Consider the following 144179-nt stretch of genomic DNA (forward strand, 5'->3'; position numbering starts at 1 on the left):
TAATTGATAATTGTCATCTCTATATCAAATTAAGCAAAAGTATTTTGTCTAATTGTCAGACCTCATTAAAAACGCACCCAAAATCTCTCTGAACGAACGCTAGGTGTCAAGCAACGAGGATTCGAAAATCAGATAGTGGAATGCAGGTGTCAGTAGATGAGCGGACATTCGTTTTAAACAAAACTGATTTTTCTGAAAACCACGTCAGTGTCCAAAACTGATTTTTCTGCATGCACTCATCTTCTCCAAAACTTTGACCTTTCATTTCTCCTCCTTCTCTCTAAAAGTTCTTCCTTCTCTCTACCGAAACTCACCATAGGAGCACTCCCGGCGTTCAGGCACCATAGGAGCACTCCCGGCGTCCCAAGCTTCAATTTGAACCGAACAGTTCCGAGTTCTGAAACTGGTAAGTTTCTTGTCCCTAGTCGTTCGTTCTTGTGAACATGCAAACCAAGTTCTGGTCGCATGAGTCCTTAGTGTCGTTCTGAACCATTTTGGTCTGTTGTTTGATTTTTGGTTCGAAGAGTCGTTGAGCGTTGAGGGTAGAAGGAATCGTAGTTCGGTGAACTGAGTTTCGATCTGTAGGACTTTCGTTCACGCTCAGAGGTAAGAGAAGCTTATTTAATTTAATTGGTATGTTTTGCTGTGCTGCATGGACGTTCTTTGAGTTGCATGAAGCATGATTTTTGTGACATCTGATTATTTGATATAGGATGATTATTATGTTATGATGTATGAGGAATATGAAATGTGCTATGATATGAATGTGTTACATTATGAACTTATATGTTGAGAAATGAGTTTGAATGTAAATGAATTCTGAATATGAAATTTCCTTATGATAATTGATGGACAAATTTATGAACACCAAAATATGATGTCACAAACTTGTTTTTCAATCGGCAAGTGTGACCGAATTGTTCAAGTAATAAACTTGGTAAGACCAAGTATCGTTCTTCCCAAAGGACTCACGGCCTAGTTTAGTTGTGTGGTTTCTTGATTAGCTAAGACTTAAAGACGAAATATTTGGATTTTATATGCAAAAGACGAAAATTAAATATGTATGCATGAAGTTTTGATCAATGGCAAAAAGCAAAAGATAAACACTTTCAATGAAATTTATGTATGAATATGTTGTTGGGGGTCAATTTCATCTTATCCACTCTCATATATTTTAGGAATTCAACATTCAAATCATCATTGTTAATGCCACTCTCTAAAGTACCTTTCAAGAAGGCTTCTCCCTAATCACGAGTTCATACAATTCCTAGCATTCCTAATGATCAGTTCATAAGTGCAGGAGCTTAACGACAACCAATATCATATTGGGAGAAATTCCCCGGATCTAGACTTCCCCGTACGCGCCCGTATCGACAAAACCAATAATCATGCATCGAATGAGTTAAACCATGCAAGCATTAAGCAAAGAGGAAAAACCCTAACTAATGATGAAAGAAAGCATAAATCTTAATTAAAAGATGTAAAAACAGATTCCATATATGAGAGCTTCAAAAGATTACATTGATTCCCCAACAAACATACAGAGTTTAGTTCACCATATTCATGGTGAACCTAGATGAATAACAATGAAAGAATGAAAGATAAAACCCTAAAAAGGTGAAGAGGAAGCCTCAGCATCCAAGATCCTCCTTCAAAGGGGTGGAAGAGAGAGTGTTTGCTTCGTTCCAGCCAAAGATACAAACCCTAGGAAACCCTAAAGCTTATATATTATTCGTAAATTACAGAAAATTAGGTCCAAGCCCATTAAAGTGCCGCTCAGCGGTAAAATACCGCTCAGTGGTAAGTGCGTGTCACGTTTCTTCCCCTCAGCGGCCATTTTGCCCCTCAGCGGTCCTCCCGTGAGCTCCTGAGTGCCGCTCAGCGGTGACTTCGGCTTCTCCTTTTGCACTTTTTGATGTCTTTTCTGATTCCATATCTCTCCTTCTTCACTTCTTTCACCAAATTCACCTTAAAACCTGCACAAAAACACTGAAATCAAGCATAAACCTGTCCAGCTCTCTTATTTCTGAAAATATGAAGAAAAACATGATTTCAAGCTAGTTTCTAAGTATAAAGGTTGCTTTTAGTATCAATTTTAAGCATTAAAATAACAGTTTTTCAACTCTTATCAATAATGTACGTTTGTCATTGAACGGTCCTTGATCGTTCGGTGTTTCTAGTAAACTTGTTTGAAATTTGATTCTTTCATTTGGAAAGAATCCTAGTTAAGGACGAGCGTCTTCCTGAGATAGTACTGTGCTTGAGCGTTCGGCCAAGCGTAGTTGCATCTGAGTAACCGGTGATAAACCTAAATGTTGTAAATATATGTATTTGTATATTTTAGTTATTTTAAACACAATTCCAATAGTATCTTATTATATTTATTAATCTTTCTATTATAAGTTTAGTAGTGCTCGGTCTCACACCAAGCTCTCGAAATGAGTAGTGCTCGGTCTTATACCAAGTGCTTGTACTCGTTTATAGTTGATCAATCTTGATGAAATAGTGTTCGTCCAACTTCAGTAGAATTTCCTTTTACCGTGTTCGGTCATTTACTGGCATTAGGTTCCTGTATAAGAATTTTTCTAAGTATGGTTCTTTAAACGTTTTGGAAGTGTCTACATTCATTGATTCCGGCCTAGAGCCTTAGTACTTAATGTGTTCTCTGAAGCGTTGATTTGAGTTTACGAGTGTCAGTTCATTTAACTGATTCATGTTGTAAGTAACGTTCGTCATATATTACATAGTTGTACTCAGTTTCTTTCTCAATCTGACAGTAATCCTTCCGGTCTTATTCTATTCTGGAACGAGAGAATTCTCCGTCTCGTTTCAAGTATTCATCCTCGTTTTGAGTGAAGACTGAACGTTCGGTATTTGATGTCTTAAAATCGGTGAACATAGATGAAATTAAAATGATGGATAATGGAAGAGGAAGAGAATATGAGATGGATAACTTGTTGTGGATTTTGAACGAGCGTTCCGGGGAGGAACGACTCATGAATGATTACTGAATTTGTAAAGTATGAATGTGATTATGCTAAGCTGGCGGTTCATCCTGATGTTCCGTGAGTACTCGTCCTCACGCAGAGGAGGGTAGGTCATGTGTGGGAACGGCAGGAGGTCCTAGTCCTTAGGGGTACTTTAGACAGATAGGACTAACCTCGGGTGGCAGCTGATGAGAGTATTCCAGTTACTACATCACTCGGGGTGCACGAACGTCGTAGCTACACATATTTCATATAATCCGGACAGTCAGTCTAGTAGTAGGCCTTGCTTGAAACGTATGTTGAAATGTATCTTATGTGTTTGAATATGAGAAATGTATGTTTATACTTGAATTAAATTACATAAGCTTACCTTGTGTTTCCTGTGTTGTCTGGTTTTGTACGTCCGTCCTTGTCGTTGCAATGATCATCCGCGTGGATGTGAGCAGAAGGAGACGAGCTGTTGGAAGAGGCGCTGGAAGAAGAAAATTTGGTAGAAGTAGAAGTGAAGACCGAATAATAGGACGTTCGGTCAGTAGTCTAGTTATAGTAAGGTGGTCGTTTGATCACCTTCCCTTTTGAGTTTATTTGACTGTTCGGTAGTTCCTTTTGTAAACCGTTCGGTCATGTTTGCTTATTCTGTACAGTTTTAGTTGTAATCTGTCTGTAAGACCGTTCGGCCATAACCGTACGCTCTTGTTAATTTAAGACTGATCTGAATTATTATTAAATGTAATTATTCTATTATATAGTTTATACTGTATTTTTGGGATGTTACACTAATAAACACTTGTTTATTTCTAATAAGATAGTCTAGTCTTAATTAGATTTACTAAGGATTTACTCAATTTAAATGTAATTAAATATAAGGTTAGTCAATCCAATTCGTTCCCAATAAATTTAACAATTTGTTTCCCAATAAATTTAATAAGAATCTTAAAAATCCAACACGTACAAGCTTCTATAGAAAGTACAAGATTGTGAAATATCAACAAACTAGAGTTTGTTATAGAGACGATGTAAGTATTGGACAATTATAAGAAGATAAATTGATTCATAGTTGAATTTGTCATCAATTATCATATGATTATCATTTATTTAATTTCCAAATAAATATGAATCAATTAAGTATATATCAACCATTCACTAATTTCCTTACCCATTTCATGCATATGTGTGAAATTTTATTCTTCTATCCCTTTAATTAACTAAGGTGACAAGAATTCTTGATTAGAGAATAGAATAGAATTATTAACAAACATTCTAAAGTAATCCTAAGAATAGAAATCAAAATTAAAGAATATATATATATATATATATATATATATATATATATATATATATATTACTCTGCTTGACATAAATTAAAAAACAATACTTAAATTACATACTCGGAATTGACTATAAATTTACAAGAGAAACAAACTAAAATGATTTAGCCCTCCATACGATAAGTAGTTAAAGACATTAGAAATAAGAAAATAAAACATGGTCAGATGAGTGATTCAGTAGTAAGTGATAAGTGATGAGATAATGATGGATGAATGTCTATTTGTAGCAATTTGTTACAAAAGATTCAATGCAATAAACAATCTAAAAATATATATTTTGGTGCATAAAATCTATCATAAAATATACTTCCAAAGTAACAAATTTTATTGCAAAAGATCCAACACAATAGACAATCTGACAGGCCTCCAAAACATTAGACTAATCTAGTGATCCACAATGTATATGTTTTGTATACATATTAAATAAGTTAATTATATACTCATTAAATGTGTAGTCTACACAAAGTAGACGAATCTAATGCACTGAACTTGCCAATCACTTTTATAGTCAAACTTATCCTTTCAATCTTCAAAATCACTTTATAGTCACAAATTTCCAAATCGGTACCCAGACGTTTATTCAAATTCCTTGATTTGTATCCAGATGTTTTACAAAAGTTATGTCAATACAATTATATTATTATACTATCTTGGTAAAAGATATTAATATAAAAATTTTAGTTAATATTATATTAAAAACAACTAGCTTACCACTTTTAAAATGATTTAAATTGAATATCATATAGTTAATGGTAGAATGAATAATTAACCTTTAAAAGTATTCACCATTGTTATTTGAGTCTCAGATGATAATATAAGAAAACAAAAGTTTTAGAAAAGGTCCTTCTATTTGCAATTCAAGAATCTATCATTCAATTTAGTCTACAACTAAAACAATTATGTAATTTAATAATAATATCTCTTAAAATTAAAATTAGAATAAATAATTAAGTTGAAAAATATATAAACATACAATGAATCTGTTTATTTTCAAAATCTACGACAATAGTAGCCGCTGCATAATGTAACCGTAATAAACACTGAAAATTGTTAAAAGTTACAAAATTCTTGTTTATAATTTGTCTCCCGATGTTGTAGGCACAAAACATAAATAACGTGTTTGTAAATGATTATTTAAAAAAAATGTTTATTTTATTTCAGAAAAAAAATTAAGAAAAAACGGTTAAAAAATATTATTATTTAAATTAAGTTATTCAAACACGCTTTTAACAGAGGAGATAACTTAGCATATATAAGACTCTCAATCTCCTATCAGGTGGGGAATATGTTTACCATTTGGTAAAATAAAGAAAAATTATTGTTTAAAAAATATTGACATGTACGATTACTCAAGGTCACTAAGATGGTAAAAAAAATTAGGGCAGTGTTCAGGGATTAGTCTTGTGAAGGATATGGCTCTCTGACACATTGCTTTGAATCTGGCAATAACCTCTGGTCAAGTGGCTTCAACCCTCTTCTGGACCAGTACCTTACAAATGAACTTTCTAGCTTCCTCACCTATCAACACAATTATTAAGGCATGTTATTTTGTTTTCCAAATTGATTCATATTGATAAAACATAAGAAATTAATTAATATTCATGAATAAAATTTGTGTAATGATTAGCCAGCATTGTCAAACAGATTTCACACACCCAGCATTCCAATGGTATTAAAACATAAAAGCTTATCAGAAAGCAGATAACATATACAAGTAACTACAAGTTGATTAGGCCAAAGATCATAACAGATATAGATCTCAAAGAATAAGAGAGGAGTTTCATAGAAATAAGTAACATATTGTGTAATTGATTTGAGTATTGACGACAGATAATTAATAGTGGTTAAGTGCTTTATTTATGGAGCTTATTTCTCTATCAAACAAGTTACTTTCAGCATGCTACATAAAAGATCTATTGGGACTTTTAACATCAATTCAACCGATTAAGAGGTGAAATTTAAGCCTAACTCAATCCTACAAAATCGGTTTGTAAGGTGAGATTTGTATCCACTTATATACTATAAATTAGCCTTATCTCTAGTCGACGTAGGACTTTCAACACATCCCTTCACGCCGAGGTATATACATCTCAAGCGTGAGAGTAGACATTAATGGGTTGTCCAATAACAACCGAATAGGAGATGGAACAATAAGTCCTACAAACAATAAATATCGTTAGGATAGACTCTAACATAACTCTGATACCATGTTAAGAAGTAGACTTTAAGTCTAACTCAACCCTACAAAAGCAGCTTGTAAAGTAAGTCTTATACCCACTTATATACTATAAATTAACTTTATATCTAGTCGATGTAAAACTTCCAACACAACACACAGGAGAAAGAATTTGTAAAGCCATGTACAATGAATTTCCCATTGGCACAAAGAATCATACCCCATAGATAATATCACACAAGAAGCTTTTCTGCGAATTTACTACACCAATGCTTTGGATGAAGATGAGTCATTATGCAATTTTTGGTGAAAATATATTTTCTCATTTTTATTAGAGTTTCATCAGTTGACTATACAAAAGGTACGGGAGCGTTTAAGCTTGAAGATTTTATCCATGCTATATTCTCTTTCGTTATAGGATCTGTCAAACACAACTTCTCATTCTCTTCCATTAATGAAAAATTATTTCCACTTATCAAGAAAAATTAATAAGAACAAACAATTCTCGCACCCAAAATGTAAAACGAAAAACATACCTGCTTAACAATGAATGGCTCCTCAGCAAGACTCAATGGCTCTGTCAAAATAGTCAGAAACCCATTCCGATTGCCATAAACAATGTCAGTGAATGGCCGATCACCCACCTGCCACACATATTATGATTTAACTTTTACATAATTCTGAATTAAACTACAAAAAAGTAGCCGATAGAAGATGAACACTGCAGAATTCTTATATACCATAATTAATCGCGAAGCTTCACAACCAAAATGCTTTTCAATTTCTTCAGCTGTACCTGCTGGCTTCTTCACCCCTGAAGCATTCATACACATATCAACATAACTACTATAGCAATTGTTAGGTTTCTTGGTGACAAGAAACGTAAATTCTATCTCAAAATAAACAATCACAAAAAGAGACAAGAAACCTCACTGTGAGGCAACAATTTATTGAATGAAAAATACAGAAAACATTCAACAGCATCCAAGGGAAAACATTCCTTTCTACACAGGACACTCCTTGTTTAGAAATAAAACACCCAACAACCAGAACCAGAACACCCCCCTCCTTAAATGACAAAAACTGCCTAACTACTAGTTAAAACTTCCCCTAACTCCTGTTTAAACTCCTCCTAACTACCCCTAACCACTTCATACTAACTTCTATGTTTTATTTTTTCCAAACTATCTAAAAACTGTCTACAAACTGTCTAATACATTACATATCCTATCATTACTCGCCATTGTAAAACAACCTTGTTCTCAAGGCTTCCTTTCAGCCATTGGATTAATCCTTGAATTTACAAAGATCAAACTTTGACAACATAATCTTTTGCAAAAAGATGCTTAATAAATAGTCTGACTCGGCTTCCCCTACTACTGTTTAAACTCCTCCTAACTATCCCTAACCACTTCATACTAACTTTTATGTTTTATTTTTGCCAAACTATCTAAAAACTGTCTAATACATTACATATCCTATTAGTCATTTATCCCAAGGGAATGATGATACACACTCCCAACATTTTAAACAGAGCAGGGAGACCATGTATTTTCAAGTTCCAAGACAAAGAAATATTGTAGAAAATGCTCTAAAATAAACCGCAAAACTCACTATGTGTGATGACTTTAATTCCAATTGCACTTTCAAGCATCCTAGCTTTTGAACCATCATGGTCATATTGATGCAGTCCTGATTCACAACAATAAAACAGCACAAAACAATTTAGGTGACATAGTGAACAACTAGAAGCATAAATTTTACAACAATTCAAATTGCTTCAAGCTAGAATTACCGGCAGAATTACTAAACACAGCAATAGCATCACCAAACTCCAATTTACAACACTCCAAAGAACACTCAAGTGGAGGCCAGGGCTTCAAAGAGTAAGGCACTGTAATCGTATTATCTTTGTCAAAGACAACCCCCTTAAATCCCTTTCTGCGCAGCTCAGCCCAATCAACATACCTTATATCAGGAACAGAAATATGGGGCATCGCCAATTTTGGGTCTTTTAAGATCACCATAGTTGAACATAGAATGCCCTCCCAGTTGATTCTTTGGCTAAGTGCTGCTTTCACATCTATCCACCACATGTTTGTGAAAAGTCTGGCCTTGTTATTTTCCTTGAATTCTCCTTGTTTCTCTACTTGGCGTTGATAGTAGCTTCTTGTTCTTGGATTTTGATTATTGGTGTCTTCTGTGTCACTGTCAGGGAAGAACTGCAGAAATAGTATGTGCTTGCAGTTTTGATTTAAATTAGAATTGTGTCTCGAACGGTTATTACTTTCTTGCCGTTTGCTGCAGTTCTGGATCTGAGGAAGACTTAAGCTACCTGCATTGGGAAGTCAGAGTGGTGAGTTTCTCTCTTGTTGGGCATGATGATGGACGTTAAGATGGCTGGGAATGCGGTACCAGAAACTTGGAAGCCTAGCAGCGGCAGCACTTGACAGCATTATGGACCTTCTGGTCATAACTATTCTAATCTATTGTTGGACCTTGTGGGCTTCTTACCTTAAACCCCACAAACTCCTATTTTGTATTACGCTCTATTAAAATATTGAGTTAAACCATTTATTTCTTATCTAATGCTTAACTACCTCTTGAAAACTGTGATCAAAGAGGAAGCAAAGATAGTAATATTGACTACAAGACAACCTAAGAGTTTCTCTGTGACAAAAGATTGGTGGACTATCTCTTAGCCTTCAAGCAGTTATGGAAGCTTAGAACATTCATGCATTAAACTAGAACCAGAGTATAAAGAATGAGTGTTCAACAAGACACAAGCTAGCACTGACTTGGAGAAAAAAAAATGTACATTATTTTATTCTACAAGTCACATATTAGGTGTCTTTGATCTAACACACAAAGCGACAAAAGCAACAGATGTAAATCAAAGGATTAAAGCTGGGTGGATGAAATCAAGGGATGGTTTGGGTGTTATTAGAGATATGGAAAGATGCTTCTAAAGCAAAAGGAAAAATTTTACTCCATAAGACAAGTGACAATGCTACTCTCTCCAGAGTCAAATAAACTAAAACAAACAAATAGAAAACCCTGTCAAACAAATAAAATTAAGTCCCAATGTCCTTTATGCAAATCTCCTATTTCCTATGGAAATCTCAAAGTTATTCTGGCAAGGAATTCCCAATTTTTCACTAGGATTATCAATCATCCATATGAAGGGTGTCACCATTACAACATTATTTTTTAAAGTTCTATTACTCCTGTAATAGTGAAGAACCGTAAGAAACGTAAAGGAATCCCAGGATGAAATTCTAACAGAAATTTCTTTGTTCCATGTTGAAGCCTTTAGAAATTAGTAACAGGGGCTCAGCAGTCATCAAGGGTAGGTTTGTGCATGCTGCATCCCAGATTGGGTACATACTTCTAAAATATAGGCTAGTACAATTCCCCCCCACCCCTCTACCTAAAAAGGGTTTATATCAATAAAAATAAAAACCAATTTTCCATATTCAAGTACACTCTCCTATGATCCTATCTGCGTATTTCCAAGCACATCCTATGAAAGAGTTTTAGTTATAGAAAGCATAAAATTGTAGAGGGATTACTTTAAGGCTCTAGTTTGTAGAGAGGGTTTTATAGAAAAGGAAGATTTAACTGACCAACTGGTTCAAGAAGCCATCTTTCTGCAATATTGGCATTTGTTGTCGTTGTTGTTGGGGGTGCAGCCTCTGAGGCATGTACAACTCTAAGGTTCTGCTTTTCTTTTGCTTTGAATCCAGCACCAGCTTGTGGGTGCAACAGAAAGCACTTGGGCGAATGATGGTGGGTTACTGAACTGAAAGCAACTGAGGTAGGTTTGGAGTGAAGAAGCAAAAGTGGTGAATTCCACCAAGTTTGAGACTTTGGAAATTTTGAAAGGGAGAGAGAAGGTACAAATATAGTTTCCATTACAGCTATAATTGTTAGACAGTGAGAGAAAACTAGTTAGGTGATGTTTGCTCATATGGGTTGGCTCGGTGGTCCTGGTGATCAAAGATAAACCCGAGGCTATTGCTTCCTGCACCCGCTACTTTCTGCCTGCAACTCCCATCGAGTGTGTGAAATGTCAGAATCACCCTTATAAATTTTTAATCTAACCCTACCTCTTCTCCTTTCTCCTTCCCCGCCGGCGCCGTTCAAGCCGTCATGAGCAACCGCTCAAGAATTCGTAAGGCGCGCCGGCCGCGAAAGCCACCACGATTTGAGGACCAATCCCTGGCTCTCCGGTGATTTCGTGCTAAAAGTCGGCTTACGTGATCATTTTCTTCTTGATTTGAATGTTTGAGTTTGGAGAAAGAAGAAAGATTGATGGGAGAAGGTGGAAGAGAATAGAAGGAGATGTTTGGTGGTGTGAGAGAGGTAGGAACGGTTATGATAAAAATGACGAAGGAGAGGGAGAACACGTATCTCTGGTTCTTGAACATCATCATCTTCCAACAGCCTGCAACAAAACACAGCGTCTTCTTCCATGGAGGACTCTGTTTTAAATAAAATTCAAGGGGGCAAAAGGGTAATAAAATCTTGTCGGGATGCGTATAGCACTTTGGGATGCAGAAATCAAAAGCCTAAATCTGAAAGGTTATATTGGTGTGACTAATTGAAAATAGGGGTGGTCAAACAATTTATTTCCCATCAAGAAATTTGGTGTTCTAAGGAATCTTTTTCTCCAATAAGATTGGGTAATAATAATAAAAATAAATAAATAACCCATGCACAGTATACTTAAATGTTATTATTAAATCAAAGATATTTATTATAAATTTATAATCAAGTCCAAACTTCAAAATCGTTATCTTCATGGCAGCTTATTTTCATACATTCCAATTTTGCACTTCCATAAAGCTGTGAAATGACCTACTTATCTTTCTCTTCTCTGCTTCATTATAAATTATATTTTGAATTTATTTTATATTTTAGATTGTATAAATTGAAATATTAGATATATAAAACTTACATTTTGCTGAGCACACTAAGAAGAAAAGAAAAGATAAAGTTTAGGGGGAGTATCAAAGATGCAAAGAAGATAAGAGTTTCTTTTATAATTGTATTTGCTCATATGCTAATTTTTAACAAACTGAATGATAAAGTTTGATGTTTTTTAAGCAATATAATAGGATATACGTTTAAAAACTCTACCTTGAAATTGTTCCGTCCATAACTGAAGTGTTTGTAACTTATTTTGGATCTATAATATAATAAATTAAGGATTATATCTTCTTGGTAACATCAGCACATTAGATAACTTATTGATGTGTATGATTCCATTCCTTTCAAAAATTTAAGTTAAAACAAATTGTTTAACGTATGTCAATATATCTTTTAACATGTTCAAATCTTTTATAGATATTTAAACTCATCAACGCTTTGAATCTCAAAGGAGTGATTAAAACAAACTAAAAAAAATATTGAAACCACTCTTTACAATTAAAACTTTATTCCAAACAACATATAATTGAAGACTATGACAATATAACTCTCTCATCAACTCTAAAGCATCTCTCTCTTCTCTTATAAGTATGTATCAACACCTAAGGGATTGTTTGCTTTCGTATAACATACACCATCACTACAGTCAAATACAAATATAAACAAACTGAAAAGTAATTTAGTATTCACATTACAAAGCATGTGGATTAATAAAGACTACAATATATTTATCGAATCATGGATCAAAACATTTTATGCATGTTCAAAAATAGCCACTAGTTATCTTGAGTTATCACAATCCCACTCAGACAAAATCATCAATCAGCTTACTCACACCATTGAGCTACCATTCTTGCTCACACAGAGCTACCAAGTCTCTTGCTCACAGAAAATTATAGTATTATCATATGATAGACAAGACAACATTATATGATCTTGTTTTACATCTAACATGGCACAAATATGCTAAACCAATAAACAAATAAAAGTAATTTAACCTTGTACGACATGAAAATCAATAAATACTAATTTTATGTTGCAGGAAATGTCCACTACTTCTATTTGTCAAAAAGATTTGTTAGTTGATGGCTCGCTCCAAGAGGCTTGGATAGCCATTCTTCATGGTGTAGTGAGGCAAGGATTGGAATCCATGAATCAAGAAGCAGAGGTGCAACGGAATACTGAAGTTGTATGGTGAAAATGGAATCTACTAATAATGATTTGAGTTTACAAGAATACAATGAAAACACTCAATTGCACTCCTCACACCACTCAAACCAGAAATAGCAATTACAAAGAGAGGAATCTCTCATTCTCAAAAACCCAATAGATGAATCACTCAATCCCTTTACAACACACAAGAGCAATCACAACTCTCACCCCTGGCTATCCTTGCACAGGTAGCCAAACACATATTGATGAAGAAACCTGATCAAAAGAGACTCTCCAAAGTGAAAATATATCAGAAAGTTGAAGTCAAAAGTAGTCTTGAAGTAAATCTTGGTGTGTAATCACCAAATGAAGCTTAGATTCTCCAAGAACGTTTCTTAAGATCACCTGTAATCAAAACTCAACAAATTTATTAGTATTTGAAAATTAGAACGTTATACAAACAGGTCTCAAGTCACATATATATATGATTTCCTAATCTTGTCGTAGTTTAATCGATTATGTTATGTGCATAATCTATTACGCTTTCGTCTCTGTTTTAACAGATTATTACTCGTGTATAATCGATTATTTGAGCATTTAAGCCTATAACTGCCTTTTTCAACTAACCTAACAAATTAGGTTATTTGTATAATGAATTAGACCTTATGTTCTGTTTTAATCAATTATTGAACTTATATAACCGATTATATTGACACTTAGGCTTATTACTCATCCATTTACCTTCCTTAACAAATTATGTTACTTATATAACATATTATACCTTTCTTTTTGTTTTAATCCATTATATAACATATATAATCGATTATATGCCCCTAATATAGAATCTAATAGTTCTGGCTTAATGTAATGGATTACACCACTTATCTAATCGATTCATATTACAAGAAACTTGATTTCTAATCTATTTTAGGCTTCATTTACTAAGAGGGAAAGTTTGAAAATGACAGCGACCTCACCTCCTATTTATAGCTGAAAAAAGCGATCTGTGAGTTCCAATCTTAATTGTTCATCACAGTCCAATCCAGCGGTAGAGGACAATTGACCTTTCATCTTCAACATAGGCAAAAATCCCATGGATCCATGTGTCCCATGATCAGCGGTTACCCTTAATGGCAACTGCTAGAGTAATCATGTTCCAATGCTGATGCCTTGAATGAGTGGGGCAAACAAGTTAGGCGACATGTGCGAACCCCATCACAATTGATCAGTTGCTTGGGGCTTGGGGGCCTGTGTACTACATGGTGTACCAACCGGGAACACGGTCCGACGAATTACCAACCGATATGGGGCGTGGTCGATCGATGAAGACAATTGTTAAAGGTAGTTTAAGGCTAATTAATAGTATAACAACCATTAATGGATGGTAACAAGTACATTAACAATCAATAATGGTCAATTAATAGGTTTGATTACCATAAGCTCTATAAATACAGGTTTGATGTCGAGGTAAAGACATTTTTTTGACATAATTCAATTCATTAAGACCTTCTCAAGAAACATATCTAACTTGAGCGTCAGAGTGTCTTTTGTAGGTCAAACACCGATCGGTTTGGAGAATACTCGTGGAGAGGCGTGAACGATCGTGATACGAAGCAAGCCAAGATAGGACGATCGTCCCTCGACCCTACATAACCAAAACAGGTTGATTTCACTGCATTTTTAAAATAGGATTCATCATTGTTTATCTAAAGATTATTGTTCAATTAATTATTATCTTAGATTTTCAAATTAATCAATGTAATAAATTAATTTGTTAGCGTTCTCACTCTTAACCAAAGTACATTCTCAATTAAAAGCAAGAACTTTTTAGATTAATCATAATAAATTTAACCAAAGTACATTTTCAATTAAATATTATTATGTCTAATCATGTCTATTATTTTACCTTTTATATCAAGTAAAAAGCTAATTAACCAAAGTACATTATTGATTCATTCTTATTAAATTTTTTACCACTAATCAAAGTACATTCTTAATTATTGGCAAAAACTCGCTTGGACTCATATGGTTGATATGTTATGTAGATTTAGCACCATGCTAACTTGCTATAATGTAAAAATCATTACTTTTACTTCATTAAGAAACAAAAGACATAGATAAAAATAAATCACAAGAATCAAAATGAACAAAAAAAAATTATTCATCAATTTTTAACATGTATATATGAGTTGCAATTGAACTTAATTATTAATTTGGTCTCATTTTGAAATAAAAAATTGTTAAATAAAAAAAATTGGCACTAAATTGAGTTGAAATTTTAAATATAAGAACCAAATTGAATTCTAGACATTGTCATGTAGAACTTACATTGACACGTGATACTAATACTGACACTTGTTAGTGACACTACCACATGACACGATACAAACTTAACATGTGACAGGAAAAATCTTAAACATAAACTGAAAAAAAAAATTAAAAAGAGTTAAGAAATACCACAAATTGACATATGAAAGATTTAGTTAATTTTAGTCTTTATTAAATTAATTGTAAAATTATGATTAAAAATAAAATTTAATTAAAATATTATGAGTGACTATTGTTTATTAGTACTAAAAATGATATTTAATGTGGTAACAATGTTTTTCCATAAATCATAACTTTATTTAGGAAAAAGAGATTGATTAATAATCTTTATTCACTTACTAATATATTCTTATATTTATCTTATTCTTTTCTTTCTTTGTAACTTCTCGTCTACACATTCTACTGCTTGAGTCCATGCTTTCTTCTTGGACACTGTTTTAGTAGTTCAATTTAACACATTATTCTGATCTCTTATATGTTGTACATGTGTTTTACTATCTCTATTTGAAGTGGTAGAAGGAGCTAATTGGTCTTTATTCTTTTTTAGTGTAATAGTGTGTCATAATGCATAACACTAAAACCAAAAAAGTAAAACTTATTGTTATTAACTTAAATTTATCTTTTGTAGATACTTGTTGCATATTCCTTTATTTAATTATAATTTTCTTTTTTATTAAAAATTGTTAATTTAATAATCTCAAATCTAATACCGTGATAGTTTTTTTGTTATTAAGCTTTTACCATCAATCGTGATCAATTGTGTGATTGATCGTCAAAATAATTTTTTTATAATTGTTTTTTTAAGTATTAATCTTAAAATAAACTATGCATATGTTTATAAAAAAAAGTTAAAATTTGGAAATTAAATTTAAGCACTTACTATAGAAGAGAAAAAGATTTGAGACTTCATGATACTATGATTGAGTTTATTTTCTTGGCAATCAGAACTAGGTTTTATTATCTTTTTTTTTTATACTTTTTTATAATAGTGTTTATACATTATAATTTTTTATTGGGTTAAATATGATTTTAGTTCCTAAACTATCAAACGAATACGAATTTGTTTTTAGTCTCTCTTTCAAAGTAAGGTACATTTTAGTCCTTCTCCAAACTAACGGCGTTTACATTTTAGTCCTTCTCCAAGTTAAAAACAAAGTTGATGTGGCTAACAGTTATTTTTCTTTTTCTGATAGAGTGAATCTTTCCGGCTTCTCTCCCTCTCCCTCCATCTCCTTCCTTGTATCTTCGTCTCCGTCCACCGTCACAACCTCGTCGACTAAAACCACCGCAAACCTCTGTTCCCGTCACCGGCAGCCGTCTCTGATCGAATGAAGGAATCTGAATTGATGTTGAAACTTTGGTTTTTTAAATTGATTTTGACTAAAGGATTCGATGATATGAAAGCTACGGAAATGATTAAGAAGAAACGGACATGGGTGTCAAAAATGCAAAATGAACAGAAACGAATCTTGCCCTTAAGGCTCTCTTTCAACGAAAGTGAAAGATATGCGTATAATTATCTAAACTCAAACCATAAAAGCACGCTTATGTGCTTTTTAACCAGGACTACCCAGTGACTTACTCTTGAATGCACATGAAAACCCACATTGCAAGAGAGTTACTTCAGCACCCAAATTCAGCCAAACCCACACAACCAAAACAAAGAAACGTACAATAACTTTCCAAAGACCAAGTCAGAGTTCTTAGACCCAACCACTAAAAACTTAGACAAGCAGCGTAACAAGGTTGACACGCTGCACATGCCCATCCATGTTGTCTCCTATCATACCTATCTATCTTATCTATGTTGAGTAGTTTAAATTGCAACTGTAATAACGGTCATGTAGATTTGACCAATTCCACTTTGCCTTTTACATATATACCAGACTGTACCATTCTCACTTAAGTTTTTAATGAAATACAGTTTCTTTACTTTCAAATTCATACGCTCATTCCTTCTACCATAACTCTGTATTCTCACACACATTGCTATTAGCAGTCATAGACTAACAGTGGTATTCAGAGCATTCGTTTCGATTCGGGACATTTGCAGAATCTTTGGTGACGATCAAAGAGTGGTGCGATGGCAAACATGGTTCACAACAATCTTCCAGTCTTCGATGGAAAAGACTATGATGACTGGTGCGTTAAGATGGAGGCGATTCTAGGGTATCAAGAGGTTGATGAAGTCGTAAAACAGGGAGTTAAAGAAATGAAAGAAGACGATACAGCAGCAGCGAAGAAACTTCAAAAGGAAGAACGTCGCCTGGATTGCAAAGCCAGAATGCTTCTTCATCAATGCGTTTCTCCAACCATTTTTCAAAAGATCTCTAAAGCGTCCACTGCCAAGGAAGCCTGGGATATTCTCCAAGAAGGTTATGGGAATACGGGAAAAGTAAAAAAGGTGCGACTACAAGCGTTACAGCGTCAATATGAACTTCTGGGCATGGGGACGGAAGAAACCGTGATAGAATACATGGGCAGAATCCAGAATCTCATCAATGATATGAGGGCCTGCGGAAAAATTGTTAAGGATAGAAAATTAATTGAAAAAGTTTTGCGTACTCTAACCCCGCAGTATGATCACATTGTAATCACCATTGAAGAGTGTAAAGACCTCGACTCGTTGAAAATAGAAGAATTACAGAATTCGCTCGTCGCACATGAACAGAGACTGCTTGAAAGAAAGAATGCTGAGAAAGCAGCTGCGATACAAGCAACGGAGCAAGCTCTTCAAGCAAGAACGAAGCAAAACTACAAGAACCGAGGCAGAGGCCGAGGAAGATCGAGAGGTAGAGGTGGACGAAATGGAGGAAGAAATACGACATACTCAGACCAGAATGATGAAGAAAACGGAGAAGATGGAGGTAGCAGAGGTGGTAGATGTCCGAGAGGTAGAGGCAGGAAAGGCACAGATAAACGGAACATACAGTGTTACATTTGCAAGAAGTATGGTCACTATTCTTATGATTGCTGGCACAACGAATCAACCACGAAGGGTAAAAGTGATGATACTGCAAATCTGGCACAAGATGCACATGACTGTGAATCAGAATTAGTGGTATTAATGGGTGTTGCAAGTGAAATTAGAAAAATGGACAAAGATTCGATGTCAAAGGACATGTGCTGGAAGAATGTGGATTACACGTTACCTATGGACAACACGACACATTTGACAGATAGTGGAGAAATAAAGGACAGCTGTTGTCAATCAGGTACACATAATGAATGTATTAAATTTGTGTCACATGCAGGTGAGAGACAACATGCAGATGCAAAAATAAAAGAAAGACGCGTTATGTTGACAAACTACAACCAAGAACATGTGGAGAATGATCAGAGTTGGTATCTTGACACGGGATGCTCCAACCATATGACTGGAAGAAGAGATTGGCTGGTTGAATTAGATTCAAGTAAGAAAAGCAAGATAAGGTTTGCAGATGACAGCATGGTGATGGCAGAAGGAGTGGGAAAAGTCTTGCTCACATGCAAGAATGGAGAGACTGCCTATATGGATGAAGTGCTATTTGTTCCCAGTATGAAGAGCAACTTATTGAGCCTTGGACAGCTTCTTGAGAAAGGTTACTCCATGATCATGCGTGACAATTCAATAGAAGTGTTTGATAAAAAAGATCGCCTAATAATCAAGGCTCCAATTGCTAAGAACAGAACCTTCAAGGTCAATCTAAATGCTTCTACCATACAATGCTTATCATCTATGAGTATTGAAGATGAAAGTTGGAAATGGCACTACAGACTAGGGCACTTAAACTTTCGAAGTTTAAGCCTGTTAAACAGCAAAGATTTAGTAAAAGGAATTCCTCTGATTACTGTTCCAGAGAAACTGTGTGAAGAGTGCATTCTGGGCAAACAAACCAGGTCAAGGTTCGGGAAATCTGCTCCAAAACGTGCCAAACAGCCGCTTGAAATCGTGCATGCAGATGTTTGTGGTCCATTCGAGACAACTACATATGGAGGTAATAAATATTTTCTCCTTTTTGTTGATGAATGGACAAGAAAATTATGGGTATATTTGCTAAAAGAAAAAAAAGAAGTTTACTCATATTTTGTGTTGAGCGACAATCTGCCCTACAAGTCAAGGTACTTCGGACTGATGGAGGTGGAGAATTCAACTCAGGCGAGATGAACATGTTTTGTGAAGGAAAGGGAATTAATCATGAAGTCACAGCACCCTACACCCCACAGCACAATGGTTTAGCCGAAAGGAGAAATAGAACTCTAGTTGAGATGACAAGATGCTTGCTGAAAGGAAAGAATCTACCACACAATCTCTGGGGAGAAGTTGTTGTTACAGCAGCCTACTTGTTGAATAGGTGCCCAACCACGACTTTGATAGACTCTACTCTTGAAGAGGCATGGACTGGAGTCAAGCCATCAATAAAACATCTGAGAATATTTGGATCAATCTGTCATAAGCACATTCCAGATGAGAAGAGAAGAAAATTAGAAGACAAGAGTGAAGCTTTAATACTAGTTGGATATCACAACACAGGTGCCTACAGGATGTACAACCCGAGAAAAAAGGTGATTGTAATAAGTAGAGATGTTATTGTTGATGAATCAGCAATCTATAATTGGCAGGAATTGGAATCAACTTCAAGTTCTAACAGAATAGTTCCCAGCTGGTTAGAAGATAGGAGACCTGAGGCTGGTGATCAGATGGCTACAAATGAAGAAGTTGACAACATCAGGAAATCACAACGTACCAGATTTCCTTCCACAAGACTAATGAATCATGAGGTCTATACTGATAGAGAGATTACAGAAACAGGTGAGATTTTCCATGATGCCTTTCTTGTTGATACAAAGATACTTTCTTGGGAACAAGCTATCAGAGAAGAGAAATGGAAGGAAGCTATGGTAGAAGAATTAAAGGCAATTGAGAAGAACGACACATGGACGATGACAGAACTGCCTAGACACAAGCATCCGATAGAAGTCAAATGGGTATTCAAAACTAAACTAAAACCAGATGGAGGCATATCCAAGCTAAAAGCGAGATTAGTTGCAAAAGGCTTTCTCCAAAAGCCTGGAGTGGATTTTACAGACGTATTTGCACCAGTAGCAAGGTTAGAGACCGTAAGGCTTGTGGTAGCCATAGCAAATGCAAAAGGCTGGGAAATCAGTCAGATGGACGTGAAGTTAGCCTTCTTAAATGGCCCGTTGGAAGAGGAAGTATATGTGACACAGCCTCCTAGATTTGTCAAAAAGGGTGAAGAAGCTAAAGTGTTCAAACTCAACAAGGCGTTATATGGGCTAAGACAAGCACCACGAGCCTGGAACACACACATTAATTCCTGGCTAATAAAGAATGGATTCAAGAAATGCAGGGTTGAGTTTGGAGTCTACTCAAAACAGGTTAGTAACAATGGCATTGTGTTAATCTGTTTGTATGTAGATGATCTATTAATAACAGGTAATAATGAAGAAGAAATCAATGAGTTCAAAGCAAGGATGAAAGAAGACTTTGAGATGACTGATCTCGGAAGTCTAGGTTATTTTCTTGGGCTAGAATTCTCACGTGTAGATGGTGGAATCCTGGTGCATCAAAAGAAGTATGTAAGTGATATTTTGAAGCGGTTTGGCATGGAGAATTGCAACAGCACATGTACACCCATAATGGCCAACACAAAACTGTCATTGCAAGCAGAGGATGAAAGAGTTGACGCAACCTTGTATAAGCAGATCGTGGGCTCACTCAGGTATGTATGCAACAGTAGACCTGATATTTCTTACGGTGTTGGATTGATTAGCAGGTATATGGGAGATCCGAGACAATCACATCTGAGTGCTGCCAAACACATATTAAGATACCTAAAGGGAACAACAGATTATGGTCTATTTTATCCAAAGAAACACAATGAAATGAATGAAGTTCTGGAAGCATGGAGTGACTCTGATTGGTCTGGAGATCAGCTTGACAGAAAAAGCACTTTCGGATATGTACTCAAGTTCATGGAGGCTACATTTAGTTGGTGCTCGAAGAAGCAAAACATTGTTGCACTGTCTTCATGCGAGGCCGAATATGTGGCTGCTTCAGAAACCGCATGTCAGTGTGCTTGGATTGAAGCGATGCTTGATGAAGTGATGATCAACTATTGCAAACCAGTGAAGCTCATGATAGACAACAAATCTTCAATCAGCCTTGCCAGAAATCCTGTGGCACATGGACGCAGCAAACACATAGAAACACGGTATCACTACTTGAGAGAGCAAGTTGATAAGAAGAAACTTGATCTTCTACATTGCCCAACTGAGGATCAAGCTGCTGATATTTTTACCAAAGCACTTCGCCAAAACAGATTTCAGAAATTGAGAGAACACCTTGGAATTAGATCTTTCAACAGTTTCACTTTAGGAGGGGTGTGTTGAGTAGTTTAAATTGCAACTGTAATAACGGTCATGTAGATTTGACCAATTCCACTTTGTCTTTTACATATATACCAGACTGTACCATTCTCACTTAAGTTTTTAATGAAATACAGTTTCTTCACTTTCAAATTCATACGCTCATTCCTTCTACCATAACTCTGTATTCTCACACACATTGCTATTAGCAGTCAGAGACTAACAATCTATCTTTATTCTTTCATGCTTCATCTCTCTTTTTCCAAAACAATAAACACCAAGTAATTTCCGACATTAGTTATGGTGGTTTCCGAGAACAAATCGAACCAAAATATATGTATACCAATAACATAATGTGGTCCAGGGCCACCACATTTTTTATACATAAACTGGGAATTTCATTGATTAAGTTAATTAAACTAAACATGGCTACCATATCTTCATTACACCTCCTTAATAATAGTAATAATAAAGGAACTATGTGACAAATTACAGAGGGAGAGAAAGAGAAAAAATACTACATGCATATCCTGATATCCATTCATTCCCTTCCCAAATTTACACAAGATCATCGTCAACATCATCATCGTCATCCTAGCTAGCTAGCTGGCTACCCGGCCCGATTGATTAACCCGCGAGAGGGGCAAAAAGGGGGAAAGTGAAAATTTTTCTGAGAATCTGAATTTTTTGGCTCACATCACTTTCCACGACTCCAGAGTGGGAAAGGAGGAGAAGGTGTCAAAATCTAAGCCTGCGGAACCGAAGGAGGCAGCATGAGAATCTATGGCTGCGAGGGGCGGGGCGAAAGGGAGTTGTCCGGGCCCAGAAAGCCCTGTGGCAGGCCCGGATCCTGCCGAGGTGGGTCCCACCACCTGCGGATGATGGTCCAACAGGAACACCGAGGTGTCCAGTGTCGGCAGACAACCTGCGCCGCCGGAAAACCTCGCCAGGTTCCCCGCCGAATCTGACGCCGGTGACCTGCTGCACCATTTGGCGGAATCTGAAGCAAACTTGTAACTCACTCTTTCTTTCTCTCTCATGCACAGCATAATGGAAAAGATAATAGTAGTTTGATGTTGCAGGCTACCAACTTTACTTTTATTTCTTGGATGAAACACGCTGCTGGAAGATGGAGGGAGGGAAGAAGTTAAGCGTGAAGATTAAAATAAGGAGACATGGACTCAGTATAAAAAAAAATTACGTGGCCACATAAGCTGTTTTTATGTTAGTATTGGATGACCAAGGTTTTTTAAGAAGAAGAACTAGAATGTAATTTACTTTTATTTAAAAGAGAGATCAAAAATAAATTTATAACTAAAAACATATTTAATACCTTTTATTTCATATAAAAATAGAAAATATGAATCAAACTATAAAGACTCCGTAGAAAAAGAAGAGCTGAGACTTTAATTGCATCACAAAAAAAGTTGTGTACGTTTATAAAAATATAAGAAAAATAAATTAGAAAATATAGATAAATATTCTTTAAATGAATAAGATAATAACAATATAAATATAATTGAAAACAACAATGTCTCGTAAAAGATTAAACAGAACGATCTTATTATCTATTCAAAAAGAAATATTAAATAAAATTAATTACAATAATTTAATAAATAATTTTGCATCATAAAAAATTCTAAAAAAATAAAGTAAAATTATGATATATTTTAGCATAAGTTATTTTATTAGTAAATGAAAATATTTTATTCTTACTGTCTCATTTAGAACTATTACTAACTTGTATTGGAGTGTGTTTATAGGCACTCACAACTTTTTCAGACAAGCAAAGAAGAAACAGAGACATGGAGTATCTTGGCAAAAGATGTTAGATAAATTTAGAATGGGCCATGCAATTGAATGGAAAGCACACCATCGAAAGTAGCCACAAAGTAGTTTGTTTGTAAGTGAAAATAAGAGCACCACTAAACCAACCACTCACTACTAGTATTTGGACTTTAGTGCTTTTCTCGATGATATATTGAGATCATGTGAATGTAGAAGTGTGGCACACTTGCAAGTGTGTGCACCATGAAGAAAGGGAGAAGGGGTACACACACCCGGTGGAGCAAAGATAAAATTGAGTGTGTGGGAAAGAGAAGAACCACCGTGGAGAGGAAAGAAGAATAGAATTGTGTATTGTGAGTGAACAAAAGGAGAGTACATACTATTATGAATCCAAATTTGAGTTCAAGTTCCACATTTGATATAAATGAGAAAGTAGAGCAAGGTGAAAGACTCATTAATCCATTGTCTTTAAAGCTTTGTTCACTTGAATGGATTTAGGGGAGAGTGATTGGATGAATTTGAAGGTAATTTTTTGTTGTTGTTTATTTGAGTAGATTTGGAAGTAAGTGAGAGTGGTTTTGGAAGTAAAGTTTGTAAGAATTAGTGTAAGATTTGATTGATATGACAGATTAAAAAAATTTACTTTCAAATCCAATCATTAGTGGTTTTCACACAATTTAAGATCATCAATAAAGAGTATGTTTCCCAAATACTACAAAAGATATCCAAAGGACGAGAAGATTGGGTTTTGTGGAGTCTCTTTGATCTCCACCATAACACATTGTATTTCTAGCTTCCGATCATAACAAAAGGACTTATTAAATTACTAGGGAAAGCATTGTTAATCGACTAATACATAGCAACAGTTTTATTTGACGCTTGAAACTCCATTATAATCTAACTAATATAGTTTGCCCAAAGTGCAGCTGGAGTCACTGAATTAGAAAAGAGGAACTCATAGATGATGCTTAAAAAGCCTTCCATGGTGAAGCAGGAGGCAAGGTTCCATAGAGGAAGGAAGTGATGAAGGTGAGAGCCCGTTCTGGTTGCCAGCTCGGAACCAAATGTCCTGCTCCTCTAACTGTAACAAATGTAATTCCTTCGTATTTCACCACATACCCTCCAACCTGTGATTATCAGAAGTTGGTCAAGTTTAAGAATCATAAACAAGTACTAATTGACCTTGAAGAGAACTCAGCAATTCAGTATCAGATCATAAACTTGATGGCACAATTGGATTTTTGATCAAGGTTTTAAATGCAGCTCAGTTTAGTACCTCTTGTTCAGAATACCATGGACGCCAAGGAACCTGGATAGGTAGCTTGAGGGTGTTGATTGAATATCTGGAAGATGTGACTGGCACCCTTGCATCAGTATCACCACTGTAGCAGAACAAATCATCTAAATTAAGTACTTGGGATACTTCAACAAAAGGGAAAACTTCAAGTGAAGGAATTAGCTGAATTCAAAAACATGGCTATGGGTAGGTAGTGAAGCTTTGTCATTGCAAATAGATTCTCAAACTTGTAGTGCATATGCTGAAAGTGAAACTGAACTTGCCTGTATATCCACAATCCAATGCCACTATCGATGAGATACTTTATTATTGGCAGGATGGTAGTGGGACTGTCGTTCCAGCTTAATTGATCACTACAAACATGTTTCAGTATATGTTTGGTTAGCAATGAGCATGGAGTAGTAGTAGTAGTTTTGATATGAGAAGATGAATTTTATATTCATTTCTTGTTTGATACAAAAGTGTTCCATTTTTACATTATTTCCTGTTATTAAATTTATTTTATGCCACAGATATCTTCCAACACACTCGATCAGACACTAAAATCCAATGCCACTAATTTCATTTAGCTGCTTTCATTATTTGAAAGGAAACAGTAAAAGTAAGGTGATATGATAATTGGTAACTATAGAAAAAGTGAAATAAGAATCATTCTTCCAAACCAAATAGGAGTGTAACTAATATTTTGGGATCTTCCAAGTTATTGTAGATTACCTGCAGTGGGTCCAGTTTGTGGGTTTCGCATGAAGAGCTAGTTGGACTTCTGGCCTATTTAGGTAGGCTTCCCCGTAATAATCAGAACAAGGGTCGAAATCATATACCTGAAATGAAGTGTCAGAGGGCATTAAAAGTTACATGGAAAATCCATCCTTAAATTTTTTTTGTCATACTAGTTGAAATTATTGAACTAAATAAGATCTTTCTGGTAATGTCCATGCTGTTGCATAATTTCTGTTCATTGTAAACTTTTTACATACCATGTTTCACTGGTGTTATACAACATAAGAATAGAATAAAAGAGATGTGGAAGACTGTCATATGACAGAGGACAGCACATGCGATTTTTATAATCTGCTCGTTTTGGTTCAAAAATTGGTGTTACTACTGACATAAATGAACTTCATATGTTTGTACAATTCTGAATTACTTTGCACTATCCAAGCAACAATACGTAGGAGTATATTACTTACAGAGCCTGTTGATCCATTTTTGATAGAAGAGTCAAGACACAATGGAGCATAGATGTTATAGAAGTCTATCTTTCCTTTTTCAATAAGGGCAGTTCTTGTTGCATTGGCACATATTGCTGAGTCATTTTCAGCAGTGAAATCGCAGTACTTCTCAATCAACTCATGTGTTTGATCTGAGCTCAAAGCATGAGTCCATAAGTAGTCAAATATCCCCTTCACACTTGTAACATCATCAATCCAAGCATTCCCAATCTGAAATTTGCAGTACAAATCAAGTAGTTAGAAAAAGGATGGCAAGTGATTATGTTATTTGCAGCAGTAGTGTTTTGAACATACAGCAATGGCTCTGAGGTTAATACTTTGGGGACTGTATTTATTGTTGAGCAAAATAGTATATGCAAGCTGAGGCACATAATGGCCAGCATAGCTCTCCCCAGTTATGTAGAAATCACGAGTTTTGTACTGTGGAAACCTTTCTAGCCAATTGATGAGAAAAACATAGGCATCATTAGCAGTAGATTTATCTCCTGCATTATCATAGTCTGAAGTAGTGTTTGAGTAGGAAAAGCCCACTCCAGCTGGGGATTCCAAGAACAACACATTTGCCACTGCATAATGCACCATTATTGTGTGTTAAGTTATTCATGTCTCTCAACTCCATCACAAAGGTTTGAGTATACCAAAAAGCAGTTATTTTGATGACTGTCTCACCTTCATTCCAAGCATCTTTGTTACGATAGAGTGTTTTTCCATCAGAGTTTATTCTGAAAGGTCCCAATTCCTCAAAGGCGCCATACCCCAATGAGGAGCAACCAGGTCCTGTGAGTTTCAAACACTATGATTTCAGACTGAGTCAAATGATATTCTCTCGTTATCTGACTCATAATGTTCTAGTTTATGTAAAAATTATGTCTGCAAAGTTTAGAGGACGGTGATAATAAACTCAAACTCATTATCTTAAATATTAGGTTGTGAAGGTAATGTCATGGATTTTCATATGATTTTGCTCGTAACTTACATAGTTTACATCCTAAAACTAAACAAATTACCACTATTTCCTTTTTGCCTTAAAAAATTAGCAAACGCAGGTAAAAGAGTGAAAACAGAAGACACACAAAAAGAGCGTAAGCTATATCAGCATGTATGAAGCAATTTGAGTTATTTTTTACCTCCATTTAACCACAATACTAATGGTTTAGTTGAAGGGTTATATGGAGACTCCACAAAATAATAGAAAAGTGCTCTTCCAGCCTCTGGATCAACAGTGACATAGCCTGAATATTGATCAAAATTTACCCCATATGGCTGGCCAGGCAATGCAACAATCTTATCAGCTTGTTGAAGTCCCTCTTGGGGTGCAACATAAGCAGAAGAATGAGTTTTCAATGCATCTTCCTCTGCCCAAGAAAGAGTCACAGGAGGCTTCTGTGAGCTCCTAGACAGAATCAACTCATCAAGTTTATCAGCTTGATTGGCTTTGCTATGAGGAAGAAGAACCAAGAAACTCAAATTGAGTAAACAAGCATAAAGAGAAAGCTTCTTCATTTTGTTCACAACAACCAGGTTACTTGGTTTCTGTATCCTAAGTTCTTGTGTATTTTTATAGACCATAATGAGTGGCAAAAAATGCAGAACTGTTATCTTATGCTTGGAAGCATGTGAAAGAAAGAATAGAAAGATAACAACTACACTACTCTTGATCATGCATAGATCAGCCGGCTGATTTATTTAGTTACTAACTTTGTTACTAACTTTGTTACTAACTTTGTTACTAACTTTGAACATTTCTGTGTTATTTGTTCCTCTAACTTTTTCTTACATTGATGCATGTACTTGTACTTAAGTTTCATACTAATCACATTACTCTGTGAGTTAAGCGTCTGTGGTTGTTTCATGACTGCTTTTATGTGCACATCTTTGAAGCTTGACACGGCAATTGTCCAAAACATAGGACAGCGGGGTCGAAACTATATAATGTATAAAATAATCTCAAAACAAGAACATGAATTTTTAATTTAAGAAAGATATGTATTCATCTTCTCAAAACATTGTTACGTTTTCTTTCTTAAGTGTAATAAAATAAAAGTTTCAGCAAAAATGGTAGCGATTAACAAAAATATTTTAACATATTTCTTAATATTGTCTTGTATTTAGGTTTAAATGTACTTCTGTTTCTCCTTTTGGTGGAAATTAGTTTATGAATTTAATTTAAGTAAACGGATATGATTTGTGAGGTTTTTATTTATTTTGATTAAGGTTTTTCGATTTAGATGATGAGAAAAAAGAAAAGCTATACGGAATAATTTATTTCTCCATGTAATTTATTGCTGAAAAGATTAAATTTATCCTTTATAAATATTCAACGTTTCTTTTATATAAAGTTTAAATTATATCATGTTTAAATATTTTTAATCATATGTTTAGAGAAAATTCCGCTGGGAAAGGACATTATATCAACTTTGAAAATGTAATAGAGAAATTAATGCGAAGTAAATATTTGAAAACAGTCAATTGAAAGCAGTAAAACTAACTCAAAAGTAAATGTACACAAACATTAATTCAAACAAAATGCAAAAATAGACAATTTAAAAGCTAGATGTAAACAATTGTAAATAAAAAAGAAAAATAGAATAGTTACTTATTTTTACATGGTCAATATGTGTCATGGTTAATAAAAGTAAACTTGTTATGCCTCACCTTGATTTTATGCTTTGTGGTGATAGTTTAGAAAGATATCAAATGATCACCATAAAAAACAACCTTTTTATATCGGTTAAAATAAGTTTTTTATACCGATTTTCGAATAGGTATAAAAGCAAGGGTATAGAAAATATTCGATTTTTTATATCAGTTTTAGATCAAATATAAAAAGTCTCACTTTTATATAGAGGTGTCAATTTGACCCATGACCCCGGGGCTAGTCCTAATCCACTCTTGAAAAAGCTCCCTCTTAAGAAGCCCCTCAAATGGGGGCCAAAAAAAAGTACTAAATTTTATATTCATGTAATTGATTTCTTATTTCAAATTATTAAATAAAACTAATTAATTATAGTATAATAGAATATTTAATATTCAAAATAACCACTTTTTTAAATAATTAAAAACTATTGCAAACCACACACTTAATTTTATACAACTAAATAGTATTACAAATTTATTTTACTGAAATATTATAAAAATGCTTTATTTTGTTGTCAATTTTAATTAAATTATGTCTTATGTTGCAAACACCAATTATTAGAAAATTATATATAATTAGTAATATCAAAATAACCCCAAAGAGAGATAATAACATATTAATTTGATTTAATATTTGCACTGCTTTTACAGTTCTTAAAAGAAATCATTGTTTTGTTTACTCGACTTCTAAAATATCACTCAATCTGCTTTTAATTATTTAAAATTAAAATAATTCAAAAATTTATTATCTAAATTTTTTTGATCAAAAATAGTATTAATATTTTATGTGTAAATTAAACTTATGTTTTATTTTGTTTTTTTCTCTCTGATAATCTTTTCTCAAAATCACCATAAGATATATTATAAAAAGAAAGTTAATTTCTTAAAAATTTATAAAAAAAATGAAAATTTTAAATAGACCTAAAGTACTAAAGAATGACAAATGTTATAGTGTTTCAATTCTTTAACTAACACATTAAATAATTTATTTTTAACTTTCAATTAGAACACATAACATAAATGTATGTTTATGTTTATATTTATGTTTATGACATTTAAAATGTAAACATTTTGAGTGAGTAGTACGACGAGATTGAATTCTATGGGCGAATACAACTTCAGTCTGCACAAGGTTTATGAGTTTTTTCTTTTTATTTATTATGAACATGATTTGTTGAGTATAAAATGAAAAAGAAAATCATTTATATTTAATTTCTTTTTCAATAACTTTCTAAGAAAATAAAGAAGCCTATTTTTTTAAATTAAGAGCTTCAATTAGAGAAAATCTTCTCTTAAATTTCAATTAGGATAATTTTAGATAAAAAGTTAATTTCTTACTTATAACTTAAAAAAAAGTGAAATTAAATATTTAAATTTCAAATTTATAAAATGATCCTTTAATTATATACTTAGAGAATCTAACTCAATAAATATTGTCATTTTGCTTTTGCTTCTTGATTTTAGAACTCTCCTTTTATAAAAATTTCAATTTATTTTCTATAGTAACTATTTTTGTAACAAATTAGGAGTTAATTATATTTTTTCTTGTATTCAAAATGAACATTTTTTCTAAAAAAAAAGGCCCATGGGTTGGCCTTGGCCCACAGGGCTTTTGAAGATATTTTGGCCCCGTGGGTTTTTTCTACGAGGAGCTTTTTGGCCCTGTGGATTTTTTTTGGCCCCAACCCACGTGGGTTAGGGCCAAACCATGTAAGGATGGCCAAATTGACAGGTCTACTTTTATACTTGTTATTTCCAAAACAGGTATAAAAAATCTATTATAAACAGTCAAATCGTTGAAGAAAGTATTGAAGAAGACATCACCAAATTTATTATTAATTTGTTCCTTATCATACATAACCCTTACAACTTTATAAAGCACACAAATTCTATATAGAATAAGCTTTATATAGACTACTAAGAGCCTCAAAACTATAAAACCTATAAACTGTCTAACAAAAGTTATTGAAATTGTTAATAACAGGTAAAACTAAATACGAACGGTCCAGACTAGCTAAAGCAAGATTACAAGACTAATAGAAATTAGGTAAAATTGGTAAGCTCTTTTTCCTAAATGGTTAGTGTAGGTCAAATTAATTTTCAAGTTATATCCAATGGAATCCTTCACTGCCTATTCCAGATTACCCAATCAACTTAGACTAGTTCCAAATTACATCTTCAGCTTAGTCTAACTTATTTTGCAAGTTACCAATGTGATGCACATTCAAGTACAATTGTTCTCGTTCAAGGCTTTTCAAGCAAGCTTCCTTTATCAATATTTATAATTGGATCTAATGCTTCATTGCATACTGATACGCTGTCATTGAAGCTATCAAATTAATACTACTTTTCAAGGCAACTTCAGTATTGCCAAGTAGTATCCAAGAAAGTAGATAGGGCTAAAGTAACCTTGAGTCGTCTCCCAACGAACACGGAATTGCTTTTGAATATCTGATTCTTACGAATGCTATGCAATGCTTATGGATAAAAGTAATGTTTGGAGAATGTTTAAAGAACAAATAAGAAACTTAAAAACAGTTACGATGAAATAGGCTAATTCCACTACTTTTCCAAGATATATTTATCATCGGTTATTCACGGATAATTGTTCAATTGATTATTGTTTAAGTTTCAAATTAATTAAAGTACATTTTTAATTAATTTGAGGGCGATCATGCATTTAACCAAAGTAAATTCTCAATCAAATGCAAAACCTTTCTAGATTATTCATAATAAATTCAACCAAAGTACATTCTCAATCAAATTCTATTGTGTTTAATCATGTTTATTCTTAAATCTCCTAACCAAGTTAAAAATTAATCAATCAAAGTAAATTCTCAATTGATTATAGTTGAAATTATTACTACCAACCAAAGTACATTCTCAATTGATAGTAAAAACCATTTAATCATATGAAAGTTCCTAAATTAAATCAAAGTAAATTCTCAATTAAACCTAGAAATCCTAGAACTCATATAATCAATATGCATGTAGATTCAAACACATTATGATGCAACAATCTTTACTTTTAACAAGATATAGAGATGAAAGACATATAGAGAGAACAACTTAAATCAATAATCAAAATAAACAATTGCATTAACTTAACGTAACCTCAGAATCCATCAGGGAATTACAGCAGAATAGTTCTAGATGCTTAGCTCTCCATGAATGGAGTTGAATACAAGATGAAAGAAAAGTGAGAGGAGTATCAAAGAATGAATGAATTCAGTGAAGTTCCCTGGGTCTCTTTATATAGGGCTTGATTGAGCTTGGACTCTGAGTATTCAGTTGACAAAATCTTTTATCTTATATCTTCCAAATAACTAAAAGATTTAGATAATTATAACATTATTTGGAAGATATTTTCTGTTGATATTCCCAAATTAAATTAATTCAACAACTGAATTTTATCTTTTAGCTTTTCTGAATTTCCAAAATTACACATAAACCCTGAAATTTCTTCTATCTGCACTTTATCCCCTTCAAAATTTCTCCAAAATTGCATCAAAAGCCCCTGTTGACCAGCTTTGACCAGAGAGGTCGCGCCCAATGGGAGCTCGCCACGTGGCTGCCCTCTTCCTTCCCCAATTAGGGTTTCAGATTGGGGAAAGGCTTCCCCCTCCACTTCTACCGCGAATCTGATGCAGGTCTGGTGACAAGGTGGATGACTCTCGTTGATGATGGAGGCGCGACATTGGCGATGCGGCATTGGTGCGAGGAAGATGGTGGGCGCGAATGGAGATGATGCTGGAAGCTTAACAACGACACGATTCTGGGTGATTGGGTTTCTGTGTGTTTTCTCTGGCAGGGTCGGCGATGCGAAGAAGATGACGGTGGCTGTGGAAGAAGGTCGCGAGAAGCGTGGTGTCGCGGTGGCCATGGAGGTCGCGCTTTGGTGTTGGCGGCGCGACGACAAATATGACAGCCTGAAGATTAATGATGAACTCGCGATTGGTCTCGCGATGGTGGCGTTTCCCGGCGGTGGCTTGCGGTTGACGGCGATTGCTGTGCGACGACGGCGACACATGGTGCGGTGGTGGCTGACGAGAAGCTCGCGAGGAAGATGGTGATTGTCCGGTCATTGCAGCGGCGAGGAGGCTCGCGAAGTGATGGCGGCTTTGGGTGGCATTCTGCAACGGCGTGATGGAGAAGAAGAGTTGTGCGTGATGTGGTGCAGAGCTTGCGTCAATGGAGGAGAGGCGCTGTGGTGGCGGGAGTGGTGGTCGCAACAACGGCGGACGTTGACAGTGGTTGTTGTGCAATGACGGCTGTGCGTGATGACGGCGGCACGGCAGTGGCGGCTAAGGTTTGGATTGGGAATTAGGGTTTTCTGTGGAAGATGATGACGTGGCAGAGAGGAATGACGTGGCAACATGTGGTTGGTCTATTTGGTGTGCAGAGGATTAATGACATGACAACTTCTTGATGGTTAGATGTGTGGGTATTAGATTGCCATGTGGCATGATCTGGTGGAGTCTAGTTTAGGAGGGGTAGGAATAGGAAACTTAGGAGGTGTATTTAGAATAGGGTTACTGTTTGGCTTAGTATTGAGCCTGGTTAAGAGAAGAGGGGTGTATGTAGGGAAATTGGGAGGTGCAAGGGTAGAAGTTGCCTGTTTGGCCCATCTGTACATTATTTTCCAAATAAAACCTGATTTTGGGCCTTGAATTGCCATTTGGACCAATAGAACTTATAATTTTAGCTGCACAAATAAACGTAAGAACATCCCTTTTATGCGCTAAAACTCACTTTTTACGTCTCTTTAATTTCCAAACCCAACAATTCCAAATATCACAAATTCACTTAAAATCAACCATTTATATCAACCATTTAAGCACAATTATCCCATAAAAAATTTAAACTTTAAGGTATAAATGTGGGCATAAATATGCACTCATCACATACACTTTCACAACAGCAAAAATCATCCAAGCTGGATTATCCTCTCACGCGAACAACACAATCAAGCTAAGAAAAGAACTACATTAACCACTACCATGTAATGCTAAGCATCCTTTTCTGAAAATGAAAACAAAACGAACTCATAATTAGCCTTCAACATGATAATATTATATGAATTCTCATGAAAATACCAAAGATTTAGGTACATCCTTTAACTTTTGCACTAAAAGATAAAGATTTAAAGAAGTCTAAAATCTGTTATCAATTTTGTCAATGCTGACGTAAGGCTTAACAATACCCCTATTATTCCAATATATAGAGCCTTTACGCAGGCTGGCAAAATCATCTCCCCTTGGTGGGGTTTTCAAAGGACATCCTTTAAAACCTATCCTTTCTCGTTACCTAGAAATCTCCATTTTCTCCTCTATAGTAATAGATTTAGAATCTCCATATGTTGGTATTCAAGATGTTGTCAAAGACAGTTCTATGGCAGTAGGAGAAACATAATAGCCCCATTTTATCCAGGGTTTAAGGTTATATGTAAAGGAAAGTATTCAAGTTGCATGAACCATTCTTCTTAGCACAGTTACTTGAGTGAATGATATAGAGCTTTCCGTCATGCATAATTCCATTTTCATTTTACTAGTTGAGTAGAGAATCCAGAAGAATAATAAGGCTCACCTTTGGCAATAATAAAAGGAATTGGTATTTGGCTTCTCAATCATAAGACGATGTATCTTTAGTCATAGTCCTAATTATATTTAAGGCTGCTCGATGCACAAGCCCCTCCTAGTCCTAATGGGGTTTAGGGAGGTTAAATATGTAAATTCTTACCCTTACAAAGGATGCGACAATTTCAAAGGTCTCATCCTCAACAAATCCAACATATGATTTCCATTCTAAATCTGCATCCACAAGACAACATATATTGTCAAAACCAAACGTGATAAAACGTGGACCACATAAGCAGGAAGATATGAGAGTGAGATTACAGTGACTTTGTTCCTAGAAAATCACTTACAAAAATATTTCGACAGACTTTCATATTTACAAGTATAGATTACAAAATTTAAAATACTAGTATTGCAAATGTACATTATGCAATTATTCTTTCTTGAAAAACAATATTAGTTATAAATCATCAATTTAATGTTGAACACTGAAATTGTAGTGAAAAGTGAAATAACATTGTGCAATTGTGTCATTTTGTCTGTAATCATGTGATGGTAGAAAACAATAACTATCCTACCCCCTTCTACTGTTTTTTCAAATACTTTAGCCTTACCTTTCCACCACAATAAAAGGACTTTTAATCTCATGTGGGCCCCACTTATACCGAACCAAAAAAAACCCTTTGGTGGGCTCCACACTTACACACAAAGAAAACAATCCAAGATATGTTCCTATCACGATTTGAAACCAAGACTTTTTCCTACAAGCTCATACTTCTACCACCAAGCCACAAGCTTTTCATGAGTATTTACACAAAAAAAAAATACACATATAACCCATACAAATGGCAACATATATCATTAACACAATAAATAAATAAAACTATAACTTAATCTATTTATTCACCAAAATTTTTTAACACAACCACACAAAACTATTTTATTTTATGTTATTTTATTTTCCTGTTTTTACATTTTGTAAACAATATAGGTAGAGTTTTCCTACAATAAGATGACAACAATGTTAAAAATGTTCACATGGACTATTAGAGATTGTCTAAAACTTCTAATGCTAGAAGGTGCAATGTAGTTTCTTTTAGTCATTGATGATTACTCAAGGTTGACATGAGTTTTTATGATGAAGAAGGAACTAGGCAGACGAGAAGTTTAAGCATTATATACTCCTAATAGTTAACTAATCAAAATAATTGTTAAGTGTCTAAGGACTTCCAATATATTGGAATTCTACATTAAATAGTTTAACAAATTTTGTAAAGATAAATGCATCACAAGACATTTGACTAACTATCATGTTCCACAATAGAATGGAATCACCAAGATTATAGCCTTGCTCAAGAGGACAATGAGCATATTGTACCACTCTAATTTAGATAGATGTTATTAGAGGTGATGTTATTAGAGGTGAAGTGATGAGCACAATGTGTTATTTGATGAATCGTTTTCCATCTACAACCATTGGATGCAAGACTTTGATTGAGATTTGTACAAGTTCACTTCCTATTCAGCATTAAAGATATATGGTGTTTTGCTAAACTTGAACCAATGTTTAGGAAAAGTGTATTTATGGTTTATACAAAAGACATTATAATTGATGAAGTTCTAAATACACAAAAGAGTTTTAGTACTCATCAACACGATTAAAAACATACGGAGAATTCAAAAGCATGATAAGTTTTATATGAAAAATCCATGTCATAAGTCTTTAACATTTATAAATGAGTATTTATGATGTCTAATAACGATACTTAATTATTTGTTTAAAGATTACACTTATACTTTAATTGATAAAAAAAATAAGAGAAAGTTTTTACATAAGAAAATGAGATAATAAATAAAGTAAAAATTTGAGATTGTATTGAAGATAAATAATACAAAAAATAATAAATAAATATATATTTATAAACAATAAAAATAATAAATACATAATAGATTACACATAATAAACATGTTAAATTTATTGTCATCTTGATTATTCATTTCTGTTTACTTGTATAAGAAATAGAAAAAAAATGTAACTTTCTCTCTTGGTGTTGATTAAGGGGGTAAAAAGATGCGACGAAAATTCGAAAATATAAAATGTTTGAAAATATAATTTTTTATGCTGTACTAATTATGTTATATAACATTATTATCAATTATATACGATAAAAATATAATTTTTAATTTTTAATAATTATTAATAGACATGTTTTTATATTATATAAAATAAATAATTAAAATAATAAATTAAATTGATTAATTTAAATTTTAATATTTCATAAAGTAATTTATTGAAATTTATTATTATTTTAAAATGTATTATTTTTGTTTATCAATATTTTATAATATTTTTATTTTAAATAAAACACATCTTTTAAAACTAATTTATTCTTTAAAAATTTATTTTAAAAATCAAACTATTTTTAAAAATTTATTTTCAAAATATATTAATATAAAACAATAATATATCACAATAAGGTACATTTATTTCTCATCGGTTTTTCTTAACCCAATGAATCATTAAAGTGTTTTTTTTCTTCTAAACTCACAATTTTATTTCTTTAAAACCAATAAAATCCACTTCTAAATATTTTTAAATTTTACTTTAATTGTTACCAAATACATTGATAGTTTGATTCGGTTTAAGTACTTCATTGCAAAATCGTAACTTTATTTATGAATCATGAGAATAAATGTTATATGTAAGGAATCGTAATTTAAAAAAAAAAAAAAAAAAAAAAAAAAAAAAAAAAGACAAAACAAACGGGGAAGGAAGGAACGAGCGCTGGAAAGCGCCAGTTTTGCTGGCCATAAGGGACAGCAAACGTTGCTTCCATTCCCCATTCAAAAACAAGAAAAAGAAAATAAAAAGGGAGTATGGGGGTGGAAATCATTCCTGCAAAACTGAGAGAAGGTGAGGTGGGGAGCTGCTGAAGTGCAAGGAGGCTTTGGTGCTGCATCTGGAGGAGTGGAAGAGTGGCAGCAAGTTCTGGGAAAGAGGAGAAGTGGAGAACTTTTGAAGTTGGAAGGAGATCAAACCCTTTGGAGATAAATTCAAGGAAGTCTTCAAGAGGTAAGGGGTGCTAGATTTTTCGTTTTGATTAGTTAATCTTAATGTTTTTGTAGAAATCTAAAAGCTTTAGAGTTAAAAATGGAGGTTTTTCTGGTTTTCTGGAAAACCTGTGATTCTGCAGAATCTGCAGAATCGCGTTCGTCCAATTCGGTTTCAAATTGGACGTTCGTCCAAAACTAGACGAATTGAACGTTCGCCCACTTCGATTTGAACGCTCGTTTTTCTTTAGCCTGACGAGCGTTCGCTCATGCTTTCGCTAATGCGTTCGTCCTAACAGTATATGACCAAATATAGGTGGGTTTCTGAGCGTTCGTTCATATAGTGGATTAACGAGCGTTGGTGATCAGGATTTGAGTAGAGGGCGTCTGTGTGCGCCTGTGAACGTTCGTTCATTTTCCGGGTAAGGGAAGCTTATTTGATTTAATTCATGTTGTGTGCTTCGTTTGAACGTTCGTTAATTACTGTATGAATATATTGCATGATGTGCTGTGATTTGAGTTGCATGAACGTTCGTTATTTACTGAGTGAAAAATGATATATGACTAAGTTTACGTATGTTGTATGAAATATATGAGATTTGGATGATATGGATTATATGAAGATTGTAAATTGTACCATGACATGAACGAATGGAATTTATGAACTTGTATAATGAGAAACGAACTGAAAAATGGATTTTTGTAAGAATTTTCCCTATGAAAATGCACATCTGTACTGAACAGTCATTGACCGTTCGGTTTTTATCTTGTTTTGGAGGAGCGTCCTCTTATCTAAAACCTATGCTTGAGCGTTCGTCCATATATTAAATTGAACGTTCGTCCTAATCTTCTATTGAACGTTCGTCCTAATCTTCTATTGAACGTTCGTCCTAATCTTATATTGAACGTGCGTCCTAGTCTTATACTGAACGTTTGTCCAAGTTGGTGTTCAGTCTTTTATTGAACGCTCCCTCTAATAGGCGCTCGGTCTCACACTGAGCGTTCGTCCAAATTGGCGCTCGGTTTTGAACTGAGTGTTCGTCCAAATAGTGCTTGGTTCTGAACTTAGCGTTCGTCCTAAAGGGTGTTCGGTTTATACTGAACGCTCGTCCTAATGGTGCTCGGTTTTGAGAGGAGCGTTCGTCCTAAAAATGAGGCTCAGTCTTATACTGAGCGCTCGCTCTAAATGGTGTTCGGTTTTATTGAAATAGCGTACGTCCAACTTCAGATTTGCCACGTTCGGTCATTTATTTAAAATTCACGAGCGTCAGTTCATTTAACTGATTCTCAAGGTAATAACGTTCGTCCCAATGAACTCGGTTTCTAAGATTAGCGTTCGTCCTTTAGGGTGTTCTGTTTTAGACTGAACGCTCGTTCTAAAACAGGGGCTCGGTCTTAGATTGAGCGCCCACTCAAAATGGTGCTCGACATATACTGAGCGTTCGTTCTCTGATTCGAACGAGCGTCCTTTGGTCCCGTTTCCAGCGTTCGTCCTCGGCCTTATTGGGGACAGAACGTTCGTTTTTTTTAGTCTACAAAGAAATGATGAAAATAAATATGAAATTATAAAGGTTGAGAATATATGATATGAAAGCAAATTGTGACTTCTGAACGAGCGTTCCAGTTAGGGACGACTCATTGATGAATAGTAATTTTGGAAAGTATACGAGATGAAATGAAAATATGATTATTGAACGAGCGTTCCAGGTAGGAATGACTCAGATAAATGTTGAAATTCGTAAAGTATGACTGTGGGAAGTTAATGCTGGCTGTTCAATCCTGATATTCCGTGAGTGATCGTCCTCAAGTAGAGGCGCACGTCATGCGTGGGAATGGCAGGAGGTCGTCGTCCTTAGAGGTACTTTGGACGGACGTACTAACCTCGGGTGGCAGCTGATGAGAATGCCAGTTACCACACCACCCGGGTGCACGAACGCCTGTAACTACGCAGAATTCATACAGTCCGGACAGTCAGTCGTGTTGAGTTTTATTGAGTAAGTACGTTGAAGTGTATTCTTATGTAATGAATGTGTATGTTGAAATATGCATGTGTGATGAATGGTTTATTTGAAATTGTATGTTGATGCATGAGTTAAATTAAGTAAGCTTACCCTTTCGTTTCCTTGTGTTGTCTATTGTCCTTGTACGTCCGTCTTGTCAATGCAATGATCATCCGTGTGGATGTGAGCAGAGGGAGACGAGCGTTTGGAAGAGGCGCTGAATGAAGAGAACCTGGTTGATGTCGAAGTGAAGACCGAGCAGTGAGGCGCTCGGCCAGTTATGTAGCCTGTATTAGAATGGTCGTTCGACCATCTTGCCTTGTTATTTTGATAGACCATTCAATATTTGTGCCGTGTAAACCGTTCGGTCAAGTTTCGTGTACGTTCGGCTTTTTCATTTGTAACTTTGAAGACGTGCGGCTTTGCGCGTCTGTTTTGTTATTATTGTAAGACTGTACTCAAGGACATTCGTCCTTGAGCGTTGTTTTGTTTTTAGTTGGAAAACTGTATCGAAATATTATTAAATGTGATTTTCTGATTTTATGGCTTATGCTGTATTTTTGGGATGTCACATTAGTGGTATCAGAGCAGTTTTGTTCTTTTAAGGACACTGTAGGTTATGAGTACACTGTGTTTTTGCTGTGTGCTTAAATTGCGTTTAATGAGTTATTTTCGACTCTTTGAACAGGACTAACGTTCGTTCTTTTCTCCGTTCCAAAGAGTCAATGGCACCTAGACTTCCTCCTCCTCCACCACAGACCAATGAACATGATGTGCCCAACAACACCAGATTGTTGGAATCGGTGATCGAAAGGCTACAAGAGCAGAATGCTGTTCTGATGCAGCAAAACGCGACTAATTCACAAAATCTCGAAGCTGCTCGCGCTAATTCTGAAGCGACCCAAAGGCAACTGATGGAGATTCTTGCAGCTACTAGGGGTACGCCAGGAGCATCTGCTTCAAACACTACTCATCAGGCTGAGTGGAGTTTGGAAAATTTCTTGCAGCATCGTCCTGCAAAGTTTGATGGGAAATGCCTTCCTGACGAAGCTGATCAGTGGATAAGGGACATGGAGCAGATCTACAATGCCAAGCGATGTCCAGAAGACAACAGGTTAGTGTATACTGAGTATCTGCTGACTGGGGAGGCAAGTCACTGGTGGACAAGCGTTAAGATGATACTAACAGAAGCTGAAAGCCTTATTTCCTGGGAAGTGTTCAAGGAAAAATTTTATGAGGAGTATTTCCCGGACAGTGTCCGTTTCGGCAAAGAAGTGGAGTTTCTCCAGTTGGTGCAGGGCAATATGTCTGTTTCTGAGTACACTAACAGGTTCAAGCACTTGGTCCGTTTCAATACCATGGCTACCAGTGAAGTGTGGCAGTGCCGGAAGTTCGAAAATGGGCTGAGAAGTGATCTAAAGGTACTAATCTCCAGCCTTTGCATTAAGTCTTTTCCTGCCATGGTTGAGAGAGCAAAAGTGTTAGAAAAAAATGTGGCTGAAGTAGAACGACTGAAGAAACAACAACAACCAACTAGAGGGCCAATCATGTCCAGGCCTAATCTGAATCGGAATAGGTTGCCATATGCTCGCCCAGCACAACCATCTAATTCCCAGGCTATGGTTGTTGGTGGCCAGTCTGGACAGCACGGATCAGTCAAGTGTTTCCAATGCGGAGGACCACACTACCGGTCGTCTTGCCCTCAGTTATTGGGAGTAAAGTCCTGCACTCGTTGTGGAAGAAATGGTCATATAGAACGTGAGTGTAGAATGGGCGGACGAGCGGCAATGAGGCCGCTAAATGCTGGGAGGATGCAACAGGATCGGGGTGGACGAGCACAAGCTGTCGGTCGAGTGTATGCGATCACGGGCGCCGAAGCTGCCAGCTCAGGTACGCTCATCACCAGTACTTGTTTGCTGTTTGGAATGCCTGTTTGTGTATTGTATGATTCGGGGGCAACGCACTCCTTCATTTCGAAGGCGTGTGTTGAGAAATTGGGATTAGCCGAACGCGAGATGCAGTTCGACTTGGTAGTATCAACCCCAGCGGCTGGTGAGGTTAGGACGTCTACTGTATGTGTTAAGTGTCCTATAGAGGTTGAGGGGCGAAATTACAAAGTGAATCTCATTTGTCTACCCTTGAAAGATTTAGAAGTAATCTTAGGAATGGATTGGCTGGCTGCCAATCGCATTCTCATAGATTGCGGTGCAAAGGAATTGGTGTTTCCAGACGAGTATGAAGTGGATCTATCTGTGACGCTCGGTCAATTGAAAGAAGACATCGGGGATGGTGCCAGTTGTTTCCTGATCATGACGCATTCAGACGAACGAATTGAAGATTTGAATCATGAGCGACCGTCTAGTAAATCGAATGGAGGACGATCAGTCGTGGATGAATTCCCTGATGTATTTCCTGACGAAGTGCCTGGATTACCTCCTCCACGCGAGGTGGAATTTACTATCGACTTAGTGTCGAATGCTGGACCTATCTCTATTGCACCCTATCGGATGTCGCCAGCAGAGTTAGCTGAACTCAAGGAACAGATTGAAGAGTTAATGGATAAGCAGTTTATCAGACCAAGCGCATCACCTTGGGGAGCACCAGTACTCTTAGTGAAGAAGAAGGATGGCAGTTCTCGTCTCTGCATAGATTACAGGCAATTAAACAAACTGACTATCAAGAACAAGTACCCTTTGCCTCGGATAGACGACCTGCTAGATCAATTACATGGCGCGGTCATATTTTCAAAGATTGATTTACGGTCGGGATATCATCAGATTCGGGTGAAGGAAGAAGACATCCAGAAGACAGCCTTCCGATCTCGATACGGACACTACGAGTATGTAGTAATGCCGTTCGGTGTGACAAACGCCCCAGCAATATTTATGGACTACATGAATCGTATCTTCAGACCGTATCTAGACAAGTTCGTGGTCGTCTTCATTGATGACATTCTTGTCTACTCCAAAAGCTATGAAGAGCATGAGGATCACTTGAGGATCGTTCTAGGCGTGCTAAGAGAAAAGGAGTTATATGCCAAATTCTCTAAATGTGAATTCTGGATGAAGAAAGTGCCATTCTTGGGACATGTGGTTTCAGCTGAAGGAATCTCAGTAGATCCGGCTAAAGTAAGAGCAGTACTGGAATGGGAGAGTCCACGCTCAGTTACCGAGGTTCGTAGTTTTGTGGGACTCGCGGGATACTATAGACGGTTCATTGAAGGATTTTCCAAAATAGTAGCTCCGCTTACTCAGCTGACCAGAAAGGATCAACCGTTCGCTTGGACCGATCGGTGTGAAGGAAGTTTCCAGGAATTGAAGAATAAGTTAACAAGCGCCCCGGTACTGGTCATACCTAACACGGCTAAACCCTTTGTGGTATATTGTGACGCGTCTCATCAGGGTTTGGGCTGTGTACTCATGCAAGAAAAGAGGGTGGTTGCGTATGCTTCTCGACAACTGAAGGTTCACGAGAAGAACTACCCAACTCACGACCTGGAATTAGCAGCGGTCGTCTTTGCTTTGAAGATTTGGAGGCACTACTTGTATGGATCAACTTTCCAAGTATTCAGTGATCATAAGAGTCTCAAGTATCTTTTTGATCAAAAGGAGTTGAATATGAGACAGAGACGTTGGCTGGAATTCTTGAAGGATTATGACTTCGAACTACTTTACCATCCGGGAAAAGCAAATGTTGTAGCAGACGCTTTAAGCAGAAAGGTAGTTCACGTCTCCTCCATGATGGTCCGAGAGTTAAGTTTGGTAGAGAGCTTTAGAGATCTAAGGTTACAGTTCGACTTGGAACCGAATGTTATTAAATGTTGTACTCTTAGAATCTCCAGTGACGTATTTGACCGGATCAGAATGAAGCAGCGAGAAGACGAAGAGTTGGTGAAGATCTTGAACGCACTCGGTACAGATCAGGCCAAGGAGTTCAACACGGGAACAGACGGTTGTCTACGATACATGGGTAGGACGTGCATTCCGAATGATGGTGAGTTGAAAAGGATGATTCTTGAGGAAGGACACCACAGTCGTCTTAGCATACACCCTGGTATGACTAAGATGTATCAGGACCTCAGGAAGTCGTTCTGGTGGCCGGGAATGAAGAGTGATGTTGCACGTTTTGTGGCATCATGCTTAACGTGTCAACGAGCCAAGGCTGAACATCAAAGGCCAGGCGGTCTACTTCAGCAGTTAGAGATTCCGGAATGGAAGTGGGACGGCATTGCGATGGACTTCGTGACCCACTTACCTCGAACTGTCAGGAATCATGATTCCGTGTGGGTAATTGTGGATCGACTAACGAAGAGTGCTCATTTCCTAGCAGTCAATCTGAAGATGTCCATGACGAACCTGGCTAAGCTTTACATCAAGGAAATTGTTCGTCTACATGGAGTTCCGTCTAGCATTGTTTCAGACCGAGACACGAGATTTACTTCTCGGTTCTGGCGATCATTACAAAGTGAGCTCGGTAGTAAACTCCATATGAGTTCGGCTTATCATCCTCAGACGGACGGTCAGTCCGAGAGGACCATCCAGACGCTTGAAGACTTATTGAGGACGTGTGTTCTAGATCACATGGGCGTTTGGGATGAAGTCTTACCTTTGGTAGAGTTCACCTACAACAATAGTTTCCAAGCCAGCATAGGAATGGCTCCCTTTGAAGCTCTGTACGGTAGGAAATGCCAAACGCCATTGTGTTGGTTTCAGGAAGGGGAAAAAGTGTTAACAGGACCAGAGCTCATTCAGCAGACGACTGAGAAGGTGAAGTTGATTCAAGAAAGGCTGAAGACGTCCAGGAGTCGACAGAAATCCTACGCTGACAAGAGGAGAAGACCCTTGGAGTTCGATGCAGGAGATCATGTTTTCCTTAGACTGCATCCGACCACGGGAGTTGGGAGAGCCATTCGACCCAAGAAGTTGTCTCCCAAATTCATCGGACCTTATCAGATCTTGAGGAAGATCGGGCCAGTTGCGTACGAGTTATCTTTGCCGCCTCAGTTATCAAACTTGCATCCAGTCTTCCACGTTTCTCAACTTCGGAAGTACGTATCCGACCCTTCTCACATATTAGAGTTAGAAGATATTCGTCTTCGTCAAGATCGTACATTGGAGATGCAGCCGGTACGCATTGAAGATAGCAACACCAAATACTACAAGAGGAAAGCAGTCAGATTGGTGAAGGTCGTCTGGGATGAAAAGACGGGTGACTCTACATGGGAAGTGGAAGATGCCATGAAGGATTTGTATCCCCACTTGTTTCAATAAGCCAAATTTTCGAGGACGAAAATTTTTGTTGTTGGGGAGAATGTAAGGAATCGTAATTTAAAAAAAAAAAAAAAAAAAAAAAAAAAAAAAAAAAAAAGACAAAACAAACGGGGAAGGAAGGAACGAGCGCTGGAAAGCGCCAGTTTTGCTGGCCATAAGGGACAGCAAACGTTGCTTCCATTCCCCATTCAAAAACAAGAAAAAGAAAATAAAAAGGGAGTATGGGGGTGGAAATCATTCCTGCAAAACTGAGAGAAGGTGAGGTGGGGAGCTGCTGAAGTGCAAGGAGGCTTTGGTGCTGCATCTGGAGGAGTGGAAGAGTGGCAGCAAGTTCTGGGAAAGAGGAGAAGTGGAGAACTTTTGAAGTTGGAAGGAGATCAAACCCTTTGGAGATAAATTCAAGGAAGTCTTCAAGAGGTAAGGGGTGCTAGATTTTTCGTTTTGATTAGTTAATCTTAATGTTTTTGTAGAAATCTAAAAGCTTTAGAGTTAAAAATGGAGGTTTTTCTGGTTTTCTGGAAAACCTGTGATTCTGCAGAATCTGCAGAATCGCGTTCGTCCAATTCGGTTTCAAATTGGACGTTCGTCCAAAACTAGACGAATTGAACGTTCGCCCACTTCGATTTGAACGCTCGTTTTTCTTTAGCCTGACGAGCGTTCGCTCATGCTTTCGCTAATGCGTTCGTCCTAACAGTATATGACCAAATATAGGTGGGTTTCTGAGCGTTCGTTCATATAGTGGATTAACGAGCGTTGGTGATCAGGATTTGAGTAGAGGGCGTCTGTGTGCGCCTGTGAACGTTCGTTCATTTTCCGGGTAAGGGAAGCTTATTTGATTTAATTCATGTTGTGTGCTTCGTTTGAACGTTCGTTAATTACTGTATGAATATATTGCATGATGTGCTGTGATTTGAGTTGCATGAACGTTCGTTATTTACTGAGTGAAAAATGATATATGACTAAGTTTACGTATGTTGTATGAAATATATGAGATTTGGATGATATGGATTATATGAAGATTGTAAATTGTACCATGACATGAACGAATGGAATTTATGAACTTGTATAATGAGAAACGAACTGAAAAATGGATTTTTGTAAGAATTTTCCCTATGAAAATGCACATCTGTACTGAACAGTCATTGACCGTTCGGTTTTTATCTTGTTTTGGAGGAGCGTCCTCTTATCTAAAACCTATGCTTGAGCGTTCGTCCATATATTAAATTGAACGTTCGTCCTAATCTTCTATTGAACGTTCGTCCTAATCTTCTATTGAACGTTCGTCCTAATCTTATATTGAACGTGCGTCCTAGTCTTATACTGAACGTTTGTCCAAGTTGGTGTTCAGTCTTTTATTGAACGCTCCCTCTAATAGGCGCTCGGTCTCACACTGAGCGTTCGTCCAAATTGGCGCTCGGTTTTGAACTGAGTGTTCGTCCAAATAGTGCTTGGTTCTGAACTTAGCGTTCGTCCTAAAGGGTGTTCGGTTTATACTGAACGCTCGTCCTAATGGTGCTCGGTTTTGAGAGGAGCGTTCGTCCTAAAAATGAGGCTCAGTCTTATACTGAGCGCTCGCTCTAAATGGTGTTCGGTTTTATTGAAATAGCGTACGTCCAACTTCAGATTTGCCACGTTCGGTCATTTATTTAAAATTCACGAGCGTCAGTTCATTTAACTGATTCTCAAGGTAATAACGTTCGTCCCAATGAACTCGGTTTCTAAGATTAGCGTTCGTCCTTTAGGGTGTTCTGTTTTAGACTGAACGCTCGTTCTAAAACAGGGGCTCGGTCTTAGATTGAGCGCCCACTCAAAATGGTGCTCGACATATACTGAGCGTTCGTTCTCTGATTCGAACGAGCGTCCTTTGGTCCCGTTTCCAGCGTTCGTCCTCGGCCTTATTGGGGACAGAACGTTCGTTTTTTTTAGTCTACAAAGAAATGATGAAAATAAATATGAAATTATAAAGGTTGAGAATATATGATATGAAAGCAAATTGTGACTTCTGAACGAGCGTTCCAGTTAGGGACGACTCATTGATGAATAGTAATTTTGGAAAGTATACGAGATGAAATGAAAATATGATTATTGAACGAGCGTTCCAGGTAGGAATGACTCAGATAAATGTTGAAATTCGTAAAGTATGACTGTGGGAAGTTAATGCTGGCTGTTCAATCCTGATATTCCGTGAGTGATCGTCCTCAAGTAGAGGCGCACGTCATGCGTGGGAATGGCAGGAGGTCGTCGTCCTTAGAGGTACTTTGGACGGACGTACTAACCTCGGGTGGCAGCTGATGAGAATGCCAGTTACCACACCACCCGGGTGCACGAACGCCTGTAACTACGCAGAATTCATACAGTCCGGACAGTCAGTCGTGTTGAGTTTTATTGAGTAAGTACGTTGAAGTGTATTCTTATGTAATGAATGTGTATGTTGAAATATGCATGTGTGATGAATGGTTTATTTGAAATTGTATGTTGATGCATGAGTTAAATTAAGTAAGCTTACCCTTTCGTTTCCTTGTGTTGTCTATTGTCCTTGTACGTCCGTCTTGTCAATGCAATGATCATCCGTGTGGATGTGAGCAGAGGGAGACGAGCGTTTGGAAGAGGCGCTGAATGAAGAGAACCTGGTTGATGTCGAAGTGAAGACCGAGCAGTGAGGCGCTCGGCCAGTTATGTAGCCTGTATTAGAATGGTCGTTCGACCATCTTGCCTTGTTATTTTGATAGACCATTCAATATTTGTGCCGTGTAAACCGTTCGGTCAAGTTTCGTGTACGTTCGGCTTTTTCATTTGTAACTTTGAAGACGTGCGGCTTTGCGCGTCTGTTTTGTTATTATTGTAAGACTGTACTCAAGGACATTCGTCCTTGAGCGTTGTTTTGTTTTTAGTTGGAAAACTGTATCGAAATATTATTAAATGTGATTTTCTGATTTTATGGCTTATGCTGTATTTTTGGGATGTCACATTATATATATATATATTAATGTCAGTCTATTATGATATTATTTGTATTAATATTATGATTAAAAGTCATAAATTTATATATAAATTTATTAGTTAAATCTGATTTTGATTTATGTTTGTTTAATAAAATGGTAAAAGTTAGAAAACATGACAAAAATTAGAGCGATGAGAATCAAAATAAAATATTAGTGATAATAAAAGAAATAAAAAAAATTGTTTTGGGGAAACAGCTAGATTATTACTTGTATCAGTACCGAGAGAAGTAAGAAGAGAGAGGAAGATAAAAATACAGGTGAGAGAGCGAGAGAGAAATTGCGTGCACAGTGAAGTGAATAGTATAAATGTACAAACTCTCTGTTCAGTGTGTGGCACCGTTTACCTTCTCACTTTGCACTCTCTCTTACTCGTCCTCTTCTTTTCGCTTCTCTATTCGTTCCACTTCTTCTCGGTTCGTTCTCTTTGGTTTTCACTTTCAGTTTTTAATGATTATTTTATGTTTTTTCAGCCATTTTCATCATGGAAAGAAGTGGGTCAATTTAACTGAGACTCTGATTTTTGAGCTTGCCTTCAAAATTTGGTTTTGATTTATCTGGGGTTTGAATTTGATGTTCAAATGAGCAACTTAATGCCCTCCCTTCTCATGCTTAGCGCTTCCGACTTTTTTTGTGTGGGTTATGAGTTGCTACTAAGCCTGATTTTGTGAACCTTGTAGTTTGTAGTCGGCTGAAGTTGGTAAGTTTTTTAATCACTGTGTTCGCCGTGCCCTTTTGGTTGATTGGTCTGTATCTCCTTCTTAATAGAATAAGAGGATTAGCGAGTCCAAATCAATGGTCTTCACTGTGTGTTTGATTTTTTGTTTGTTGAAAACTGTGTTTGTTTTGATCAGTTAAATAATGTTAGATGTCTTTATATTCTAAAATGCAGATTTTGTTGCTCTCTATATGCTGTTATCGTTGGAATTGAATTTAAATTAAAGAGTTCTTCTAAGTAGTAGGAGGGAGTACAAGTGAGATTCGGTCAGGTTATAGAAATTGAATTGAAGACAATAGAAAGATTTAAGTGTAGTATATCTTTATATTTCATAAGATTTAAGGACAATGGCTCAAATGACTGGTAAATACTTATATTTCATGATGGACATTCCGATATTTATTAATTTGTTAATGTTATACAATTAGAAAGAACACCTATGAATATAATCTTGAGGTAATAAAAGAATTGTTCATTTTTTTGTGCATAAAGGACTAAATATTGGATTTATATGCTACAATTTAATCGGTGAAAATTCTCATATCAGGGGTATGGTGTGGATTTAGTTTCCAGTTAGTTCATTCGCCTTTATGGGGTAAGCAAATAAACAATCTGATGAATGTTTTGCTAAATTCAGATTCCAGGATTAGATGTTTTACTGGAGGTGTAATGTCAATTATAGTCGTCTCACATCTATTTGTATTCGGGCCACAATCAGAGAAACCTATCATGGATAACCACATGCTACATTCTAGCATTCCTCTTCGTTTGTAACTGTATATTGAAATTTTGGATTTGAATATTGCAATGACAGAGCAATGGCATCTCATATTGTTGGTTATCCACGAATGGGACCCAAGAGAGAGCTTAAATTTGCCTTGGAATCCTTTTGGGATGGAAAGAGTAGTGCTGAGGAGCTGCAGCAGGTTGCTGCAGACCTTAGGTCAGCTATCTGGAAGCAGATGGCGGAAGCTGGTACAAAGTATATTCCAAGCAACACCTTCTCATACTATGATCAAGTGCTGGACACAACAGCCATGCTCGGGGCAGTTCCTGCTAGATATAATTGGAATGGCGGGGAGATTGGGTTTGATGTTTACTTCTCAATGGCAAGAGGGAATGCATCCGTACCAGCTATGGAAATGACCAAGTGGTTTGACACCAACTAGTAAGTCAAATCATCCCTCTCAATTTTTGAGTTTTACATATAGTTTGATTAATTACGATTGATATGAAAGGTGTAAGTTAGTGTATGATGGAGATTTTGGTGGGGACTTTGAATGACTGCAGGAACACACACATTCGCTCACAGTTGACACTGTAGTTGATTTAAATCTATTAATGCAAAACTTAATATGGCAACTGTTTTGGTATTTGTTTAGTTCTAACAAACTTATTATCCCTTATGGTACAGTCATTACATTGTTCCTGAATTGGGTCCAGATGTTAAGTTCTCATACTCATCCCGCAAGGCTGTGGTTGAATACAAAGAGGCCAAAGTTGTAAGTTCTAAGATAGATTCATCACAACTATCCTAGATTGATCTGAAAAGTTCATAATAAACCTCTGTAGACTGTGGGGTTAGAAGAATTTTTACTACCTTAACTGTTGACATATTACAAAGGTCTCTGATATGCAAAGAATGTTAGTGGCCAAAGGGAGAAATAAATTATTAATTTCATTCAATGATGCTTATAACCTTTGTCTTTCTAATATGTAGCTGGGAATTAATACTGTACCTGTGCTTGTGGGTCCTGTATCCTACTTGTTGCTGTCAAAACCAGCAAAGGGTGTTGATAAGTCATTTTCCCTTCTTTCTCTAATTGACAAGATCCTTCCTGTCTACAGGTATGGTCTTAAAGTGCTCATATGTGCTGGAATTGTATATCAATGTTGCTTCAATCATACATCGTTAAATATTTTAGGGAGGTTGTGGTTGAACTGAAGGCAGCCGGTGCTACTTGGGTCCAGTTTGATGAACCTACCCTTGTGAAGGATCTTGATGCCCACCAGTTACAAGCATTTACTCATGCCTATGCAGAGCTAGAATCAAGTTTATCTGGTTTGAATGTTCTGATTGAGACATATTTTGCTGACGTTCCTGCTGAAGCATACAAAACTCTCACCTCGTTGAAGGCTGTTACTGCATATGGGTTTGACATTGTTCGTGGAACAAAGACCCTTGATTTGATCAAGCAAGGATTTCCATCTGGAAAATTTCTTTTTGCTGGTGTTGTTGATGGAAGAAATATTTGGGCCAATAATCTTGCATCTTCTCTGAACACCTTGCAGGCACTTGGGGACATTGTTGGGACTGGTACTTGTTGTCAATTAACATTATTATTGACGTATATTCAGCATACCAGAAATTAAATCTGAACCATCTTTTACTTTTGCAGACAAGGTTGTGGTTTCTACATGCTGTTCTCTTCTTCACACTGCAGTTGATCTTGTGAATGAGACCAAGTTGGACCAAGAGATTAAATCATGGCTTGCATTTGCGGCACAAAAGGTTGTTGAAGTAAATGCCTTGGCCAAGGCATTGTCTGGACAGAAGGACGAGGTACATCATACCGATGGAATTGAAAACTTTTTGTTACAAACCTAAGTCATTTTGTTTTTTTATGGCCTATCTTTTTGCAGGTTTATTTTTCTGCTAATGCTGCAGCCTTGGCTTCAAGGAAGTCCTCCCCAAGGGTGACAAATGAGGCCGTCCAAAAGGCCGTAAGTGCTGATTTAGATTTTCAATTTGGTTCTTTTACTTTTGAGGATTATTTTAGAAGATAAGTATGCAAAATCATCACTATTGTTGAAAGGACTAGTGACAAAACAGGTCACAGAGGATGTGATCGCTTTGTTACTATGTTGAGAAGAGAGAAACTTAGAGGGAATATAATGATTTCCTTGTGTTAGGTACATGCATGTAATCTTATAGCAAAGAAAGTATATAATACTAAGGAACAAAACTAATATCTAATAATGAGAAATATTTGGTAAGATATTTCTCTATCAAATCATATCATATTGTCCTATTTAATGTAATCAAACCATATCTCTAACATAGTCAACTCATATCCCTAACGCTATAACTAAAGTTGAAGCATATTTAACATATCATTTGAAACAAACTTGTTATAAATGTCATCAACACAAGATCCCTTGAGAGACTACGTAAACATGCTTGCCAGGTAGCTGACAAAGTAAATAATGACAAAGCTAGTAGATATTTCTCAGACATGACTTTCTATCTTTCAAGGTGACAATTAATCTTCAATATGCTTCTTCCTTTCAAATCATAACACTCCCTTTCAAACTGACATATATATATATATATATATATATAAATCTACTTGAAAAGGAGTGTTAAATATATGATTTGAAAGGAAGAAGCATATTGAAGATTAATTGGCTTGAAAAGAGAATGAATTTTATTATTATCATTCATATGTATTACATTCTCCTTACCTCTATCTAATCTTTTAATCAAGGGAAATAAGGAAACAGTATATTGAAAATTAATCTAAAAGATCCTACAAATATTTTCTATAATTAGGAAGATTCTATGGATATTTTCTCTAATTGGGAAGATTTTCGTCTAATTACAACATCTCCCTCAAGTTGATAAATGAATATCAATCATTCCTAACTTGCCTACAAGATCTTGAAATCTACTCGGAGGGAGTCTTTTGTAAAATTAGCTGCTATCTGATGTTTTCTAGGAACGTGAGTTTTAATCACAAAGCCTTTGTCTAGATTATCTTTGATGATTCCTATCATGTACTGGATTATGGGGAATGTTCATGGCAGACTTATTGTCACAGTGTAGTTGCACAGGGTTGTCCACCTTGACTTGAAGGTCATCCAAAATGATTTTCATCCAGAGTCCTTCACACATTCCTTGAGCAAGAGCTTAGAATTAAGCTTCTACACTAGAACGAAGTACTCTATCCTGTTTTTTGCTCCTTCACGTTACTAGACTATCTTCAAGGAACACACAATACCCAGAAGTAGATTTTTTGTCAGTAATAGAACCTGCATAGCCAACTTCAGAATATATTTTCATAGTCAATGTGTCCTCCCTTTTGAATAATAGCCCCTTTTCTGGACTTGACTTTAAGTATTGGAGAATTTTGACAACTGCTTACATGTGTCTCTCTTTTGAATCATGCATAAATTGGCTCACTACAATAATTACATAAGCAATGTATGCCCTTGTGTGTGATAGATAAATCAATTTTCCTACCAATCTTTGATATCGGGCCTTCTCTACAGGAGCACTTTCTTCACTTCCAATTATGTGATTCTGTTCTATAGCTATGATTCTGTTCTATAGGATCTGTTGAGGTTCTACATCCCAACTTTCCTGTTTCTTTGAGGAGATAAGTACATATTTCTTTTGGGAGATGAAAATTCCATTCTTGGAGTAAGCAACCTCTGTTCTAAAAAAATATTTGAATTTTCCTAGGTCTTTCATTTCAAATTGGGCTGCCAATTTTTCTTTTAACATGTATTTTTCTGTTTCATCGTCTCCTGCAATAATCATATCTACATAGACAAGCAATAAAGTGAGTTTACCAGTAGAAAAGTGCTTTATGAATAGAGTATGATCTCCTTTGCTTTGTCCGTATCCTAAGGAAACCATTGCTTTTGTAAATCTTCCAAACCATGCTTTAGGGGATTGCTTAAGGCTATACAGTGCTTTCTTTAGGAGGCATACCTTGTTTCTTTCATTTTTCACTTCAAAACCTGGGGAATTCTCCATGTACACTTCCTCTTCTAGATTTCCATGAAAAAGACATTCTTCACATACAATTGGTGTAAGTCCCATCCAAAATGAGCAGCCAAAGTGAGAACAACTCGAACTATATTCATGTTTTCCACTGGGGCAAACGTCTCCTCATAGTCAATCGCATAGGACTAGGTATATGCTTTTGCCAACAATCTAGCTTTATATTTTTCTATTGTCCCATTTACCTTATGTTTCAATGTGAATATCCATCTACATCCCACCGCCTTCTTGTCTCTTGGCTTATCAACAATCTTCTAAGTTGAATTTCTTTCTAATGCATTCATCTCTTCTTTCAAGGCTTGATTCTATTGTTCAGGTTTCATGGCCTCTTGGATTGGGGTAGGAATTTTTGTGGCATCAATGGCAGAAAAAGTTTTTGTGCATATTAAAGAGATTGTTAGTACAAACATACTGAGAAATAGGATATTTAGCACATGATTTTCTCAATGTAATGGGTAAATCCTCAGTAATACTTATCTCCTCATTGTTATCTTTAGGGATCCTCTTCTTCGGATTAGACAATTATTCTTGCTCGAGAGTTAAAGTGAGTTGTTTTCTTCTTTCATATTTTTTGCTAAAAGAAAATTGTCTTCTACCTCTTCCTCACTATGGACTACGGTAGCTTCATTGCTTAGATCTTGAGCATCCTTCAAAGACAAACATGGCAATGACAAGAAGGAGAGTTCATCCACCTCAAGTGCATTCTCCCCCTAAAGTGGTGGGCTGATATAAAATGATTGTGTTTTATGAAAGGTGACATCCTTGGTGATAAAGACATGACAACTCTGAGAATGATAAGATTTGTACCCTTATTAGAAGGATACCTAATAAAGACACATTTAAGAGCTCTGGGATCTAATTTACTACGATTAGGATGATGAAAGTGAATAAAAGCAATACATCCAAAGACTCGACTAGGTAAACTCGTTATTAGGGGGAGAAGGAACAAAAGACAATTGAGACCTATAGGACTAATGCCATTTAAGATACGGGTGGATAACCTGTTGATGAAATATGTGGCAATTAACACGGCTTCGCCCTGGTAATTTGTTGGAACAAACATTTGAAAAAGAAGAGCTCTAGTTACTTTAAGAAAATGACAATTCTTGCTTTCTGCAATCTCGTTTTGTCGAGGGGTGTTTACACATGTTAGTTCATGAACAATACCATTATGAGACAAAAATTTGAGAAATTCATGATTCACATATTCAATACTATTAAAAGCCGTGATTCTTTTGATATTTTTTCCAAATTGATTGTGGACAAGACGAAAAAAATTAACAAAGATTTGGAAAACTTTTTATTTATTTTTCATAAGGTATGTTCACGTGACAGGGGTACAATCATTAATAAGGGTAACATACCATTTGGTTCCGGAAATAGATTATATGACGGGTCCCCAAACGTTAGAATGAATTAAATCAAATGGAGAAATACTCTTTTTATTACTAATAAGATAAGATGCACAATGATATTTTGACAACTGACAAATATCACAATTAAAAGACTGAATAGACTCTTTGGTATACAAATGGAGAAATAAGGACTTGATAAGATTGAATGAAGGATGCCCAAGCCTTTTATGTGTAACCATATTTGGAAATTTTCCCACGTCTCATATGTAACTTGTTTTTGAATCATGATTTTTGTTTTGCTTTGGTCATCGGACTCCGACATATACAACCCAATTTGCTCCTTAGCAGTTAAAATTGTCTTCCCGTGACAAGGTCCAGAAAAACACAATAAGTTGAGAGAAATGTTACAATATTTAAATCCTGTATTAGTTTTTGCATAAAGATAAGACTATTGGCTGATTGTGGAACATGTAAAACATCCTTTAATACAATAGATGAGTCAAAAATTATATTTCTAGAGCATCACAAAGCCATCTCCATTTCAGTGTTCTAGCCCCATTCAACATACTACCATGTGTCAATGGCATCATTGATTGTATGCTCTTGAGATGTGGCCTAATGTCGTCCTTCAATCCCAAAACAAAATAGGCAAAATAATGATTGTCAGGAATGAGATACTTGAGCAACCAAATACTCAAAACTCTTGGTATATTCTTCTACGTCGCATGTTGTTTAAGCATTGTAAGTTACTCATAATTACATCCCTCTCACCATCCTCCATATCTCTCCAACTAGGCTTCCTTCAATTGTTCCCCCGACAAATCTTCATTGTCATTCACTAGAGAATTAAAGAAATGAATGGCGCCTCCCTCCATGCACAATTGTGCTAAACTGATCTTCACCTCCTCACTAGTTTCCTGCATTTTGAAATAAATTTCTGTTCTAGTAATCCAGCTAGCAGGATCTTCACCATTAAACAGGGGAAACTCGATCTTCTTGATTGACTGTCATAATTCCTCCATTGCATCCCCCTAAAGGGGGCATAGCCCAGACCTCGAAACACTATTTCTTCGAGCCCACTTACTCGTCTCATTCCTCTGCTCTTTTTTGTGAAAGGCTAAGGGAGATCGACTCCATCAACTTTGTTTGTGCCTCTGCTTGAACCTTAAGCTCCTTAACCGACACTTTCATCTATGACACTGGAGCCTCGAAACAGTTCGCTCACGACTCCATGTTATCCTCCTTTACTAATTCTTCAATCTGTATGGTGGTTTGCTTCTTCCTCCCTTTTGGCATCCACTAAGGTCACAAATCCGATAGGTTAGACCAAATTGATGGAAACCAAAATATTACAAAAATATAACAGAACACATAGGTAATGGGAAAGTATATGATATTATTGAAAAGCTGGGAAAATCAAAAGGAGTGAGACTCCCATTCCAAAGCAGAGCTCTTAAACAGAGAAATTAAGATGATTCTCTATACCCCAACACCTCTCCTCCTTTCTCTCTCTCCCCTATACCCAATAACGACATTCCTCTTTCTCTCACCCTAACAACCTCTAATAACCTTAAGAGATTGACCCTACTACCCTTGCCAGCTCAGCATCTTGCATATTGCCTTTCTTCCTTCTCCTCATATACACTTTCCACTTGTTAGGGTCCGTGTCCACCTAATGAGTGGGCCAATTGAAAAAATCATGACTAACACCATAAAGACGTGTATCATTGGTATATAATAATTTGCTGTGTTCCTAGATTTCAAAATATGTTTCGTAGGAACAATTTTTTTTTTAAAGAAGAGTGAAAGGAACCCTTGAGAATATTGCATAACTGAGCATCAATTTTCAACCAATGGGTAACCCTAGGAAAATCAATAAATGTCACGTTCTGAGTAATATGATCAACATACCCTTAACTCTTAACCCAAAGTTTAATGTTTGATGTGCAAGTTGCATAATTAGTGGCATCTAACTTATCAATTGATAAATGCACATTGACATAGTTCGTATATATCAACGGGTCAGACGTACTAGTAACAAAAGAGAGGTCAGAAGCCAAGAACAAGAAAGAGAGAGTAAAAACCTAAAACGCGAATTAGGCCCAATCAATAGAACCAGGCCAATCTAAATAGAGGAGGTTGCAACGAGTCCAACGAAAGTGGTTGATGTCGGAGAGAACGACACACGTGTTGCCATAAGCGGCTAGAAATTTCTCGGCTTGTGATAGTGATTGTGATCATGATGTTGAGATCCAACGTAGAAGAAACAGGTGTATCATTAATGGGTTTACTAGGTACACACAAAAGTGTGGTACAAGTTGAAGTCAGTGGGAATAATAGGTGAACCCAAAATTTGATAACAGATAATAGTATGAAGAACTTTGACCGTTGTCCTGTTTCTTGGGCAGGAGTAGAGGCAAGAGGAAAAAGGCAAAAATTCATTAAATTCATGGAAAAGAGCATGAATTTTACTCATATAATTAGCCACAGAGTTCTAATGCCGAGGAGCAAGAACATTAAAAAGATAAAGACAAACACCATAAAGACGTTGAGTATCATTGGAGTTGAAAATAGGACTGATTTTATTATTCAGAATCATAAAAAATACATTCTCATATCCTCTATTTGTAACAATGTAATTCTCCTAAAAATGGAAATAGGAAAACTAGGTAAACAAAATAAAATAGAAAATTATATATTTATTTTCTCTAATTAGGAAGATTCTAAAGATATCTCTTCTAATTACAACAATTGGTATATAATAATTCGGCTTTTTCCTAGATTTTGTAACATCCCAAAAAAATATAGCTCTAAACTCTATTTAAAAGTTCTTACATTTACAATGAAATAGAACAGTTAGAGGAAATAAAGCTAACTTAGAGTTATCCTAAAATAACCATAAATTTAAAACTTTACAGAAACCTATACTGAAACAAACCACAAGAACCAACCGAATGGTAATACAAGCAGGGTATTACACCGAACGGTCCAACACTAATACAAAAATAAGAATAAGACCAATCGGTCTCACTCTAACGGAAACCATCCTCTCCTGCCAGCGCCTGCTCCAGAGAACTCTCAACACCTTCTGTTCACACCCACAGGGTAATCATTCCAATGACAAAGACGACCGAACGAACAACATGACAAAACAGGAAAATAAGGCTAAGCTAATGTAATTTAATTAACCATGTTAACATGCAATTCAGACAAACATATAATACAATCATATTGTGAGAAATAGAGAAGATTGGGAGAAAATATCCCTTGTGTGTTTAGCATACACATAGGGTAATTTATTTATATTGTAAGATATGGGCCAATGCCCTTAATACAGAATAGGCTGAGCCCAAATAACAGAAACACACATCTTAACATCTAACACATTATAACCGACAACTTTTACTCTGACTGTCCGGACTGTATGAATATGTAGCGATGCCCGTTCGTGCACTCGTGGGTGAATTAACTGGAAACACCCTCAGCTGCCACATGAGGTTAGCCCGTTATCCCTCACCTTAGGTCAAGGTAAACATACCGCCCAGGCTAGGGCCTCCTGCTATTCTCACAACATGCCTCACCATTCTCTACTTGAGAATTGGTGACCATGAGAATGTCCGGATAAACGCCAAAACTGAGCTTCCCATATTCATACTTTTACCATATTGAAACCACCACTGAGATTCATACTTTTATCACATGAAACCACCACTGTGACATTCCTCCTTGGAATTCTCTTTCTCATCACATTAGAATATCATACCATACTTAATTACCAACATGCTTCCTCATCCATAACACATTTAAGTAAAATCAAACCGAACAGTAAAACAAACACCACCCTTGATCACAACCGAACGGAAAAGATAACCTTAGTCTATGAACAAGACCGAATGGCCGAACACTCTCAATATGTGAATATATGACCAAACGGTCATGTAAAGAGTAAAACTCAATCATGAGCCGAACGTCTTTGAAGCTGAACGCCAGAACAACCGAATTCTAAAGCTAAAACCGAACACTTGAATCTTAGACCGAACCCTTATGATTTAGAACGAATATTAAAGCCTTAGACCGATCACTATTTGCTTAGGCAGAACACTATTGGCTTAGGCCGAACACTATTGATTTAGACCGAACACTTAGAGCTTAGACCGAACACCAATACAAACCAAGTATCAGTACAAGACCAAGCACTACCGAGACCGAGCGCTAACACTAGCATAACTGCAAATACAAGACCGAGCGCTTCTGAAATCGAGTGCTGGTAAATGACCGAGCACTACCAAGACAGTATGTGACCGAGCGGTCATTAACAATTAAGGCCTATAACAGACCGAACGCAGTTTAAATTCAAGAGCCATGACTAGACCGAATGCTATATTCAATGGAATATTAACACAAGACCGATCGGTCATTAACTAAGAATCCACAATATCAGAACTAAGTTAAGACCGAGCACCAGATAAAGCCGAACGGTCAATTAAAGACCCTCAGCGAACTACATAATTTTGCAGAATAACTGCAGAATTATGATATGAACACCAATCCTTACCAATTTCACTACATTCTCCCAACTTCTAATCCTCCAAACGTATATCATATACATCACTACACATTAATTAAGAATATCTAAGTCTTTCTAACATCATTAAGAGAGTTTCATCACAGATTTGAGAGTCAATTCTGCAGAATCATGAACTCAATGACCGAGAATCAGATTTCCTAGTTTTTGGCACATTTATGAGTGAATTAAGAATTCTAACAAGTCTTTAATCAACTTACCCAGATTTCCCATACAGACCAAACTCAAACCGAACACAATTTCCCCATTTTCACTACCACACTTCCTTCCAATTTCACTCGGCCACTGAATCATAATCATGCAGAAACACAATCATCATAAACACATCATCAATATTCCACACCAACAACACCGAACACCAAATCATTCAGTTTCATATACATGCAACATCATCAAACAACATTTTCATACATCAAAACTAAGTAATTAAATTATCTAGCTTCCTTTACCTCTTAACTGGACCGAACAACTTTACCACTTCAGAAATTTGCTCTTAACACCAGACAATCTCGAGAACCTACAGTTCGTCGATTTGCAGTAATGGACCAACCCAAAATACCAGAAAAAGTGATTAGAAATAAGAAGCTGATGAACACATGCAACCAGAAATGTGGCTTGCATGTGTCAGAAAGTTTCAGAATCCTACAAGAACCCCAGAGATTGAGACTTACCCGTTCTAAACGAGACTTTGATCGGTGAAAATTGAAGTTCTTGATACCAGGGCTGATTAAGTGTGGTCAGATGATTGAAAAGATGAAATGAGATGAAGAATTTGTAGAGAGAAGGAGGAGAAAAGAAGAGACTTGAGTATTAGAGAGGTACAGATTCTGAGAAAATGAGATGAGCTGCGGTTTGGAAAGTTCTATAAAATGCTCAATCTCTTTTATTTGAGACATCTGTCCCTCCCTTCCACATGTCATTTTCAGGGTTTGACAGATTTCAAAACATGTTTCATAGGAATGAAAATTTTGATTTAAAGAAGAGTGAAGGGTACCTTTGAGAACAATGCATAACTAAGCATCAATTTTCAACCAATGGGTAACTGCAACGGAATCAATAGTTGTCACGTGCTGAGTAATATGATCAACATACCCCTGACTCTTATGTCAAAGTTTAAAGTCTGATGCCAAGTTGCATAATTAGTGTCATCTAACTTATTTGTTGGAAGTCCCACATCGACTAGAGATAAGGCCAAAATATAATATATAAGTGAGGTGCAAACCTCACCTCATAAGCCGGTTTTGTGGGGTTGAGTTAGGCTTAAAACCCACTTACTAACATGGTATCAGAGCCATGGTTAGAGCCTATCCTAGCGAGTTCTATGTGGGCATTCTATTCTTCTATTCCACCAGCTATCGGGCCGTTATCGGACCACCCAATTTCTACTATCACGCACGAGATGTCTATACCTCGGCGTGAAGGGGGTGTGTTGGAAGTCCCACATCGACTAGAGATAAGGCCAAAATATAATATATACGTGAGGTGCAAACCTCACCTTATAAGCCGGTTTTGTGGGGTTGAGTTAGGCTTAAAACCCACTTTCTAATATTATTAATAGATAAATACACATTGACAAACTTAGTGTATATGGACGGGTCAGGCGTATACACTAAGTAAAAACCTAAAGAGGCCCAATCAACACATCCAGGCCAGATCCAAAGAGGAGAGGTTTTGACGGGTCCAAGGAATGTGGTCGGCATTGGAGACAACGGCACATATGCTGCCATGAGTGGCTAGAAAATATGGCAGAAGCAAATTGTGATCGGCACGTAAGAGTGTGTCTAGACTTTGATGGTAGCGATCTTGACGGCGTTGTGGTCGCTTGGTCGAGACGGGCAATACCATGGTCATCGGTTGAAATTGATGCTTCAATGATGGTGACAGTGGCGGCGATGGCGGCGGCTCTAACAGTGGTGGCGACAGATCTAATGACGGGGGGCAATTATAGTGAGTAGGGGCGACAAACTTTTTGCTAACAAACCTTAGGCTCTAGATACCATGTTGAATATAGTGAAAAATTATGAATGAGATTAATCTCTCTTGTGTTGAATATACACATAGGATATTCTATTTATATTAGAAGAAATTTTGACTATGTCCAAAATACAAATAAGGAATAATAACAAATTAATTAAAGATAAAAGATGAAGATAAGATATACAAGATATCTAATAATCTAACAGGATGTAATTGCTTTTGAAAATGATATTGATGAAGTAGAAAAAGAAACGTTTGAGGTTGTTGTGGGTTTGCAACAATGATTAATGAAAGAAAAACAAGGTTTGATATTGAGGATGATGATGTGGAAATTACAATAGGAAAGACTAAAGAGGAGGATGTGAGTGACAGTAGAAGTAAGCTCACGGGCCACAATTAATCAACTATTCAGAACCTGCAAAAGGAAAGACCAACCAATTTTAGAAGGCTTAATATTTTTTTTTTCCCTCAGGCTGCAGCTCTGAAGGGCACTGATCATCGCAGGGTCACGAATGTTAGTGCCAGGTTGGATGCTCAACAGAAGAAACTGAATCTTCCTATTCTTCCAACCACTACAATTGGATCTTTTCCACAGACTGCAGATCTCAGAAGAGTTCGCCGTGAATTCAAGGCTAAAAAGTGAGTATTAAGTGTTCATTTCCTGCTACCTGCCAAATCCAACTATCATTACAGTATGAGATTTAAACTGCCATATGATTACTTTGTGAATAGGATCTCTGAGGAAGATTATATCCGTTTCATTAAGGTGGAAATTAACAATGTTGTGAAGCTCCAGGAAGAACTTGGTATTGACGTCTTGGTTCATGGAGAGCCTGAGGTGTGTGTAGATGATATTTGTTATTATTCGTAGTTTAATAAAAACTTCTTTCTGAAGTAAAATATACTTTCAAATTGTTGAAAAATCTTGGCAATTTAGAGGAATGACATGGTTGAGTACTTTGGTGAGCAATTATCTGGCTTTGCTTTTACTGCCAATGGGTGGGTGCAATCATATGGATCTCGATGTGTCAAACCTCCCATCATTTATGGTGATGTGAGCCGCCCCAAGCCCATGTCTGTTTTCTGGTCTTCAACAGCTCAAAGTTTGACCAAACGACCTATGAAAGGAATGCTTACTGGCCCTGTTACTATTCTGAACTGGTCCTTCGTTAGAGATGACCAGCCAAGGTATGAAAACATTTATTGCTACCGTGCAGGTTTGAGTAATAGTTTTGCTGGATATCTGTCTTACTTAACTTTATCTATTTGTTATTAGATTTGAAACATGCTACCAGATTGCTTTGGCTATCAAGAATGAGGTTGATGATCTTGAGAATGCTGGTATTACTGTCATCCAGATTGATGAGGCTGCTCTAAGAGAAGGTTTGCCGCTGAGGAAGTCTGAGGAGGCTTTCTATCTAAACTGGGCAGTTCACTCATTTAGGATTACCAACTGTGGTGTGAAAGACACCACTCAGGTTCAGCTTCATTTCTCATGTTCTGATAAGTACTAATGTTTAGTAACTTGATTTATTAATATTATAATATACTGTGATATTTAATAGATTCACACTCATATGTGCTACTCCAACTTCAATGACATCATCCACTCAATCATAGACATGGATGCTGATGTGATCACCATTGAGAACTCCAGATCAGATGAGAAGTTACTTTCAGTGTTCCGCGAGGGAGTGAAGTATGGTGCTGGCATTGGTCCTGGCGTTTATGATATTCACTCACCAAGGATTCCACCCACAGATGAAATTGCTGAGAGGATCAACAAGATGCTTGCAGTTCTTGAGAGCAACATTCTGTGGGTCAACCCAGATTGTGGCCTCAAGACACGCAAGTACACTGAGGTCAAGCCTGCTCTCACTAATATGGTTGCAGCTGCCAAACTTATTCGTGACAGGTTAGCAAGTGCCAAGTGAGTTGAGAATGAACATGTGAGATGTACTCATGTCGGGAAACTCAACCTTTCTATTTCTAATAATGTCTTCATACAAGATTTTGTCCTATCTTCTGTCTTCTCCCATCTATCTTTTCTGCTCTAGTTCTAGGTAACTAGTTTCAAACATATACTTTTCTAATTATTTACATTGGGATCACAAAAGAATTTGGATGCAGAAGGGTGGTGACTTTCTTAAGATATTCAAATAAAAACTTGTGTGAGGCTAATTATATTTTTGTCTGTTTTCATTAATAATTTTTTTAATATAATTATTATATTATATTTCAATTTATTAATAATACAATTAAATTTATTATTAAAATAAATTTAATAGGAGAATATATAGTTGTAATATTTTTAAATCAGTAATGACATTTTAAGATATTAATATGCAAAAATTGGAATATAACTAGAGTGTTTCTGGTGTGGTGTGATTTGGTTTTTAGATAAACATACATCTAAACTAAAATAAAATTTAGGTCGGCTCTAAAGAAAAACAAAATTCAAATCAAACTAAAATTAAAAAGCATAAAAATATAACATCAAGTCAAAATAAGTTGCGACCCAAATTGTACAAAATTTTTATAAAAGTGGTGATCTAAATTACAACTCGATTTGTCATTTCTTCTGTTTGTCGTGTTTTTAAAATGTTTAATTGTAATTATAATTTGTTATTTCTATTTTACTTTTGAATAATCTATTTTTATTTTCTCCTTTTTTTTCTAACAATTACACTAAAGTAAAATAAAATAAATTACATAAATTATAATAACTGTTTCAAAATTATCCATGTATTCCTTGTTCCTACTTAACCCGTGTTTTGCAACAATTATCCCAAACTAACCTTTCTTTCAATCCAGCATTGTCATTCTACAATTCTATCAATGAACACTTTTCTAGATGCTATCTTTGTTGCTGCATTGCTTAAATTCTTGAGAAATGCACCTAATTATTAGTCATATGACCATAATTTTTATGAAAGCTGGTGGGCATGTGACATCCGGGCACTGACGAGGGCGGAGAGTGATCGTCGGTGCAAGAGGCATGAAGTGCAAGGGGTACAGACAAGGAATGGCTCCTGGCAGGCTTCCAGTGGAAGGGGCACATGGACGAATCGAACATACACCGGAATGAGAGGGATCTAGAGACTGTGTAGGTATGAGACTATAAGTTGAAGGATAGCTTAAAGGGATTAATTTGGCTACTCATATCACCAAATGCATTTGCTTTTCGGTAGCCTAACTCATAAGAATTCCATGGTTAAACGTGCTTAGCCTGGAGTAATTTAGGGATGGGTGACCTTCTGGGAAGTTTTTCCAGAAAGTGTGCGAGTGAGGACAAAGAACATTGGAAAGCCTCATGGTGATGTGTGGGGGCAAAGAAAAAATCAATCCAATAAAAAAGAAATCAACTCATTTGGAGTTATGTACAAAGATTTATGAGTAAAATAACAAGTAAAGGTCAGTGTGGACAACTTTCAATTTTACTCGTTGGGAGCACTTATCTACACTCTTTGGCCAAGAGTGTGGGTTGAGAATTCTCTTCCATTGTTGGAAGAGGAAAGAATGAATTTTGAGAATGAGAGGAGTGAAAGAGATGTTCGGTGATGATTGTAATGGTAAAATTGTGCGAACAAGGGGTCTGTCATTTCCTTAGAATTTTTGTCGTTTTGCGAAACAGGTTTGGTACGACAAAAATTCAAGGAAACAACAGAAGCTTGAGTAAATGATTGAGTCGTGAGTTTAATACTGTGATGTATTGTAATATTGTGACTTTGATAGTCTGAGTGGTGATGATCTGGGTTATTAGTTGATTATTGTGTTGTATGGTAAGGTTGTGACTAGAATAATCTAAGTTGAGATATTTTGATATTGAAATTATATGCTATGTTAGGTTCTTCGTTACTCACCGTGAAATGTTGTGGTTGTGGTTTCCACCTACGATGATCGTACTTGTACGGGAGTAGATGACATTGCAGATGAGGCAGAGATGAAGTAGCACGACGAGAGTTATGGGAATAACTATGGGGGACATATCATGTTTTAAAGTAATTTTATGTCTTTGAATAATGAATTTGATATTTGTAAGGTTTTAACCTGATGATGTAAGACGCTTAAACTTTTGATGGTTTAGTTCCGCGATGTTAAAAAAAAAAATGGCGTCAAATTTTGGATTTTGTTATTTTTAGTGGCACTCCGCAAGGGGTGTTACATTTGGTATCAGAGCCTAGCCTCTCCCAGTACGGTGTGGTTCGAGGACGAACCAGACGGAAGCTGGTGGGCATGTGACACCCGGGCACTGACGAGGGCGGGGAGTGATCGCCGGTGCAAGAGGCATGAAGTGCAAGGGGCACAGACAAGGAGCGGCTCCTGGCAGGCTTCCAGTGGAAGATGCACATGGACGAATCGAGCATACACCGGAATGAGAGGGATCTAGAGACTATGTAGGTATGTGACTATACAGTTGAAGGATAGCTTGATTAATTTGGCTACTCATATCACCAAATGCATTTGCTTTTCGGTAGCCTAACTCATAAGAACTCCATGGTTAAGCGTGCTTAGTCTGGAGTAATTTAGGGATGAGTTGCCGGGACGTTACAGCGATTGCCAAAATATTTTCTTAAACCCGTTTGTTTTCGGTTCGCCGTTTCGTCGTGATCCTGGTTGCGACAAATGACGACTCCACTAAGGACGCTAGAGAATCAGGCTTTGTTAATTAAATGTGCAAATTGATGTGGTTTCTCTTTATTTTATTTTTTCCTTTATTTATCTATATGATTGATCTTTATTCATTTTTGTAATTTATTTACATTCTTTTTTAATATTATCGGAATAATTATTATTGTGTATATCATGAGTAGGACCCTATACCCAGGTCTGAGTGTAACATAGAATTAGAGGGCTTGCGTAGCGATGTCACGTCTGGACTATTTCCAGTTTGGCTATCGTGAGAACCCCAACCAGTGTCTGTTCTCTTCACATGAAATTTCACACCTAGTTGCATTTCAACTGTTGTGGAAAATGCTGTGAAAAGGACAATAGCTCTGGTAACCTTGATTTTAGGTTTAGGAAGCCATCTCTGTGAGATTGCATATACAATTCTTAGACCCTAAGACGTTGGACCTACCTTAAAAAAAAATAGAAGAAGAAAAACATGTTGTCTTTCAATCAATATTTGGCACATGCACCTTCATTCATCATATGCATTAACAACATTTTTATCATTTTTCCTTCATTTTCTTTATACATAACAATAAATGTATCATGTTCTTTTAAAGAAAAAGCAAAAACAAAATGTCAAGCTTTAATGAATTCAAATTTGTCCATGGAATTATTTTTTTGATAAAAGGAAAAATAAATAAATAAGACAAAATAAAAACTATTTAGTGTACTGAATTAATAGAATAACTTTATGAAAAACTTCATCATTGTTTTGAAGCGTTTATGATTTGAAATCGCGAAAATAGTTTTCTTCTTCATCATTTTCCATCATCCATTTTATCCATAAAAAAATCAATTTACAAGGGGTTGAACCTGTTTTTTGTTATTTTTATGTTCTATTTAAGGACCTGGACATCCTAGGGATTGTATCTTTTGATGGCTTGAGCACAGAAACACACTTTTCACCCCTTGGGGGTAGATTTGGGGATGTGACAACTCTTCTTTTCCTTGAGGGTAGATTTGGGGATGTGACAGCTCTCCTCTTCTCTTTCTAGGGTTTTTCTATCTCTTTCATTCTTTCATTGTTCATCTAGTTTCTCCATGATGATGGGGAACTAAACCTTATTGGAATCTGGCAAGATGCCAAATTTAACCAGATTAGAAATGTAAGTTAACAAATGCACCAATCATGTCAGTTAAGTTATTGATTTATGGTGTAGAACTTTCGCTTTATATTTAAATACCACTGAAACAAGACAACATAGAAAAAAAAAGTGTAGCATTTCGGTGCTAGCTAGTTATGCCAAAAAGGGAGAAGAAATCAACACATATGAGTCAGCCAATGATTTAAGCACAACTCAAGTACCAACGGGAAAAAGAATTTGTGTTAGAAAGTTGTCAAGTCACCAAAACCTGCCAATTAATGTGATACAGCACCATGCATCCAGTTTAGAGTGTGGTTCAAAGGCTGTCCAGAATTATTGGGTCTGATTTAGGGGCAAGCCATAATTAGTGGGTCTGGTTTATGTTTTTAATTAAGTTAAAGTTTTTTTTTTGTTTTGTGCAGTGCAGTCCTTTTTGAAGAGTAGTTTTACATATTTTTTACCTTTTCACTGGTGAGTCTTTGAATCTCTTAGAATTAGTAACTTTTGCATTTTTCTTTAATTATTCTTAGCCATTTAAAACTTATGTAGGTGGTTTTATTATAGTTTCCTTTGTTGATTTAGTAAAGTTTTACATTCTTAGATTAGTCTAGTAGGCTATATTGCCTTGAGTAGAGATAACTGCTTTGATAGTTAGTTTCTAGGTTATTTTAACAACTCGAATCCTATGTTGTTGGTTGACACAAAATGATCCAACAATTCATTAAGTTAAAAATATGTTTTTAATTATAAATTTTTTCATGCTCAATAATTAAACTATAATCTTATTGTGTTCTCTGATTTTTTACACACACATTGAATGAATTCTTAAAGCATGCATTTTCAACACTTCAATGACAAACCATTCATGTTTCTGAATCAAACAACAACATGCACAAAAACACAAGAACATTGAACACATTTACGAAGAACATGGGAATCAATTTTTAAAGTTCATTCTAAAACATAGAACTTACCTCCATGGTAGGGCCTTTCGATAGCCTCTGATGAATCAATATTTTTTACTATTCACTTAGCTTCTTGTATTAGATTTAATTAGGAATTTGTGCTTAATTGTCCAATATTTTTTCAATTTTGATATTTGGGCTTAATTTGACCAATAATTCTTATTTTAGTTAATTTGAATTATCTGAGCCTAATTATTTTCATTATTAATTGCAGGGAATTGTTTGGAGTATTATTTTGGGACTTCAAGAGGGCAAGAATGCCAACACCCACTCTCCACATAGGCGTTTCAGATTTAATTCATTTCTAAATTCGTTTTTAGTGTATTTTTGACAAATTTGGACCATTGGGCCATTTTAGGTCAAAATAGTAAAACCCAATTTGTGGGCTGACTTTGGGACTATGGTTTTAGGACCTAAAGGAGGCAAAAGGTCCCATACTTCTTGATATTCTTGTTTTTACAGCGCTTTTGGCTCTTGGATAGCTCCCTCATTTGGGGTTTTAGGTTTTCATTTACATTGTCATGCACTTACGATTCAGTAATATAATTTCGATTCTTCCGTTTTCTTCTCTTAGCTTACAATTTCGATTGTGCACTTTTAATTTCGGTTTCATTCTCACATTGCAATTTCGTTTTAGGGTTTTTCATTTCGTTTTGAGTTCGTTTTCATTGCATTTAGATTCTGTTTGATTTCATTTTCCAGTTTGCTTCATTTGTGAATTGTGTTTTTCATTTATGAATTCATTTGTTCTAATTCTGTTTTAATTATGTTTCAGTTTCGTTTTCACTCTGTCAATTTCGTTTGTGCATTTGAGGTTCATTTTTTAGGTTGCTGTTCGTTTTCCAGTCCAATTTTGTGCATTTCCAGTCCTTTGATTTGAGTTTTTAATGCTTGGTTATGGTTTGCAATTAGTTTAATGGAAAGTTAATCGGATTGGGTTGGTCTTGTAGTGATGTGCATTATTTTTCTTGAGATTTTTGGGCATTCATTGTGATTTTGCTTTTGTTACCCTACATCGCGTGCAATTTTTTTGGCACTTATGATTAGGACACACTTAGTGGTCTAATTTGGGTTGATTATCGCTTAGTTAATTAATTTGTTCGGTGGAGAATTGATCGAACAAGGTGCACTTCGTTTGCTTAATTCGATTTTAGGAAAACCCAATTAATCTTCACTTAGTTGGTTGATTGGTGTTGGAATAGGATGAGAGCAGCGTTTAATTGATTGTTAATCAAGGATTGGAAGCATTGTAACTAAGCTAATGACCAACTTGTCTTTAAATTGTGTTTTAATTCGTGTTTTAGTTTGTTAATTTCTAGTAGAAATTGTCCACATAACCCCCCCACTACGTGTTTAACCTATTGTCTGAACCACATTTGGTACTTGAGGAACGACCTAAGAATCACTTCCTAGTATTATACTGTACTTAATTACATATTAATTTAATTTAGGTACCGCCTCGATCAGCCTCCCTCGAACGACAGCATAGACAACGATAGCGGCAAAACCCCATAAAGGACCCTTAAAAAAAGTACCTCAACCAAGATTCTTCAAGATAGCACAAACCCTCGACCATGATCCCTCAACGTAGCAGGCAACACCAAGTCACGACAACAACCTCCATACACAACATCCACGAACCACCACCCCTCGTACAATAATCCTACAGGAACCACTAACCACAAACCCTCCACCAACCATGAACCCAAACCAAAAAACCCTCAAAACAAGACACACCCATTTGTCTCACGAAAGCGGAGTCAACGAACCAGGAAGGAACCACTCTCTGTGAATGAAAGAACCACTCTCTACCATCGCGAATGGGATGATCTTCACAACGACGTTGGGAGAGGAGAAATGGGACGAGAACAAGATTGGCATAATAGAGGGAAGTGAACCACGTTGGCTGACAATGAAGAGCCGCCACAAAATGCACCAGAAATCGCCTAGAAAAGGAAATGGAGGGGAGTCAAGTGTTTTCTAAAACTCAATTTGGAGACAAAATACCCCAAATTCGATCTTATTTCATCAAGGACATTTGTAATGGTCAGTAATCCGTCAATAAATTATGACACATCACTACATTACCAACAGATATATCCATTGGTAAAAGAATCACTATAGTCCACCAGTAATTCCATCGAATACTGAAGGATCTAAGATTGGTAATGATCTGACATCAATTAATATTTTTACTCTAGTGAGAAAATTAAATAAGATAAAAACCAATAAACTTTCATATAAATTAATTTCATAAAGTAATTAGTTATTTGTTCATTATTACAACATTTATTATCATCTAACGAATATCTTTGATTTGATTTGAACTTTAAAGTATTTTTTTACAAGTAAACATTCTCATACTAAAGGAATACCAAAACATGAAAATATTTCGAATTGAAAATTATAAAACAAAGAGAAGAGCTTCTCGTGGAGTCTTTACCATATGTTTCCGGTCCTATAAGAATACAATTTTCATATTACATAATTTAAAAATCATTATTTACTTTCAATTTATACAATTCAAAAATATTTTCTAAAAAAGAAGCTAATTAACGCAATTAGAAATTAAAAATATCTTTACTTTGTAATCCAACCAAAATCATGTAATCAAAAGACAAAATGGAAAAGAGAAAAAAAGTACAATGGTGCAGGAAGAAATTGTCTCTTTTCTTTTTTGACTGGCGTAACTTGAATGGAGTTAAGGATAATTATTATATTGTTTCCATATGATGGTTGACTAGTTTTATGATTGTTTTGTCGACACGAGAAGCATTTGATTTATTCTTCAATGTTTTATTAAATGAGAAAATTTTCTTAGTCTTTATTATACCATGTAAATATTATATATACTATTTGGCTTTTAATTTGTAAATTGCATCTCTTGAATTTACAGTCGGTAGTAAATAATTCGAACTTTTATTATTTTATGAAAGCTCATTATCCAGATTTTTATTAAAATCCCCATATTTTTGTGAAAATATGTTGACTTTTAAATAACACATGATATTAGTTAACAAAAGTAGTTTCAATCATTTATACGTTTATGTTAGAGGAAATTATCAAAAGTGTTCATTACAAATTTATAGCTTTAAGAAAAGATATTGAAAAGGTTTCAAAAGTCCTTCTACCACTGCTGCAACCATTAGCGTCGAATGAAACGGAGAAGCTTCTTCTTTGACAGTGAGAATGGAATTCACAAGTTAATGATTGTAGATGAATCCAGGAGTTGCTTGTCCAGTTCCAAATTCAAAATTAATATTTATTTACTAACTTTTTCTTTAAACTAATCTAGTATTAGATGAACTTAAGAAACTAGTGGGTTCTATCTGTAGAAAAAAAATCTAGCTATGTTGTGAAGAAATACTATTAATATATCCTTGTGATAATAAAGATTTAGTAAAACCAATGAAATCCTGCAAAACTCATTTGTTTTTCTTGTTAGATTAAATTTTATTTACCATTTTTTCTTCCATGTGTTTTTGTAAAATGACAGTTCTACTCGCTGCATATGAAGGAATATGAATAGGAGGAACATGAAATGGTGAATTTTATGGTGACTAGCAAATCTTTTACATTACATAAAAAAAAAAGCTCTGCTACAGCATTATGCAGCCCTTACTTAACTTAGATTAACACTTCTAACTGGAAAAAATCAGGAAGCAATCAAGAAAAATGACAGAAGTCAAGCACTATACCCTGTATACACTCGCTAATCCAAAAAACTTATGTACTGATACAGTTTCAGCGATATGATCAATGACCTCAACTTGAAGAACCTCCATACAAAATCGGAAGTAGTAAAAAGCTCAAGGCGCTGTGGTAGGCAGATACCAGACGTTGAGAGCAATATTACCCCATTGACAGAAAGAATTACATAACCACATAACTAAAAGTCTGCAGACACCACCTGAGTTGCTGATTTCATTAGTCCTATACATAGTAGCCTTTTGCCATCTTCCCCAAGTTTACAAGCCGATAGATATATAATAATGCTGAATTCATTCCATGCATCAACTTATCAATACCACTTTCTTAATTATAAATCTTTACTGGCTTCTCAAACGTGTGGCGATTCTGAAAACAAAAAGCCATATAATGTTGATTGTAATAAACAAAACCAAATTTTATACCCTCAAAAACATATTGTACTTGAGGAAACTTGCTCGTCAATAAACGCACTAACCTGGTTGACAGCATATGATCTTTTAGGAGCATTGTCAGTATGCTCCAAGCCAAGATATTGCTCCCAAGCACCATAAACATCTCTTCTCTATTAAAAGATAACAAAAGAAAAAATACAATGTAAATTTGTTTTAAGAAAAATGTTTACAATTAAGTTTCATATCACCCCACCTGAAACCGACTGGATACAATGTCAGAATCCTGAAGGTACTCCGGACGCCCTAGTGATAGAAATGCAAACTTCCACTGCCCAAACGAGAAATATTAAAAAAGTAAGGTGAATTGAAATCAGATATACTCAATTTTTACTCATTGAAACCGTCAGGCAAACAAAATTACACAAATAGGTGGAAAAATAAAATAACACAGGTAAATGAGTACCTTGCCAAACTCATCATCAGGAACTTGAAGTTTCTTTTGTATTCTCACTTTAATTTCAGCTAGAGTTTCTCCTTCATGTATAACCAGAAAAAAAGGTTCCCCAAAGTTTTGAATTTGCTGTAATTTTTGAAGGGAAGACAAAAATATAATACTTGTCATATAATTAATATCAGCATGAAATATGAAGGACATTAAATATTTTAAATTTATTAATAAAAGATATATCAATTAAAACTAGTTACCATTTGGTTTTGAGCTGTGTCTTTAGTGAAATGGTACACATGGATTAGACGATCATGAGAACCAAGATTTTTCTCTTCCTCTGGAATCTATTAAATTTGAAAATGGACATGCATGTATTAAAATTATAATGGGAAGGAAATTGAACAATAATAATATAATATGATATATATATATATATATATATATATATATATATATATATATATATATATATATATATATATATATATATAGAAGGGCCAAGCAGTGTCATCATTTCAACAATAAAAACAGGAATAATTCATTATATTAAAATTCTATCTCCCTTGTTTCGAATTCCTACCTCCTCCGCTCGTAATGTCCAGTATTGATCATTAATGTTTTCAATCTTTTCATTCGGAGGGAAGACCTGCACGGGCAGGAAATGAAAACGATATTTCTACAATAAAACTCTGCTATTTTGTGATGGTCAAAAGCACAAAAGCCAAAACAGAAGGGCAAGGGTAGGATTATACTGAACAGTAAATTTAACCAATATTTCCCGATGACTACTCTGGAAACAATAAAAAATATTAGTAACAAATGCACAAGTCATCAATGTACGTAATTCTTTACCTTGTATATTTTGTGATAGAAGACTTCAAGCAACCTAAGTTCCGCTTCAGGATCAGATAACTCTACCTGAGCAATGGTAATAAATGGGTATGATGTATAAAAAGAAATATAGTATACTGTCATCTAGAAGTTATTAATGGGGGCAAAGTTGGCAGCTTTATAAGGAAAAGTTGGTATTTGCCCCAGATTGCTGTCCCAACCAAAGTAACAGAAATGCATTGGACCAGGATCATAGTAACCAGATTCAAGTTGATGGAGCTTATTGTTTAAAAAGTCAAACACTATACGGAATTATATTGTAGTGAAATTTGTGTTATTTCTTGATTAGTACTTTCTTAGGATAAAGATATTAAATTTGGAGTAGATTTGTCAAACTATGTTAGACACACATATATGTATATTAATATAGATCGGCAAACTATTAGCCCAATGATCCAATCACTAATACAGTGCCTCGGCCACTACCCCAGTAATATGCTTAGGTCTTGGAATTGAGTAAACTCAACCAACTCAGAAATGCTAGCTCATGGAGTGACGATTTGCCCCCTCTATATCCAGAAGTTCACTGACAATTAATCAATGTGGAATCTTCAATAGTTTACACTACCTGATTTCCCTTTCAACTACAGAAGAACCCACACGTGTACTTGTGTGCATTTGTGACTTATGACCATAGGGTTGTGTACGTGGGTAAGATAATGAATCAAAGCTTAAGAATTTCACCTTTGTTTTAAGATCATCCAGGACATCCCCAACGGTGCTCTGCTTTGGCAGTCGGATAGTATGAATAACCACCTGACAAAAATATATAAAGAAAAACAGAAAGCTGTTACGAAGACAAAAATTTACAAAAAAATGGAAGAGAAATCTGGTCAGCATACTCACTTCATCTTTAATGGCATGATGAAATGCAACTTTCAGAGTTTTCAAACCTTGTAATTCTGGTAGAGGGATGTCAAGTACTTCATAGTATAATATATCTGAGGTCTGACATTGAAGAGAGGAATAAGATCTATTGTCTTTCCAAAAGAAAAAATTATTATTAATTTATCAATAACTACCTGATTGTAATGAACTAGCATATCAGACAAATGTTCTACCCCTCGATATTTAATAGGCTGAGGTTTTGGTTGTTGAGAGTAGCAGTTGTGTGGTGTCAGCCGTATTTTGGACGGATCATCCAAACCAAGTTGTTGGGCTACTCTCTCCACTACATCATCATAGGTAAAAAGCCTTGACCTAGACATTAGTAATTAGGAGAGTGTAAAAGCATTGAACAATATAAAATTACATATAGTATATATTTTATTATATGAAGAAATAAGCTGCCAATATGCTTACATTTCCAAGAAGAAGTCATCTTCTTTAGGTCTATCCAGGGATCGAAAGTGAACCACCTAAGAATGCATAAAATATATAAGCAATTTAACTATTAACATGAAATTTGAAAGCTTAATTAATTACACATACAGATATGCACAAGCACGGACATATAGTGAAAAGTGGGACTTGAATAAATGAGATGAAGAAAATTCATTTTATTCAACTTACACTGTTTTACCCTACGAAGCTCCTATACGCCACAAAAATGGCGCTTTCACATCATACGCTCATGGTGGACACGCACACGCATCGGAGGCGTGCAGAATGCGGTGTCAGATGCATATCTTTGGGCCAAACACAGCCCTGTTTGGAGACTCACAGGAGAAGACACGACCTGGCCCGAGTAGGCGTCGTGGTGGCTCCTCCAGGTTGGACAACGGCATTGGTGGTGGGGATCACAGTGGTTTCAGATCTGGTATTGCAAGACTAAGGGAAATCTTGTTGGCATCAGTGAAGCCTCCAGTAGCCACTGAAAATGGCTCTGGCTGGATAGAGGGGTTGTAGAGGCATCACCTGGTGATGGCATACACCCTAGCCATGGTAAAGCACATTCAAGAAGAGTTGGAATCATTTGTGGAAGATGAGTCTAGACTCTCTCTTGGGCCATCTTAAGCCATCATGGAAATTTTAGAGTAAAAAAATTTTTGGGCCAAGTAGAATAGGGTTTTGACTAACCAAGTCAACAAAAAAAGGGCCAAGCCCCAATGTTGACCAAGGTTGGACATCAACTTCGACAACTGACCAAGGAGTCAACATTTTTGGCCAAGCTTGGAGGACAAGGAGCATGGTTCGGCCATGACATGTGTCTCCTCCCTATTGGAGAGTTTTTCCACCCAGTTAGTGGCCACTTGTCATTTTAGGAATGAAGAGTTTTTTCACAGGTAGTGGCCACATGTCACCCTCATATTTGAGAGGATTTTTGCCACATGTCTCGCTCCTATTGGAGAGGATTTATCCTTGTTCTCCAAGCTAACCAAAGTCGCTCTTTTAGGTTAAAATTTCTGCCCATTTTGAGACACTTGTGTCTCTCCTTCATGTAATTACCTTTGAAATAGAGTAATGTTATGCAGTCAAACTTAAGCCATACTACACTTATTAGTTCACCTTAGGCTAGACCAACCCAAGTGACCTCCTCTAGCCACCTTCCTCCAAGAGTTGTCCCAACCTTTCTGAGAAAACCCCTAAACACATCATCCAACATCATAAAAACCACCATGGTTGAGACACTTAGCCAACCTTCATCCACCATAATTTTTGTCCCTTCATCCATGAACACTTCCATGGCACTTTCCTTCTAGATTTGGTTCATCCTAGCCAGATGATTGCCATCAGCTGATGTTGGGTTGCCGTGTCATGGGAAGATGAAGGAGGAACTGAAGGGGTGTGACTTTTTTCTGAATAAATTAATAATTTATTACATTATTTAATACACAGATTTCACAGATCCCATAGAAATCTTTTTCACCAATGAGAACTTTGCATCTTATTAAAGTTCCCTGATTCTCCATTCATCATAATACACCCATTTCAACTTAAAAAAATCAATATTTTTCAATATAATTCTTATATATTATTTAAATATAGTTATTTAAAATTAATAATTAATATATTTTTTCAATAATAATTAATTAATATATTATTTACATTTATATATTATTTAAATAAAATTAATATATTATTTATAAATATATATTATTTAAATATAGTCGTTTCTTCATAAATGTTTGTTTTTATATTTTGTAGATTAAAAATTATAATTAATATACATATAATATATATATCGACGAGTTCATGTCATGTATTTTTACAGTTTAGTAGTATTCTTGTGTCCATGTCGTATTTGTGTTTGTATCTAGACTTCATACCTTTTACCTATTTATATACATACATACATATATATATATATACAAATATCTATACACTCCGGGTTTCCAAAATATCAATATAATCAGATCCATATACTTCTTTTCCCAGTGATATATATAGATAGATATGGCTACAAAAAGGCAATACACTTACCTTAAACCCTAATCCTAAAGCTCAGTACATACAAAATAAATAACATTACATTCCAACAGAGGGCAAGGTAAATCTACGAAAAACATTACTGCATTTTGGGAAGTAACCAAACAAATTTGTATAAAGTAGCCAAAAATTGAATGTACCTGGCGATTGTGCACATATTCCAAATATGAGGGCACATCTGGATACCGGACATTTTCCCCACTATCCATAGAAGAAGCCTTTTGAAAGCATATGATATCACCATCTTCCAGCTGCAAATATGGAATATAAGCAAATAAATTAAATTGAAGCATTTGGTTTTGCAATAGTGGGAATCCGTACACACAACAGTGGATTCTAATGTTATTACTGAAACATTTCCAATTATTGATTGCCAAGAATATTTTTGCCAAAGATTCTCATACTAGTTTCATTCACAAGGAAGGAAGTAAGGGTAGGATTGCTCTATTATCTTAGCATGAGAAAATTTCTTACATGAAAGTTGTCCAGAAACACATGACCTGGTCATCAATCTAACATAACCATCTAATTTTCTGAGACAACCTGATAGGACCATGAGGGTCTACGTTAGGAGAAAAGGGAATAAAAAGAAAACATAGTCTGTTAGGAGGTGTTGGGGTTGTTAGGATGTGTAGTGTCTTTTGGGGGGTTAGCTATATAAAGGGGGAAGGTGTCTTGAGACAGGGACATTGTTTTTGATCTTTAGTAGACAGGGTTTGTTTCATCCTGTGTGAAGGGAGGTTGGTCTCTTGGATGTTTTCGAACATATTCCTTGTTTCCAAAGTAATAATACAGTTTTTCCCCAATGTGAGTTTGTGTAAGCGTGTCCTATGTCCAACTAGAGAATTCTGGATTTCTTATCACCAAAAAACCTAACAATTGGTCCGACTTGCCAGATCAAGAAAAAAGAGAGACATGGAAGAAAGATTGAGTACATTGGAAAGATTGGCCAGCGAACAGGAAAGAGCCATAGTCGAATTAAAAGAAGAAAACAGGGAGAGTTTCCAAGAAATTAAAGACATGCTGCGGAAGTTAGAATCCCATAGAGCTATAACTGAACGGAAGGACACTATGCAAGAAATTAAAGATACTCTAGGGAAGTCAAAATCCCATGAAAGGGGATCCAGAGGCAGTCAGAGCTCTGTGAATGGAGAGAAAAGAGGAAGAGAGGATCCTGAAGAGGAAATTGAGGTAGAAAGGGAGGAAAATCAGAAGTGCTGGATAAAAAGCGGAGAGTTGTCCATATTTGAAGGAAATGGCGTCCAAGGTCACACAAGGGCAGCAAATATTTTGAAGTTCAGAACATCACAGGAACAAAAGAAGTACACCTAACCTAACCATCAATAGCATGGAAGAAATGCAGTCCTGGGGTTCAAGACCTGGCAACAAAAATCCAAGAACCTTTCTTGGGAAGATCTTGATGGCAGGTTTGGGGCTGATAATAACTGCAGTGAAATTGTTGATGTTGCTTGTGAGAAAGGTGCAAAAGCTACTGCTCCAAAGGATGATAATTTGACAAAGGTTGGTGGGGAAAATACATCAGGTGAAGACTGTGAATGGAATGTTGTGACTCTTGCTTCTTAGAGTGAAGTTGCAAAAGCTACTGATTTTAGTGGGGAGAGTGGGGTAGGTCTTGGTGCATAGGTTAAAACAGTGGAGGAGGGTGAAGACAGAGAAAAGAAAGCAGAAAGTGGTGGGAACATGGTGACTACTACTTGTGATAATAAAGTAGAAGATGCATCTGTTTTGAGTGTGGATGGTTCAAAAGTGGTTGGTGTTGAGGAAGCAAAAGACGGGGGAAGCAGTGAAGAGGTAGAAAAAGACAAAAGAAGTTCAGAATATCACAGGATAGGATGTGTAGTGTCTCTTGGGGAGTCTGCTATATAAGGGGGGAAGGTGTCATGAGACAGGGACGTTGTTTTTGATCTTAGATAGCAGACAGAGTTGATTTCATATTGTGTGAAGGGAGGTTGGTCCCTGGGATGTTTTCAAATATATTGTTTGTTTCCACAATAATAATATAGTTTTTCCCCATTGTGAGTTTGTGTGAGGGTGACCTATATCCAAAACCAGAGAATTCTGGGATTCTTGTCACCAAGAAACCTAACACAACCTCATATAGTCTCCTATTGCCACATCTTGGCAACTCCATGCCACTACTGCCAGAAGTTAACAATAGATGATGACCTATCACAGGAATCCAGCAACTCCCCATCAATACTGCCAGTCAGTGTCAGTCCCCAGAATGTTTTGGTAAATCAGACACCGCAATTGTTATTTTTAGTAATACCATTCCCAAGAACCAAAAATTATTTTCAAAAACTGAAAGAAGTGGAGCATCAATTATGGATATAACTCACCTGGCTAGTTCGAAATGTTACTTTCTTGTCAATAGGTTCGCACATGACGTTTGGTTCAAACTTAATTTCCTGCAAATAAAAGTCAGTCAAAACAGTGTCAGATCATAAAAATGAATTGAAAGCATAGATAAAACAGGACACATATGGCTCAAAACAGTGATGAGGATAATTTCAAAAACACAAGGCACAAGAAAGCAATAATGCAACAAAAAATATTAATCAGAATTTAACATAAAATAATAGTAATGAGAGAACTCAAGATTAGTACAAGACATTATAGACATCAAGTTGTGATAGTTTTCCAAACAATATTGGATTAATTAAAACAAGTGGGAAGAAAAATGATAAATGTAATTAATAATATTTGGTGTCATGTAGTATCCAATATTGATACAACTGTGGCAAGGTTACAACACAAACGGCTATAACTCAAAGTACCCATACTTTATATGCCGGAACCAATTAATTTTCTATAACATATAGCACTGATATGTTATTGTTAGAGATTAGAGATATTACAGCGAATTCACTGTATTTGGCATTTTACATTTCATTCCAATGATCTTCTGTTTTATTTAGCTACAAGTAGTTACCGAGTCAGCGTTGACTAACACTTGTACCAATATCTTATGCGATCACCAATGTTGTCAAACTCAAAGATCCTAATGGGATTGGAAAGGAGATGAAAAATCATAACTCTAGGATCGCAGAAGCTATGAGTAAATAAAAAAATATATTCATAAATAGGTGCATCATTAAAAATAATATAAATGACAAAAATAACTCCCACATAATTCATAAAATGGGTTCATCACAACTAAAAATAGGTTCATAATTCATAAAATAGCCATAATGAAACAACCAATAAATTCATAAAAAATGGTTATGCCATTTTTTTTCTTCAAATTCAAAATAAACCCGAGCAGCCAGCAGAACCACCAAGGAAAGCAGAACAGAAAAAAACAGAGGCAGGGAGAGAAAAAGGGTAGAAGAGGAACAGAGAGCAGCAAAGGCGACTGTAAGGGCAGAGAGGGTGACTATGAGGGCGGTGTGTATCAGTGGTGAGGACTGACACCACCGACAACAATGAGGGTGAAGATCATATCCTAATGGATCAGGCAGCAATCGCAAGGGTGGCCAATCGCCAATGATCGAGAGTGCCAAGAGTGCTAGGAAGTGTGAAGGCAGCAACAGCCAGTAAGTGTGATGGTGGCATTGATAATGGTCATCTTGAAGCTTGTGCCTAGCTTGGGTCTTATCTGGTTCTGATATTCAAAACGCAACCCTACCAGAAAATGATCCGCCAATCTAGCAAGGATACTCACTCGCTGAGCTGCCCAACTTTTGATCCAACCTCTGCATCAGCTCGCTTGGTGGTGCAAACTCACATGATCATGTGAGTTTACTCATGATTTTAACCACATTGGCAATCATAGTTGATATTGAATAATATCTTTAGATTTCTCTCTTTTCTTCATATTCGTTCTTTATCTCTTCCTCATTCTATTAGTTACAAAGCAAATATGCCAAAACCATTCACCAGCAAATTTAGTGGCTAAAACAACGACATAGAACACAAATTAAAAATATATTACTGAATCTGAGTCAACAGGTTGAAAAGGTATGGAGCTAATTGGCACAAGTTATAAGCCATGTGCCAATTGATAACACTTAAAAGAGTTGAGAGAAACTAAAAATTTTATTACTTCTCTAAACCCTAAGGGAGCTCCTAAAAACCTACTAGAAAATACATTACATTTCAACATAAGTTACATTCAATCTAAAATACAAATAGCAAGATTTATGACTAAATTAATAAATAAAATGTAAGAAGTTCCAAGATTTCTCAGTTACTAAAATGGTAAAAAGAATAGACAGAAAAGGACAAACAAAAATTCAGGTAGCATGAAAGTAAAAATGGTAGAATTTCAGTCAAAGACCAACTGGATTACCATCCTCACTACATATTTAGTTGTTTCGATGAGTTACAAAAGAGTTAAAGGAATCAATACAAACCAACCTCATAAAGTGCAATATCTTCTTCAGGGTCATAACCAGCCATTTCATTTAACCTCGATAAGATTTCCAATGGCTTGCCAGTACACTTAACAAAGATCCTCCCAACATAACTGCCATTATAATGAAATAAATCTTAGGTCAACCTAGGTCTCAAAAATGTTGAAATAAATAAACTACTCAGTACCGAAGTTCCTCCTTTTCAGGATCATATAGCTTGAAGAAAAGCAATATATCATCCTTGGTCTTTTCAGGTGGGGCGATGGGACATGAATCCTAAACATGAATGCAGATTTTCAACAGGATTGCTTTGACTTGTACAGTAAAATTTAATAAAATAATAAATTAGTATTTAATTTCAATCATACAAATGTTACCATCCCCATCTCCACTTCCAAAAACAATTTTAATTCTGCATTGTGAACCTTGTTTGATACTTCTCTCAATTGTCCAACCTGCAATACAGTGAAGTACATTGAGAAAAACTTCAATCATATAACTTTTCATTCCATATAACCAAGCACCAACACAGATAATAATTAAAAGACATCAGAGCATTCCCAGAACAAGGAATATAAATCCAGGATCCAACACAATTAATATGAACAATACTACTGAAACATTGATTTTTATTTTCAAGAAATAGAACAGTTCATAATGGGGAAAGTGAAAAACAAAAGCAACTCATGAGCAATTAGGCCAGCAAACAAAATGAAATAAACATATAGTAAGATAGCATCACAATCACATAACTAACAGGCTTCCATAGTAACAAAAAAAAAAGCTATAATTCAAAAATTTAACCAAATTGTTGAAGGACCATAATATAATTGTAAAACATCTTCATGTAGAAAAAGAAATAATTAATAGCAAAAAAATAAAAGGTACAAAGTAGAACAAAATATCCAAGTAAACATGAAAATTTACAGATTGTGCTTCCTCAGCAGGTGTCAATGGTCTGTTAGGACGATATGTATGGTTTTGCCGCTTTGCCCATATCCAATAGCGCTGAAATTGAACTGGAACATTGAATTCTTTTGCAACCTCGTCCTGTATATCAAAGAATGTGCAAAAATGGGCATTAAAATAACATTACAATATAAAATATATAGAGAAATGCTCTATACAATAAACTATGCAACTGTCACTAAATCTTTAAATTATTACTACAACAGAAGTTGATCATATTGATTTATGTGATACATTTAGTTATATCCTTCTAATTTCCGGATCTCACTTATACAGTCAAATTATAGTACATAAGTACAAGGCAATTCTCACTTTACAACATAGTTTTTTGGAACTCACATTCTGAGCTACTGTAAGCTATACTAGTCAATGTTATTAGGCCTATTGTGACATCCACTTTCAGAGCACTCAGATGTCTAGCCCAATGCACAAAATGTCTACTCAACATGCATGGGGTTTGCAAATGTCATATGAACTAAAGATATGAACAAATTATACTATATAAATGGGGTCACGATTCTCATCTAATAAACCAGATTTATAGGGCTCAATGAAATCTAAATTGACATGCTATGGGCTTATAAGATAACGTTTGTACCTCGTTAACATACCCTTTTCATACTCTAACGGTAGCTGATTTCATATTTAGGTTTTCCCCACTAAGTTCCATAATGTAATATTCAGTAGAATTTGGCTATGCTTTTCAAGTCTTTTGTTCTTATGAAAGGAGAATGTAAGTCACAAAATTTTAAAGTTGTAAAACGTAATCACAGTTGTCATTCCCGGATAGTGCAGCAGCCAACCCCAAAAGTGGGACAGGGACCCTGCCATTCTATTATTTTTAGATATTAAAATAGTTAAAATACAAGTATATAAAAGCTGAAAAACAGAAAACAAAACACAAAAAATCATACACTAAACATGATTAACCTTCTAAAATAATAAAACCCAAAGTCTGAATAAAAAGAATAATAAAAGTTGTTTTGATAAACCAGAAATAGAATAGGAAACAAAGAGAAAAGAAAAATAAAACAAAAGCATGGAATAGTAAGATTCATACCCATTTTAAAAAATTAACATAGGACATAAAAACATGTAAAAAGATGTAATCAACAATAACAACTATATTCAAAAGAAGTGGTTATATAATGGGTAGATTAGATTGTATTGGGCTGTATGGTCCAACTCCTTTACTAAATCTAGGTTCAAAGAGAATAAGAATAAATATAGCAAATATAATCCTTAAATAATAACTAATTATATATATAAAATATAATAATAAATATATACTACTTTAAATAATATTAAGAATACTCTATAAAGAATATAAAATTAAAAAAATTACATCAAATAAATAATTTTACATAAAAAAAATATGATAACACATATATATTAACTTAAATAATAGTTAATTTTTTTCTTAAAAGATAATATTACTTTTTATAGAGAAAAAATAGAAGTTGGTATGATTAATGTTGTCAGTGCAAGAGAAAAAAAATTAAAAGACATCTTAAAATATTATTATTTTAGATTTATTGTTGGCGCTCACTGTTCATTATATTTATCAACCGATTCATCTTCTCTTTCTATGTTCATCTTCTCTCGTTTCATCTTCTTCTTCTAGTTTCATCTTCTTCCATTTCATCTTCTTCTAGTTTCATCTTCTTCCATTTCATCTTCTTCCATTTCATCTTCTATCTTCTCCTAGGTTCATCTTCTCCCTTCACATTGACACTAATTTTCTTCTCCTATTCTCTTTTCTCTTGTGTACATCTTCTATCTACTTAGTTTCTTGTGCTGTGTCCTGATATTTCATCTTCTCCTTCTCACGGACAACAGTTATCAAACCGGGTTGCGTGACTTGATCCCAGTTTAAATTAAAACCTATTATGTGCAATTCAGGCCCATTACACACCAGACTCGTGATTCATGCAATACTAAGCACAAATCGGACGACACAATAGAAATACAGGAGTAAAAATGAGTCTTACAACAATTTGTATCGTGAGGGAGAAGAATCATACCGTTTTGTATGATTGGCATTCAGTATCACACAATACTTACTAGTCTAAACAAAAGTGAAGACAAAACAAAATCCTGCCACTATAGAAGTTTGGCCGCTTAGACAGAGGGAGTCATCCAGTGAGAAAAGAGGAGAAAAAATTTTCACAATAAGCTCAACATTAGCAGTTTTTTCATATAACGTTTTGACACTCAAAACATGCATTAAAAGATCCCAAAAACCCATTAAGTGAGGGTATTTTGGCTCTTTTACATGTTTCAGTCAGTGGGAAACCAATTGCCTTGTCTTTAAGACCCAATGTGAGGCTTCTGTTCCAGACACAACACCAAAATGTCATGTGAGTTGGCAACCATTGTGGCCCTCAGTAGCAGTCTCGACTGCTTCAGCCACATTAACCTACCTAGATAGTAATAGGAGCAATTTTGTTATTAAAAAAACTGAGCTTTCACCGAGTTCAATTAGAAGAAATCTAAACATGACTACTAAATGTGTTCAATATTTGTTTGTCTCACTTGAGATTAAACAGAAAATATATTTCTAGAGGACTTAGTTAATCCCTCTCCAATCTTCTATTTATAATAAAGATTAGATACAAAAATACATGGAAGATTAAGAAACTGTCATAGACATATAAGTACAGAACTAAGTACTACTATGGATACAACTCATAGAAGCTAGTACACTACACCCTAAGTAGGCTTAATGATGATATATAGATGCCATTATTCTTGTTAGATATATTATATCTTTTATCTTTTAGTTGGTTTGTTATTATTTCTCATTTGTATTTTGGGCTTAGCCCATATTTCTTCTATTATAAATAGAGAACCCTATGTGTGTATTTAACACAAGGGAGATTAATCCAAATATAGTTTTTCACTATATTCAACATGGTATCAGAGCAAGTTCTCTGATCCTCTTCTGGTGGTCTTTGCTGTCTGCCGGCGGTCGGCCGCCATGGCCGCCGGCAGCCCCTAAAATCTCAGTGGGCAGTCCATTTTTTCTTCTTAAATCTCTGCCACAATCAACACCAGTCCAGACCCAGTGTGCCACTGTTGTCGCCGCCACTTTCCGCTGCCGTCGCTGCTAACTCCGGCCACCGTCGCCGCCTCTGCCGCCACCGTCGGCCGTCGTCACAGTTTCGACCGGTGACCAACGGATCTGAAGTGTCTCCTCGAGCGACAGCCAACCCCGCCGGAGTCATGACCAGACTCCTCACCACGCGCATCCATGCGCCGCTTCTTCTCGGCCAATCTCGGACGCGTGTTCTGCACGCGCCGCCTTCCCGATGTCGGAGTTTCACCGCGTCACTGCAGATCGTCTCGCCGAAGCTTCTTGAGTGTGTTTTGGTTCCTGTTTCTCCGTTTTGTTGGCTTGGGCTTATACCTAGGGTTTTCTCCCTCACGTTTTTGGAACCCTAAGTCCCTTTGCTGTCCGCGCCGTTTGCCGCTGTCCGGCCGTTTGCCGCTGTATGCTTCCAACCACTGTAGGCCCCCATCACCTCGTTAGTTAGAGATGGCAGTCCCTGTAGTTTTGTCGCTTCCAACCACTACAGGCCCCATCAGATAGTGATAGCAATTAGTTTTATAGCTGTCAACCGCCGCTGCAGTCACTAACGTCTCAAACAGATGCGTCAGTTCTTCTTGGGCTAGAGTTTAACCCGATCTTCTTGTGATACACTGCTAAGTATCACCACTTGGGAGTTGTCCAGCAAAGAATTTTGAACCTCCAACATGTCTTTGGATCTTTGATGCCTTTGTTTCAGCATTGTAGCTTAATATTTTGTTTTGTTTTAGTGGTCCAGCAACTGTGATATTCCACATTTCCGCCCTTCACACTAAGGGGGAGTACGTTTCCAAGACACTGCAAGTCACATATATATGGGTGTAGTCCCTGCAGTTTTGTAGCTCTTAGCTTTCAGCTACCACTGTTGATCTCGTCACTCATCCAACATTGATTGGGAATCAGTCCTTGCAGATTGTCATTGTCCACCACTGCTTTCCTTCATCCACCATCTATGGTTGCCTCACACTCTTGAAGACAAATCATCTAGTTCAACACTGAGTTCATCTATTCCAAGCTTAGTTCATACAATTTGTATGCTCCAGCTTGAGAGGGAGTGTTAGATATATTATATCTTTTATCTTTTAGTTGGTTTGTTATTATTTCTCATTTGTATTTTGGGCTTAGCCCATATTTCTTCTATTATAAATAGAGAACCCTATGTGTGTATTTAACACAAGGGAGATTAATTCAAATATAGTTTTTCACTATATTCAACAATTCTAACAGTCTCCAACTATTCATTAAAATTATATTTCATTTATGCTTCAAAGTATGTATCAACTTCATCCATACACTTAAAAAGAATGTAAAATGTCCTCGACAACAAATAACAATTGATGGTGTTAGAGTCTCTCCTAATTGCAACTCTCTTTCCTCATTGCAACTCTCTTCCTAGAGTGGTCGAAGTGGGGCCATGGTGATGGTTATGGTGGCTGGTGGCAGTGATCAATCTTCCCTTAAATCCAAATCTCATATCTAATAAAATAAAATCCCTTGGTTCATGACTCCATCACCTCCACATCCATGTCTTCCTCATTCTCTTCCATTCCCACCTGCCCATCAACCTCTATGCCAGTCCCTTTCACGTCTCAATCGCCACATCCTCTCACCTCTCCTTCATCCACCCTTACTTGTCACCTTCCCTCCTAAATTGCTCTCACTGCCCCTCCCAATGGAACCTCATCAAGAAATCCCTCCCACCTCCTCCTTGTCCACAAATTCACCCACCACTACCCTCAATATTCAATCAAACCCACCACCAAGCTCATCATCTCTAGGCCTACCTCAAGGTCCCATCACCACCAATAAAAGAGTTGTAGTGAGAAAAAGAGTTGCACTGAGGGGAGAGAGAGTTGCAAGTAGAAGAGAGGGGAGAGAGAGTTGCAAGTAAAAGAGGAGACTCTAACGCTATTAGCTGCCATTTTGTGGACGAGGACATTTTACATTATGTCACAAAGTATAGGTACAAAATTGGAACATACTTTGAAGCAAAAACGAAATACAATTTTAGTGAATAGTCTTTGGATGAAAAACATATATAACGCTTATTAAATTATAGAACTTAGGCTTACTTTTGAACATATTAATTTTCTCTGAAACAATTAAGTAGTTTTACAGTAAAAAATCTGTCAGGCCAAACAGCAAATGCTACCCATAGATAGCATTCAAGCGTAAACAACCAAGTCCCTAGCTATATTCCTATCCTTTACTTGTTTTGTTGTTAATGCTCGTTTATATTTGAATGCTTAGAAAATATATTACAATATCATTATTGTATCTTAGAATATTTTTCGCTATAAGATTATTTCCTAGGAGTGGATATCATGGTTCCAGGAATTTCCTTGTTATTTATTAAGATTAGAACTTGAAGTACAGCAATAGAAGTCTAGTAAAAGGGGATTTAGAAATGTCTCTTTTATTGCTGTAGGTGCATCAATTATCCTGTGACAAAGACCAAGTGGGTCAACTGACAATCAAAGTGTTCAATTCCTAGAAATTCTTGCAAGATGCATCCATTGTCTCATGAACCAAGTCACAATTGTATTGTTGCACTTAGGCAATTACACTTAAGTAAAAAGGGTTGTACCTAACTATAACTTAAAGTTTTTAACCTATTGGTGAGTGCTTGAACTAACAATTAATATCAGAATCAAGGTCACTAGTTTGATTACTATGGACAATCGTTGAGGGGAAAATTCTTGTAAATTGTATTAATTGTCTATGGCAAAGACCATGAGAGGGAAGTCACAATCAAAGAGATTTGTTATCGACAAGACAATCTTTGAGGGAAATTGGTTTCCCTCCCAACAATTTCCCCCTAAGACATCAAACTTCTCAATTGTCACTAGATCTACAAAATCACCATCATAGGACAACAAATGCAAGTTCCAAGAATCTTCCCCTCCGCAATTATCTTACTGAAAATCAAATCCGTGACCTAAGTTAAACCATTAAGCCTATCAATAAGAATTTAATAAAACATCTTTTCTAGCATATGATTATGAGAAAATTATTTTGAAAGTCCTCGTTCCATCGCTCCCTACTAAAAATTTCAGTTGTGAAAATGTGTGCACTAAACTTCGCCATTGAAAGGACTTGTGGCAATAATAGTTCAGCGAGAATAAGGAACAAAATCAATATGTAATAATTGAATCATATTTCATTATTTGACGTAATAAAATCATATCACTAGGATTACTTGGTAAAAAGAATTTACAAAAAGAGTTAGGGTTATATGAGTGAGTGCAAAACTCACTTTACAAGCTAATTTGATAGAGTTGAGTTAGGCCAAAATTCATTTTCTATATGGTATTAGGGCCTACTGCAGCAATGTTTGTTAGCCCATTGTGTAATCTGTTATCAAGCCATTATTGAACTACCCACAAGCCTTTAGTCTCATGCTTAGGATGTTTAGTCCTTAGTATAAGGAAATATGTTAGAGATCCAACATCAACAACAGACAGTCAAATTATAATATATAATGCGTGCAACCCACACCCACACCTTACGAACAAATTTTGTAGCCTTGAGTTAAGCCTAAATTCATATTTTGAAGTGGGAAGGTATTATCAGTTTGTTTTCATACTGATAAAAAAATCAGTTTGTTTTCATTCTGTTTTCAGTGTGTTTTTAAGCTGCATCATCAATAGTTCCCAGTCTTTTGATTATTTTAAATTACATATCTCAATATCATACTTGTATGTTTTATGGCACTTTTTGTCGGGCTAATATAAAGTGCCCTTCACTCTGAATTCTTAAATGAAAAAATAATGCAGTATCAAGACCACAAGACCAAGAAAAAGAGCATGACTGCAAAAGATACCTTGAAAAGATTAAAAGTTGTCTGCTTTTGGACTCTGAAACTTCTAACTTTGTCATGGTCTACAAGATCAAAGTAAATATCCTTTCCAATCTGGCTTTTCAGGTCTTCATCATGTGCCACCTAAGAATATCATATCAGTAATAACAAACATAATTTTATGGTTTAATCCAAAAACCTTGGTAAAGTTCAAGACAATATTCAAGAACTAAGAACCTTTATGATAGTATATAGGTGAGCTTCTGCCTTTTCTTTCTTTTTGTGCTCTTTCTCTTCTTGTTCTTTCTTCAACCTCTCCTACATTAATTCATTGCAAAAAATCATACCCGATTACCAGAATAAAGCAACCTAAATAATAGAACAATAAAAAGTAGATGACACAGCAAATTGAACATCACTCAAGTTTTGCCCAATATGTTCATAAGGCCTGCAATTCCTCTTCAGGAAACAGAGATAAAACGAGATAAGTTCGTAAGTGCAATCATGTTGATAGCAACAGCTCAGTGGTAAATGCTTTCTAAGACCTATTCACTAATAAACAGCCATCTAAGTTAAAGCAAGTGTTTCGAAGTCTTCAATGTAGATAAGAATACACTCTTACCCTTAAATGTGCTGCAATGTCTTTCTCATCCACATTGCATATGATTTTGTCCTTGTCACTTTCACGAATATACACCAACATATAAGCATTTGAGTATTTGGTGAACTTAAATGGAGTGTTATTGAAACCAGGATTTGCCTGTGGTAACTGTTCAAACACAATCCCCAATGTTAACTAGCAAATATTGAAAAGGGAAAAAATAGCATGGTCTATGTAATAAAATAATTTAATTACCTCTTCCTCACCCCCATATTGCTCCTCTAATGCCCTTTTATTATCTTCTTTTGTCACCCTCTCATCATCAAATTTGTACCTGAATACGCCAGTCCAGATATCCGCAAATAGTTAATACCAGGTAAACTGCCTCCCTTATGCACATATTGAATCCATGTTTGTACAGCAGTTATAGTCACTAAGTATACCAAACAGTCAATAGATTTATTAAAGTACCAAAGAACAGAATATTCAGATTCTCTAGTACTCCAACAGTCTGATTTCAAATATCAACTACACCATACTACATCCATCAACCAGTTGAGATATTTGCTCGGTGCTTTTTAGACACTCTCCAAACAGTCTCATGCATTAATTATGTTTTAAGAAATCGGCAAGGAGAACAATGTCCAAATTATAATAATCAAGGCTCCCAATTATAAAGCAGCTGGTGAATTCTTAACGAAGAACAGCAAAAGGCTATGTTGAAACCCATGTGAAACACATTGCATTTACCTGATGCTAGAAGAATTTTAAAAGAAGATACTTGTTCATCAAGATATAATTCCAAAAAATAGACAACATGCCACCTCTTAGCTTTAGGTTGTGTTTTGGCCCATTGGTTCCCTTTGTTTAGAATGTTTACTAGTGATGAAGCAAAGAATACTCATTTTGTAAGTAAAGGGATGGAAATTGAACTTAAGAGTTGGTCTTCGATAAAGAAAGTGCTTCGAAAGGTAAATTATGATGATAAACCAACCATGGGTTTCATCTACAAGGCAATGGACTGGGCTAAAGAAAAAATTCAAAAGGAGTTTAAAGGTAACAACAGGTAAGTAATTTGCTAATCTCCATATTGAAATTTCATTTCAACTTTTCATTTGACTTCTTAGAAATGAACAACAATAATTCAAATTATTATTCTACCATTTTATGTTATGAAGATTTGAAATACTACTCATGAAAGGTGGCACAACGAAGTCCGTAGGCCTTTGAATGCTATGTGCTACTTTTGGAATACTGAATTCCATTGTTCCCCTAGTGCTAAAGCAAATACAGAAAAGTTGGTGGCCGATCCTGAGAAGCAAGATTGGATTGATTTGCAACTAGAAGATTTCAAGAACCAAGAAAAGTTGTTTGGCAACTCCTTGGCTATTAAGACAACTGGAAAAAAGACTCCAACAGCTTGGCACGAGTCTTATGGAGATCAACACCCGGAGATTGAAAGTTTTGCCATTTCTGTACTTAGTTTGACATTTAGTTCTTTTGGATTTGAACATAACTAGTGAAAAATCAGATAAATTAGAATTAATATACAGTAAACTAGTAATTACTTGTATGCATGTTTACGTTTGCATTTATTAGGTCCAAACAAGAGAAGAAATCATTTGAAACAAGAAACTATGATTGACATTGTTTATGTCATGGTTAATTCAAAATTGGCTGACAGAGGAAGGTAGGAGAAGATCACTTGAAGAGTTTGACCTTGATGATATCCCATCCAATGATGAGTACATTATGAAAATTGTTGATGGACGTGACAATTGAAAGATAGATTTAAACGATGCTGCCACTTCAAGCAGAGGATGATGAGCACTTGGCTAAAGATTAAGCCCAAGGTAGTGGAGACTTTATGTTCTCATCATCCACCTCTAGAGGTGGAGGATGTTCTTATTGATGAGCTTCATTAAGGAGAAAGAGCTAAAGAAGATCCCTCAAGTTTTAATTTTTAATTTGAATGATTTATATTAGATGAACTTATGTCAAATGAAGTATTGACAAAGCAATCAATTTTATTTTAATTATTTATGTTATTTGCCTAGGCATGTGTTTGAAGAAAGTAAAATCTATGATTTGTGTTACGATCTTGTGAGCCCTTCACGATCATTATCATAATCACGATGTTGACTACCTTGCATGTGTCCCAATAATTGGACTCCACAATATTCCTCTATTGTCATCTCCTAACCTTGAAAATGTCCTTCATATTCAAAAACTTTCTAATACACCCATATTGAAGAAATAACGTGCATGACAAAGAAGCCCTATATGGAATTAATTAGTCACCCCATGATTGTTTTATAAGAATTACGTTAGCTATGGTATCCTTGGGGTACTGCCAGAGTCAAGATGACCATGACCATACATTGTTATTGAGCATACCTTAGAACAGAAACTTATTCAACTCTTGGTCTATGTAGATGAAAGATTATTTCACAGGAAGACAAATTATTGTTGAAAATTATCTTGAATGATCTTAAAGTAAAATGTGAACAACCTATGGTTATCTATTGTGATAATAAATTAGCTATAGGTTATCTATTGTGATAATAAATCAGCTATAAATCAGCTATCAATATTGCTTACAATCCAATTCAGCATGATAGAACTAAGTACATAAAGATAGATCAACTTTCCATTATCACTAACGACCTTATCACCAAGTCCTATGTCTCAACCAGACTTCAGCTAGCAGATTTGATTTCGCAAGGGCCTTCGCGGTTTTATGATCTCACATCACATGCAAGCAAGGAATTATAGACATCCAACAACTTCAGGGAAGGTTGAAATGTCAAGAAATGTGTGGAAACACGGAAAAACAAAAAATATCTTGTTAAATTGTTAATAATATTAACAGTCATATTAATTGTTACAATTGATATATTATAGGGATTCAAGAAATTATTGTGATCATATAACTCCAAGGTGGTAGAGTTCTCTCTCTCTCTCTCTCACTATCTCTCTCTCTCTCTCTCTATATATATGTATATACATATATATCTATATATATACATATATATATATACATATATATATATACATATATATATACATATATATATATATATACATATATATATACATATATATATATATTATACACACACATATATATACATACACATCTATATATATACATATATCCATACACTCCTGGTTTCCAAAATATCAAATATAATCAGATCCATATACTTCTTTTCCCAGTAGTAAAAACCAAAATGTTGAGAATTTTGAGTAACTTTCATAATTGACCATATTCATCAATGTGTATTGTGTTTGTAGATGTAGAATACTTGTATTTAATATTCCATGATAGCTGTAATTTTTCAACAGAGTCTTCAAGATCACCCACACCACACGAACCTTCAGGACTGAAAACTAAGCTCTGACCCTATATATTTTTTATTGATAATAATGAAAAAGTCCTCAATTTTTAGTAACGTTTATTTCTGACATATTGATCAGTGTGTATACTGTGTTTGTACACATAGATTACATGTATTTAATAATCCAGCATAGCTGTCATCCTCCTACAGCAGCTTTTGGATAAATCACTCGTCACCAATATTAAGGGTTGATAATTATGTATGGGGTTAGTTTTCAAATTTCTCAATATTTCATGCACTGTTTCATGATCAATCATTGGTATTGGTATTGGTAAGGGCTAACGCTTTTAAGTTATGTATGACATTGTAAAACATCATATAAATTATAACATTAAGCTAATATCAGATTCAAAGTCTTTATTCAATATTTTTCAACCTTCAATACTTCAGGATTTACTTCCTTATTTTCTTTGGATTAAGATCTAGAATCTAGAATTGCAATATCACATGCTAAATGGGAACGAAAAAGCAAATGAATAAAAATCACATAACAAAAAAAACAAAGAAAAAGTTAATGTAGCAGTATCAGAGGCACATAAATTTCGCCAGAAAGCTAACATGTGTGTAGGTTCTGGATAAGTTTATTAATACTATTGATAAGGGCTAATGTTTTATATTCTGTATCATATCACAATTTTAATAGATCATATAATATTGAGTTAATACATCATATTATAAGGGCACACTGATCTTCTCAATTATCAATTTTTTTAAACTGCCACGGCCACACCTGTTTCTGTCAAGCACTGGCCTCAACCAACATTCTCCTTCACACTTCAGAGGTCCCACAACACTTTACTCATCCCCAATTTTCGAAAGTTATGGTTGCCAAGCTGATCAAGCTAAGCTAACTCTCAGACATGGTTTCCTAACTGTACAGCTTCGTAGCATGTGATAAATGCCTGTCAGAATATCCAACAAACTTCTCTACAGGTACAGATCAGATCTTCATTCACAACAAGAGGTTTATATATTTCCTCATCTAGCTCTTCTTTACTCACTTCTTCACATAATCCTAATATCCATATTATTCTTGAGGCTGAATAGCCTTTCAGATTCATCAAAAGTCCCTAAAAGCATTGACATTAAAATTAGTACCTTGAAGTAAGCATTGCTTTTTCACATTAGTCTTTTGTATGAAAGATGTTAACTAACAAAATTAGTTTCTTTATATGTGTTGAAATGTATTAAGTTTATGTTGTTTTGTGAGTGTGTACCCAACTTAAGAGGTGGGTTGTATTCTGTCATGGTATTCTATATATATAGAATACCATAACCTTGTTAGAGAACTAACTGAGACATTTTATATGAGAACAAGGGAAGTACTGAGTTAGAAGGATATTGTGATGCAGATTGGGCTGGTTGTCCGAATGATCGAAGATCTACCACAGGATATTGTGTACTCCTTGGAGGGAACCTTGTATCATGGAAAAGCAAGAAACAAAGTGTTGTTGCTCGATCTAGTTCAGAAGTTGAATACCGATCTATGGCCATAGCTACATGTGAACTTATATGGATCAAACAACTCCTTCAAGAATTAAAATTCTGTGAAAATAAGCCTATGAAGTTGTATTGTGATAACCAAGCAGCTCTTCACATTGCCTCCAATCCAGTGTTCCATGAGAGAACAAAACATATAGAAATTGATTGTCATTTCATCAGAGAGAAGTTGCTGTCCAAGGATCTCATTATAGAATTTGTCAATTCTAATGAACAATTTGCAGATATTTTGACTAAGTCTTTAAGAGAGCCTAGGATTCAGTTTATATGTTCCAAGCTTGGTGCATATGATTTATATGCTCCAGCTTGAGGGGGAGTGTTGAAATGTATTAAGTTTATGTTGTTTTGTGAGTGTGTACCCAACTTAAGAGGTGGGTTGTATTCTGCCATGGTATTCTATATATATAGAATACCATAACCTTGTTAGGAATATATGAATGAATAAAATGTCTCAGTTAGTTCTCTAACAATATACTACGTTAAGTGACAAGTCCACCACCACCTCACATGCCAAATTAAGGACAAGGTGGTAGCTGACTCTCATTTAACGTGTCATGTTGACAACCTAACTCTATCATCAATGATCAACATGAAAAACAGATCTTACTCTCGAGTACTAAATTTTAATTTCAACACTTAACTAACTAGAAGGTGGCATACACTTTCAAGGACATGAAAGACTATTCCGCCTATTATTAACAAACTCTTGCATGTTCCTTACATCTTCAAAAACAAAAGTGTTAACAAATTTGTTCAAGATAACAATGTTCATTTTCAGTTTCAAGCTAGCCACTACTCTGTAAAATCTCAATCATCCAACAAAGTTATGCTTCATGGAGATGTTGGACTGGAAGGCCATTATCAATTTCCAATCAACATATTGCTTCTTAGCTACACAATCACCCCTGTTCTTTGTTTACATTGTATTCTTTCCAATATTAATGATAATCATATACTTGGCAAATTGGCATTTACAGTTTGGTTACCAAAATTTGCATGCATTTAAAACGTATAAAATGCTTTTTTTTCTTAATAAAGGACTATTTTATTCTACTCGTTGCACGACCAAGCCCATAGACCTCCCCCGCAATAATCTCTTACCAACTACATTTCACCTTTTAAATTGAACTTCAGTAATTTTTGGAGTCCTTCTGATAAGACTTTCAAGGTGTATATTAGGAAAAACTTTCAAAATTAGAAGTTACAAACAGTTAACCGTGGTTGGACAGTTCATTGGTGTTTAGAGGAAGTTACAAAGTCTAATAGGGGTTAGGAGTTATCTTTTAAGGGGGGAAACGGTTCTTGTTTTGGTGTGGAGTAGTTTATCTAGAAACAGGTCTTAACCTGTGTAGAAGGAAATTTCTTCCCTTGGAAGTTGTTGGATGTTCTCTTGGAATTAAAGCGTTATCTTACGTTGTTGCAATAATATTTGCGTGCTATTTCCTTAAGCTAATTCAATAATTTGGTTTCTTGTCACCAAGAAACCTAACAATTTGGTCCAACTTGTCAGATCAAAAACTCCAAGAGAATAATGGAGAGTAGATTGAGCACGGTAGAGAGGTTGGTGAATGAACATGGAAGAGCAATTGAGAAAACAAGGGAGGAATCTAAAGCCAACTTTCAAAGGCTCAACAATATGATGGAGGATATTTTGTGCAAACTTAAGAACATAGAAAGGGGGTCTAAAGGAAGCAGAGGTTCTGTAAACGGGTATAGAGTTGGAAGGGAAGAGATTGACGAAGAATGGGAAGAAAACAAAAGGGAGAACCAACGACTAGATACTACAGGAGATTCATCAGAGATTATGGGAAGATAGCTCAACCTCTCACCAACTTGCTTAAAAAAGGGAAGTTTGATTGGTCTCTAGCAGGGGCAGAAGCCATGCAGAGACTCAAGACAGCAATAACCACTGCTCTGACATTAGCATTACCTGATCTTACCCAAACATTCCATGTGGAATGTGATCGAAGGAGGATGTCTGAGGTAAAAACTTATTCCATTGATCTTGATATGAAAGCTTATAAGGAGGAACTAGAGTGCTTCAAAGCAATGGTTGAATCAATGACTAAGCCCTCTGGATCATGTACTCTATCCATGAAAGGTAAGATTTCTCTCAATATTGTTAGTCATGTGTCTTAAGGTATTTGGGTTCTTGATTCAAGAGCACCTGATTATGACACATTCCTTCAACTATTATGGTGAAAGAAATAGAAAACAACTTATTACAGTTGCGAGTGGTCAGGGTATACCTATTTGCCGATTTGGGAATGTAATTTTGGAATCATTTATTGTATTAAAAGATGTTTTACATGTTCCATGATTAGCCAATAGTCTTATCTTTGTGCAAAAACTCAGAATTTAAATTGCTCAATAGTTTTTTTCTCAACTTATTGTGTTTCTTAGAACCTTGCCATAGGGAAGACGATTTTAACTGGAAAGAAGGAGAGTGGGTTGTATCTGTTGGAGTCTGATGACCAAAACAAAACAAAAATCATGAGTCAACAAGCTATATCTGAGACGTGGGCAAATTCCCAAATAAGGCTATATCATAAAAGGCTTGGGCATCCTTTATTCAACCTTATCAAGTCCATATTTCTCCATTTGTTTATCAAGGAGTTTGTTAAGTCTTTTAATTGTGATATTTGTCAATTTTTAAAACGCCATCGTGTTTCTTATGCTATTACTAATAAAAAGAGTACTTCTCCATTTGATTTAATTCACCTTGACGTTTGGGGTCTTCTCGTAGAATCTATTTCCGAAGCCAAATGGTTCATTACTTTTATTAATTATTGTACTCGTGTCACATAGATATACCTTAAGAACTCATAGTAACCTTAATGAGTCCTAAAAGCGGTTTTATGGATATCCCACTCGCCCATCTGAATATGATGGTACCCGGCCTTTAAGTCAATCTTGGAAAAACATCTAGCCCCCCTCAACTCATCTAGGAGCTCTTCTATCACCAGAATCGGAAATTTATACGGTATCGTCACACAGTTCAAGGCTCTATAATCTAAATAGAACCACCAGCTACCGTCCTTCTTCTTGACCAGGATGACTGGGCTGGAGTAACGGCTGGTGCTTGGTCGTATGACTCCTACGCTTAACATGTCCGCAACTTGTTTCTCTATTTCTCCTTTCATTAAGTGTGCATACCTATAGGGTCGTACGTTCACTGGATCAACCCCTTCCTTAAGGGGAATTTGGTGTACCATTCCCCGCTCGGGCATCTCCTCCTCTCGTTCGATCATTCCCTCCTCCTCGTCTCCCTCTTCATCCTTCACTAAAATTACCACGCGCAAGCTCCGTTCGGTGCAATGGTGGTCAGGCGCGAAAGGTCCCCCACATCAAAAACAATGCCCTTCTTCCTTTCTCTTCAGGAACTCAGGATAGGGCAGGTTCCTCACCGTTCGGCGCCTGTTATCGCTTCTACCAATACCGCTCGGTCTTGTGTTGGCACTTACCGCCACTCCTTCTCTTCTCACCGACCCTGTACTCTCCAGCCCTCTAGGTCGACTCAGATTAGGACCCGGACGACTAGGCTCGTTTCGTATCACAGAACCAGTCGCGCGCGATCAAGATTGTGAATTCTTGGTCCCATTCCAACTTCCCCCTCTCGCTCTCCTCGTGGCATCCTCCATGTCTCTCGCGATTCTCATCACCACCATCAGCTCTTGGGGATCGTGGGTTCTAACCAGACCCTTAATGTCATTGCGCAGTCCGGCAAGGAAATACTCGAGCATCTGCTCCTCCGAAACTCCACGGGTTTGCCCCACCAATATCTCAAAGTCTTGGACGTATTCTTCGACTGTGCCCTCCTGTCGCAGCATCGACAACCTTTCAAACACCGTTCCCCGGTATCGTCCTCCAAACTGCCCGATCATGGTTGTGTTAAGGCCCACCCAAGAACGATTCTTGCCTTTTCCTTCCAAAACTTGAACCAATAACCCGCGCTGCCTTCCATGATTATGTACGTGAGCCTCACCTTCTCTTCCTCCGCCACGCCTTGAAGATCAAAAAACCTTTCCGCCTTATTTATCCAATTTAGAGGATCCAACCCTTCGAACGTGGGTAATTCAACCCTCTTCCGCCAATGATTATGCCCTTCCTGATGATCGACAACCCCTCTTCCTCCAATTTCCTCCTCACGTCGTTGTTGATTATCATTTACGGGGGTTTCTCCCATTTGAGTGTTCGTCATTGTTGTTAGCCCGCGCCCCCATCATCCTCATTAATTTTTGCAAGTCTTGGCGCACTGCGGCGGATTCTGCCTTCATCCCTTCCATCGTAATCTCCAGAGCCTCCAAACATCCCTCTGTGCTTCCCTCAATCTTCACTTCGCACCCCCAAATTTGGATCAGGCAGGTCTGACCAAATTGTTAGGTTTCTATGGATTAAACCTAACTAAAAGAGTAATCGCACACACAATACTCACACAGAAGACCAAGGAATGATAATCTTGTATTCACAGTAGAAAGAATACAATGTACAATCTCGATTGGGAGCCTAACCTCCCCCACAGGGTTAAAACTCCTGTCAATTCACAACTGACAAAATGTAACTCCAAACAATACAAGACTTCTATTTATACATTCCTTCTTTCCCGCTTCTCCTAACTGCCTAGGCAGTTAGGCTATTAATGCTTTCCTCTTCTCACATAAGCTCTCCATTCTCTAACAATTTCCCTCTTTTGGAAGATTAGATTGTTACAAATAAGGGTAAGGAGAATGTAATAGACATGAACGATAATAATAAAATTCAATTTCTTCTCAAGTGAAGCTCTAATAGTCTGATTTAGAATGTCAAAGCCAGATTTCATGCAACCTTTCCTTTAAAATAGCTTAATCAATTGGACTTGAGATCAATTTACTTGATCAATATGTTCTTATGCCTAAGACAACATGTATACGAGATTTAGATCACAAAACTCATGGTTGAATCTCGTTCTATTTCTTCTCGTATGTTTCAAACTGCAAATTATCAAAACAAGTGTTGACATTTTCTCATACCCTACTTTATATAGATCAGTAGTTGGTGCATTGCAATATGCTACTCTTAGTAACCAGAAATTGCTTTTTGTTGTTAACAAAGATGTCAGTTTATGGCCAGTACACTTGAATCTCACTGGGTTGATGTCAAACATATTTTAAGGTATTGGAAGGAACATTGTTTCACGGTTTGTATTTTCAGCCAGAATTGCTACATAATAAAATTTCATTGAAAGATTTTTGTGATGTTAGACTAGACTTCTAACGTTGATGACAAACGACCTACTTCAGGTGCAACAACATTTCTCCGTTCCAACTTAATATCATGGTGGTCTTGAAAGCAACAAGTTATTGTTCATTCAAGAACTAAAGCTTAATATAGGAGCTTGGCACAAACTTTTGCTGAATTGTCCTTGATATCCAAATTGTTTACAGAACTTCAAGTTTCTTTTAGCACTCCAACTCTTCTTTGTGACAATCAAAGTGTTGTTTCCATTGCCCACAATCTTGTTTTGCATAATCACACAAAGCACATGGAGATTGAAGTTTTCTTTTGCAAGAAAAAAATTACTATAATGATAATTTATTCTTGGCCTCAAAAAACACATCAATGTTACTATCCTGAGACCAAGAAATACTACATGTCTATCAATGTCACTTTTTTAGAACCAAGTTTGTTCGTCCCTCCTTATCCAAAAGATTCTAATTTTGTCCAACATATTCTACATGTGTCCTTACTTGAATCCTCCTTCTACACGTGCACCCCACAATACCGTACAAAATTCTACAAAAGCATCGTCACCGCCTTTTATTACCTATCAACACGAGAACCAAATCGCTAGACCAATAACCCAAGGTGAGTCCTCTTCAACATGTCCTTCTTAATCACTACCAAATGCCACAACTCCTGATCATGATGACTCAAATTGGCCCATGGTCATTCACAAAGGTACTTGATCTACTCGTAATCCTCACCTTGTTTACAATTTTTGTAGCTACCACATTGTGTCCTTTCCACTTTTGTTTTAAAAATGTGAGAGAAGCACTTGATTATCCCGAGAGGTGACAACCCATTATTACTTAAATGCAATCCCTTGAACATAACAAAACATGAGTTAGTTCCACATACTTCTAAGAAGAAGACAGTACGTTGTTGATGGGTTCTATGGCATTAAAGTTGAACCTATTGGAGAAGTTGATTGCCTCAAATCATGATTGTTGGCCAAAGGATATACTCAGATCTATTGGCTTGAGTAAAGGGATAGTTTTTCTCCATTGACCAAAATGCCTACAATCAAAATTTTCCTTGCCATCGTAGCCTTTCGTCATTGGCCCCTTCATCACCAGACATTAAAAATGTTCTTCTACATGTTGATCTAGAAGAGCAAGCCTACATGGAACAACCTTTTGAGTTTGTGCTTACAAGGAATTTGGTTTGCTTTGTACAAGTTGTGCTGGTATGAAAACTTCAACCACATTGTTCAATCCTTTGGGATGAAACATAGTGAAGTCAACCACCTTTTTTTTATATTGTCACATCTCCCACTAAAAATGTGTTCGTTAACGAAAATATAGTTTTCTTTCTATCTTTCTCAAGTGTCTTATTGGGATCATCCCTTCCTACTTATAGTAGTTTATACAATCCTATTCACCTTAGAACTTTGTTGTTTCATACACAATCACCTGCCTATGATTTTCTCAAAGTTGTTGAAGTGCCAGGTTTTTGTTGCTATCATATAATTCACATAAGCTAGAATTTCACTCCCTTTGCCTCTTCCTTGGATACTCAACATCACAAGGGCTACAAGTTTAACTAATAAAGTGTGAATGCAAACACGAACATAGGACATCACATGGACATTGTGACATCTATAATATTAAAAATGTAGGATACAATGACAAGGATATTCTATATAGGCACACACCACATGTATGTATATAAACACTATTGGAAATCTCACATCAACTAGAGATTAAGTCAATTTACAGTATATAAGTGAGTAGAAACCTCACCTTATAAACTTTTTTGTAAAGTTGAGTTAATCTTAAAGTCCATTTCTTAACATGCTAATAAAGGCATGAATTAAAGTCTATCCTAATGAAGCTTGTTGTTTCTTAGATCTCTTGTTCTACTCATTAATAGTCTCACACTCAAGATATATATGCTTCGGCACGAGGGAGGCGTTAGAAGTCTTACATCGACTAGAGATTGTCAATTTACAATATATAAGTGGGTGGAAACCTCACCCTATAAGCCAGTTTTGTAGGATTGAATTAAGTTTAAAGTCTATTTCTTAACAAACAAAACGATCATTATTATAAATTATTTAAAATCTCACATTTCATTAGACAGTTGAAACCAACAGGTTCAGTCAGTGGGAACTGACACCTGAGTGGTAATACCCTGGTCCCCATATGACAACTATGACAGAGGACTACAACCTTTTGTATATTTACTCACAATCAATAATACTTTACTTTCTTTATCTTAATACAACACTAAATGCTTTGCTTCTCACTTGTCCCTCCCTACACAAAACCTGCCAGGACTCCATGCCCATAAAAAGAAAAAAAAAAAAAAAAGATGTGTAACATAATCTGTTAGGACAATGTTTTCCCAACAGAAACTTATCGTTCTTCATATTTAACATATCTGTCTCATGCCCTTATCACATACATTTACATGCTAGATACAATGAAAAGACGAGGACTCTCAAGACTGTTTATACATACCACTGTTCAGAGAGGGTTGGCCTGATAAAAGCATAATAATGTCCACCATGCACACCTCCACTGTGAACCAAAACGCTGGAAAAAAATATTAAAGTATGTTAAAATATAAGCATAAAATAAAATTGGATAACAATGTCCTCACAGCATGGAAAAACAAAATTTATAATTTTTATGCATTCCTTTAATTAAAGGGTGATGCTATTTAATATGAGAAAATGCACAACAATACCTATTGTCAAAGAAAAAATAGTTTGAAGATAACTTCACAAACCAATTACATGCATTCCCCAATGACAGCAATTCACCAACATTCCCTAATTGTTTTTAGTTATAATAGAAATGCCTATGAGAAAATTAACTATAAGAAAGAAAATAGTAATGTGAGATCCACAAACGTAAAATAACAATCTTCTCTCTTCCCAAGATTAAGAAAATAACAAACGTAAAATAATAGTTCAATTTTCAATTTTCATCCTTACAATAACAAGGAAACTTTGCAACATGTAAAGCAACAAGTCAATAAAAACTGCACATTGGAAGAAAACTCAGCAACTTATACAGCAACAAGCCCGTAAAGATTGCGGACTCATACTTTCAATAAACTGAAGACAAAATTAGAAATCACATACCCAATTCCCAATTCACCAATCACAAAACCACAAAGTAGCTACCAAATCCAATCTCTATTAAAAAACACTACCATGACATTACCTGTGAAGTGTGTAAAGATTGCGGACAGTTCGATCAGCATCAGGTGACAGATATTTTCCATCATCACGATCAAGATCAAGTTGTAAGGGAAACTCATAACGGTCATTAATCTACATAGTAACAGCACCAAGAAAAAATTAGACTACCAGTTGCATTTGCAATCTAATGTGAATGAAAATTGAAAGAAACCCAGACATTCATAATAATAGCTAATACCCATCCGCACCCTTGCAGAAAATCTTCTGTGTCCCTATCCCTAGCCACAGAAGTTCCAGAAAAACTACTTTTCAAACAAGTATGTATTACCCAACAATGGTGTAGGGTGTATCATGTATTTCAATTCTATAAAGAGCTATCCTTTAAATCCCATGGAAACTATTCAAGCACTCAGCAAGCAACTATTTTTTAATACCACCAACCAGCTTAGTTGAAATTCCCTTCAAAAATACACACCTAATCACTTTCTTGGATGAATAAACAGTACCAGTAGCAAATTTGCGATACCACCAAAGCACCACTAGTAACAACCAAAAAGGGGTAGCATTATACATTGTCATGTACAATTTCAACAATCTTTATTGCCATTTTATAATAGAGCTAAAGTGCAGCAGAAGCACCTTACTCCACACAACAGTTACACTAATTGAAGCCGTATTTGAGAGTATTAAATAGAAAAGTTCAGCAATAGATAGGTACTAACTGCAAAAAACATATCAGCAATTTATCAATTGGACCACTAACCTTAACCATAGTATCCCGCATAAAGTCATATTCGAATCTTTTTAGCTGAAGTTGAAGAACAGGAGGAAAATCAATAAATAAGACACCCTTCTTAGCATCCTGAAATAGTCATGTCCAATAAAAAGTAAATTAGTTTATGTAACAAGTTCAATAAAAATTAATCTGTTTAAGTGGAAAAATTTAGGCAAGCCAGAAGACTTAAACTATGAAGAGATTGTTTGGAGATGTAGATAGAAAAAGTAGTCATGTGATGGAATCCCCTAGTTTGTTGGGCACAGCAGAGCAACATATATACATATATATCATACATAGCATTATATAAGAATGGGACCAAGGCCATATTATAATAAATCATATGCACCAAGCTTGTTACATAAATAGAAATGTAGGGTTCACAATGATTTGGTCAAAACATCATCCAACTTATTATTTATCATATTTGACCAAATTCTATTTGGAAACCATGTGCCTTCCATGATGAAATTTCAGCCAAAGTTATTGAATCTTTGGCTATGGTAGTACCATCGAGAAGAGGAGGTCAGAAAGAACCCAAGAGGACACATTCACTAGAGTGGACACCGTAAATGCACATATTGCAAAGAATGGGTCATACCCAAGAAAGTTTTCACTATATGCATGGTCTTCCTGCAAGACCCTAGAAAATTTAATTTAGCAGAATTATGAAAATGATTAGTTAAATTTAAATTATGATTTTTAGAATGCGTAAAATGACCAAACAAGTTATATAGCTCATTTAGTTAGAGTACTTGGATAACATATGAGAGGTATTGGCTTCAACTCCCATGAGAAAAGTTTTTATTTTAGGGATTTCCTAAAATTAAATTTAGAAGATTAATAAATACGGGTTGCTTCTTTGGGCCTGGAGAAGAGTAGTAAACATGAAATAAGACCTCAAGAGTGATTCGGGTTTTTATTAGTGATGAAGCTTTGGGGTAGGTTACTTTTGAGACGGTGTTGTTTGAGAGTTGGTAAAAAGGAAAAGAGAGAAAAATATTGAGCTTTTGGGAATTAAAGGCAAGTACAAAATTACTGTTTGAGAGTTGGTAGGGTAAAAGGAAAAGAGAGAAAAATATTGAGTTTTTGGGAATTAAGCGCAAGTACAAAGGAATAACAATATAGTTAAGGGAAGCTAACGTTGTCTATATTTGTATGTAATTAGAGCCATGGATTTGAGATAAGAAAAAAATGCAGCTTTAGTTTGGCACAGTGTCTAAAATCTTTAGTTTGCTCAATTAAAAAGGAATTTCTTCATCCACTTTAAGACCAAGTATTGAAGTGGTGCAATCAATAGAAGGTCTCATCATTTCACAAAGAAAAATTGCTCTTGACATTTTGATGGAGACAGACACGATAAATTACACCATGCTCTTACAGATTTGTAGGAAATTAACCGTTACATAATCTATAAAATTAGGATGATTGATTCCTAAATATTAGGTGTTTCTATTATAATTGATTCTGTAAAATAGTATAAATACATTTTGTGTAGTATGCATTAGACACACAATTCTCACAGAGACTGCTTCTTTTGTTCCCTTCAACTATCCTTAGTAGAGTTGTTGCCCGATTTTTCCAAGAAAGGTTCTTGGATTTTTGTTGCCAGGTCTTCCACCCCTGGACTACATTTTCTTTGATGTTTGGGTGTGCTTTTGTTGATCCTTTGGTGTTTTGAACTGCAGAAGCATTTGCTGCCCCTGTTGTTTGATCTTGGGTGTCAATCCCTTCCTAAGTGATCAACTATTCTCTTTTCACCCATGAAAAAACTGGTGTCTCCTTACCCTTCCTAGCTCCATTATTGTCAATGGCATCCTCTTCTTTTTGCTCCTAATTGCTTGAATTTTCTCTTCCACCTGAGTGTTTCTTTCCTTTCTTGATATCTTGCGGCAGGTCCTCTCTTGCCCTGTAAACGGGCTCAACTGGGTTGCCCTTGACACCACTGTTTTAACCCCAGGCCTCAACAATTCTTCCCCTTTCTTTACTGTTTTGACATTCCCACCACAACCTACCACTCTATCTCCACTAAAAACAACAACTTTTGCAACTTTACTTGGAGAAACAAGAGTCAAAACCTTCCCATAATGATCTTCACCTGATGTATTTTCCCTACCAACATTTGTCACAATATCCACCCTTGCAGCATGAAACTTCTACAACTTTCTCAAGCCAGCTTCTGTTAACTCCTGTAGTTTGGGCTAACTTCTCAAAAAGAGAGCCTCTTTCTCTTCCTCCGAACCCCCATATGAATGCCTCTTTCAGCCCTTTCCAAGAATGGTTCTTGGTTTTATTTTCCCAGACCCTGAACCAATATATTGTGCCTCCCTCCATGCAGTTGTAAGCCAACCTGAGCCTCTCCTTTTCTGTGATATTCTGGATGTCAAAGAACTTCTCTGCCTTAGAGATCCACCCCAACGGGTCCAGCCTTCTCAACCTGGACATATTTCTTCTCCATTCTGCCATGCTCATTTTCGATTTGCTGGTCCTCCTCTCCAAGGTATTGTCTCTTCCTTCCATCATGCTTCTCTCCCAAAGATCCAACATTCCTCTCCTAAGGAGATTCGGCAGTTCTCCCTTGATGATTTGGCAACTTCTTGATCCGGTAGCTCCTTGATCCGGCAGCTTCTTGATCCGGCACCCCTCTCCTTAGGATAACCGGCAGTTCTCCTATTGATACGGCAGCGCTCTGGACGATCGGCCGCTTCTCGAAACGACAGGTTGGACCAATTTGTTAGGTTCCTAGGTTTGAAACCTACTAAGAACACTAACTTTAGGTAAAAACAGTAATGAAAGAATGGGTTTTTCTATTATTCACAATAAAAGAACTCTCTTTACAAAGAATGGTTGGGAGCATAATCTCCTTGGTTAGGAGCATAACCTCCTTCTACAGGCTAAAATCCTATCTTCACAACAAATTCACTCCATAATTCCCCCTTACAGAACCCACTCCCTATTTATAAAGTTTCTCTTCCCCTTCCCACTAACTAACTAACTGTCAAATAACTCTTCCCTCCTAACTGCCCTCTCATTTTCTCTTCCTTCTATCCTAAACCCATTATCACCTATCACCCTATACCCTATCATATTTTCCTTGGTTACGCATGTCTTCAGAAGGGATATTGTTGTTTTTGTCCTCAACTTCACGTTATATAGTTTTTGTTCATGTCACCTTTTTCAAGACTACCCCCTTCTACACTTCCACTATATTGGATGTCAATCTTACCGTAGGATCTTCAAAAGTCTCGTTTGTTCTTACTCAGTTAATTGTGTCTATTCCGACTCAGGTAATTGCATTTCCTTAACGTCCTTTGCTTCAATACCAAAGACGAATTCAAACTCCAAACGTGACTCACTCAACTAATCATCAAGCATCATCTCCTACTCCAACCGCCCATCCACCCACAATTATGCTTTTACCATTACTTATGATCATTTGTCTCCATCCTATTTCTCCTTTGTTTCTTTGGATTTTGTGTCTATTTCTAAGACTATAGGTGAAGCCATGGTTGATCACAACAGCTGTAAGGCAATGGTAGAGGAGATGGCAGACTTACATTCCAATGGCATTTGGGAGCTTGTTCCTTTACCTATTGGCAAGCAAATTGATGGCTATCGTTAGGTTTATAAAATGAAAATTGGACCTGATGTTCATATTGATCCGTTAAAAGCTTGCTTGGTTGGCAAAGGATATACACAGATTTTTGGTCTAGATTATGAGGACACCTTGTCACCTGTGCCCAAAATAACTTATGTTTGTCTTTTCTGACTATGGTTGTTACTCATCATTGGCCTTTTCATCAGCTAGATTTTAAAAATGCAATCTTACATGGAGAATTGCAAGAAGTTTATATGGATCAACCCCATGGTTTTCTTGCTCACGGCGATTCTTGTCTTATTTGTAAGCTTCAACGGTCAGGGGAAGCCATGAAAAGACCTGGAAAGATATCATCGCCTGGTAGGCACACTTAACTATCTCACCACTAGACCCGACATCACTTTCGCGGTTAGTGTAGTAAACCAATTTCTAAATGCTCCTTGTGATAGCCATTGGGATGTTGTGACATGTATTCTTCAATACATTAAAAATGCTCTAAGATGAGGATTATTGTATGAAGAGAAAGGCAGTACTAAGATCACTTGTTACTCTGATGCGGATTGGGCAGGATCACCATTAGATAAAAGATCCACTTTTGGTATTGTGTTCTTATCAGAGGAAACCTTATCACATGGATAAGCAAGAAAAATATAGTTGTCAAATCTAGTGCATAAGCATAACATCATGCTACGGCAACAACCACTTGTGAGCTTATGTGGCTTAGGAACCTACTACTACAACTAAAAATATGAGACATCCATGAAACATAGCTTATTTGTGACAACCAAGCCACAATTCCCATTTTATCAAACCTGATCTTCCATGAAAGAAGTGAACACATTGAAATTGATTATCACTTTGTTAGAGAAAAGGTGCTCTCTGGAGAAATTACTACTAATTTTGTCAGCTCTAGCAATCAGTTGGTTGACATATTCACCAAGTCCCTTAGAGGCCACCGGATTGAGAACATTTGTAACAAGCTTGGTGCATATGACATATATGTTCCAGCTTAAGGGGCAGTGTTAGAATTTAATCAATTGTTACAGATTTGTACGAAATTAACTGTTACATAACCTAGGAAATTAAGATGATTGATTCCTAATTATTAGGTGTTGTTATACATATTGTGTGGTTTGCATTAGACACACAATACATTCAAAACATATACAATTCGGTAATACCAAAGTGAACTTTTCTCAAACCCAAAGAGATATGGAAGGTTGTGGAGAAAACTCAATTATCTCACTATAACAAGACGTAATCTTTCTTATCCAATGGGTGTTGTGAGTCAATTTATGCAGAACCCTCACATTGATCACTATACTATTGTGTTTCACATTCTCAAACATGTAAGTGAACCTAGGACAAGGATTATTGTATGAAAACAAGGGAAAAAGCCTAAGGGTATTGTGATACAAGTTGGGCATTCATAGGAGGAAACCTTATACTTTAAACAAATAAGAAACGAAGTATTTTTGCCCAATATAATGCAGTATAGCCCTAGCTACTTGTGAACTTGGGTGGATTAAATAGCTCCTTTAAGAGTTGAAATGTTGTGAAAAATAAACAGATGATGTTGCAGAGTGACAATTAGGGAGTTCTTCATATTGTCTGCAATTTGGTGTATCATGAGAGAACTAAACATATAGAGATTGGTTATCATTTTGTTATAGAGAAGTTGTTATCCAAGGATCTTATTATTCAGTTTGTCAACTCTAATAAATAACCCGTAAACACTCAACTAAGTCTCTAGAAGAACCTAGGATTCAATTTATATTTCACGTTTGATGCATATGATCTATATATACTCAGCTTGAGAAGGAGTATTGAAATATAACGTTATTTTGTCATTATTATTATTATTATTACTGTTATTTCTTTTGTTTGTACCCAGCTTTTGGGTTAGGGCTTAAGGTAAGAGCCTCAAATCATTTTGTAACAAATATAAATATACATACATATATATATATGTGTGTGTGTGTAAATATACACACAAACACACATCAATGAGAGGTAAAACAGTGCCTAGTGATCAGTTTGAAAACATTCCAAGTCTTTGAGAGAGCCTAGAATTCAGTTTATATGTTCCAACTTTGATACATACAACTTTTACGCTCTAGCCCGAAGAGAAATGTTCAAATTGTGATCATTATTTTATTGTACAGCTTTCAAAAAACTGCTTTTTTGGTCTATGTACTTATCCTAAGGATCGAGTTGGCCATAGTTATTCCTTGTATCGTACTCTTCTCTTTTTCTATATATATGAAAAGCATCAGCAGAGCACAATAACTCTGATTTTTATCACCTCTAAATACAACAATATCAATCATAATTCTAACTAAGAAACAAATCATAGGATAAGGAAATATATAACCAATACTAAGGGTTAATGAGGAAATAGAGAAAAACAAGCCTAATGGATAATACAAAATAGTCTAAAATATGATAAAATAATATTGGATACATCCAAACCTTCTTATAATCTGTTTATAAAAATCTGATGATGCTTGCTCTTCAAGTGGAAACAGAATTTGAAACCAACAAAAGGTAGAGGTACAGAAGTTTCTAAATGTACTGTCACATATCCAGTATACAGGCTATAATGACATACTGGAATATATTAGTAAGGAGACGATGTACTTGCATTTTACAATGATGCTTCTTCTTTTAATCCAAAGTATAACATGTCATTTTGAAAAGACAAATAAGTAAATTTTGACTCTCAATCCAGATATGTTGTCATATTGCTTATATTTTATTTTAGTTTGACTTGTATTCACACATACACAGTGTCATCCCAATATCCAATAGTTTGGGTATCATCTGCCAATGGGTACGGTATCCATGTCTTTTTCTGTTGCTGCAGTCTTCATTGCCACAGCTTTTTGCTTAGTTCTACTTTCAACTTCATCTAGTAGTATAAAATAACAGCCTGTGTTTAGAAATTAGCATTTGTTTCACAAGCACCAGCCTCAGTTTAAGATAAGAAGCTCAGACTCCTGTTTCACAGTTACACATTGCTGCATCCTGTGTTTCATAGAGTTATTTCAGTCTTCACGATGTGTCCATTGTAAATTTTAAGATATAATCAGCTCAGTATCCAGTGTGGATTGATCACTATGGTTGTAGCGCAATTTGAGAGTAAACCAGCAAATAGAAGACATGTTCAAGAAAATATCATAAATCGCTTGATCTATTGAATAGCACAATTCAATCAGTCAAGCATATATCATAAATAACTTGGAACAAGATGTCTAGTAATCAGGAGTCATTGAATAAAATCCTGGAAACAGCCTCTCCTCTAACAGGATTAGGATTATGTAGTGAGAAGGATGGCAAACAACCATGAACCCCCAACCCAAACCTAGCCTGACTTTGACTAGGAATACCCACTTTGCCAACCTGCCTTGATACCTGTTCTATATGTAATTTTTACAACACAGCATACTATATTATATATATATATATATATATATATATATATATATATATATATATATATATGATCATATGATCATAACTTTTAAACTTCTAAAAATAAACACTAACTATTTTAGTAGTTAAATCATTTTTAAATATAAAATAATTAAATAACAAACTTAAATTAGTACATTTAACTAAATATAAAATATAATTATTAACTTCTATTTTAAATTATTTTTAACTTATTCTTTTTTGGTATTGTTTGAATTAAAATATAAATAACATTAATATAATTCATCTTGAATGTATGTGTAAATAAAATGGTCAAAAATTGTGACCAGTTCCCAATGGATTTACCCTATCTGGAGAAAACCCAACGGAGACAGAGATAGAGATGATTACTAAACTTTTAGGTCCGTCTCCTCTAAACATGAACACCACCTACCCTGTCTCACCTTGCCTTATGTGAGGACAGGGACAGGTGAGCTAAGCCCATCCTAGACCCACCCTTTTGTGAGGAGAGGGTACATCAACCCTACTCAAATCCCACTAAGTGAGAGCCTCATGCCTTAGCACACTCTTCATAGAATATCAAACTCACTTGCTAATTTAGATGGCTGTAAAACATCAAAATACATAATTCACTGGAGCAAATGATGAATAACAGACAAAAACAATGTGAAGCTGTCACTGGCTTATTACCCCAATAAGCAAATAATTTGCTATGAATACTTGGGTTTTGATAGAAAGGCAAAGGGGGGAAGAGAGATTGCAGAAGATTACGGATAACATCCACCAAACATAAAAGCTAAAATATAACCACGGAATGTGAAAAGAGCATAGAAGCAAAGCTTCCTTACGTCAGAGTATTGTTGAGTGTCAAATTTGTCAGCTAATGTAGAAAACCTTCAGTTAGTTAGCTATATATATCTATATTATGTAATAGATTTATGTAATAAAAGTTGGTTATTGTTGTAAGCTTGCTTTGTACACCAATACAGCTAGTATATAAACTGCCCGATCAGATGATGCAGAATCATCCTTTAAAGAATAGAAAGAGTTTATCTTTCTTCATATTATCTAGAATTCTACTACCTTGTCACTCGGCATGGAAACTGTAATCAGTAACTTTGCTTTCAACTTTTCTAAGAACAGTTTGGAATTTTTCAAAATTTTACACTAGCACCATGCAAATCTATATAACTGTCAATTTACTGATTCTTGCACTCCCCCAGATAATATTCAGGATGATGCATCACAGTTTCAAAAATGTACCCAACATCTGACCCAGACAACATTAATGCAGAAGACTAAAGTGATCCAAAAAGCCCTCAATACTTCTAAATTTAGAATGGAAATGGTTCTTAAAAGACATTGGAATAATAATATCTAAAACAGAATTAAACAAAAATACAAAACTCCTTTGAAAGACAAGGTTAACTTCTCCAAATGACTCTAATAGTTTATTATATGTGGCTGAGGCATTTATGAATAGCAACTAACCTGCAAACCATACTGTTCAGCATGATATTTGTTATCCCCCTCAAGGCTTTCAACTTCAACATACTTATCAAAGGAAGCATAAACATCACGACAACCTTTGACGTCAAGCTGAAGGTCTAACATGCATATTTAAAACTAAATCAGAATTATACACCAAGAACTAAACACATTATTGGATTCAAAATGCCCAAGGAATTACCATAAAATGACTCTTTTCTAGTTGATTTGTAGTCTACATTGATGCATTCTATGTAATTCATATGGTGCCCTTCAAATAACTTTTGTATGGTTCCCTCAACAACAGTTCCCTGGAGACAAATAACATAAAATAACCATTAGATATGGTCCCTCATCAAGAAGAAAATTAACCAAAGTTATTGTCATACCTTCATTTTGTCTTCAAGTTTTTCACAGAGAACCCGATTTAGTTCTTGAACATCATGCTGCATGAAAGAATCATATGTATCCCAACCAAAAGACTTTGTCAGCTCCTTCGTCGCAACACTGGTGTCACTGTATTGAAGCTTGTAGAATAAACTTTGTAAAGCCAAAGGGATGCTACCAGAGGGCATATCATTTTCAGTTGTTGGCATATGGTACACAGCCTGAAATGTTATATTCACGAACCAACTTCTTATTGCTTTCCAACAGATAATTGAATTTCAAGCAAAACAAAAATATGATAAACTGTTCTAACCTTTCTAAAATAAGGAATATGGTACAAGGTTTGGAGTAGAGAATTCATATAACAGGTAGCTCCTTGGTTCTTAAGCCCAACATAGCCAGTCTCCTTCTTTGAATCATAAGTCCAGTAATCAACAATCCTACGAACAAGAACCTCGGCTTCAACTATAAGAGTATCATTCACAAGATACCCTCTACTAGGATCATACAATTCACCAAGAGGCATAAAGGACGTGAAACCCCAATCACTTTCACGTGCATTAAATTGATGTTGTGTGTCTGCATAGTTTAAGTAAAATTGAGTTACAACAAGCTACAATAAATCAAAAAGTCTGTGCATTTTCAATTCCACTTTTGACAAACTAATTGAAACAAGTAACACCATAAACTATAGAACTCAGTCTCACTCTCCACCAAATTTTTAAACAAGGTGCAAGAGGGAGGAACTAAAGGTTAACCACGATATGAACCATGTCATATGTATATGATGAATTTAAACATCTGCTAACAATAACCCCACCATATTCCAAAGCTCCACTATCCAAACGGTAAGATACAGAAAATTAACTATGAAACAAAAAATAAACTATGGAATGAGCAAACGTCACAGGATTTATCAGAAAATGATGTATAATTAATTGACTAATTATAAATTTATTTTTATGCAAGGAGATATCAGATGCTCTTCCATCCACTACTTGCAATAAAAACCTATCAAAATTCTATAGCTTTAATTCCAGCAATGCTCTTTCCTATTCTACACCCATGGCTAATCTATGTCATCTTGTAAAAGTGTAAAGATCAAACTGCAGGAACTACCTTTTCTCACAGAATATTTATTATGGATTTGATTAACAACTGCCAAGCTAAACTGTGCATATCTACTCCAGCCATAGGGCAAACTAGCTGAATCTGCAACATCCAAATACATGGACAAATAGTCCACATTGTTTCCTTTTGGGAAAATAAGCACACGCCTGTGAAGGAAAAAAACCAAGTTTGAAAGTGATAATCACTAGAAACAAGTATACATGCAAGATCAAATTCAAGAAAATTGACAATTATTAACCAGTTTAGTAAATCTCAGAAAAATACCATTTATAGCCACCAACAACAAATATTTCCGAATAGAGCTTCTTGGTATTCAGCCTCGAAAAGTTGTCAATTCTCCAAGTGAATCTAGACGATGGAGGATCCTCAACAGGCTGACTCTCCACAGTATTGGCAGTTTCAGGTTGAGCTACAACTAACGATCATCAAAGAAACAAAAAAAAAAAGGAACAATCACCTATCAAATCTGGAATAAGCTGAAACCATAAATTAGCCCCCAAAAAAATAAAAAAGTGTGACCCTAACCGAACCAGACCCTCCAATAGCAAACCAGGAATACAAGTAAAATGAAGTTACCTAATTAATTACATAATAAACAATTGAATCGAAACCGCACAACTTTCAAATACAAATCAACCAATGATTGGATGCAAATTATCTTCCGTTCTGAAACTTCAACTGAAAAACGTTTCTTATTAAAAAAAACAATCAAATCCCAAAGCATAGACTCGCTAATGAATGTCCTTCACTTTAAAAACGAAAAACTAGCCCAACCTAAAATCCTTAAAAAAAAATCACTCATCTCTCCCACTCTCTCTCCAAGCAGGAATGCATAAACCATTTTCCCGAATCTCCAAAACAATTCAATTAAATCACACAGAAGCTAACGACGCTGAAAAAAAAACCAGCTCCTTCACCCAAAATTAAAATCAAAAAAACTAAGCCCAGATCAAAGAAATCGCGAGAACACGAAACGAGAACTACCTTCCATAGGTTGGTGATTGTTCTCAGGCAAATCCGTGTGCGGCACGAGCACCTCCTCGTCCTCTTGCTGCTGCACAAAACAAAAACCAAAACCAACCACGTCACCCAAGTTCGGATCCACCGTAACGCACACCGAACCCCCAACCGTAAAGGCAAAGCCCTAAAATCGAAACCCCCAAACTGCACTACAAATCGCGAAATTGCGCAAAACGCTCACTCGCTCAGATCAAAACAACGACAAAACAGAAAAAGAAAAAACGAAAGCGAAACCCCCGTCAGTGCACCACTCGGAAGTGGAGAGAACCAAATTGAATAACACGACTCGCCGTTGGGCGAAGAATCGTTTGAAGATAAGCACAACACGCGAGTTAATATTGTGAATAAATAGGAGCGAAACGATGCGCGCAGAGAGTGTGTGTGTGTGTGTACGTTTAAGGTTAGGGAACGAACGCGTACATCAATGGGTGCTGGCATCATCACGGTCATGGTGAATTGGAACCTGCGAGGGTTATCGTTAGAGAGAAAGAGAAAGAGAGAGAGAGTGGAGAGGGAGAAAGAGTAGTGTATTTGAGAAAACGAGATCAACACCAGAAGAGCTTGTTCCAGAGAAAAGAGAACGAAAGAGGTCTTTGGTCTTTATTTGGGGTTTGGACAAAACAGGGATTTCGCCTTTGGGACTGTGGAGCTAGTTCTTAGAAACTCATGAATCTTAGGGTATAAATGAAATTTGCTTAGCTTTGGGGTCATACCTTTCATATAAAATAAACATTCTTTTTTTTATTTGAGTAAAGTATATTTTAACATCGTAAAATTTTAAATATACAATATATAATATAATAGTTTAGAATAAAGTCTATGGTTAATATATATATAATTTTATAAAGACAGAAAACGTATTCTATTGTAATATTTCATTACATACATAATCATTAGTCATTTATTAAAATACTTCCTTCAGGTATGTTTTAATTCAGGGTAAAGATGTATTGGTCCAATTAATGAGATATGTATTATATCTTGTTACATTGTTAAGTGATATTTGCAACTACATTTTAGAATTATTGTCCTATGTTGTTTGTTTACAAATGTCATAGAATGAAACGTAAATATAGAGGGACAAAAAAAAAAAGAGATAGACAGAAAATACTGTTTTTCAGTTCTTTTGTTTGGTAAGAAAATACGTAAAAAGGATATTTTTTGTGCATAGAAAATACGAAACATTAAATTTTCAAAGAAAAAAAAAAGACACTTTGTTATGATTTATACTTTCTTTTCCTTAAATAAACATTTGTAATGAAAAAAATATATAATGTTGTTAAAATAATACAGTAGAAAATCATTTTTTTTATCTAAAGTCAGTTTAATTAGTAAAAAAAACTTTTTATCGAAAATTTTATTTGTTTCAATGTATTTTTTTAATTAGCAAAATAGATGGAGAGAAAGAAATTCTTTACTTTTATATATTCAAATGTTTTATTTTTTACATAAAAAATTTTATTATTTTTCTTTATTTATTTCTCTCGTTTATTTCCTAAATGTTCCAAATGAAATCAAATTAAAATATTTGATGATTAAAATTCACAAACTAATTTATATAATAGTTACGGGTGACAATGTAGATAGATTATGACTAGCAAGTTTGTCTCAAATAAAATATGTGGGCTGAAAATACTACTACAACTTGCATTAGAATTGGTCTACTCAAAATCGTTCTTAAACATCCTATCTCATATATAAAAGATGAATTAGCTTCTCTTACCTTAGGGAAATTATAGCAGTTCCAAAGACACTCACCCTAAGTTTTCACCACAATGAATTTTAGGAAAAACCTACAATTGAGAGAATAATGGTCAGAATGAAATCTTGGGACCCAACATTAACCAAGAATAAAAGAAAAAACTCAATTGATACATGCGGGACAAATTTGGTACGCATGATCATAGATCGAAGATAGACCGAGAAAAATGGTAGAAACTTACTTGCTCTAAATAGATAATCAATCGGTTGAAAGTGGAGAGTACTTTGTCGCGATCCTTTAGGAACCTCCTGATCGTCAAACAAAATATCAAAGAGTAAGAAAATGTAGAGAGAGGGTAGAGAGAGTTTAGAGAACGTGCTTTAAAGAGATTAAGTGTGTTTTAAGTAATGAGACGACTATCTAAAATTTTATTTATATTAACAACTTATTTTAAAATAAAATAATCAGTCCCATTATTTTAACACACCTATCTACTTTATTACTCTATTTTCTAGGTTCTTACATTCTCTCCAACAACAAAATTTTTGACCTCAAAAAAGTTAGACTTACCACAAAACATGTTAGGATACGACTCTCTCATAACTTCCTCTAACTCCCAAGTAGAGTCACCTATCCTTATATCTCAGACAACTTTGACCAGACTAATGGTCTTTCCTCTAAGTTGTTTTGTTTGGCTCTCCACAATCCCTACAGGCTGCACTTCCACCGATAGATCATCCCTAATATGCACATCTTCCACTTCTAACACATGTGAGGGATCCGACACGTACTTCCTAAGTTGTGAGACATGAAACACTAAATGTAGAATTGACAGCTGAGGAGGAATAGCTATCTCATAGGCCACTGGTCCTACTTGTCTCAGAATCTGATAAGGACAAAATAATCCTTGGAGACAACTTCCTATAACGAATGCCTCTGCCTACACCAGTAGTAGGAGTCACTCTAAGGAAAATGTGATCCCCAACCGCAAACTTTAACAGTCTTTGATCAACCTAAGATTTATGCCTACTTTGAGAAGCTTTCATCCTTTCTTGTATAAGCTTCACTTTCTCAATGGTCTGCTGAATTAACTCAGTTCCAACTAATACTGACTCTCCCTCTTGAAACCAACAAAGAGGCGTCCGACAACGTCTACCATACAGTGCTTTGAACGGTGTCATACCAATGTTGGACTGATAATTGTTGTTGTAGGTGAACTCCACCAAGGACAACACCTCATCTCAAACTCCTAAATGATCCAAAAGACACGTTCGCAACAAATCTTCAAGTGATTGGATCGTTCTCTCAAATTGACCATCTATCTGGGGATGATACGTTGAACTCATCTTATTCTACTGCCCAACTCACTTTGTAAAGACTGCCAAAACACAACTTAGTCCCTAGTAGGAAGCATCATAGTGAACCTCAAAAGGTCTACCTATGTTAGGGATCACTAACATTGGAGCACTCATCAACCTTTGCTTTAGCTCTTGAAAGCTAGACTCACACTTGTTCGTCCAAGCAAAAGGCTGGTCCTTCCTGATCAGCAGTGTCAACAGTGCCACTATCTTAGAAAATCCTTCTATGAACCTACGATAGTAGCCTGCAACCCAATAAAGTTCATGATCTGTATAGCAGACTTAGGTCTCTCCCAAAGCAACACTGCTTGCACCTTTACTGGATCCACTAAGATACCATCGGATGAGATCAAATAGCCCAAAAACTGCATTTCTTCCATCCAAAACTCGTACTTTCACAACTTGGCATACAACTTCTTCTCTCTCAACACCCCAAGCATTGTCCTAAGATTATCAACATGCTCCTCACGATTCTTGGAGTAGATAAGAATGTCGTTTATGAAGACTACAACAAACTTATCTAGGAACAACCTGAAGATTTTGTTCATATAATCCATGAATATGGCTGAAGTGTTAGTCACACCAAAAGGCATAACCACATACTCATAATAGCCATATCTAGACCTAAAGGCAGTCTTCTGCACATCACCTGCTTTAACTAGAATTTGATGGTAACCCAACCTCAGATCTATCTTGGGGAACACAGTAGCTCCATGCAGCTGATCCATCAAGTCATCAATTATGGGCAATGAATACTTATTCTCGATGGTCAACCTATTCAACTACCTGTAGTCCAACACAACCTGGAGTTACCATCCTTCTTCTTTACTAGCAGCATTGGTGCACCCCACGGCGAGAGACTCGGTCGGATAAATTACTTCTCAAGCAACTCCTCAATCTGCTTTTTCAACTCCATCAACTCCGCAAAAGCCATCCTGTAAGGAGCAATTGATATTGGCCCTGCACTTGGCATTAGATCAATGGAAAACTCAACCTCTCTTTGAGGAGGTAATCCAGGTAGTTCTTCTGGAAATACATCTAAGAAATCACTCACAATTGAGTGATCCAAGCTCCGTCTAGACTGATCAATCTCCATATGTGTTAATACCATGAAAAAACAAGAACCCTCATTCACCTTCTGCCAAACCTAACAACTCAAACTTTGTTTCTTCGGGGAACAACAACTTCTTTTCACCACAGTCTATAAGAATGTGATTGACAAATAGTCAATCCATCCCTAAGATCACATCCAACTCCTTTAGAGACAAACAAATAAGATTGACTCAGAATTGTTGTTGCATTGTCACTATAACGAATTTCATCATCCCCATAAGATTTGGTGCATCAGGATTTGTGGGTGGAGGAGGAGGATGCCTAGGTGTCATCTTCTCCTTACATAGAGAGAAAAGTCATCAGTCCAGCTCAAAGAAACAAGGAGACCAACTAGAAATAACTATGAGTACACATCACAAGCATAATACACTCATAACCTACAGGATTCCTAAAGAAAGAACTACTTTGATACTAAAAAATGTAACATCCCAAATACAGTATTGAAACCATAAAGGAAACATCACATAGTCAATAAGATAGATCAATTTATAAGCTGGAAAAGAAATATAAAGTCATTTCTACAATCATCCCAAATAACCATAAAACTAACTTTATATGCAACAAGTACAAGTATCAAAACTATGTACAAAAATAGTGTCACAAAAAACACAAGAAAATATAAACACTAAGGAAATAAAATACTACAACTACTACTCACACCCATCTTGCCGCCTAAAGCTTGATCTACCGTCACATCATCTTGCTCTGCTCACACCTACCAGATGATCAACGCCAAGAGAATAACACATAGAACAAACAACCAAGAAACATACAAGAAGGGTAAGCTAACTATAAAACAATTATTAATATAAAGGTAATTGTAACATACAATTTCAAACACACAATAAGCAGAACATCGTTTCCATTTATAATTACTGACTCAGACTTGGTCAAACCCTTTGTTATATAGTATAAACGTCGAGCCATGGAAGGTTTTGCACCTGTGTGGTGGAACAACTGACCTACTCAAAGCTGCTACACAAGGTTAACCTTAAAAACGTCATTTGTCACCATGAAGAAAGGCCCTCAGGCTAGGACCTCCTGCTACTCTCACGACATGACTCATCACTCTCTAATTGAGCATGAATGATCATTAGAGTGTTAGGAAAACCTTCATATTAGCTTCTTACAATTTATACTAATTCCCGTAAACCACTCACAAGCGACTTCCTCCTTGGAATTCTCATTCACAATATTTCAGTGATGTATTATATGTGTTTGAGTATGTTACATGGGTATGTGATGTTTCAATGCATGTGTGATGCGTTAAGTATGTTTCTACGTGATTTAGAGTTGATGTATGTATGTTTGAATGCTTGAATCATGTCCAAGATGTGTTTCGAATCGGCTATAATCGATTATCATTAATTATAATCGATTATTTTGCGTGTGATTTCGGGAATAATCGATTATCTGGGATGATAATCGATTATCCCTTCTTGCGTGATGTTTCTGTGTAAATTTCACTAGGATAATCGATTATCTTAAGTGATAATTTATTATCACAATGCATTTTGGTGAAAAATGGCGAATTTGATGAAGAATGGACGTGGACCAAGCCTAAGGAGTTGTGGAACATGATGATAATCAGAGATTGAGGTTAGTGGTTATGTTTAGGGTCAGTTTGCTTGTGGTTGAGAGTGGAGCATGAATGAGTGTTGGGATGTACCTCAGTATGTGATTGATGAGCATGAGAGTGGAGAATAAGTCTACTTGGTGTACCTCGTAAATCTTGGTTCTATATGTGGATAGGTGCTTTGTTTTGCCTTATGTGCATTGGAAGGGTTGTTCGGGTATTAAGCCTTCCACTATCGTGTTATGGTACGATGATGCTCATGGTATTGTTCATGACTGGGATAGTCATGATGGTAGTGTATCTATGATGATGATCATGGTACTTGAGATGCTCCAGGTGTTGCTATGTTGATAACAATGTTACTATAATGGTTATAATAAGTAGTTAGCATAGGTGTTAATGGGTAGATAGACCAAGGGTCTAAGTGTGAGATCTTGGAGATGACATTAATGGTTAAAGATCGAGGATCGAGTAATTTATTATGTTTGAATTGTTTATGTTAGAAGATAAGGAATCTTATTGTTATTACTTCCATGTATGGGGTGTTTGATTATGATTGATATAATAAGAAGGTATATATCTTGTTGTGTGTTTGATTATGGTTGATATAATCAGAAGGTATGTATCTTGTTGTGTGTTGAATTATGGTTGATCTAATAAAAAGGTATGTATCTTGTTGTGTGTTTGATTGTAAGAACCTAGAAAATAAAGTATTAGAGTTGATAGATGTTTTAAAATAATGAGATCGATTATTTTATTTTAAAATAATTGAATAATATAAATAGAATTTCTTAAATGCGTCTCATTACTTAAAACATTGTTTATCTCTCTAAAACTCTCTCTCTTTGTTTCCTCTCACTTCTCTCTAAGAGTTTTAACTCATTAGTAATCTCTTTGAGGATCAGGAAGTGCCCAATCGATCATGGGGACAAGGTTTACATTTCTAGTTGATCAATTTTTGTTATAGAGCAAGTAAGTTTCGACTCCTTTTCCTCTCTCGTTTGTAATATGTTTTTAGAAGACATAAGGGTCGTTGCATGTGTGATCATGCTTCTCTTACTCATTCTTGGTTAATCTAGAGTTCTAAGGACCCTGTTCGCTTCCAATTTGGTGTTTTGTAGGTTCGCCTCAGAATTCCTTACATTTCAAGTAATCGGGGAGACATTTTAGAGTCGGGCAGTTTCTTGTGAGGTAAGGGAAGCTAGAACCTTGCTTTAGTTTATGCTTGTACTATAAAAATTGTATCTCTATGATTAATAAATTAATTGAGAAATTATTATGTTTGAGTGTATGATAGATATGTTTAATTGATGATTTTCATAGTATGATGTTGGTATGTTTGGAATGTTGTCTTTATGATGCTTAAAATTGTCTTGGATGGGTGTGATGAAGTTGTTTTGGTGTTTGAAACTAAATGCAAAGTGGTTGAGGTAAAGATAAGTCAATTGTTTAGGTTTAAAGTTAAACATAAGGGTTTTGATGGGTGATTTTTAGAGGTAGGTGTTAGAGTGATGGAGGAACTTATTTAGTATTGTTATATGGTCATTTTGGACTTAGTAAAAGTGTTATTTTAAGGGAAAATTGTTATGGAACAAAGAAAGGGGTCATTGTTGAAGTTTTGTAGTATTTTATTGTGAAAAAAAGCATGTTTTAAGTAGTGAGAATTGGACATAAGCGGTAGGGACTGGTTTGGGCAGTTAGGAAGTTGTTATAAGAACTATTATGACTTGTCTAAGAACTTAAATGAGAGAAATCAAGTATAAACCTGTTGAAGTCAACTTAGAGTGAGTTCTTATTCACTTTTGGTAAATTTTGAGGTTTTGCATGGTGAGAATTTGAAATAAAAGGGATAGGAGTAATTAGAGTTGTTGGGGTATGCTATCTAGTGTTTTTAGACTTAGTTATGCAGTTAGTAAACTGATATGGGGGTTAGAAAGTGTATAATTGAGTTTGGTTAGCTTATAGGAGTGATTTTGAGTTTCAACGAGTTAATTTGAGTTATAACAGTGGTTTCAGAATTTTCTCAGGGTTTGGAGGGTCCTAAGGATCTTTAGAAGTTGTGGGGTAAGTGGGAAAAACAAGTTTAAAAGGGTTAAATTTTTTTTATAGCACCTGAGCGCCCAAAATGGGGTAAGTAGGGAAAACAACAATATGATTAATGTTTTTAAATGGTGTTATTCAATGTGAAAGTGAAGGAATATATTAATATGGTTTCAAATGAATTCAAAGTTGTGAGATGAGTTCCAAGATGGAATTCATGTGTGTAGTTTCAAGTATTGATAGAATGAATGCAGGTAGCTTAGTCTTGGGGGTTATCCTAACACTCTAATGGTCTTTCGTTCTCAAGTAGAGAAGAGTGACACATGTGGTGAGAGTAGCAGGAGGTTTTAGTCCTGGGTGCTTCCAGTATGATCCAAGACGTGGAATAGACTAACCTTGTGAGTGTGGTAGGGTGAAACCTATTGGTAATGACTTTGCAAAGCAGTAGAGGCCACCACAAGTGCACAACCCTTCATACCTCATCAATCATTCTAAATCTGAATAGTTTAATCTATGTCTTGGCATGTTTTAGGATGTTTGAGTTAATTGATCTATGTGATTTAAGTACGATGTTTGATAGAAAAATGTACTATATGAATTGTCTTTGAATGTAGCTCACCCTATTGTTTGTGCTGGTTGTATGTTTTCTTATTCTAATGTGACTATGATCATCCGGTGGGTGTGAACAGAGGATGATGATATCAATGTGGAACAAGATCTTGACGGAGGAGTTGCAGATCTTTAGTTATATCTTTTTAAACTAGCTTCTTGTATATACTTTTGACACAACTATATTTTATAGTTTTAAATTTATGGTTATTTTGGATGATTGTAAATCTTACTTTATACTCTTGTTTATAACTGATCTATTTTATTAAATTTGTAATGACTATTATATAGTTAAATACTATATTTTGGGATGTTATATTGATTATGGTTTATATAATCAGTATGTAGGTATCTTGTTGTTATGATTATTTTATCAGTAGCTTACCTCATACATGTTTATGTTTGTGTGTTTGTGAATGAAATTATCGGTGATGATCGTATAATGTGTTATACGTGAGCAAATGATATTGCAGATGTTCCAGAGGCATGATAGACTCGAGAGAGGATGTGAAAAAACCTTGGGATTCAATTAAAATTATTTTACAAGTTAAGACAATATAATTAGAGTATTTCATTCGTTATTTTATTACTCGAAATAATGTAATTGGATAAGACTTTTTTTTAAGTATGTTTCCATGCTATGATAAATTTTAAATTTTTTCAGTTTTTAATAACCCGAAACATCTCTGAAATCGGATTGTTACAACATTACACGTCATTTCAAATCCAATATTCCAATCAGGTGGTGTGCTAACAAGTGTAGAGTTCAACTTTCGTTTTAACTGCTCAAAAGCTGTGACACATTCTTAGTTAAAATAAAATTTATTGTCCATGGCCAGCATTGCTAAGAGGTTTAGCAACTTTAGGAAAATCTTTGATGAATCTTCTATAAAATCCTACATGACATAAGAAACTTCTTATCCTTCTTACATTAACAGGTGGAGGTAATTTTAAGATAACCTCCACTTTGACATGGCAACTTCAATTCCTCTTTCTGAAATTTTATGTCCTAAAACAATTCATTCCTTAACCATAAAATGACATTTCTCCCAATTCAACACTAAATTGGTTTGTATACATCTTTTTAGCATAATATTGAGGTTGTTTAAGCATGCATCAAATGAATTACCATAGACAAAAATGTCATCAATTAATACCTTTATGCTCTTTTCAATCAAATCAATAAATATTGCTAGCATACTCCTTTAAAATGTGGCTAGAGCATTTTGTAGTATAAATGGCATTTTCCTGTAAGTAAGACACCAAAAAGACAAGTTCTTCTTATAGGTCAATTGTACTGTCAAGTTGTATAATCATTTGTTTCATTTCTTCACCTTCTCCAGCATCTCCTCCTACTTCAATGTTCATTAATGCTTTTTACAAAGGATCTGCTGGAGAAAATGAACTTCTAACATCCATGCAAATCCTATCCAATATATCAATTCTAAAGTAATATTTTTGCTCAATTAGATATTTTAGAGCTTCAAAAACATCAAAGTTCACATTGTCACCTTGCACTCTCTGACCTTTAACTTGTCATTTTCTACATTAATGATTACTTTGGCAGTCTTCATGAATGGTCTGCCAAGTATCAAAGGCACTTCTATGTCTTCCTCTATATCCATAATCAAGAAATCTAGAGGGAAGTAGAACTTATCTACTTTCACTAGCAAGTCTTCTACAATTCCACAAGGATGTTTAATTGATCTATCAACTAGTTGCAACGTCATCCTTGTAGGTAGGACCTCCACATCACCAATCTTTTTTATCATAGACAATGAGGTTGATGTTTGCTCCAAGGTCTAACAAAGCTTTTCCACCCTTTAATTATCCTATTGTCACAGGAGTGTGAAGCTACCTAGATCAATTGTTTTCTATGGTAGAGGATTTTGAATGATTGCACTACATCTAGCCTCTAACTCCACAATCTCTTCTTTTAAGATTCTCCTTTTATTGGTCAACAAGTTTTTCATGAACTTTGCATATGTAGGCACTTGCTCTATAGCTTCTGTGAAAGTTATGTTGATTTGCAACTTTTTTTTATCATATCCAAGAACCTCTTGAATTATCTTTCTTTGTCTTTTCTGGTTGGTACATGTGGATATGGTAAACGAGTGATAGAGTTATCATCCTTGAATGCTTTCTTATTATTAATCTCTCTCTCTCTCTCTTTGTATTCTCTCTTGATCTCTCTTTCTCTCTTTTTCTTTTTCACTCACTCTTTCTTCTTTTCGAATACTCTCTTTTTCTTTTTCTACATAATACTTGTCTCTCTTTTTCCCAGATTTTTGCACACACTCAACCTTTTTTTCTTCTCTCAAACTTTCACAGTCAATATCACTCTCTTTCTCTTCTTTTAATTCTTAATACTTAGATTCACTCTCTTTCTCTTTTTGTCTCAGCTCTTCTTTTTCAATTTCCTCACCCTTTTTCTCAACACTCAAGTCATCATCAATTCCCTTACCTATGACAGGTCCTCGCCTAGTTATGATGGTTTTGCATTGTTGCTTCAGATTGATTGTGGTATTGGCAATAAGCTTAGCTTATTGTTGTTCTGTTAACTGTTGTGCTAGTTGTCCAACCTACACTTCCAAGTTTCTAAGTGAAACTTGGATGAATTGTGTCACTGCATCCTCAATTTTCGATATTCTATCTGGTTGTTGAGGCTGCTATCATTAGTAATTTAATTGTATAGATTACTTGTTGGTTGAACCATCATCTTGCCTCCAACTTTGATATTGACTTTGATTTGACCTTCAGTTGTTGGAATAGTTGTTTGACCTTCTGTTGTTATTGATGTAGTGTAATTCCCCTTCTCTCACATATTCAACAGCAGAGTAGTGGTCATTCTGATGTTCACCTACACAAAAATCACATTTCATTAACTATTGCGTTGAGCTGTCAGTTTTCGGCTCGAGTTGCGGCGTTTCCATTTGTTTCTTTAACTCTTCTAGTTGCTGAGAAATGAGTTTGTTTTGTGCTAATATAGCATCTTGCGTTCCTAGCTCCAATATTCCTCTCTTGGAAGGTTGATTTTTGTCATATTGTGTTTGATAAGCACTAATGGCTAGTGATTCAGTGATAATTGTAGTCCTCTTCATCCTCATTGCACCATGCGTCCAACAACATTTTGGTTTGTGGCCTTAATCCACTGTAAAACATGTTAAGTTGAGCTACTTCATCAATTCCATGGTAGGGACATTTCTTGAGTAAAGCCTTGTATCTTAACCAAGCTTCACAGATGTGTTCATTTAGTCCTTGAGAAAAGGTTGCAATGCATTCACATTGATATTCTTAGATAGAGGAAAGAATCTAGCTAGAAAACTTCCTCTCCATGTCTTCCCAACTCATTGATAAGTGCTTCAAATTAGTAATTTTCATTGTCAAATTAACACTTGTCTTGTTTTGATTGTGTATAAAATATGTTCTTTTTTTCTAATTTCACTTGTTTTGCAAGAGCATATGAATCCAAGGAGTTATTTTGTGAATTGACAAAAAAATAGAATAAATTCAACACTTTTTGATGAATTTACCTTGTCACAACTATAGCACAAGCTGAGGACTTAAGCCATAGAGAAAACCCACTCAAGAAAGTTTGCTCAAGCCACGAATTGAAGCTTGAGCAATGAGAAAGTACTTCATTTATTAAGCAATTGTAGGTAGCTCTAGCCCAAAACTTCATAACTTGAGTTATAGAGAAAACCCACTAAGAAATAAAACCTCAACACTGAAGCCGTGAACCACCATTTGAGCCATGATGTGAATGTCTATAAATACAAGCTTCTTAGACAGATTCAAGGAAGGTGAAAAATGAGAGAGAGAGAAACTTTGATCTAGGCTTTCTTAGAGTGATTCTAGAGAAAAACTATAATGAATCTTCTCATATATATCCTTGTAATTCAAAGACACATCTTTAGAAGATTAAAAGATGTTGGAGCATGATGTAACACATTTAAACTCTAATATTCGATGACACTTTCATTTATACAGTTTTTATTTGATTTAAAGTGGTTAATTAATTTATGTTTGATTGTGAGATTAACTAATCACTTGAAATGGTTAATTGATTTATGCTTGATTGTGAAATGAACACATCATTTATCCTATAGTTTAAGATTAAATAGAAACTAATCTTAAGTTGTAATCCAATCGATTTTCCTATCTAATCAGTTTTCCTATATACTTCTAGATGCTAAGAATAGACCAGTTTTCCTATATACTTCTAGATGCTAAGAATAGACCAGTTTTCCTATATACTTCTAGATGCTAAGAATAGACCAGTTTTCCTATATACTTCTAGATGCTAAGAATAGACCAGATGTGTTATATGTGGTCATGCATATGTTTTATATGTGGTCACTTATAGGTTTCACGCTAAACGTAGAGCAATATACTAGATACCAAGATAGATATCATAAAAAGTACTTCGAGAGTTGATCATCTATAGTTTCATATTTAGAAGATCTAATACGAGAAAGAAGAAATATGTAAAGTCAGACTTCAATACGGTTCAAACACAAAAATCACTCTTTTGATAGCTTAAATTAAATTCTAGGGTTTAGGGACTCTAAAAAATACTGACAGCCACTTATGTCAAAGAGGGCTAACAACGTTATATTCATAGCACTTCGAAGTTTTCAAGTTCAGATAGTAACTAGTTTTAACTACCACTATATTTATAATTGAATTTTAAGGGTAAGAAATAAAAGAAATACCAATTAAACAATCCAACAAATCATCACCCAGTTTACGAATCAACCACAACTTTGGGAGGTGGAACCGAAATCCAAGAGACAAATCCATCTTATTTTCTCCAAAATGCTATGTTTTAACTCTTTTAAAACTTATTTTAGTTACCGGACAACTTCATGCGATGAAATAAATATAATATACACAATTATTAAGAAAACAGATTTGAAAATAAGCCTGAACTTCACGAGTCATACATGCCTTAGTTTTATAATATAATATTAAAATGCATGAAAAGAACCCGGAGACACGTAATCTCCAACGCCTATAAATTGGTAATCAAAATGTTGGGAGAAATTAAACTGAGAAAGTTGTCCGATTCATTGCGAAGTAAATAACGCTTTGCTAATTATGCCGGTGGCTTCAATATATCGATCTACGCACCTAGAGATGCAACTGCTTTCACTTCCACCAAGACTTGAACCTGGTTTCGTGATACACTTCTCAAAACACTTTCTTCCCACTGTCTGCAAAATAAATGGCGATGTGGAAGATGAGTACAACTGCGGAAATCAAAAGACACTAAACAAAAGAGTACTAAAATTTACGCACTAAACAAAAGACACTAAACAAAAGAGTACTAAAATTTACTAAAATAATGCTCACAGAAATTGCAGAGAAGTACACATTCTTTATTAACATACTGGGGCTCACATAAGCCTTTTATAACTAGGGGGAGAAGATTAAGCAACAACGTTTAAAAACTCCTAAATTACTAGAAAGTGGAGGACTAAGCACTAGTGATTCAACCTACGACCATGTCCCTAATATTCAGGGCTTTATTAACAGTAAATAACAAACTGAATTGACTAATAAGTGTTAGAAATTCAAAGTGAGTTGAAGTCCCACATTAATTAAAAATAAGTAAGATAAATAGTAAACCCATAAATCCATAGCTTTGGACTAAAAGGTAGTGTCCTAGTCTCTTATATAGACCTGTTCACAACTCATTGGTACCACATCTTCTCAGTGCCTACCTCACAATAAGAATCCTTATCCTAACAAATCCTATTATGGTATAATCAGTTTAAGTTAGGAACCTACCAAACTCCCCGTAGCTCCCTCAATCTCACGAATAGCTTGAGTGGTTTAGTCATTATGTCTGCTCCCTTGATTAAAAGAATTACAATGTACCAGCCTCACCTTGTCATCACTTATGAGGTTACTAAGAGATGGAACTAGACCTCAATATGCTTATTTCACACATGAAAGACATGACTCGCAGAAAGTTTGGTAGTATAACAGTTCCTTGTATAAAAAGTCTTCCACTTCAAGAAAGCATGTCCTATTGTAGAATGGTGGTACAAATAAAAGGTTACCATTAAGATACTCGCTTGAGAGGGAGGTGCTCCAATGAGGATAGACTCACACTTGAGAGGGAGATTGTTAGGAATTCAAGGTGAGATGAAGTCCCACATTGGTTAAAAATGAGTAAGATGAATAATATATAAATAGAAAGACCCATAAACCCATTACCTTAAGGTTTTGGATTGAAAGTATTGTATTAGTCTCTTATATAAGCTTGTTCACAGCTCATTTCGATTATATCTCCCTAGTGTCTCCCCTCGAAAAAACCTCACAATAATAATCCTTATCCTAACATTTTATCATGGTATAATCAGTTTAAGCTAGGAACCTAGAAAACTCCTCATAGCTCCCTCAGTCTCACGAATGTATCTAGCTTGAGTGGTTTAATCGTGGTTTAGTCATTACGTTTGCCCCTTGATATAAAGAATTACAACATACCAACTTCACCTTGTCATCACTATTAAGGTTACGTAATAGATGGAACTAGACCTCAATATGCTTATTTCACCCATGGAAGACATGACTTTCAGAAAGTTTGATAGTAGAATAGTTGTCACAAAAGATTGTAACACCTTTGTCTTTAGTCTATGTTTTTCAAGAATTCGTCTTAACTTGATGCCTTAAGTCGTACAGTAAGCTACTACCATATATTCCATTATGTGGTTGATAGTATGACCGTTGGCTACTTCTTAGAACTCTGATTTAGCTTCAAATGGTATCACATTTTGCCACATGTGCATAAACTTCATTGAAATCAACATCAAACTATTCCACATACCCTTTAGCTACAAACCAAGCTTTGCACTTGACCACCTCACCTTTTCTATTCAATTTTGTTTAGAAAACCCATTTGACCCTAATCTTATTTATTCCTATAGATAGGTTTGTGACTCCCATACTTGATTTCTTTCTATTGCATCAATATTTTCCTTCATTGCCCTCCTCCTCCAATTGGATAGTGTTATCGAGGAGCTTCACTATTCATGAACAATGCAATGTTTATCATTTCATCTTTGGTTTCCAAAAGACCTTCTCCACTTACTCCATTATGCATCCAAATAAAGGCAATTTGTTTGGTTCTCCATCCAAATAAGCTATTGCTCTTCATCTCTTGTAAATAAGGGTGTACTTCTTGAGCTCTCACTTGCAACTACAGATAATCCATTTTCTTCCTCAAGCTCCACTTCAACTTCTTCTAGTGTAAGTTGCACATATTCTTCCCTACTTCCTGAACAAGCACATCAAGTTTAACATTTTCTACATCCATTTCCAATCCAAGCCTGCTTCTTCAAAAATTATGTTCCTACTAATTACAATCTTTTTGGAGATGGGATTATTCATGCAATAGGCTCTTGGTTCTTTATTTACGCCAATAAACACACTTCGACAAATGTCTTTATTTTAAAGTACGCTCCTCATCATGTTCATAATCATCTGCAACCTCATTTTGTTAGGGGTGTATATGCCACAATGAGATTCCTTTTAGTTTCGTTCTTCTTGCAAAACTCGTTGAACTCTCCACCTTGATCAATTTGTAGACAACATAGCGATAAATTGGTTTCATTCTCCATAACCTTCTTGAAACACTTAAAACATGACGAAGATTTATGACTTGCCCTTTAAGAAATAAATCCATATCTTACAATTGAAATCATTAATGAAATTGAGAATGCATCTTTTCCCATGTTGGAAATAGGTGAAATAGGACCTTGCAATTTTGTATGTTCCAACTCAAGATGTAGAGAAGCTCTCCAACCACTTTTCTTTGACATTGATTATCTTGTTTGCTTTCCAACTAGACAATTGGTGCAAACTTTTGTAGAAGGCTGAAATTAAGGCAACCTTTTACCATCTTCTCATTTTGTAATGTTCTAATCTCTTTGCAACTCAAACGTCTATATCTTTGATGCCATAAATAAGTAAGTTCTAGTGAATTTACTTAGAAACAATTTGACAAGATAGTAGAAGATACAACATAGAACATCCTATTTATCAACATAGGTGTGGATAAATAAGACCCTTCACTTGATGGTAACTCAACATTCTCCATTTTGAATTAAGAGTCACACCCCTTTCTTGTTATTGACCAACACTTAGTAGATTAATGTGTAGCTCAAGCACATCACTTATTACTCATGTTCTTCCTTGTACTTCAAGTTTGACATCTCCTTTGCCACATATTGCCATGCTTTTATCATTGCCTAACTTTCCTGAATGTGAAAATCCTTCATATATCTTGTCAAACCACTTTTTGTTGTCGATCATATGGTTCTACAACCACTATTGAGGAACAAGACATCCTCTTGCTTTACATTGTTTTCTTTTACATACACCACTAACAACAACTCTTCTTCATCTTCTTCACCTAGTTCCATGTAATGAGCTTCCTTCTCCCATTTAAAAAATTCATATTGAAAATGCTTAATTGATGACACTTGAAGCATTCAATTGTTGCTTTATTGAGGAATCTATCTTAACCTCTTCCTCTTGCAACTCCACTACCTCTTACTACCACATGACTTCATCATCTTCTACTTGTTTTCTCCTCATGCATATTGCAAAACTTGCTCATCTCCTTCCCGTCTTCATAATATTTTTTGTTCATGAACATACAAAGAACTTTTAAGTGCATCAACCATAAGCTTGTTAGTGTCCTTTGCTTCTTCAATAGAGCACACAATGTAGTCAAATTTTTAGTGAGTTCATAATATCTTCTCAATGACCTTTAGCATGCGTCATGTCTCCTCCACAATATCTCATGTTGATGGCTACCACCATGACTCATTCAACGTAGTAAGTGATCGTCTCTCCCATCGTCATCTATAATAACTCAAAGGTTCTCCAAAGTCTATGAAGTTGAGTATGTTGCACCCTATCATTTCCTTGATATTTGACCTCACTGAATCCAACAACTACTTGGAAGTCTCTTCCTAAGTGAAGGTTTTCATAATAAACTGGTTAATAGCTTGGAAAAGATAGCTCATGGCCTTTAAATCCTTCAACTTCATCTCATCTAATGCTTTCCTTTGCATTATTGGTAGGCTCTATATTTCATGTGGCTCTTAGTAACTTGATAATCCAATATTCCTTTTATCTCAAGAGATTCTCCACAAGGAGACTCCAATGATCAGAATCCCAATCAATTTTTGGAATGAAAGCATGTACAAAATTGTTTGATTCGACTAGCATGTCCCTCGCACCTGTGTTTCTAGCTCTAACTCTATGAGGCTTCTTTTGAAGCTCTAATAGCAAAACTTGTTAGATACTAAGCTAATGCTCATAATGGGGCTTATACAAGTGTTTCGTAAACAACCACTTTTAAAAACCCCTAGAACATGGAGGACTATGCACTAGTGATTCAACCTTCAACCATGTCACTAAACCATCTCACCAATACTAAGGGCTTTGTTAACCATAAATAATAAATAATAAACTGAATTGACTAAAAAGAAACCTTATTCTAGCCCTGTTAACAATAAAGGGAAATCCCTTACCATTGCCAATCTAGAATATATTTCCAAGAATTTGCAATTGGCAGAGGCAAACCATGAATAGATAGGACAAATCAATTGCACGAATAATTTAAAGCATCAATTCTCCGATGTTTATTAAAAAAACGACTCATGAACAAGAAACCCATCAATCACTAAATGCAATTGCATCTTTCTGCGAAATGAGAAAACCATAATCGATCTGCATTAACTGAAATTTCACAATCAATTGCATGTTATTGACCTACATAATTGAATTTTTCACAATTGGCTTCTTACATGTTTCTTTTGTTGTTGTTCCTCTATAGTAAGGTTGAAAGATATATAAAGACCAAACTTTTAACACTAGCCAAATTGAACTGATAAAAACTATAATTTGGTTTTTTATTAAAGCGGTCGTGTTACTTGCTTTATAATAGGAGCTGGCATTAATACTAAAAGTAAGTATAGAACTCGAGAAAGAAACATTCTTTACATGAGAAAACACTGCTTAACAAACAGAAACGCATGCTAGAACACAACAAATGATAAAAAAAAAAAAAGAAGAATACGAAGAGATCCAGAGTCTGTGCCTTTCATAGCCTATGCCACTTATACACTCCTGAATTCTTATGTCAATCTTCTAATCCCCACACCGGACCAATTCTCTCAACCATATGCACATTTTGTTTACTCTTTCCTGACACATTTCTTTCTCCTTTCTCACACCGTCCTTCCTATTCTCCTCACACTCAAACTGTTTTCATTGTAAACGAATCTGACTATTAGCTTATGAGTCAGATTATTACGCGTTTGGCCACAGTGCTTTCCGCTATTTTAACAAAGCCAATCCCATGAACAGTATGAGGGCTGAGAATCGTGCAATGAAATCCATATAAGCAGTTAAAAGGCGAAAGTAGATACCTCAAGAAATTGTTGAGCATACTCCAAGGCCAGTTGATTCTTCAATTGCTTTCTGATATCCTGCGCAGATAACTGCTGGGACGACCCAGACGATGGATTTGAGAACGAATCCATTGCTTCCCACTCAGTATGCTTATCTGTAAGTTAGAATTACACGATGTGTGCCGCCAAACAGAGTAAATATGTAAGTCTCAAGCCAGACGATTGTTAAATAACCCCTCAGCAACGTTCTTTCCTTAAAACCCTAATTCAGTTCTTCTTTTCGAAGTGGACCACCCACGATAGTCCAGCCCACTCTCAAGTTATATCTTAGATTTGTTATTCAAACTTCTCTCAGTTGTTAATTTTATTGTATCTGGATAGAAAATTTTAATAGGACAATTTATTTAGTTTTGATAATTTGAAATGTTTTATGGTAAAATATATTTATGAGATAATTTATAAGAAATTAAAATAGTAGAATTTTATTAGAGTAATTGGATTTTTAATATCAGTTAATTTAAAATTTTGCCTAAAAAGTAAAAATTTAAAATTTCTATATTCTTAAATTTGTATTTTTTTTCTTGGATTTTGGTTTTGGACATCAACCTAACTAAGATTGAGACATCATTAAAAAGATAATTTTTCGATTGACGTTGACTTAGATTTTTTTTATTATTGAAGTTAATAGATGTTATTTTTGTGATTTTAGTTGTTAAAATATTTTCTTAGACCATTATTTTTTTCAATATTAGTTAGATTTTTCTATGTCGAAAAACTATTTTCTTTAACATGTGTGTATAGTATGGTTTGTTACACTTGTGTGTAATGTACTATCTGTTTTTGGGATTAAGCACCACCTAAGTCGAATACTTAGGTTGCTCATCTCGGTTGTCCATTTAGGTCGTTCTCTCAGGTTGTCTTCTCGGCCATTCTTTCAGGTCATCCTCTTAGGTCGTCCTCTTAGACCGTCCTCCCAGGCCATCCTTTCAAGTCATCCACCCAGACCGATCACCCAGATCGAACACCCATCCCGTCCACCCAGCTTGTCCTTCTAGGTCGTCCTTTCAGGTCGTCCACACAGGTCATTCTCTCAGGCCGTACACCTAGGTCATCCACCCAGTCATCCTTCTAGGTCGTCCACCTAAGTCGTCCTTCCAACCATCCATCCATGTCGTCCTTCTAGACTGTCCACCCGAGTTGTTCACTCAAGCCTAAGTCATGCCCATATAACTTAACAATATGGTTAGATTATCAGTGGTAAAGGTAAAGACCCATCACAACTAGTATAAATAAAGGTCTCAAGTATGACTTTATCATCATTATGCACATCATATACATCACTTATTGTGCTAACTGATCGGTTATATTATTGACTTGAGCATTAGAGTGCGTTTGACAAGTATTCACCCACACGACTGACGAGAAGGAGGGAGAGCAAACAACGTAACTTGGATGATGGAGGACCACTAGAAAATCCATCTAGTTTTCAGAAAAACTTGGAATGTTTTGAGTAAGGGACCTCAACCCATTACTGAAACAATGTGAATGGGCTTTTTTCAATTGATATTTATCATGATTATCTTTTTGGCAATATTTAACATTTTTTTATCACCAATAGAAATGTTATTTCTGTCACTAGTTTGTTGAATTATTTTTTAACGTTATTGGAAAACTTTCTACCAAAATTAGTTAGGAATATTTTATCATTATCAATCGAAAATTTTTTCCAATCAACACAGATAAGAAAAACTTGGCAAAAGACTTTCAAATATCATCGTAAAAATAACCTTGATCGATATTAGTTTAAATAATTGTATTTGGCTTTAAGTGAAAACAATATCGGTTAATGCCAATCGAGAAAAGTTTTGCTCAGTTAAAAAAATTGATGAACTTTGACCGAAAAATAACACTAACTAAGACCAACTATAAAAATAATCAATTTTTTATATTTTTTAATTTTTAACAATGATTTAATATTCAATTTTTTATATTTGATGGTAATAGACATACTTTATCTAAGAAAAAGTTAAAATTCACTAATTTGAATTGTCTTGATCAAATAAAACATTTTAAAAAAAGTTAAACAATTTGAAATTAGATCAATTCAAATTAGATAAATTTAAATTTAAGGTTTAAAAAATTATGAAATTCTCAATCCAATCATAAGGTATACGGAGGACCTACCAAAGCATGTCAATTTGTTATTGTGACTTCTAAAACCAACTAAAAGCTTTTATTGCACTTTAAACTGATATCTATATATCTATATATCTATATATCTATATATCTATATATCTATATATCTATATATCTATATATCTATATATCTATATATCTATATATCTATATATCTATATATCTATATATCTATATCTATATATCTATATATCTATATATCTATATATCTATATATCTATATATCTATATATCTATATATCTATATATATATATATCTATATATCTATATATATATATATATATATATATATATATATATATATCTATATATATATATATATATATATTTTAATTTTAGTTGGATGTAAATACTTGATACCTATATTTATCACCTCTAATGATAAACATAAGCACTAGTACAAAAATAGCATACAACGTCAAATATTTTGGATTTTTAAGAGCGAATTTGCAAACGACGTCTTATTAGGAGACGTTAAATTGACGTCGAATTTTGTCAATATACAACGTTAACTTAACGTCAAATTTTGTCAATATTCGATGTTAATCATTTTTTTTATCTGAGATCTGAAAAGTAGAAAAACAACAAATTTCAAGTTTTTGGTATTTTATAAAGCATAAACTTTGATCAACAACAAATAACAATAACCAACAACAAACAAGTTCAATCAAACAACAACAAACAAGTTCAACCAAACAACAATGACAAACAAGTTCAACCAAACAACAACCATAAACAAGTTCAAAACAAGTTCAACAAATAAGTTCTTCAAAACGAAAACGAAAACTAACCTTCAAAAAGTGGGTTCATCGGAATAAAGTGTCGTCACCCGTGAGAAAGAAAGCATAATGCATCTATGAAGGACAAGAACACGAAAATAATCAGTTAAAACAAATGAAAATCATACATAAAGTAGTTAATTAACATGCATTTGTATCAAATGAAAGAAAGATTACCTGTGATGGTCGTCAAACTTCGTTTGAGAAAAGTTTGAGAAGAGAAGAGGGTCTCGCGCGCTAAGATAAACTGAATGAATTTTCAATCTCCCGCTCAAATTTTTATTGAATTCACTAACCTTTTAACGTCTAACACTAGAACATTCAACGTTTTATATCTTTTTACGTCGAATTACAATTATAAATGACGTTTAATAATTGCATTTATTTACAAAAATGCCACAAGTCATTTTTAACGTTGACTATTTAGTGGTTTGACGTTAAACGCGTGACGTTATACGTTGTTTTTGCACTAGCGAAGCTTAGCAAAAGCCTTAAAAGTACATCTTAACATAATTATTTATAATGTAACTAAGGTGTGTTGGATTAAGGGGGAAAAATGAAGTGAAGGAAAAGATAATATAAAATCTGACTATTTGGATTAAGATAATGAGAATGAAAAAAAAAATGACTAGAAAGTTCTTTAATGATTTTACAAGTGTGATGAATTTTAAAAAATTGTGAAATAGCATCTAATTTTATTATTAATATTCATTATTTTATCTTATTATTTTGTTATTATATTATAGAAAATAATTTTAATTGATTAGGTTATATAATGTAAAAGTGTCACTCCTAAACCATTAACAAACTCCTACAAATTAATTTAAGTGACACTACTCATTTATTTATGATGAGTGCATATTTATGCCCACATTTATACTTTAAAATTCAAAAGTTTGATGAGATTTTGTGCTTAAATGGTTGGTTTAAAGTGAATTTGTGACAATTTGATTTATCGGGTTTGGAAACTAAAAATGCTTAAAATGTTATTTTTAGTTGCATAAAATATGTTTTATATTCTAATATTTATTTGTGGAGCTGAAGTTATAATTTTATTCATTTAAAGTGCAATTAGAGGAAATTTCAAGGCTTTTCTACAATTTTGGAAAATTAAGAAAGACATAAATGGAATTTCAGAGACAACTCACTTGATATTTAAAGATAATTATTTTAATTTGAAAATATCAACAAGAAATTTCTATCAAATATTCTTAAAAATTGATTAAATATGTTGAATATTTGAAAGATATAAAATATAAGATAAGATATTTTATCAACATAGTATTCAGAGTCCAATTTCAATCAAGCCTATATAAAGAGATCCAAGGGAGGCAAAAATCATAAGTCATTTATTATCAGACTCCTCCACTGGAAGCAATCATTCACCACTCATCTCATTTTTATTTTATCATGTATTTCACTCCATTCATAGAGGTCTAAGCTTTTAGGGCATGAATTTTGATTATTGATTTTAGTTATTCTTCTTTTATGTCTTTCATCTCTTAATCATATTAAAAGTAATAATTTTTGCATCATAAGGTGTTTACATCTTTATGCATATTAATCATATGAGTTCAAGGGTTTCTAGGTTTGATTGAGAATTTACTTTGATTGAATTTAGGAACTTTCATATGATTAAACTGGTTTTTGTTAGTTATTGAGAATGTACTTTGGTTGGTGGTAAGAATTTCAACTATAATTAATTGAAAATTTACTTTGATTAATTAACTTTTGATTTGGTTAGGAGATTTAAGAATAGACATGATTAAACACAATAGGATTTTATTGAGAATGAACTTTGGTTGAATTCATTGTGAATAATCTAGAAAGGTCTTGCATTTGATTGAGAATCTACTTTGGTTAACTGTATGATTGCCTTCAAGTTAATTAAGAATGTATTTTAATTAATTTGAAACCCGAACAATAATCAATTGAACAATGATCTGTGAATAACCGATGATGAATCTATCTTGGAAAAATAATGGAATTAGCCTATTTCATTATAATTGTTTTAAAGTTTCTCATTTGTTCTTCGATTAAACTCACAACATTCTTGAACATCAAATTCATTAGGGTAGATTTTCGTTCTTATTTTTAAGTATTGCATAGCATTACTAACCCTTTTCAGAGTCTTCATAAGAGTCAAGTATTGAAAAACAAATATGTATTCATTGGAAAATGACTCAGAGTTACTTTAACCCTATCTACTTTCTTGACTACTAACTTAGCAATACTAAAGTTGCCTTGTAAAGTAGTATTAACTTGATAGCTTTGATGACAGCGTATCAAATTTGAGTCGTCAAACTCCTACAAACTAACATATAACTATAATAAAAAAAATACAAAACAGGACAAATGAGGAAAAACAAATATAAGAATCAGGAAATGCACTAACTAGTGACCAAGAGCCAATAGATTAACATAATCAACAAAAGAGAGTATGTGGGAGAATTAAAATCGTCAATCCAGGTTTCAGGGATTATGTGTGGGCAGGGTCCAATATAATATCATTCTATTATGAAAATAGCAAGGAAATCTATTTGGAAACCTTCCTTTCTGTTGCCAAGACCATGTAAGTCTATTCTGGATTTTTCTTTTCTTCTTTTCTATGTATGATACTCAGGTAGCCATCTTCACCATTATAAGAAACTCATACACAACATAATACATACTGATAGATTCTGTGGAAAAGTGTATGTTAGGAGAATAAGGATAACAAGCAGTTATACTGCTTATTATGAGGTTTATGTAAACAAACTACTATATATAGTCTGTATGTGGGCTCTTTTGGAGAGTTTTTTTAAGAATTTTTGTAAAGGGAAGGCTCGAGAGAGTCTGGTCCTCTCAAAAGACCAAGGCTAGTGTTACAATTTGGATTATCATAGTTTTTTCATTATTGACAAAGTTGTCTGGTTTTTTGGGGTGAATATCTAAGAACCTATCTTGGGAAGTCTTTACAATTTTTAATAAATCTGGGTAACTATCATTGGTATCAAAGCCACTTTCCTGGTGTTGTGGTAGCTATGAGTCATGGTAAATAAAAGAATGGAGGCAAGATTGGATGGATTGAAGCACATAATGCAAGAAAAAGAACATGAAAATCAGAGAATGATCCAAAAGTTGGAGGAAATGATTAAAGGGCTGACAAGGTAGATGGAACATTTCACATCCTCTGATAAACAAACAAAGGATAATGCTTATGTTCCCAAGGAAAGTCGTGTGGGCAGTCTAAAGAATGAATGAGGGAATGAAGGTGGACGTTCAAGAGTGACTGAGGGAAAATGGAGGAAGCTAGATATTCATGTTTTTTTAAGAGAAGATGCTTATTGTTGGACTAACCGGTTGGAGAGATATTTCCTGTTGAAAGAAGTCAATGAGGAGGAGAGGATAAGGGCTATTATGGTGGCTTTGGAGGGAAAAGCCCTGAATTGGTTCCAATGGTGGGAGACTTGCTATACGAATCCCACATGGCAGGCTTTCAAAGAAGCGACTGTTCAATTGTTCCATCCACCCATGCTTCAAAACCCTTTTGAAGTCTTGATTGGGCTTCGACAAACTAGGCAGGTGCGAAGATATATTGAACAATTTGAGCAATATGCGGGATTCTTGAAAGGTATAAGGCAGGATTATTTGACTGACATTTTTCTGAATAAATTAAAGGAAGAAATAAAGGCATATGTTAAGTTGTATGAGCCCAAGAACCTTGTTGAGGTAATGATGAAGACTCAAATGGTAGAGTAAAAGGTTAGAATCACTTCCGAGGGAGGATCTTTAACAATGTAGAGGTCCAATACTAACTACAAACCCCTGCCACATACTAAGAGTCATTCTTTGGAAGGAGGAAGTGCATCCAACTAGATGCAACAAATATGCCCGGGCACCGTACTCCCATTGTTGCTCCTCACAGTACTCAACATAGATGTCTCGAAGCCCGCTCAGTCTGACTTTTGCATCGTGAACTGCAGTAACTCAACACAAACTCTCCCACCATCCACGCCTAGAAGCTCGACAATGGCGCGTTGACTTTCTTCAAAGTCTACTTCTTTCAGATTACAAAACTGGCCTAAACTTGGGAGGTGCAGCAAGGATGACACGTCATCTAAAGTCACTGACATCTCACCCACGGGAGATGGAAACTGTTGGTCTCGAAATGAAATCTCTCCACAAATGCTAACAGTAGACTCCTATCGACGTAGTCATATGGGATGCCCACCAAAGACATTAGACCAAAACCATACACATTGTCTCTAATACCTTCTTGGCAATATCCTAGCTTGTTTAACTTCTTCTTGTGGGAGATCAACTTGATCTCTCCCCGATCCTAAACAATAATATTTAATATAAAATTTATTTCAACTTAACAATAACCATTAAAATTAAAGTTTTGCACTTACCCGACCCTGCCATATCTCATAAGCAACATGGTGCATGTAATGTGAGAGTACTAACGCGTCTACTGGACGTCCAGGAAATCAAGCTTCAGGAAAATCCTCATGCTCCTCCTCTTGCTCGATGTCATGCTCCTCAACTATATCCTTCACAAACCTGGCATCTCCATGGTCCTCAACGTGAACATCAGACTCAACTACTCCACGTCTTCTACGAACAGAAGCAGTAGGTCTCCCTCTTTCACCCTATGACGAACTCTCTCCGCAATGTGAAGATGCACCTCAAGTTCGAACCATGTCTATTCTAAATTTTTTTATTAACAACTTTACACAAGAATTAATAAATTAAAATAATTATATAATCATAAGATACAATTATATTATTAAAAAAATCATAATAACTTAAAAAAAAATTGGACTAATAAAACATATTAAATCATTCAAAACAATTTATTTAAATTAAAATCAATTAAAATACTTCATTATAAAATGTAATAATATATTATTACAAACAGAATAACTTAAATTTCTAAAAAAAATTGAATATTTGAAATAATTATAAAAGAAATTAATTATTTAAAATTAAATTTAATTAATTGTAATATTTATATCATTAAACTAAATTATTTCATTCAAAATAAATAAAATTAATTCAAACCTTTATATAAATAAATAAATAATTCAAATATAACAATTTAATTAAAATAAAAATGAAAAAACTATAAAAAAATAAAAAATTTAAAATAATTAAAAAGAACATTTAAAATAATTAAAACAAAAAATTTAATGGCAAAAATATAACAACGAAACATTAAATAAAAACATAATATCATTAAAAAAAAAGTTGCGAATCAAATATGGAAAGACGATGAGGCTGGATCGGATGTCCATAACTCATTCACCCTACATCGGATGTCGCCATCCGATGTAGGCTGAATCGGTTATAGACATATAATTCAGCCCATCGCCTTTCCATATCCGATTAACATAGATCAACCATTACAAAACATCCCTAACCGCTTCTAATATGTAAATCATAACTCTCTTCTTCTACAATCATCACATCAGGCTATGAAATTGAAAAAAAACACGAACCTTTTTGGTAGTGAAAGTAAAAAATGGTGTGGCTGCAGGAACAAGACAAAGATGAAGACGAAGCTCCAAAGGAAGAAGATGAAGCTCCTTGTGTGTGCCTGCAACCATGCAACAAAAGTCGCAAACGAAAACAACCAAACAAAGCGAGGATCAAAAGAGAGAATGAGATTCAATTATGTACCCACCTTCAAGAAGGAGTATGGAATACAAGACAATGCCAAATGAAGACGATGTGGCTGCAGTGATGTGTGTTGTGTGTGCTACAATGCAAAGAGAAGAAGATAGGAAGAACAAAGTAGTGGGAAGCGCGAGAATGGAGATGAGATATGAGAATATCAATGCACACTGACAATGTTGTAAATAAAAAAGGAATCTTTGACCATTCATAATTTTTTCGTTTCTTTAAATATTAAAAGTTGTTTAATTATAGGGTAATTAAGGCATTTTTCAAAAATTTGGAGGTGTAGTGTGAAGGGCTTGGAGTGCAGGAGCAATAAGCATGGTTGCACAAGTTACTTGGTTATGACTTTATTATTGAGTATAAATTGGGAAAAGATAACTTAGTTTCCAATGCATTATCTCGTTCCTTCTTCATGGCATGGTCTCAAGCCAAGTTTGAGGTTATTTCGTTACTAAAGTCCAATGTTGTATAATTTAGTAGTTCGTCATAAAGGCTAGTTATATAAATTCTTGTTTATTTTTCCTCAACCCTAAACCCTAAAGTCTATGAGGAACTTAAGACATTAAGCATAGAAGCTAGCTTCTAGAAATGCTCCATAACCTTTGTTATGTTCAACTTAATCAACAATGAGATCTTTAATGCAACTAACAACATCATCCATTCCATGAAATGAAGATCACGTTTATAAGCCTACGAGGAGCATTTGATCTGTCCGATGTGAGAAATGGCACAATTGTAGCATGACTGTAAAATGCACCAAGTCTTCACCAGCTCTCATCGAGCAAGCATTGAAAGTTGTTGCCAGTCATTAGTTATTTATTTCCATACAACTTTGCCTTATAAACACATTAGGAAACATTATAAACGCATTAGGAAACATTGTTTCAACCAATGTAAGATGAAAACCAATGTAAGATGACGTCTTGCGCTCCATGAAGACCGACTAGCTTGGATCAACGACAGACAAATGTAAAAATGGTTCGGTCTTGTGTCTAAGATGATATGGTGTTATTTATTTTTAGACTAGTTAGGCCTATTCTAAGAAAGGAGGCTAGAGAAAGCTAATCGAGAACCTCTAGCAAAGGACTCTAAAAAAATGAAAAGGTATAGAGTAATGACAATAGAGTTTCATTAAGCATTCAAGTTTTATTTTTACCGTGATGAAGGTCTCTATTTATAGGGAAGGAGACCTCCAAATTCTTGGCTAAATGATTTCCATCACATGTTGCATTTACACGCCATTAATCATGGATCAAGGGACAAATTAACCTCACGCATTTGTATGCTTTTACCCATGTGCATAATGTATTAAACGTGAGGTGTGCTAGAATAAATGATTGACCTCTTATACACAGCTCAACAATTCGACAATTAGTATGGTACTTGATAACAAGATAATCAATATAAAGCTCATTAGACAAGAAAGAAGCTCGACAGACGAAAAGGGAGCTTGATAGGTCGACATGGGAGTCAAATGGAACAAGAGAGCTCGGTAGATCGACATGGAAACTCAGATGGATCAGGGAAGCTCGGTTGGAGGCATGGGAATTCGCCTAGACACATGGGAGCTTGACTGGAAGTAGGGAAGGTCGACTAGAAGCATGGGAGCTCAGTTGGAAGCAAGGAGAGTTCGAATATAGCATAACCAACCCCACATGCAACTTAGTCCACAAATACAAAGTCCAAAAATACAAGACCCTAAGAATGTCCAAGAAAAACCTATACAATTCTACATTATTTGTATATTTAGAAACAAGGAAACTAAAGTTGGCTTAAGTGATGGACCCATGACGTAAGCCCTTAAGGTGATTGTCATCAAATCCTCCACCTTGAAAGGACTTGTCCTTCGATAAAAAAGGGTGTATTGGGGCCGACAACTTGAAATGTTTATTACCTCCTGGATCAAATATCATTTTGAAGTAATCATAAAACAAACATTCAATAAGTTTCTATTCCACAAACAAAGTATATTGAAATAAAAGACAAGAATTGTGCTGAGAACTTAGAAAGCCTTCTTCATAGAAATTTAGTTGTCCACTTTGACTTAATTGAAACCTAAGAGGTAACATTAATTCAAAGTACAACTTTGAGAATTCTAATGAAGAGTCTAAAATATGGAAAGATGAGAGTGGATTTAAAATTTTTTCAACAAACATGAGATTTAAGAAAGAAGAATTAATGAAATGAAAAGAGTTAAGAGATTGAAAAACATCCTTTATCATATTGATTTCAATTAGGATTTATGGAGGTTTTTCTAAAGAAAATGGTTTTAGCAAAACATCATTCTCAAGGTTGGTTTCCTTATCCTCCCTTTTTCCTCTCTTAATCACTTCCACTTCATTCCTCTCTCTTTTCTCTCATTCTCTTATTTCTTCATCCTCCTTATCCCTCTTTACTTTCTCCTCTTTCTCTCTTGTCCCACCTTCTTTTGTCTTTTTTTCTTTATATTTTTCTTTCTCAGCTTCCAACTTCTTAGCTTCTAACTTCTTTGCTTCCTCTTCTAACTTTCTCAACTTTTCATCCCACATTCTATTTATCTCTTTTTTTCTCTTCTCAATTAAGAGCCTTTCAAGTTTTTGTTTACACTCATCTTTTCTACAAGAGAACTCACCATTCTTTTTAATGAATGCCTTTCCTTTCTGAAGGAAT

At 35.4% G+C, this 144179-nt stretch overlaps 5 protein-coding genes and 1 long non-coding RNA gene across 8 annotated transcripts; 2 read left to right on the forward strand and 4 right to left on the reverse strand.

Moving 5' to 3' along the window:
* Positions 1–5558: 5558 nt before the first annotated feature.
* On the reverse strand, positions 5559–11012 carry LOC124836594 (phosphatidylglycerophosphate phosphatase 1, chloroplastic/mitochondrial-like). Its single transcript, XM_047311769.2, has 6 exons — positions 10118–11012; positions 8287–8826; positions 8106–8183; positions 7232–7305; positions 7028–7135; positions 5559–5833 (listed from the first exon to the last, which is right to left on the reverse strand). Exons 1-6 carry the CDS (start codon positions 10404–10406, stop codon positions 5711–5713), a joined length of 1212 nt encoding a protein of 403 aa, XP_047167725.1. The 5' UTR covers positions 10407–11012; the 3' UTR covers positions 5559–5710.
* Positions 11013–24028: 13016 nt separating this feature from the next.
* On the reverse strand, positions 24029–27260 carry LOC124836597 (serine carboxypeptidase 1-like). The gene is made up of 8 exons (XM_088094661.1): positions 26717–27260; positions 26259–26366; positions 25884–26155; positions 25548–25799; positions 25072–25178; positions 24621–24710; positions 24337–24442; positions 24029–24187 (listed from the first exon to the last, which is right to left on the reverse strand). Exons 1-8 carry the CDS (start codon positions 27249–27251, stop codon positions 24029–24031), a joined length of 1629 nt encoding a protein of 542 aa, XP_087950787.1. The 5' UTR covers positions 27252–27260.
* A 9274-nt stretch (positions 27261–36534) lies between these two features.
* LOC148195759 (uncharacterized) lies at positions 36535–37673 on the forward strand. Its single transcript, XR_015780973.1, has 2 exons — positions 36535–36875; positions 37170–37673. It is a non-coding gene; the product is annotated as an uncharacterized LOC148195759 (long non-coding RNA).
* Positions 37674–47346: 9673 nt separating this feature from the next.
* Positions 47347–62736, forward strand: LOC124824315 (5-methyltetrahydropteroyltriglutamate--homocysteine methyltransferase 1-like). Its single transcript, XM_047296736.2, has 12 exons — positions 47347–47538; positions 48655–49008; positions 49255–49342; positions 49561–49688; positions 49766–50157; positions 50240–50403; positions 50484–50564; positions 61019–61185; positions 61279–61384; positions 61484–61734; positions 61823–62024; positions 62112–62736. The coding sequence occupies exons 1-12, from the start codon at positions 47432–47434 to the stop codon at positions 62478–62480; spliced, it is 2409 nt and encodes an 802-aa protein (XP_047152692.2). The 5' UTR covers positions 47347–47431; the 3' UTR covers positions 62481–62736.
* Positions 62737–70796: 8060 nt separating this feature from the next.
* Positions 70797–114668, reverse strand: LOC124824316 (ubiquitin C-terminal hydrolase 13-like). 3 transcript variants are annotated; one of them, XM_088094709.1, is made up of 32 exons: positions 114480–114668; positions 114024–114093; positions 113304–113454; positions 113028–113185; positions 112222–112487; positions 111911–112129; positions 111724–111832; positions 111525–111640; positions 102989–103087; positions 102248–102357; positions 101537–101611; positions 89170–89248; positions 88936–89082; positions 88551–88631; positions 88338–88457; positions 81385–81507; positions 80826–80912; positions 80645–80733; positions 80462–80570; positions 78442–78510; positions 76222–76332; positions 74015–74070; positions 73735–73912; positions 73559–73660; positions 73397–73468; positions 72674–72739; positions 72402–72467; positions 72079–72165; positions 71837–71953; positions 71627–71701; positions 71457–71543; positions 70797–71347 (listed from the first exon to the last, which is right to left on the reverse strand). In XM_088094709.1, the coding sequence occupies exons 1-32, from the start codon at positions 114507–114509 to the stop codon at positions 71306–71308; spliced, it is 3366 nt and encodes a 1121-aa protein (XP_087950835.1). In that variant the 5' UTR covers positions 114510–114668; the 3' UTR covers positions 70797–71305. The 3 variants fall into 3 exon arrangements, with proteins under 3 accessions (XP_087950835.1, XP_047152694.1, XP_047152693.1); XM_047296738.2 differs by having other exon boundaries at positions 80835–80912; positions 114024–114090; positions 114480–114667; XM_047296737.2 differs by having other exon boundaries at positions 80835–80912; positions 114480–114667.
* A 12686-nt stretch (positions 114669–127354) lies between these two features.
* TIM13 (translocase of the inner mitochondrial membrane 13) lies at positions 127355–133199 on the reverse strand. Its single transcript, XM_047296739.2, has 2 exons — positions 132909–133199; positions 127355–127673 (listed from the first exon to the last, which is right to left on the reverse strand). The coding sequence occupies exons 1-2, from the start codon at positions 133020–133022 to the stop codon at positions 127527–127529; spliced, it is 261 nt and encodes an 86-aa protein (XP_047152695.1). The 5' UTR covers positions 133023–133199; the 3' UTR covers positions 127355–127526.
* Between the last annotated feature and the right edge of the window lie 10980 nt (positions 133200–144179).

Source organism: Vigna umbellata, chromosome 7 (genome assembly GCF_029865625.1).
Source record: "Vigna umbellata cultivar VRB3 chromosome 7, Vumbellata_1.0, whole genome shotgun sequence".
NCBI classification, from domain to species: domain Eukaryota; kingdom Viridiplantae; phylum Streptophyta; class Magnoliopsida; order Fabales; family Fabaceae; genus Vigna; species Vigna umbellata.

Excerpts from the sequence above, each read along its gene's own strand:
- LOC124836594 (XM_047311769.2), bottom strand. The coding sequence starts at position 10,406 with ATGGAAACTATATTTGTACCTTCTCTCTCCCTTTCAAAATTTCCAAAG. Across the intron at positions 7,306-8,105 it reads AATTAAAGTCATCACACATA|GGGTGAAGAAGCCAGCAGGT; the intron begins GTGAGTTTTGCG and ends TGAATGCTTCAG. Across the intron at positions 7,136-7,231 it reads AAGCTTCGCGATTAATTATG|GTGGGTGATCGGCCATTCAC; the intron begins GTATATAAGAAT and ends TATGTGTGGCAG.
- LOC124836597 (XM_088094661.1), bottom strand. The coding sequence starts at position 27,251 with ATGATCAAGAGTAGTGTAGTTGTTATCTTTCTATTCTTTCTTTCACAT. Across the intron at positions 24,711-25,071 it reads ACAAACTGGACCCACTGCAG|TGATCAATTAAGCTGGAACG; the intron begins GTAATCTACAAT and ends ACATGTTTGTAG. Across the intron at positions 24,443-24,620 it reads ATTGGATTGTGGATATACAG|TGGTGATACTGATGCAAGGG; the intron begins GCAAGTTCAGTT and ends GTTCTGCTACAG.
- LOC124824315 (XM_047296736.2), top strand. The coding sequence starts at position 47,432 with ATGTACAAACTCTCTGTTCAGTGTGTGGCACCGTTTACCTTCTCACTT. Across the intron at positions 50,404-50,483 it reads TGTCTGGACAGAAGGACGAG|GTTTATTTTTCTGCTAATGC; the intron begins GTACATCATACC and ends ATCTTTTTGCAG. Across the intron at positions 62,025-62,111 it reads GTGTGAAAGACACCACTCAG|ATTCACACTCATATGTGCTA; the intron begins GTTCAGCTTCAT and ends GATATTTAATAG.
- LOC124824316 (XM_088094709.1), bottom strand. The coding sequence starts at position 114,509 with ATGACCGTGATGATGCCAGCACCCATTGAT. Across the intron at positions 112,130-112,221 it reads ATATTCCTTATTTTAGAAAG|GCTGTGTACCATATGCCAAC; the intron begins GTTAGAACAGTT and ends ATAACATTTCAG. Across the intron at positions 71,954-72,078 it reads ACACAGCTCAAAACCAAATG|CAAATTCAAAACTTTGGGGA; the intron begins GTAACTAGTTTT and ends CAAAAATTACAG.
- TIM13 (XM_047296739.2), bottom strand. The coding sequence starts at position 133,022 with ATGGATTCGTTCTCAAATCCATCGTCTGGGTCGTCCCAGCAGTTATCT. Across the intron at positions 127,674-132,908 it reads ATGCTCAACAATTTCTTGAG|ACAGTGGGAAGAAAGTGTTT; the intron begins GTATCTACTTTC and ends TTTATTTTGCAG.